Consider the following 142,421-nt stretch of genomic DNA (forward strand, 5'->3'; position numbering starts at 1 on the left):
ACTCCCTCTCAAAAGGTTCTTTGATTACAAAATCGGACAAAGACCTGATTCAAGAAATGAATCAATGAATTGCTCGTTACTTTTGATCTATGATTGAGGGCTAATAAAGGCCAATATTTTCTTCGCTCAACTACTTCAAATAAATAGAAATGGTTGTAAATTATTTAAAATTTTGTCTGAAAAATTTCCTTTGTTATTGATACTTGGAAATCAGTTACGTACTTGCTGCAAGAGGATGAATATGTTAGAAAAATAATACAAGGGAGTTAGTACAAAGGAATTTAAGCTTATATTTCAGTTCTTGTAAATTTTAGAAGGTTAGATTCTTGTTTCATACCATAAGCTGTAAACGATGCGGTATTAAGGGGTCATTGTATATTATTTTATATTATGTAAAGATTGTTTAGTGACACCAAATCTTGACCCCAGATTTGGGATGTTACATCTATAAAGTAATTAAATGATCGATTGGAGAAAATTGAAGTAAAAGCAGAATCTAAAAGGAAAAACAATAGAAATGGGAAAGTAGGAATTAACAAACATAACAACTACACACCTGATAAATATGCACCAAGAAAAATATGTTTTAAGTGTGGTAGTGTTAATCACTTATCTATTAATTGCAAACTTGCTATGCCTACTCCTATCTCTGCACCACCTTCATTTCCCAGCATGCCTACAATTCCTATAAATGTTATGTCTACACATAATTTGAATGCACACTTTGCTAATATGCCATTTGCTCAAAATCCTTACTATGCTGAATTTAGTATGCCACAAATGCCATTTAACATGCCATACTGGAATAACATGTTTCCACAAAATATGCCTTTCCATGTTAATAAGCTTGTGCATGATAATTCTGCAATAATGAGTGGTTTTAAGGACTCTACTCAATTGACTAAGGATGAACTTCAACTGCCTAAGTCAAATAAGGACAAGCCTAAGAAACCTAAGAAAAAGGCTAACAAAACAGGACCCAAGGAAACTTGGGTACCAAAATCAACTTGATTTGATTTTATTGTGTGCAGGGAAACAGAAAGAATCTTTGGTATTTGGATAGTGGGTGCTCAAGGCACATGACTGTGAGCTATTCAAGCTTCACAGAGTTCTCTTGATATATATATATATATATATATCTCTGGTGGATACATTCAAATCCACCAGAAAGTTTTAAAGACTTGTGTTTTTATTACTTTGTGTTTTGATTCATATTTAACTTGTCATTCCGTACTTTGCAAATCAAAACACTGACATATATATTTTAAGTTAGAACATTTTACAATTCAGAAAAAGTTTCAAGAATTCCATTCAACCCCCCCCCCTTCTGTAATTCTTGTTGCATTGTTAGGGACTAACAATTGGTATCAGAGTAAGCTCTTGAAGAACAAAGAGTTTAAAGATCACAACAAACAGCAAGATGAACAAGAAGGATGTTGGAGTCAAGATTCCTTTTCTGGACAAAGATAATTACCATCACTGGAAGGTAAAGATGCATCTTCATTTACTTTCTCAAGATGAGGCCTATGTGGATTGCATAGAGAGGCCCTCATGTACCAATGAGAGTTGCAACTGGAAATGAGCCATCAGTTCCCAAACCAAGGCATGAATGGTCAGATCCTGATATTGAACAAGTCAGGAAAGAGAAGAAGGCCATGAATATTCTGTTCAATGGAGTTGATGGTGACATGTTTGATAACATCATCAATTACAAAACTGCCAAGGAAGTTTGGGATACAATTCAGATTATCTGTGATGGCACTGAACAAGTTAGAGAATACAAGATGCAGTTACTAATTCAGCAATATGAGCATTTCCACTTTGAAGAAGGTGAAACTCTCACTGATACCTTTAATAGATTTTAAAAGCTATTAAATGCTTTAAAGTTGCATGGAAGAGTCTACCAAACCAAAGATTCTAACCTCAAATTTTTGAGATCCCTACCAAAAGAATGGAAACCAATGACAGCCTCCTTGAGAAATTCACAAGAATACAAGGAGTTTACACTAGAGAGACTGTATGGAATTCTAAAGACTTATGAGGTTGAAATAGAGGAAGATGAAAGAATGGAGAAAGGAAGAAAGAAAGGAGGGTCCATTGCACTGGTTGCTGAGTTAGAAAAAGAGAAGGAGATGAAGATAGAAGTTGTTGAGTCTACTTCAAAGGTCTGTGAAAACAAGGGCAAGGGGCTGGTAGCTAGAAAATGAAGATTCTTTGAGCCAAGATGATATGGATGACATTGATGAACATCTAGCATTTCTTTCCAGAAGATTTTCCAAGCTCAAGTTCAAGAAGAACTTTGGAGCAGCTAAGCCAAATAGAAACATGGTGGATAAATCAAAATTCAAATGTTTCAAATGTGGCTTAGCAGGGCACTTTGCCAGTGAGTGTAGAAAGTCAGATTCCAGCAAGAAGAAGTTTGAGCCTGTGGATTATAAACAGAAATATTTTGAGTTGCTCAAATAAAAGGAAAGGGCTTTCATTACACAAGAAAATTATTGGGCAACAGATGGTCTGGATGAGGATGAGGATGTCAGCTATATCAATCTAGCCCTAATGGCCAAGTCTGATGAAACAGAGACAAGTTCTTCAAGTAATCAGGTAATCACCACTAACCTTGCACATTTATATAAAGTTGAGTGTAATGATGCAATAAATGACATGTCTACAGAATTATATCATTTGCGTGTTACATTTAAGTCCCTCACTAAGGAAAATGCTAAAATCAAAGAAAACAATATGTTTTTAAGTGAGAGAAATAATGTGCTAGAGTCTCAGTTTATTGAATTTGAAAAACTGAGAATTGAGTGTAAGACTGCTAAGGATGAATTAACTGAGTCCTTGAAGAAAGAAGAGATTTTGAAGAAGCAGCTTGAACAAGAACAGGAGGTGATTAAGGCATGGAAAACATCTAGAGATGTTCATGCTCAAATCACCAAAGTTCAAGGTATTGAGTCCTTTTGTGATGCAGCCTGGAAGAAGAATAAGGAGAAGCCGGAATCCAATTTGGTTGAAGGATTGCTAACAGATGTGGACTCGATGGATGATGAGAGTCATCCGTCGGATAACTAAAAGGATTATCCGTCGAGTGACATAAATCCTCATCTGTCGGCTGTGAGCAAACCTGTGAGTAAAGCCAAACTTGCCAAGTTAAATGAAAAGTATGGATTAGTTTCCAAAAATTTCATTTCAGGAGAATCTAGTCAAGTGAGGAAGGAGAAGAAAGTGAATGTTGTTCATCTATCTATCAAGCAATTGAATGACAGGCTAGAAAAGATTGAGGTTAAAATAGAGGCTAAAAGGAAAAACAATAGAAATGGTAAAGTAGGGATTAACAAACATAACAACTACACACCTTATAAGTATGCTCCAAGAAAAATATGTGTTAAGTGTGGTAGTGTAAATCATCTGTCTGTTAATTGCAAAACTGCCATGCCTACTTCTATATTTGTGCCACCTCCTTTTCCCAACATGAATGCCATGCCTTCTATGCCTATGAATGCTATGTCTACACAGAATATGAATGCACAATTTGCTAATATGCCATTTACACCTAATCCTTATTATGCTGCATTTAGTATGCCTCAAATGCCATTTAGCATGCCCTACTGGAATAACATGTTTGCTAATAGCATGCCATTTCCTGTTAATCAAAATATGCATAATAATTCTGTTCTAATGAATGGTTTCAAAGGTCCAACTCAAATGACTAAGGATGAATCTAATATCCCCAAGTCAAATGCGATCAAACCTAAGAAACAGAAGAAGAAATCTAACAAGGCAGGACCCAAGGAAACTTGGGTACCAAAATCAACTTGATTTAATTTTAAAGTGTGCAGGGAAACAGAAAGAATCTGTGGTACTTGGATAGTGGTTGTTCAAGACACATGACTGGTGATTCTACCCTGCTCACAGAGTTCAAGGAGAGAGCTGGCCCAAGTATTACTTTTGGAGATGACAACAAGGGTCATACTGCGGGATATGGCTTGATTTCAAAAGACAATGTCATCATTGAGGAGGTTGCCTTAGTGGATGGTCTCAAGCATAATTTCTTGAGTATCAGCCAGCTTTGTGATAAAGGCAATTCAGTAACCTTCAACTCAGAAGCCTGTGTTGTGACAAACAAGAGGAGCAACAAAGTGGTTCTCACTGGATTGAGAAAAGGAAATGTGTACCTAGCTGACTTCAACTCATCAAATGCAGAATATGTTACTTGTCTTCTCAGTAAAGCAAGTCAAGATGAAAGTTGGATATGGCACAAGAAGCTATCCCATCTAAACTTCAAGACCATGAATGAACTTGTAAAGAAAGAACTGGTTAGAGGCATTCCTCAAGTGGAGTTTTCTAAGGATGGACTGTGTGATGCTTGCCAAAAGGGAAAGCAAATTAAAGCATCATTCAGAAAGAAGCTTGATTCAACAATTGAAGAACCTTTGCAACTGCTACACATGGATTTGTTTGGACTAGTCAATGTGTTGTCCATCTCTAGAAAAAGATTTTGCCTAGTAATTGTAGATGATATCTCAAAGTTCTCTTGGACATATTTACTTAAGTCTTAAGATGAGGCTAGTGAAATCATCATCAATCACATAAGGCAAGTCAAAAATCATCCTGATTTCAAAGTTAGAAGAATCAGGAGTGACAATGGAACTGAGTTCAAGAATTCTGTCATGAGAGCATTTTGTGAAGAAAATGGGATTATGCATGAGTTTTCAGCAGCAAGAACTCCACAACAAAATGGAGTAGTAGAAAGAAAGAGCAGATCACTTATTGAAGCTACAAGGACAATGGTTGAAGAATCTAAGTTACCAACATATTTCCGGGCTGAAGCTGTAAATACTGCATGCTACACTCAGAATATTTCTCTAGTTAATCAAGCACAATGCATGACTCCCTACCAATTATTCAAGAACAAGAAGCCAACTCTAAATTTTCTTCATGTCTTTGGCTGCAAATGTTATATCTTGAGAAATCAAACTGATCAGAATGGGAAGTTTGATGCTAAAGCAGATGAAGGAATTTTTGTTGGATATGATGTTGGTAAAGCATACAGAGTCTTCAATCTGAGAACCAACATTGTTGTGAAATCAATACATGTTGTGTTTGATGATAAAAAGATTGAAGGACTACAAGATGGAGATTACCATGAAAGCCTCAAATTTGACAATGTGGAGATGGTTAGTGATGAAAGTGATGATGAAAGTGATCAAGAAACAATATCAAAGGATAATGCAGAAAAATCTACTACCAATGAAGCACAAAATTTAACATCTGTCGAGTTGCAAAATGCTTCATCCGTTGGGAGACAATCTGCTTTATCCGTCAGAAGACAACCAGCTTCATCCTTCGGTACTCAAAATTCACTATCCGTCGGGTCATCAAAAGAAGCTAAAAGTCAGAATAGATCACTTACAGAAAGTTCCCCTTTCTCAAATCAAAGATCCATAAACTTAGGGGGAGTTTTTAATAATCAAAACTCAATCACACATCAAGATAATAATGAGACCTCTTCATCTAGAGCTAATCTACCTCAATAAAGGAAATGGACAAAGGATCACCCCTTTGAGCTCATCATTGGTGATGTATCTTGTAGAGTTCAAACAAGAAGAGTAACTCAAGAAGAATGTCTTTATAGCAGCTTCCTCTCTAAGGAAGAACCAAAGAAGATAGAAGAAGCTTTGTTGGATCCTGATTGGATTTTAGCTATGCAGGAGGAGCTAAACCAATTTGAAAGGAACAAAGTATGGAAGCTGGTGCCCAAGCCTAAAGGAAAGAATCCAATACACACCAAATGGGTATTCAGAAACAAGATGGATGAAAATGGCATAGTAGTTAGAAACAAAGCTAGATTGGTTGCTAAGGGCTATTGTCAACAAGAAGGAATAGATTTTGATGAAACCTTTGCTCCTGTTGCAAGACTTGAAGCCATCAGAATCTTCTTAGCCTATGCAGTCCATGCCAATTTCAAGGTCTATCAAATGGATGTCAAAAGTGCCTTTCTGAATGGAGATTTGGAGGAGGAAGTCTATGTCAGTCAGCCTCCTGGTTTTGAAATCCAAATTTTCCAGAATATGTCTACTGTCTTTTGAAAGCACTTTATGGACTGAAGCAAGCACCTAGAGCCTGGTATGACACTTTGTCAAAGTTTTTTTTAGAGAATCATTTCACTAGAGGTACTGTGGATAAAACTTTATTCTTTAGAAATGTTAATGGCTCTAGCATACTTGTTCAAATTTATGTAGATGACATTATTTTTGTCTCTACAGATGAGAAACTTTGCAAAAAGTTTGCCAAATTGATGCAAAGTAAGTATGAAGTGAGCATGATGGGAGAACTAACTTACTTTATTGGTTTGCAAGTAAGCTAGTTAGTGATGGAATATTCATTAGTCAAACTAAATATATTTATGATATTTTAAAGAAGTTTGATCTAATGGATTGCACATCTACAAAAACTCCCATGGCCACTGTAACTAAGCTTGAATTAAACACTATTGAAAAGTCTGTGGATATTTCAAGTTATAGAGGCATGGTTGGCTCACTTCTGTACTTAACAACTAGTAGGCCAGATATAATGTTTGCTACATGTCTTTGTGCTAGATTTCAGGCTGATCCTAGAGAATCTCACTTAGTAGCTATTAAGAGAATTTTCAGATATCTCAAGGGAACACCAAAACTTGGCATTTGGTACCCTAGAGATTCTGGTTTTGATCTAACTGGTTATTCAGATGCAGATTATGCAGGTTGCAGAATTGATAGAAAAAGTACAACAGGAACCTGTCAATTTCTAGGAAATAAGCTTGTGTCCTGGTTCAGTAAAAATCAAAATTCAGTTTCTACTTCTACAGCTGAAGCTGAATATATTGTTGCTGGCAGTTGCTGTGCACAGATTTTGTGGATGAAAAACCAATTGCTAGACTATGGTCTGCAAGTGGAAAGAAATCCTATTTTCTGTGATAACACAAGTGCAATTGCCATCACTGAAAATTCAGTACACCATTCAAGAATAAAGCACATAGACATCAAGTACCACTTCATAAGGGAACATGTAATGAATGGTACTGTGGAACTATATTTTGTTCCAAGTGAAAAGCAGCTTGCAGATATATTTACCAATCCACTGGATGAATCCACCTTTTCAAGGTTGGTAAGTGAGTTAGGTATGCTTAATTACTCTTGAATCTTTTCAGATAATTTGCATGTTGTGATGCAGCCAGAAATTTAATTAATTTTTCAGTCTTGGAAGAAATTTTGGCTAAGTCAAAATTTACATCTCGAAGGATGATCATTATCCATCGAGTCTGATCATCCGTCGGTATACTATTTGTTAATAAAAATCAATTACTTTTCTGGAATATTTTATGTATCGACAGATAACTGATTTATCCTCATCCGTCGAATTGTCTTATTCTTAGTCGTTGATTCTCTGAACATTATCCATCGAGTATACTTACAGTTTGTAAGCATAACACGGCGGATAATTGATGGAATTTTTACAGTTTATTTTTAAACGGCTATTTTGGGAAATTCTTATTGGTTACTTTATTTTACTTTGTTATTTTTGAGATAGTATAAAAGTATAATTCATTTTCATTACTTTTCTTTTATCATTCTCAAATCATCTGCTCTAACTTCTTTCTTTCTCAAAAGCACTTACTCACTCTCTCTACAAGTTTTTACTCTCTAACAATGGCACCAGTCGTCAAGATCATGTCTCAAACTGGATTTATCTATGAGAAGAACAACTTCACGGCTTTAGTGAACAAGGGGATTCAGCAGTCTGGGGACTACCACGAAATGATGGATTTTGTGAAGAACTGCAAACTCAACTATGCTATGCTGGAATCACCCACCATTTACTGTGAGGTTGTTGAAGAAATGTGGACGACTGCAACATACAACTCAACTGATAAGACTATCACTTTCACTATTAAAAGTAAGGAATTATGTGTTAATAGTGATATTGTTAAAGCATGTTTCAAAATTCCTGATAATACTGTAACTTCTCCACACACAGACACTGACATTGTTAATATGCTTAATTCCATGGGCTATGCCCTCTCTACTTCTAAATTAAGTGAAATTAGGAGGTTGGGTCTTAGGAAGGAATGGAGTTATATGTGTGATGCAGTTACTAAGATATTTTCTGGTAAAATTAGCAATTTTGATTCAGTTAATATCTCTATGCTCAACATGCTTTACATGCTAGTAACTGATAAATTTTTCAACTTCAATGATCTTGTCAAAATTGAGTTGGGGTTTAAGTTAGGGGAGCTAAATAAGAGGGGTAAAAATGTTTACTATGCTAGATTTTTAATGATGCTTGCTAACCACCTCTCTGAGGATATTGTACTTGAGAACCCAACCAACAAATTATATTATTGGGTTCAAGAAAGGAGAATCATTGCAGATTTGAACAGGGCAAACCATCACAAAGAGGTGCCACTCTTCTATTTTCCAGTTATGGAGGCACCTCAGGTAAGTGAGGTAATTTCAACTGTCTCTACTCTTCCAACCTCACAAACTTCTTTGCATTCTAGTATAGCTATGGCAACTGTGTCATTGACCCAACAGTTGCCTACCCAAGCTACCAAATCCAAAATTTCAAAAACAAAGACAAAGAAAGCCCCCTCTGGTGTCTCTCAAAAGATGCCAGTTGTAAAATCCACCAAACCTAAAGAGGGGAGTGTGAAAGTGGGTAAGAAAGGTGAGGGACAGGGTGAACATCAAAGAAATCCTAAGGATAAGGTTGGAGAGGTGAGTGTTTCCCAGCCTAGCCACACTATTGTTTCCCAATAAACTGCAGTGCTTAATAAGGATATAAGATCACTACTAGTTGCATCCTTCCAAAAGGATGTGACTATTGAACATAGCTCTCAGCCAAGAGCACAGGCTAGAAGGGTAAGGGACACAAGCTCACCCCAAACTTACACTAGAAAGAAGAAATCAAAGACCCTTGGGGATGCACAGGGTTCACACACTATGCAAACTGGTGCTAAAGACACAGTCACTGCACCTTCTTAAAGTCAGGTTGATGTGGCTCCAATAAATGTGGAGTCACAGCCAACATCTCTAATAATAAAAGCACCTCAAACACCAAATTCTCCCACACACTCTTTGGATGTTGACATGATAAACACATCACTTCCAAATTCTCTATCTTTAACTCTCTTGGACAAGCCAAAAATTCAAGCAAGTGAGCATCATCTTCTAGATGATTTGTTGGTTCACTTGTCATTTCTTTCTGCGACTGTTGAGACATCTTTGCCAAAATTTTCATCAATCTGCACAGAGTCCACAATAGTCTCCACTCCAAACTCATTTATTTCTATTCTCTCGATGAATATTGTCCATCCGTCGAGTAGTGATTGTATCCCAACGGATGTGCCTAACAGCAGCATTCGTCAGTTAGCAAAATTACTACCCCGATGGATATTCCTTATCCGTTGAGTGTCTCTGCACAACTTCAAATTTCATCAATTATTACAAGTGCAGAAGACTTAGTAGTAGTACAATCGCTCCTAGGACTGAGGGAAGGGAGTGAAATGAGTGAGAGTATTGGTTGTTCCCAAGAAAAAAGAGAGGAAAAGAGTGAACCAATGCATTTCATTTCTTCAGGACTGGCAAAAATGAGTGTGAGGGGTCCCACCTTAGACGGTGAAGGTGAGGGTGTGAGGGTGGGGAGGGTGAGACCTTGATGCAACAAAAGAGAGATCATGAGAGAAATGCAGGTACCGGAGTGATAAGGATGGAAACCATTGCAAGTGAGTCAATGAGTGTCAATGATGCAGAAAGGGAAAGGCTATTTCAGCAAGAATATCAAGCTATTATAAATTTTATTTCCCTGGATGCTGAGACATTTACTCACCCTATTACAGCTTACCAAACTCTAGCTGTACGAAATGAAGAGGCTGAAAGATTGCTGAACTTGGTGTATAATACACAATCTCTACAAAGAGTAAAGGATGCAATCACTGTTATGCCTTCCAATATTGGCAGTTATTTTGAACTGGATGAAATTTCTTTTGGGGATGCTGGTGGGGATGATGAGGAAGATAGCATGAGCATAGGGGGAGATGCAGATGTTCCTGCCCGGATGCTAACAAAAGAATGCTCCTACTCACATCTCCAATCAACAATATTCAAGCTAATTCATGACACCCAAGCAGCCATTCAGGCATCTTCAAATGCCAGCACAAAGAAGCTACTCACAGCACATCTTGAAGCACTCCAGCTGCATACAATTAAAGCCCTCCAACACAGTCAGAGTGTGGATGCAATCAAGCAAGAAATTTCTGAAGTAAAGCAGGATGTCATAGAAAGGTTGGATGCTAGACTTCCTGCAACCACCATGACTGAAATTGTTCAAAAGTTAAGGAAGGAGGCTGATCTCAATAGGAAAGTTGAGGCCATGGACTCAAGAATATCTGATGTAGAGAAGTCAATGGCCAAGATACTTAACAATCAAGAAACTCAGACTGCACTACTCCAACAGTTGGTGGCTGCTCAACTCCCTCCCACACAACTTGATGATAACAAAAAGGGGGAGAAAGGCTCAAGTGAGGGGGAGAAACAGCTTAATATTCAAGTTAGCAAAATAATTGTGCTTACAATTGCTTTCACCAAGCCACCAACTAAAGACAGTATTGATCTGATTAATGAAGCAGCAGCCACATTGAGAGCTGCTGAAAAGAAGCATTTAAGTCCAATCAACTGGGAGAAGATTGATGAGGATATACAAAAAAGGTTTAGTTTAACAAAGAAGCCAGAAAAATCAGCCATTCATCACTCTCAAGTCAGGCAAATCTTTGTGAATGATATGAGCATGAATAATCTCGAAAGAGGACAGTCATCCTGCATCAAACCTCCAAAGGCTGAGCTAATCTTGAAGCCAAAGATGAACTATCCTAAACCTTCTCTAAAGAACCCTTTGGATTTAGTGTATGAGACACCAAAGCCTGATGAAAAGAAACTGCTGTCAAGATCTATTGCATTCTACAAGGATCCAACTAATTCAGCATTGAAAAGAAGAATTGCCAAGGTTTTTCAGGAATGGTAAGGAAATTTGTGTGGTGGCTGGACACCCTCAATTTGCTAAGCAAAAAGAGAAGAAAAGGCAAGATTGAAGCAAGAAAAGAAGTAAGCTACTCTAGATGCTAAAAAGGTTAAACAAAAGAAGGAGCAAGCTGCTATCTAGGCCAAGCTGCAAGCTGTGAAACCTACACAACAAATTCCTGAACAATCATTTGAAACCACTGAATCTAGGAACTGAAAATGCAAGAAGAATCACAGCAGAGAAAAAGTTTTAGATACAAACTTCATGCAAAGAGAAAAGTGGACTTTGATAAAAAGGAATTGGAAGATCAGTTTTCCAAAAGGTCTACATCTGCAACAACTCAAACATTCATGCCCTCTGTGGCACATGGAGAATTCAAGATAGATCCATCCAAGAATTTTTATGGTGAACCTATCATTCCAAAGGATGAGCCAATGAACTGGGATAGTCTACCAATACCTGAACTCAATCTACCTCACTTCATGAAGCCAAAGAAGACAAAGACCATAGCAGTCAAGAAAGTGAAGCCCTCAACTCTCAGATCCAAGTCTCTAACCAAAGCTCAAACTAAAGTCAATAAGGGAGACATTATGTACATCTGTGACATCAAAGTATTCTCAGATTTAAACCTCTATCTAGATGAACTGGAAGAAGTTAGATGGATTGATGCTTACAGGAATCTACCTGAAAGGTTAGTATTCAAGTACAAGGGAGGAAAAGAGATACAATGGCCACTTCACAGGATCCTTCAAGAAAGCCAATCTGTGCTGATAACGGTTTATTCATCATTTAAGAAGAACTTTGGATTCAATGTGACAGCTAGAAGACTGGTTCTAAAGAAGATTGAAGAACTGAGGAGTATTAGAGCCAAAGATGCACTCCCAAATACTCTAACTATTCCTTACACTGGAAGTAGAGTGCATCTAAGGCCCTACTGGCTGATGGAATTCATAGATGATAAGGGAGTTAGAAGATTCTTCAGATTAGACGACCAGTTGAGCATCTCTAGCAATGAGACTCTTTTGGAAATGTAAGGAATGTTAAATCTCTCAGAATCTGATGAACTGGAATTCCAGAGACAACTCCAAAATCAGATAGAAGAAAACAACAAGAAGCTTGGAAAGAGATCCAGATCATCAAGGAAATAGATCAATCTGCTCAGGCTAGAGGAGCACCTTGAAAATGACTGTGAGCAAATCTTTGTACATTTTGTTATTTGCAGCACTTTACAGTTTTATCTACTTTCATTTAAATTTGTATTCTTAGAGTATTTTGTTATCATCAAGTTTCTCTTAATTTATGGCTACAATTCTAGTAGACATAAATTGGGGGAGATTGTTGGAAATATGTTGTGAACTTGATAATTTCATTCACAAAACACCTTAGTAGATTTAACTTAGCGTATTATGTAGCACTCGACGGATAATCAAATATAGTCCCGACGGATGACTCAATAAAGTCCCGACGGATGATGATTTGACATCCATCGAGTGAGTATCTTATGTAACAATAAGTCATGTAGCACATTTCTGCAAACACCTTTGTATAGACTTTGTAGTAGCATATAAGTCATGTTGACTTTAATTAGATATGCAGAATAGGTTGATTAATTGTACATAGATGATGTCTTGTAATTCTGCATAAATGAAATGAAGTCAAGTGCCAAATAGCTACCCGACGGATGATCAACAAAGCTACCCGACGGATGATCAACAAGGCAACCCGACGGATGATCATGTACCCGATGGATGATCATGTACCCGACGGATGATCAATTCAAACATCTGTTGATAGTGACAACACAGTCACATGCGTCGAGTATATGCAAAAGGAATGTGGAAGCTTGTTCAACTGGGTTTTTAAGAACAAAGAAGCATTGCCATTTCCATGCTATTATGAAGATATTCAAAGATGCTGGAATAGAGTAGTGAAGCAGCATAATATTAGACTTGATAGGTTTTATTTTATTATCTTGTCTTATTACTGTGTAATCTTGGTGATATATAAACCAAGAGTAGCAAATAGAATAACAATAAGACTAAGCAAGTATTTTCTCAGAGAAAGAATTGTAAGCTGAATCCTTTAGCATTTCTCTGTAAGTTTAGTTCTTATTTGTAAGCAACTGTGAGCTATTCAAACTTCACAGAGTTCTCTTGATATATATATATATATATATATGGTGGATACATTCAAATCCACCAGAAAGTTTCAAAGACTTGTGTTTTTATTACTTTGTGTTTTGATTCATATTTAACTTGTCATTCCGCACTTTGCAAATCAAAACACTGACATATTTATTTTAAGTTAGAACATTTTACAATTCAGAAAAAGTTTCAAGAATTTCATTCAACCCCCCCTCCCCCTTCTGTAATTCTTGTTGCATTGTTAGGGACTAACAATGGATCTATAAACAAGTATAAAGCAAGACTTGTCATTTTGGGCTGTCATAAAAAATCTGGTGTTGATTACTTCGAGACTTTTGCCCCAGTGGCTAAACTTACTACTGTTCATACTGTACTTGTTGTAGCTTCTGTCCAGAACTGGGACACCCATCAAATGGATGTGTCTAATGCTTTTCTTCATAGCACTTTATCTGAAACAGTGTTCATGGAATTTCCCAAAGGTTATGTTCGTATTGGAAGCAGAATAATGGCGAACATGGAGTTGTCAGTGGTGAAATCCAATCTTGTTTGTCATTTGAAGAAATCATTATACGGTCTTCGTCAAGCTCCACGTTTGTGGTTCGATAAACTATACATGACTGTGTTGAACATGGGGTACAAGCAGTCCAAGACCGATTATAGCTTGTTCAGTAAGCATACATCTTCATCAATTACTCTTCTTTTGGTGTATGTTGACGATCTTTTGTTGACTGGCAGTTGTATGACCTCAATTAATGTGCTCAAATCTTTTCTAGCTCATAACTTTCACATGAAAGATCTTAGAAAGCTTCGATATTTTTCGGGGTTAGAGGTTGATTACTCGAATGATGGCATATTCTTGAGTTAGAAAAAGTATACTTGTGATATTCTCAAAGAACATAAGATATTGTATGCAAGGCCCTTACAGCTTCCCCTTGACACTCATTTGAAGTTAACACCAGACTTAGGAGATCCATTGCCTAATACACTCATTTATCAGAGATTGTTAGGACAGTTACTCTATTTAACTATAACTCGGCCGAATATTTATTTTGGTGTACAGCTCTTGTCTCAATACCCAAACAAACCAACCTCGATTGTTGAGGTATCTAACTGGTTCTAACTCAAAAGGAATTCTGTTGGCATCTAATTCTGGTGCAAAATTGACTACTGCGACAACGATTGGGCATCTTGTCCAGTGTCATGTAGATCCACTACAGGTTACTGTTTTTTCTTAGAAAATTCTCCAATATCTTGGCGGTCTAAAAAGCAGTCTGTGGTTTCCAGATTCTCTGATGAGGCAGAATACAAGGCAATGACCCTTATTACATATAAAGTGACTTGAAAAATATTCTTCCAACAGTTTTGAATTATGATAATAAGGCAGCGTTGGTTATAACAGCCAATTCCGTGTTGCATGAACGCCCCAAACACGTGGAGTTTACATGATCAGATTAAAGCCATACATATTAAGATAACTTATGTGCCTTCTCAACGGCCGATATTTTCACCAAACAGTTTCCTTCCTGTCAACCTGCATACCAGTCACAAGGACAAGCTCACAGTCTCGCTTAACGACTCCTCTGTGATGTACCCAGACCATTATAATGATTATTGATTCATTCCAAACTTCTGGATACGGTTGTTAAGCTCTAATTTTCAGATCTCCTGCATTTTTCCATTTTACAAGCTTTTACCTTGCTTGTCTTCGGTAACTTTTTTATATGTGTGAGTTTAATCCGGTTAAATATCAACTAATTATTTAACCAATATAATTTTCATTAGACTCGTAAACAATCGATTATTATTCAAGCCCAAAACTGGAGCAGTAATTTTGAAACTCAGAATCGAATCCATTTCAGCAACAATCAGCCGATCAAACAAGAATTACTAAGGTGGGAATACAATTTGGTCTAGATCTATAAAACTATAATTCTCAAGATTAATCTCATCGCCTGTGGGTTTATTGCGTCACTTGAAGCATGAAGAGATGCACACAAGTGTTTGTATTAATGCTTCTTCTATATTCCACTCTTATTATTCAATCTACTCAATCAACAACAACTATGCACACCAACAATTGGGCCGTCCTTGTTTGTACCTCTCGCTTCTGGTATTCTACACTTACATATATTGTTGTTTCCCTAATTCAATTTTTACTCTATTACAATTTCTAATTTCGATCGAATATGTTTTATATCAGGTTTAATTATCGTCATATGGCAAATACCTTATCGTTATACAGGTATTGAGCCAATGTATATAGATGTTCTTTGTGTTTGTTTCCTATTTTTACTGTTATATGTGTTTATTTTCTGTTTATGTTTATTTGATTAGGACGGTGAAACGGTTAGGAATTCCTGATGAGAGGATTATACTTATGTTGGCTGATGACATGGCTTGTAATGCACGAAATAAGTACCCTGCTCAAGTCTTTAACAATGAGAATCACATGCTTAACTTGTATGGAGATAATGTTGAGGTGACAATTTTGTTTAGATTTTTCTTACTTTACGTAATGCTTTAGAGTTGAATTTCCATCCCCTTCATATATACCGATAGAACTGTATCTTGGTAGTTGTAAGAAACAACGCAAATAGCACACATTCTAATGTGAATTGTATTGAAAACTAATATTATGTAACTATTTTTTTTAAATATCGAGTGGGTAGGGAAATTAGGATATTGGAGTATATTTTTCTTTATAAAAACTTTATTGTTGGAGTCTCTATTGATCAAACTATCACTTCCTCTTCATTCTTATGATAATAAACCATGAACTATGAAGTTTTTTCTAGTCAAAGTTTTAGCTGTATCAGAGGAGGATGGTATGCTTAATGATGACCTCCGGCTCTAGCTTAATCTGGTCGAAGGCCGTGTTTATGGTGCTGACAAAATTCCTTCACCTTACCAATGAGCTTGAATTCCAACCTACTCTCGATGCTCCACTTGTTGAGTTGTAGTGATTGTCTTTTGTGGCTAATGCTTTTGTATTTTTCCTTTGAAAGCAAACCTAAATAATTATATATCTCTGGTCCATGTTACTCAAGTCTTTATTTGACCTTGAGTACCCGTGCCACACTCAACACTCTGACATGGGTACGGACACTTAAAAATTTACTTTGGGCCAATATTTATGCAGAATTGTTAAGATATTCCGAGTACCACACTTGAACACGTATCAACAGATTTCTTCCATCACGAGCCTGGGTTGACAAGGTCATTTACTTGCTACTCTAAGATATTTTGCTTCGTTGTTCAATGAAGCTGACTTCTAGATGAGAATTGAGACCTGTTGATGTTATGCTCAACTACACCATTTTACATGTATTTAGAATTGAATACACAAGTGATAGAACTTTATTGGATTCCTTTGGGGAATAGAGGCAGTAACAATATACTACTAAAATTCAACTTCTTAGGTGAAGCAAACGAAAAGGAAAAAAGAAGTATACTATGTCAACAGTTGCAGTTGACAGACAATATCTCAAGTATGGGATTACTAGGTAGGAATCTTTGATTCTTTGTTTTATGAAAAGTTTAGCTGATCAGAAGTAGTAAAAGACTCCCTTGTCCTTTTGGGTTAATCTGTTACTGTGTTAAACTGTTATTACACGGTCATATCTGTCGTATTGATATGTCTGCTTGCTTCGTGTTTCAATATGCTAGGTCGATTATCGAGGTTATGAAGTGACAACAGAAAACTTTTTCCGAGTTCTAATGGGGCGCCATGAAACTTCTGTCCCGAGGTCAAAGCGTCTCCTGAGTGATGAAGGAAGCCATATACTATTATACATGACAGGGCATGGAGGAGATGAGTTCCTTAAATTTCAGGACTCGGAGGAGCTTCAGAGTCATGATTTAGCTGATGCGGTGAAACAAATGAAAGAAAAGCGCAGGTGAGAAATTGTTATATACACACACACACGCAAGCATATAGAATGACAAATTTTATATTCAAAGTTCATCATGCATAAATGTGTGAAGCTGCATCTATATTTTACCTGTGGAATTTCATTTGCACTGTTTAATATGCTTTACTTGTGATTATTGCTTCCACCAATATTTAAACTGGCTGTTATATATTATCTATGTCTGGGTATACATCTTATATGCACATTTGATAGTGAAGTCTTGACGAGCCCTTGGTTCTATAAAAAGTGACTTATTTAATTTTTTTTGGCTAGCTGTTTAGTCTATAATTTTTTTTTTTTGCAAGTCAGATTCAAGGAGCTGCTAATTATGGTGGATACTTGCCAGGCTGCCACCCTTTTTTCACAGGTTTCTTATATACCTGCTATATACAGTGAATATGAACGAGTTTTTTTACTCAATAGTAGATGCCTAGCTTACAGCTAGAAATATAAGCGAAAACATATAAGAAAAATGTCATGAATTGCTGATGCCTAATCGCATAGTAATTGATAAAATACAAATATATCTTACTGAAACCAGAGAAGGTACTAATGAAGTAATGATGATACACTGTTGTGAGATGATGTCATGAGTGATATGTAGTGAAATTAGTTATTTCTTATTACAAATATATATATATGTATATATTTAAAACTTTTTATAACATATGCGAATATGGATACCTGAAAGACTTAGTATTTTGCTTGCAGCTTCATTCACCTGGTGTTTTGGCTATTGGAAGTAGTAAAAAAGGAGAAAACTCTTATTCTCATCACTTAGATTCTGATGTGAGTTTAATTTTTTACCACAAAAACTCTCATTTGTCAATCTTTCACTTTAACATATGAACCATCTAACCTAAAAAAATTGTGTTCATCCAGGTAGGCGTTTCCGTTGTGGATCGATTTACATATTATACCCTTGCTTTTTTTGAGAGGCTTAATATATACGACAATGCTTCATTGAACAGGTATATCAGAAGTTAACTCTATTTAGATTTAAGATGTCCTACCTGCTTTTTATTAATGTGAAAAAATATTTGATTTAGTTGCTTAATTTATTTTAGTTGCTATTGCAATATTTTTTCCCCTTTTTTCATAAATGCTGATTTATGTTGGTAGACTTGACCTGAGTCTCTTATGTTTATTTGTATTTTATGATGTGTATGTATACAATTAGGGGGATGTTTTTACTTTGGATAAATCCAAAATTAAAAAATCGATACCAACTTCTATTTTCATTTCTTGTAGACAAGCGACTTGTACTTTCTTTACTCTCCAGTCTACTCTGTTGTCTGAGTCGCATGTTGTTGACATAGATTGAACTCTTATACCTGTGATGTGCATATGTGATGCTTCTTGAATAAGTTTTCCTTACTTGAATAAAGTTAAAGTCGAAATTAGAACGAAGAGTCAAAGGCTTCTAAAATAGTTTCATCAAATAAAGACACATGGTTGAAAAAAAGGATATAGAAAAAAAATTGAATTTTTTTTTTGTTGTCATAGTATTTGACTTTTTTAATTAAAACTTTCTTATATATATTGGTGTCAAAGACATGATGGTGATCGAAATAATAAAGCAGTTTACTCTTCATCTTTTATTCAGAACTTCATTCTAGTCTGTAAGTTTGAAGCAAGGAATGTGATGTTTTGTGTGAGAATTTAACTAGTCATTCATAACATGACCATTATGATGATGCTGACTGAAATCTAAACTGTTCAAATAAGAATGATATTCCGTCGTTACTCTTTATGAATGTACAACATACTAGAATCGAGACATTTGATTGAGAGTTTATGGATAATATATAAATTTCACTTTGGGTGATCATGTACATCCTGCATACCAAGAAGTCTCAGGTGTTTAGAATTCATGATTCGAATTATTTGAGCATCATAAGCCTCTCCTCTCAACCTTGACATGTAATATACATTGAAATATCTGCAGGAGATTCAAAATCTCCTGCCAGATGGTCCCTAATGATGGGGTCTTTGCTTATTCTATTAATTTGCCATTCTATTGATGCTCTTGCTACTGTTAATTTCCTTTAACTGAATCTTAATATATATTTTTATATTTCAATCTTATGCAGTCTTTTTACTTCATATAATCCAAACTATCTGATGTCAACTGCATACTATCGCACAGATCTCTACCAAAGAAAACTGGAGGAGGTAAGAGGTTTTTGGATCTGTTTTTTTACAATTCTCTTGAGTTGTCAAGACTTCTATCTCTTTTATCAAGACATAGGTGTAACATGTCAGAAATTCTAGAAAACAAATTGGGGACCCTTGAAGGCTCATTGACCTTGTTTCTCTGAAGTCTAAGTAATACTAAGCTATCCTTTTTTTGCTGTAGTGTAGATACTCTTTAAAATTGCGATTGTCAGTTATCTTGACTTCTTGACTTCTGCTAAAGCTGTGTATCTAGAAATAAGTCTTTTCTTCTTAGGGAATTAAAAATTAGAACACATACATTTTTTCTTAGGGAAATATAACTGTGAATACGTACATATCTCTTCTATATATAATAGGAGAACAAGGGTTTAATTTCATGAGATTAAAAAGTCTCATTGAAAAGACTAAATTACCCTTGTTTTTAATATTTATATAAAAGATGTGGTATGTGGGAATCGAACTCAAGTTATTTCATTCAACTATACAACCTCTTACCACTCCACCAGATTGTCACATGTGTTGTTTATCATACACATAATATGTAAGTGTGCTAAATGAATATTTTATTTAACTTTAAAGCTACTTACTTGAATTCCGCAAAAACAAAGATAGTTAGTTGAATATTTGTACAGTTAATTTTAAAGAATTGAGTTCCAGATATAAAATCAGGCATAATACGTAAATGGATTATTATCTTATTTATTAATCATTTTTTAGTTTGAAAATATATATCATATATTTTTAACATATTTTTTATTATAAAAAGTAATTAAAATGTACATATATAATTTTAAAAAAAATATTGAAAATAGAATCGCTTATATATAAATAATCTATATTGTTATTACATATTTAGATAAGTTTGAATTATAATGAGCCAATGCATTTTAGATATTGGCCCATTGTTCAAAAAATACTCGAAATTTGACTACATGACCCGGCCGAAAAACATCGTCACATTCTACGTTTAGTAAATTTAAATTACAAGTTCGGCGAGAATATCTTACCAATAATGTGAATTTTTTTAATATCTTATGTTAATATAAATTAATGTGTTTGAGGTCTTTATAGGATCAAGTCAATTTATTATTTATATTAAAATTACTAACTTCACTGGTAACGCATTATTATTTTTGGGATTTGTCCCAATTTTAAGAATATTTGAAATTTGAAATGAGATGTCACTAGATTTGTTAAAACTACGATGATATATTAAATCGATTTATTTTTCATTTTTCACTTAAAAAAAACTAACTTTTTAAAAAGAATTCTTTTAGATCAGCATTGTTCAAGATAATATTGTACAAATATTTTGAATTATTTAAATAAAAATTATATCTATATTATATTGTAGCATTTGATTCAATGCATTTTATATTATTTAAGGAAAAAAACATATATTGTTCAATAATTTGAAGGAATTAACCAGTTAAACTGTTATTTATAAACTTTATCGAACTGAAATTTTTTAATTTTAGAAGAATAGTATAAAATGTTATCAAATTATTATATGAAGAAATATTAGTGTCATAATGAAAGAAACATAAAAACGGTTTAAATAACGACATAAATACAATTTTTCTTTCGAATTCTTGAAAAATATCACGAATATCAATAATAAGTCTTAAAAATATATAATTCATTTTATGTTACAACCATTATTGATACCCGGTTGCGTAAAAAATAGATATGGATTGTTTGTCAGTGATAATGTGAATACCATATATAAATTATAGCAATTTATTTATTACATAATTTTAATTTTTGAATAATTATAAATGCATTTTATTTAAGTAATCAATTAATGTTAATAATGATTATACATGTACATAAATCATATATTCAGCATATAAATAATTGATACCATCATAATGTACTAAGAGATGTAACATACAATAATTTACATGCTAACACACACACATATAACTTAATCTTACTTCGTTAACAATAGTGTAAATAAAAAACTAACAATTTCCCATATATACGTTGAATTTCAAAAACTAATATTTTTCATTAAAATCAACTTTAATATTAACAATAATGTAAATTTTCTGTTAAAAAAATAATAATGTAAATTTACATTATTGTATATTATGATTGCAAGTCATTCTGACTTCAGTTATGCATTTTTTATCTTTTTAAATTGAGTAAGTTAATTGTAAGTTAGTAGTGAACTCAGTAATAATATAGAGCAGTACTTATAGTTTATTTAAATAGAATTCAAGATTTTGGTCAACTCTGTATTCAACATATATGTTAATTTATAGTTTTTTATTTGTAAACATACTAACGTCATTCTACAGATTAAATTTAATCGTTTCGTTTTAAACGTACACTTACTACCCTATTTATATTCATTCATTAAATATAAAATAACGGGTTGGAAAAATATAATATAATAATAGTTGAGGGGATATTCACTCCTAGAAGTGAGGAAGCATTCGAAACTCCTAATGTTATAGAGGGGGACATGGAGTTTGTTGGAGATAAATTTTATCTCAATTTCTTCAAAATTTGACTAAAGAGCCTATTTAAAGATATTGTTGGAGTTGCTCTACAAACATTATAATTGCATGATGCATAAAAAAATTCTAGAAAATGACCCATGCCTCGCACGGGTTATTATGCTAGTAGTTAATATTAATATTCTGAAAACTAAATTTTAAATTTTAAATCTAGTTGCTGGATGTTTGGTTTTTTTCCTTGTCCCCGCATAGACCTACTGTAACAATTTAGGCAATTAGAATTAGAGTCAGGATCCCTAACCTCATTGTCCCTCATCAGGTACCTGTGACAAACTTTTTTGGTTCAGTCATGGAAACCATTCACACTGATTCAGCTTACAGTGTCTTTCCGATCAAAGACTCCAGAGCGAATGATATCAGAATCTTACTGGAGCAACCAGTTGATGATACAATAAAAAAATTTACTTGTTCAGATGTAACACAGAAGAGCGCTGAACCCAGTACCACCGTAAGTTCTATGTTGATGCCCTTAAAAGTCTTGTTTTGTTGTTACCTTAGGACCTAGTGTTTGTACCGCTTACCATGGTTTGCATGGATTTGTAGGTTCAGCCCGGAAAATGCCCATATACTAATGCTTGGAATGTCGTTAATGAAAAGATTGAGAACATTAAAGATGTTGAATATATAGTAAATGGTGGTTTTGCACTAATGTTATTGGTGGCCGTCATTTCCAGTTATCTATCACAGTAAAGGTAACTACTCTACTGTTTTTGTTTTTTTTTTCTCTTTACATGCGTGAGTACTTGAAATATTTTTTGACTAACTAATTTTGTGAATTCATCATATTAAATATTTACCCCATTAATTCCAATTGAAAGGAAAGTATAATCCATAAAACGGAAAATGCCCTACTGTGCATGTTATACCTCATGGTAAGATAACAAAAAAGTTCATGTAACTAGCACTTGTTACTAGCTCAATTAGTTTGGTTTACAATTTTAAAATGAGTTTATCCTGTCTAATAGGACAAAATGATCATCACTAAATGATTGGATGAATGAATGACGACATTTACATCTCGGTGTTTTAGACCAAGTTATGTAGTCTAGTTATATCTCTTTTTTTTTGCTAAATCTCATTATTTATTAATTCTTGTTTAAAACTAATACTACACACCAGTTTCTTTTTCTTTCTTTTTACATTTGCTAACTTGGTTTCCACATAACCTGCCATCGATCGTTCTATTCTTTTTCACTTGTTTTTTAGTATAATCTTTTTCTGTGTTGATCTGTTGCAGGATAAATGTATCTTCTACTATATACAAAGCCATGATGTAGACAGTTAGATCAGATATATATCTGGTAGTGTTCATGGGTGTGGCTAATACGAGACTCAATTGTCATTGTCATTGTCATTGCTTACTATCGACAATCGACATATAAAGCAGCAGTACGAGCATTGTTTAGAAAGAAATATCAATAGATTTGTTAATCATATAGCATTCCTGATGATTGGCGTTTGTTTAGATGAGAGGACAGCAATTTCCTTGTTATGCCATCAGATGGTGCAACATCTAAACTACCTTGTGGCGATAAAAAAACTACTCTGTACTTTTCAGTCTCCACCCAGGAGGTGCCATACTTAGTGTTGATGGCCTAGTGTTTTCTGTAATATCTGTTGAACCATGTCTCCAAGGCTCCAAGGCTGAGAAGTGAGAAGTTAATAATCCATTATTTATAGACTGATCCAAAACTTTTTAAATGGAACCAACTTTGGGAAATACCAGATTTAGATTTAGAATATTGACCTATTTCTGAAGGTCCTCAATTAATTTATTTAGAATTAGAACACATAAATAGACTCTTGTCAGTTAGAAATGGGTTTTTTGTTTTTTGTTAATATGTCCCACTTTAAATATCCATTTATAAATATGTCTCATTTATAATTTTATTTATAAATATATTCCATTTTCAAATTTTTTAACAATTTTATGTTAATCATGGTTAATTTTACTATTTAACATTTTTATATAACATATATAATCTTTAGTCTTAACTTCATAAATTTATATTTTTAAATATTACTACTTTTGTAAAATTATATAAATGTAGAATACTTAATTAATTAATTCAAATTATAACATATTCTTGCCATGAAACTTTTTAACATGTCTGACACTATTTGTTTTAGTTGTGTCTAACACTAAAAATCATCATCTTCACTAAAGTAAATATATAAATGTTCATTAACATGTGAAAAATACAGTCAAAACAATTAAAAAAATTCGGAAGTTTTAAAAGTTATTAACATAACTATGGAAAAAATCAACAATTCAAATGAAATAAACTAATTGAACTATCTACTTTTTGAGTTAGAGCCTATCAGGATCACCACCAAACATAGTTTTGTTATGCCCGGATTACTTACACTTGGTGCAACACCTTTTTTTTTTCTGCTGGAATATCTCATCATAAGCCTTTCTTCTATTATTTTTAGGTCTGCAGTGTTTTCTAATTAGCAAAGGTGGGACAATAATTGCTCCAGGCTATACAAACAAATATAATGACTATTAGTTATTTTAAAAAATTACTTATATGATTTAATATAACAACCCTTTAATATAAATATCTCTTCCCAATCATCAGACCATCCAAAGATACCATGACCATCCAAAGATACCATCTACGATGCATATGTTATCTTATAATTATCTACAGAATAATATCTAGCACAATACCTAAGAATACATAAAAATAAATTAATAATATTGATATGTATTAACAACTATTTTATTATTATTTATTTAATTCAACACTTAGAAATCTTCCTGGGAGATAGCTAAAATAGTTAGATAAAATAATATAAATTAATGGTTAGCTAAAATTTGACGAACCTGTAAAGTGTTGTACTCCAATAGTGTTATTAGCTATAATGATTAGCTATACTTTAAAAAAAATATTTTATTATTATTATGAAAATGAAATGGGTGATGAAATTTATATATTTGTACTTGGAGAGAGAAGGAAAGAAGAAGAGAAAGAAGGAGTGATGAGTTGGATGTGTATTATAGGATATTTATATTTCATCCATGATTCAACAAATTTGGAAGATCAAAACAGGATAGCTATAATTGTAGCTACAGGAGTTGATGGTTGGAGTGACATTTTTGCAGTGGATAGCTATATTTTCTTGCTAGGTGGACAATATAGCTAACAAGTCACGTGGGTTGAAGATGCTCTTACTTAACAAGTCATGTGGGTTGAAGATGCTCTTACTCAATCCAATTTGATCTAATCGTTGCAAAACACATATTGGATGTTGACAAGAGAAACCCCTCAACTGCTATATATGTTCTTTTTATTAAGATCAAAGCAGCTCTACTTTGTACTCCCATTTTTCCTTGAATATTATTTTTAGTAATTTCTTAGGGTTAGGAATCAAATCTCCAGAATTTCAACTTTTTCTCTTGAAAAACAACTCCATGACCAATTGACCATGCATTAATATTAATGTACAAACAGGTTTCTCCCTAGAAGTTAACATTAATATTGTTAAAGTTTTATTTCACTGAAACAAGAAAAAGAAAAGTTAATGCACATATAAATTAAAGTTATAAGTATTAGTAACTTTAGCTAAAAATATATATCAATTTGTATGGAAAAATATGTAGTAAAATTTTAAAATGACAACAATATTGTACTAAAATATGAAGTTATTTGTGAAAGAAATAAAGTATCTACTAATTTTAAACTAAATCAATATTGAACACTTAAATATGTATTGTTTTGTCGTAAAGAAAAAAATATGTACTAATTTTGAATGCTAAATCACAATTATACTAAAATATGTACTAGTTTTTACTACCAACACTTAAATACGTGCTAATTTATATGAAACAAATATGTACATATTATTTAAAAATAAAGTAGTGTTACACTAACATGTATTAATTAGTAAAAAAGAAAGAAATAGGTGCAAATTTTTAAAACAACAATATTAACACTTATATATATATAAATTTGAATGAAAAAATATGTAGTAAAATTTTAAAATTACAACAATATTATACTAAAATATGAAGTTAATTTGTCTGAAAGAAAAAAAAAAGTATCTACTAATTTTAAAACTAAATCAATATTAAACACTTAAATATGTATTGTTTTGTAGTAAAGAAAAAAAACATGTACTAATTTTGAATGTTAAATTACAATTATACTTAAATTCCGTGTTGCATGAACGCCCCAAACACGTGGAGTTTACATGATCAGATTAAAGCCATACATATTAAGATAACTTATGTGCCTTCTCAACGGCCGATATTTTCACCAAACAGTTTCCTTCCTGTCAACCTGCATACCAGTCACAAGGACAAGCTCACAGTCTCGCTTAACGACTCCTCTGTGATGTACCCAGACCATTATAATGATTATTGATTCATTCCAAACTTCTGGATACGGTTGTTAAGCTCTAATTTTCAGATCTCCTGCATTTTTCCATTTTACAAGCTTTTACCTTGCTTGTCTTCGGTAACTTTTTTATATGTGTGAGTTTAATCCGGTTAAATATCAACTAATTATTTAACCAATATAATTTTCATTAGACTCGTAAACAATCGATTATTATTCAAGCCCAAAACTGGAGCAGTAATTTTGAAACTCAGAATCGAATCCATTTCAGCAACAATCAGCCGATCAAACAAGAATTACTAAGGTGGGAATACAATTTGGTCTAGATCTATAAAACTATAATTCTCAAGATTAATCTCATCGCCTGTGGGTTTATTGCGTCACTTGAAGCATGAAGAGATGCACACAAGTGTTTGTATTAATGCTTCTTCTATATTCCACTCTTATTATTCAATCTACTCAATCAACAACAACTATGCACACCAACAATTGGGCCGTCCTTGTTTGTACCTCTCGCTTCTGGTATTCTACACTTACATATATTGTTGTTTCCCTAATTCAATTTTTACTCTATTACAATTTCTAATTTCGATCGAATATGTTTTATATCAGGTTTAATTATCGTCATATGGCAAATACCTTATCGTTATACAGGTATTGAGCCAATGTATATAGATGTTCTTTGTGTTTGTTTCCTATTTTTACTGTTATATGTGTTTATTTTCTGTTTATGTTTATTTGATTAGGACGGTGAAACGGTTAGGAATTCCTGATGAGAGGATTATACTTATGTTGGCTGATGACATGGCTTGTAATGCACGAAATAAGTACCCTGCTCAAGTCTTTAACAATGAGAATCACATGCTTAACTTGTATGGAGATAATGTTGAGGTGACAATTTTGTTTAGATTTTTCTTACTTTACGTAATGCTTTAGAGTTGAATTTCCATCCCCTTCATATATACCGATAGAACTGTATCTTGGTAGTTGTAAGAAACAACGCAAATAGCACACATTCTAATGTGAATTGTATTGAAAACTAATATTATGTAACTATTTTTTTTAAATATCGAGTGGGTAGGGAAATTAGGATATTGGAGTATATTTTTCTTTATAAAAACTTTATTGTTGGAGTCTCTATTGATCAAACTATCACTTCCTCTTCATTCTTATGATAATAAACCATGAACTATGAAGTTTTTTCTAGTCAAAGTTTTAGCTGTATCAGAGGAGGATGGTATGCTTAATGATGACCTCCGGCTCTAGCTTAATCTGGTCGAAGGCCGTGTTTATGGTGCTGACAAAATTCCTTCACCTTACCAATGAGCTTGAATTCCAACCTACTCTCGATGCTCCACTTGTTGAGTTGTAGTGATTGTCTTTTGTGGCTAATGCTTTTGTATTTTTCCTTTGAAAGCAAACCTAAATAATTATATATCTCTGGTCCATGTTACTCAAGTCTTTATTTGACCTTGAGTACCCGTGCCACACTCAACACTCTGACATGGGTACGGACACTTAAAAATTTACTTTGGGCCAATATTTATGCAGAATTGTTAAGATATTCCGAGTACCACACTTGAACACGTATCAACAGATTTCTTCCATCACGAGCCTGGGTTGACAAGGTCATTTACTTGCTACTCTAAGATATTTTGCTTCGTTGTTCAATGAAGCTGACTTCTAGATGAGAATTGAGACCTGTTGATGTTATGCTCAACTACACCATTTTACATGTATTTAGAATTGAATACACAAGTGATAGAACTTTATTGGATTCCTTTGGGGAATAGAGGCAGTAACAATATACTACTAAAATTCAACTTCTTAGGTGAAGCAAACGAAAAGGAAAAAAGAAGTATACTATGTCAACAGTTGCAGTTGACAGACAATATCTCAAGTATGGGATTACTAGGTAGGAATCTTTGATTCTTTGTTTTATGAAAAGTTTAGCTGATCAGAAGTAGTAAAAGACTCCCTTGTCCTTTTGGGTTAATCTGTTACTGTGTTAAACTGTTATTACACGGTCATATCTGTCGTATTGATATGTCTGCTTGCTTCGTGTTTCAATATGCTAGGTCGATTATCGAGGTTATGAAGTGACAACAGAAAACTTTTTTCGAGTTCTAATGGGGCGCCATGAAACTTCTGTCCCGAGGTCAAAGCGTCTCCTGAGTGATGAAGGAAGCCATATACTATTATACATGACAGGGCATGGAGGAGATGAGTTCCTTAAATTTCAGGACTCGGAGGAGCTTCAGAGTCATGATTTAGCTGATGCGGTGAAACAAATGAAAGAAAAGCGCAGGTGAGAAATTGTTATATACACACACACACGCAAGCATATAGAATGACAAATTTTATATTCAAAGTTCATCATGCATAAATGTGTGAAGCTGCATCTATATTTTACCTGTGGAATTTCATTTGCACTGTTTAATATGCTTTACTTGTGATTATTGCTTCCACCAATATTTAAACTGGCTGTTATATATTATCTATGTCTGGGTATACATCTTATATGCACATTTGATAGTGAAGTCTTGACGAGCCCTTGGTTCTATAAAAAGTGACTTATTTAATTTTTTTTGGCTAGCTGTTTAGTCTATAATTTTTTTTTTTTGCAAGTCAGATTCAAGGAGCTGCTAATTATGGTGGATACTTGCCAGGCTGCCACCCTTTTTTCACAGGTTTCTTATATACCTGCTATATACAGTGAATATGAACGAGTTTTTTTACTCAATAGTAGATGCCTAGCTTACAGCTAGAAATATAAGCGAAAACATATAAGAAAAATGTCATGAATTGCTGATGCCTAATCGCATAGTAATTGATAAAATACAAATATATCTTACTGAAACCAGAGAAGGTACTAATGAAGTAATGATGATACACTGTTGTGAGATGATGTCATGAGTGATATGTAGTGAAATTAGTTATTTCTTATTACAAATATATATATATGTATATATTTAAAACTTTTTATAACATATGCGAATATGGATACCTGAAAGACTTAGTATTTTGCTTGCAGCTTCATTCACCTGGTGTTTTGGCTATTGGAAGTAGTAAAAAAGGAGAAAACTCTTATTCTCATCACTTAGATTCTGATGTGAGTTTAATTTTTTACCACAAAAACTCTCATTTGTCAATCTTTCACTTTAACATATGAACCATCTAACCTAAAAAAATTGTGTTCATCCAGGTAGGCGTTTCCGTTGTGGATCGATTTACATATTATACCCTTGCTTTTTTTGAGAGGCTTAATATATACGACAATGCTTCATTGAACAGGTATATCAGAAGTTAACTCTATTTAGATTTAAGATGTCCTACCTGCTTTTTATTAATGTGAAAAAATATTTGATTTAGTTGCTTAATTTATTTTAGTTGCTATTGCAATATTTTTTCCCCTTTTTTCATAAATGCTGATTTATGTTGGTAGACTTGACCTGAGTCTCTTATGTTTATTTGTATTTTATGATGTGTATGTATACAATTAGGGGGATGTTTTTACTTTGGATAAATCCAAAATTAAAAAATCGATACCAACTTCTATTTTCATTTCTTGTAGACAAGCGACTTGTACTTTCTTTACTCTCCAGTCTACTCTGTTGTCTGAGTCGCATGTTGTTGACATAGATTGAACTCTTATACCTGTGATGTGCATATGTGATGCTTCTTGAATAAGTTTTCCTTACTTGAATAAAGTTAAAGTCGAAATTAGAACGAAGAGTCAAAGGCTTCTAAAATAGTTTCATCAAATAAAGACACATGGTTGAAAAAAAGGATATAGAAAAAAAATTGAATTTTTTTTTTGTTGTCATAGTATTTGACTTTTTTAATTAAAACTTTCTTATATATATTGGTGTCAAAGACATGATGGTGATCGAAATAATAAAGCAGTTTACTCTTCATCTTTTATTCAGAACTTCATTCTAGTCTGTAAGTTTGAAGCAAGGAATGTGATGTTTTGTGTGAGAATTTAACTAGTCATTCATAACATGACCATTATGATGATGCTGACTGAAATCTAAACTGTTCAAATAAGAATGATATTCCGTCGTTACTCTTTATGAATGTACAACATACTAGAATCGAGACATTTGATTGAGAGTTTATGGATAATATATAAATTTCACTTTGGGTGATCATGTACATCCTGCATACCAAGAAGTCTCAGGTGTTTAGAATTCATGATTCGAATTATTTGAGCATCATAAGCCTCTCCTCTCAACCTTGACATGTAATATACATTGAAATATCTGCAGGAGATTCAAAATCTCCTGCCAGATGATCCCTAATGATGGGGTCTTTGCTTATTCTATTAATTTGCCATTCTATTGATGCTCTTGCTACTGTTAATTTCCTTTAACTGAATCTTAATATATATTTTTATATTTCAATCTTATGCAGTCTTTTTACTTCATATAATCCAAACTATCTGATGTCAACTGCATACTATCGCACAGATCTCTACCAAAGAAAACTGGAGGAGGTAAGAGGTTTTTGGATCTGTTTTTTTACAATTCTCTTGAGTTGTCAAGACTTCTATCTCTTTTATCAAGACATAGGTGTAACATGTCAGAAATTCTAGAAAACAAATTGGGGACCCTTGAAGGCTCATTGACCTTGTTTCTCTGAAGTCTAAGTAATACTAAGCTATCCTTTTTTTGCTGTAGTGTAGATACTCTTTAAAATTGCGATTGTCAGTTATCTTGACTTCTTGACTTCTGCTAAAGCTGTGTATCTAGAAATAAGTCTTTTCTTCTTAGGGAATTAAAAATTAGAACACATACATTTTTTCTTAGGGAAATATAACTGTGAATACGTACATATCTCTTCTATATATAATAGGAGAACAAGGGTTTAATTTCATGAGATTAAAAAGTCTCATTGAAAAGACTAAATTACCCTTGTTTTTAATATTTATATAAAAGATGTGGTATGTGGGAATCGAACTCAAGTTATTTCATTCAACTATACAACCTCTTACCACTCCACCAGATTGTCACATGTGTTGTTTATCATACACATAATATGTAAGTGTGCTAAATGAATATTTTATTTAACTTTAAAGCTACTTACTTGAATTCCGCAAAAACAAAGATAGTTAGTTGAATATTTGTACAGTTAATTTTAAAGAATTGAGTTCCAGATATAAAATCAGGCATAATACGTAAATGGATTATTATCTTATTTATTAATCATTTTTTAGTTTGAAAATATATATCATATATTTTTAACATATTTTTTATTATAAAAAGTAATTAAAATGTACATATATAATTTTAAAAAAAATATTGAAAATAGAATCGCTTATATATAAATAATCTATATTGTTATTACATATTTAGATAAGTTTGAATTATAATGAGCCAATGCATTTTAGATATTGGCCCATTGTTCAAAAAATACTCGAAATTTGACTACATGACCCGGCCGAAAAACATCGTCACATTCTACGTTTAGTAAATTTAAATTACAAGTTCGGCGAGAATATCTTACCAATAATGTGAATTTTTTTAATATCTTATGTTAATATAAATTAATGTGTTTGAGGTCTTTATAGGATCAAGTCAATTTATTATTTATATTAAAATTACTAACTTCACTGGTAACGCATTATTATTTTTGGGATTTGTCCCAATTTTAAGAATATTTGAAATTTGAAATGAGATGTCACTAGATTTGTTAAAACTACGATGATATATTAAATCGATTTATTTTTCATTTTTCACTTAAAAAAAACTAACTTTTTAAAAAGAATTCTTTTAGATCAGCATTGTTCAAGATAATATTGTACAAATATTTTGAATTATTTAAATAAAAATTATATCTATATTATATTGTAGCATTTGATTCAATGCATTTTATATTATTTAAGGAAAAAAACATATATTGTTCAATAATTTGAAGGAATTAACCAGTTAAACTGTTATTTATAAACTTTATCGAACTGAAATTTTTTAATTTTAGAAGAATAGTATAAAATGTTATCAAATTATTATATGAAGAAATATTAGTGTCATAATGAAAGAAACATAAAAACGGTTTAAATAACGACATAAATACAATTTTTCTTTCGAATTCTTGAAAAATATCACGAATATCAATAATAAGTCTTAAAAATATATAATTCATTTTATGTTACAACCATTATTGATACCCGGTTGCGTAAAAAATAGATATGGATTGTTTGTCAGTGATAATGTGAATACCATATATAAATTATAGCAATTTATTTATTACATAATTTTAATTTTTGAATAATTATAAATGCATTTTATTTAAGTAATCAATTAATGTTAATAATGATTATACATGTACATAAATCATATATTCAGCATATAAATAATTGATACCATCATAATGTACTAAGAGATGTAACATACAATAATTTACATGCTAACACACACACATATAACTTAATCTTACTTCGTTAACAATAGTGTAAATAAAAAACTAACAATTTCCCATATATACGTTGAATTTCAAAAACTAATATTTTTCATTAAAATCAACTTTAATATTAACAATAATGTAAATTTTCTGTTAAAAAAATAATAATGTAAATTTACATTATTGTATATTATGATTGCAAGTCATTCTGACTTCAGTTATGCATTTTTTATCTTTTTAAATTGAGTAAGTTAATTGTAAGTTAGTAGTGAACTCAGTAATAATATAGAGCAGTACTTATAGTTTATTTAAATAGAATTCAAGATTTTGGTCAACTCTGTATTCAACATATATGTTAATTTATAGTTTTTTATTTGTAAACATACTAACGTCATTCTACAGATTAAATTTAATCGTTTCGTTTTAAACGTACACTTACTACCCTATTTATATTCATTCATTAAATATAAAATAACGGGTTGGAAAAATATAATATAATAATAGTTGAGGGGATATTCACTCCTAGAAGTGAGGAAGCATTCGAAACTCCTAATGTTATAGAGGGGGACATGGAGTTTGTTGGAGATAAATTTTATCTCAATTTCTTCAAAATTTGACTAAAGAGCCTATTTAAAGATATTGTTGGAGTTGCTCTACAAACATTATAATTGCATGATGCATAAAAAAATTCTAGAAAATGACCCATGCCTCGCACGGGTTATTATGCTAGTAGTTAATATTAATATTCTGAAAACTAAATTTTAAATTTTAAATCTAGTTGCTGGATGTTTGGTTTTTTTCCTTGTCCCCGCATAGACCTACTGTAACAATTTAGGCAATTAGAATTAGAGTCAGGATCCCTAACCTCATTGTCCCTCATCAGGTACCTGTGACAAACTTTTTTGGTTCAGTCATGGAAACCATTCACACTGATTCAGCTTACAGTGTCTTTCCGATCAAAGACTCCAGAGCGAATGATATCAGAATCTTACTGGAGCAACCAGTTGATGATACAATAAAAAAATTTACTTGTTCAGATGTAACACAGAAGAGCGCTGAACCCAGTACCACCGTAAGTTCTATGTTGATGCCCTTAAAAGTCTTGTTTTGTTGTTACCTTAGGACCTAGTGTTTGTACCGCTTACCATGGTTTGCATGGATTTGTAGGTTCAGCCCGGAAAATGCCCATATACTAATGCTTGGAATGTCGTTAATGAAAAGATTGAGAACATTAAAGATGTTGAATATATAGTAAATGGTGGTTTTGCACTAATGTTATTGGTGGCCGTCATTTCCAGTTATCTATCACAGTAAAGGTAACTACTCTACTGTTTTTGTTTTTTTTTTCTCTTTACATGCGTGAGTACTTGAAATATTTTTTGACTAACTAATTTTGTGAATTCATCATATTAAATATTTACCCCATTAATTCCAATTGAAAGGAAAGTATAATCCATAAAACGGAAAATGCCCTACTGTGCATGTTATACCTCATGGTAAGATAACAAAAAAGTTCATGTAACTAGCACTTGTTACTAGCTCAATTAGTTTGGTTTACAATTTTAAAATGAGTTTATCCTGTCTAATAGGACAAAATGATCATCACTAAATGATTGGATGAATGAATGACGACATTTACATCTCGGTGTTTTAGACCAAGTTATGTAGTCTAGTTATATCTCTTTTTTTTTGCTAAATCTCATTATTTATTAATTCTTGTTTAAAACTAATACTACACACCAGTTTCTTTTTCTTTCTTTTTACATTTGCTAACTTGGTTTCCACATAACCTGCCATCGATCGTTCTATTCTTTTTCACTTGTTTTTTAGTATAATCTTTTTCTGTGTTGATCTGTTGCAGGATAAATGTATCTTCTACTATATACAAAGCCATGATGTAGACAGTTAGATCAGATATATATCTGGTAGTGTTCATGGGTGTGGCTAATACGAGACTCAATTGTCATTGTCATTGTCATTGCTTACTATCGACAATCGACATATAAAGCAGCAGTACGAGCATTGTTTAGAAAGAAATATCAATAGATTTGTTAATCATATAGCATTCCTGATGATTGGCGTTTGTTTAGATGAGAGGACAGCAATTTCCTTGTTATGCCATCAGATGGTGCAACATCTAAACTACCTTGTGGCGATAAAAAAACTACTCTGTACTTTTCAGTCTCCACCCAGGAGGTGCCATACTTAGTGTTGATGGCCTAGTGTTTTCTGTAATATCTGTTGAACCATGTCTCCAAGGCTCCAAGGCTGAGAAGTGAGAAGTTAATAATCCATTATTTATAGACTGATCCAAAACTTTTTAAATGGAACCAACTTTGGGAAATACCAGATTTAGATTTAGAATATTGACCTATTTCTGAAGGTCCTCAATTAATTTATTTAGAATTAGAACACATAAATAGACTCTTGTCAGTTAGAAATGGGTTTTTTGTTTTTTGTTAATATGTCCCACTTTAAATATCCATTTATAAATATGTCTCATTTATAATTTTATTTATAAATATATTCCATTTTCAAATTTTTTAACAATTTTATGTTAATCATGGTTAATTTTACTATTTAACATTTTTATATAACATATATAATCTTTAGTCTTAACTTCATAAATTTATATTTTTAAATATTACTACTTTTGTAAAATTATATAAATGTAGAATACTTAATTAATTAATTCAAATTATAACATATTCTTGCCATGAAACTTTTTAACATGTCTGACACTATTTGTTTTAGTTGTGTCTAACACTAAAAATCATCATCTTCACTAAAGTAAATATATAAATGTTCATTAACATGTGAAAAATACAGTCAAAACAATTAAAAAAATTCGGAAGTTTTAAAAGTTATTAACATAACTATGGAAAAAATCAACAATTCAAATGAAATAAACTAATTGAACTATCTACTTTTTGAGTTAGAGCCTATCAGGATCACCACCAAACATAGTTTTGTTATGCCCGGATTACTTACACTTGGTGCAACACCTTTTTTTTTTCTGCTGGAATATCTCATCATAAGCCTTTCTTCTATTATTTTTAGGTCTGCAGTGTTTTCTAATTAGCAAAGGTGGGACAATAATTGCTCCAGGCTATACAAACAAATATAATGACTATTAGTTATTTTAAAAAATTACTTATATGATTTAATATAACAACCCTTTAATATAAATATCTCTTCCCAATCATCAGACCATCCAAAGATACCATGACCATCCAAAGATACCATCTACGATGCATATGTTATCTTATAATTATCTACAGAATAATATCTAGCACAATACCTAAGAATACATAAAAATAAATTAATAATATTGATATGTATTAACAACTATTTTATTATTATTTATTTAATTCAACACTTAGAAATCTTCCTGGGAGATAGCTAAAATAGTTAGATAAAATAATATAAATTAATGGTTAGCTAAAATTTGACGAACCTGTAAAGTGTTGTACTCCAATAGTGTTATTAGCTATAATGATTAGCTATACTTTAAAAAAATATTTTATTATTATTATGAAAATGAAATGGGTGATGAAATTTATATATTTGTACTTGGAGAGAGAAGGAAAGAAGAAGAGAAAGAAGGAGTGATGAGTTGGATGTGTATTATAGGATATTTATATTTCATCCATGATTCAACAAATTTGGAAGATCAAAACAGGATAGCTATAATTGTAGCTACAGGAGTTGATGGTTGGAGTGACATTTTTGCAGTGGATAGCTATATTTTCTTGCTAGGTGGACAATATAGCTAACAAGTCACGTGGGTTGAAGATGCTCTTACTTAACAAGTCATGTGGGTTGAAGATGCTCTTACTCAATCCAATTTGATCTAATCGTTGCAAAACACATATTGGATGTTGACAAGAGAAACCCCTCAACTGCTATATATGTTCTTTTTATTAAGATCAAAGCAGCTCTACTTTGTACTCCCATTTTTCCTTGAATATTATTTTTAGTAATTTCTTAGGGTTAGGAATCAAATCTCCAGAATTTCAACTTTTTCTCTTGAAAAACAACTCCATGACCAATTGACCATGCATTAATATTAATGTACAAACAGGTTTCTCCCTAGAAGTTAACATTAATATTGTTAAAGTTTTATTTCACTGAAACAAGAAAAAGAAAAGTTAATGCACATATAAATTAAAGTTATAAGTATTAGTAACTTTAGCTAAAAATATATATCAATTTGTATGGAAAAATATGTAGTAAAATTTTAAAATGACAACAATATTGTACTAAAATATGAAGTTATTTGTGAAAGAAAAAAAGTATCTACTAATTTTAAACTAAATCAATATTGAACACTTAAATATGTATTGTTTTGTCGTAAAGAAAAAAATATGTACTAATTTTGAATGCTAAATCACAATTATACTAAAATATGTACTAGTTTTTACTACCAACACTTAAATACGTGCTAATTTATATGAAACAAATATGTACATATTATTTAAAAATAAAGTAGTGTTACACTAACATGTATTAATTAGTAAAAAAGAAAGAAATAGGTGCAAATTTTTAAAACAACAATATTAACACTTATATATATATAAATTTGAATGAAAAAATATGTAGTAAAATTTTAAAATTACAACAATATTATACTAAAATATGAAGTTAATTTGTCTGAAAGAAAAAAAAAAGTATCTACTAATTTTAAAACTAAATCAATATTAAACACTTAAATATGTATTGTTTTGTAGTAAAGAAAAAAAACATGTACTAATTTTGAATGTTAAATTACAATTATACTAAAATCTGTACTAGTTTTTAAATCTAAATTAGTATCAACTTAAATACGTGTTAATTTATATGAAACAAATATGTACATATTCTTTAAAACTAAAATAGTGTTATACTACAACATGTATTAAATATGTATTTTTTGTAGTTTTAAATACAAAATATATATTATTTTAAGTACTAAGGTAATAAAGTATCTATTAATTATTAGAGCTCATAATCATCCAAACCAAATTTAGCGGTTTTACATTTTACTTAACCATTACCGTAACCATAACCGTTAGTGATATAACCAAACCACCCAAACTATAATGGTTCGTGTTGGGCGGTTTCTGTTTAAACCGTTAAGAAAAATATGTGCATATATTTATTAGGTAAAAAATTTAATAAGTTAATAAATTATCAACTAAACAAATTCATTATGTAATAATTTGGATCTTTTAACTTCAATATGTAACATTCAAGTGCACTTAACATAACATGGATTCAACTACTTATAAATATTAATAATTTATCTAATATATGTATCCTCAAAATATATAATTAAAATATTTAATAGATTCGGGTGGTTTGGATATAAAGGGCGGTATAAAAGACAAATCCAAACCAAACCGTTATTTTTCGGGTTTTGGAAAAATGAAACCATAACCGAGTCAAACCGTTACAAACCCGTAAATTTCGGTTTGGGCGGTTTGACACGGTTGGTTTGGACGGTTATGAAATTTTTTGCTCACCCCAAGTTATATGTGTAAGTTGCAATTGATTTTGGATTGGTTCTGGTAATCATCTGACATAAGTTTGATACTAGTTTGAAATTTTCATCATAACTGCCATTAATTTTCTCCAAAACATTGTTAAGGTGGTGTCACTAGCCCAGAACTCATCAGCAATCTCATTACGTTTGGGTATAATTTTGCTATGTGATTTTTTCATTTTTTAAATTAAATACTCAGCCACAAACTCATGATTTGCACTTGAATTCTTTCCATTAGGAACACAAGTATGATGTAGGTCGCATTTTCTTATACTCCAAGTTGGCTTACCAGGATCTTCCCTGCGTATACAAACCAGGGATACATGATCGGTTGTCCAAAATTTTGACATTCAGCCTTGATCCTAATATTGTCACTTTTATGAAACTTGCATATTATCCTATTTTTTTTCCAAAAGATAAATGACTTCCATTACTTCAAATCGTTCTCAAGAACATGAATAAGATCAGGGTAAGTCACACTCGGCTCCGAAGTACGTTCAGCTATAGAATAATTAGAGCTAGCTAAAGTATGAGCTAAATTATTCGCGGAACGTTTGACAAATCTAAGAATTACACCTTTGTTTGATAGCTCTCCCAAGAGGTCTTTGCACTGATTAATCAATCTCCCAAAGTAGGAAAGCAGCTGGTTCGAGCTTCTGATGGCTTGGACGACTACGAGACAATCTGTATCCACCATGACATCCACCATATTCTTAGCTTTGATCCAGCTTAACACCTCTCTAATGCCTAGCGCCTCTGCGCATTCCGGAGTAATGCGGCCTGGTTTGCACCTGGACCGAGCGAAGAGTAATTCCCCTGCATGATTTCTGGCAGCAAAAGCGATAGTATAGCAGTTCATGTCTTGAAAAACCGCAGCGTCGGTATTTACCTTAATCTTGTTTTCCATTGGAACCGTCCAGAGCTCATCACCATCATCATAGTTCAACAGACCCCATGACTTATCAAAATGTTTATCCCGAGCTTCTCTCCATTGATTAAGGACCACTTTACCTAAGACCATGACTTCATTAACTTCCATACCTTTCTACCTTTCTGCTTCCAGACTAGATCATTCCTGCATTTCCAAATAGACCAACAAAGCATAATACTGATATATTTTTGATCTACTGTCCACTCATTCCGATCATATAACAACCACTACAAAAAAGATGTTTGATACACAATATTTTATAAGATGTTTTCGAAAATCAGTCTTGTCCAAAAATTGCAAAACTACTTCAATTTTATCATAAACAACCACTACACCATATCTGGCATGTAGCAACACCAAAAAAAGTGTTAAAATGACCAAACAATGTTACCTAAAGCAAAAAAATTGGCTATTGGTTACACTTTTGGAAAATTTGTGGGTGTTGGATTTGCCCCTACTACAATAGGGATATAAGTTAACACTTTTTGAACCTGTGATAACACGGATAAAAGTGTTACAAGAGGTCACATATGATTACATTTTCAGTATATATAACAATACTTCTATTGCAACACCCTTAAAGGTCTAGTAACACTAAAAAAATATGTTACAATAAACCTTTTTGTAACACGATATTTCCTATTGTAACAGTGGATGATAAAACAATTCAATCTTCTAGTAACATCTTTATATCTTATTGTTTTATTTCTTTTTTAACATTTTCTGTTCATTGTAACACTTTTTCATGTTTTTACCAACATAAAAATATCTATTGGTTACACTTTTTAAATTCCAAATATAATTATTCAAATCTACTTGTAACATTAAAAACTTAAAATATATATATAACTTAAGAACTATTAACCAAAATTCAAATCAACAAATACAAAATTTCAACTCAACTAATAAACTGAATTCTAATTTATTTGAAAGTTACAACTGTTTGATCACAAATATTTTTAATCTTCCTATTAAATCAGGTTACCATAAACTAGTTAATACCATCAAGTTTCCAAGATTGAGCCAGAGCATGTCGCTTAAATACGGTTTACCTTAGTTCACGCGGTTTGCAGGCTATTGCGTGAGCCCGTAGGGTTTACCCCTGGGTAGCGGCTGCGGGTTACATACGAAAAAAATAATAAAATACTACGAGTATTCTCTCCTCAAAATTAACATTCAGATTCAGATTCTTCTTGGCCAACGTTCTTATCTCCTAAAGGATCAATTTCCTTTCATGTTGGACCCTGTAAACAATTGAAGAATTATTAAGAAAATGAAGTTTCTTCACTAAAGGACACCTACTCTAAAATATACAATCAGTTACATACCTTCTGATCCAAAGGTTCTCTTTTAATTTTTTGTTGGATTGATCTATGTCAAACTGCACACATAAGGACTAAAGTGAGGTATAATTAATAGTGCAACATTCCAATAATTTAGAATAATATTATTCCTGCAGATGAGTGACTAAATATATATGAAAAAAATAAATCAAACAAGTAAGGAATACAAATAATATTAGGACATCTAGAACGCTAAAAGAATTAGTTACTACTACACAATTTTGAAGCTTGTCAAGAATGAACACCAACAACTCTTGCACTTGTCCACGAATTCCATAAATAAGTACAAATAAACAGTCATGATCAAAAACCTTATTTTTAGGATTTGATAATAGATGCAAGAAGATTTATATATTCTACTTTCGTAAATAAATCAAAATTTTACAATGATATTAAGCTTACCAAGTTGTATCCAGCTTCATGCCTGATTACTTGTTTCTTGTGCTTAGATTGCAATGCCTGCCAAAGATATTATTTTCTCCATTACTTTCACTATTTTACATTTCTTGGATACAACATTTAATTGTATAAATAAAATGTTAAGCTCATATAACTGAATTAAGAAACCAATGACATGACCAACCTGCTCTTCTAGCTTCAGGCTTCTTGAATGTTCGATTATTACATTAAAAAAGAAAAGAACAAGACTACATACCAACTGAAAGATAAAATAAAAGGGTGATTTATGAGCAGAGATTTGTAAGTTTGTTACCACAACTCCCGTATAATCTTATTTTTCTCTTCCATTTTCATTGAGTGGAAGCGCATGAGAGCTCTAGAATAGTAGAGATAGAGGATAGACAGGGGAAAATAAATAAACAGCATAAGCTATAAGATAAACAACACATAGAAACATAACTAAAATATCAGTGTAATCCACTATCACATGCAACACGTCAATCATCATACAACAATCATTTATATACTTGTAGAGTTGTATGCTTATGGTGTATATATTTACATCCTTCTGCACGAAACCTAATAAAGAGACTGCGGTCTAACATAATAAATTCGACACCATTCTATTCCAAAAAATGAGTAAGATAAAAACTTGTACAAGGAGCTTACTTGTTAGACATTCTGTACCGGAGCATATCAACATGTTTACCTTTAATATCTTAGGTTGACATCTTACCGTAGCCAAAATATATTCCAAAGATGGTACTTAGTTATTGTTAAACTTCAGGCTTCTTGAATGTTCGAATATTCATTTAAAGTGAAATATAAAACTGTAAGGGAGTCTTCGCATCATGTATGTATATATTAGTCCTATAACTAAGAAAACTACACGAGGGACCAAATATAATATTAAGAGGGCTATATTGGTATTATGTGGTCTAGAAATATGTTATATATTTCATCTTGAGGACAAGACATTCTTAGAATGATAAAAATTCCTAATAGATGGGACAGAATAACAAACATCTATTTCAACTATTCCTTCTTATATTTTTTTTTGTGGATGGGAAGAATATCCGGGTAGGTGCGGCATTACAGTGTACAACGAACATAGTTTCTTTTGGAGAATATCTAAGTAGAAAGCACACTGACTACGTCATTGAAACCAACAATTGAACAAGTTACAAAGGAGGTGTTCAAATAGTGCATTAAGAAACATAAAAAAATAAATGTACAGGCAGAGTCAGGTAGCAATTACCTTTCAAAACATGAAATATAACGTTGTTTAGGTACACATAAAAGCTGCCCTTTCCGAAAAGCATACTTCCAGGTGCAACAAGGCTCTGTATAGAAGCCATGGGATCTCCGCACAACTGCTCAAACCCAATTTACACTAAAGTTAGGTCTCAAGAATCAAGTGAAAATTGGAGATAACTTGAACAGTTGATCACTCTAGATTCACACATAATTTAATCAGATTGCTTTTAGATAGCGTAGGTAGTAAGTGCTAAATTTAAAAATACAAATACAACCAAAATTTAAGTGAGACCACTTAACTTAAGAACATATATTCAGATCTCCAACATGAATTTCTCCACCGTTTTTTAAAATTTTAATGCTAAATTCATTGAGAGAGTGAATTGTTTACGGAGGTAACTAATCAAGATACCTTATAGGAAAGTTACATGCTTTGTGAAGTCTTCTTTTCCTGCCTTTATGTAAGAGATAGGTTCCTAGAATTACTGCGCCTTGTTCATCATTTTCTGGTTCAGAAAACAACTCGGGATCCACCAAATCAGCAGCAAAAAAATCATCAAAATCACTATCATTCAACAATGGCCCAATACCAACATTACTTTTTGGAATAATAGAAAAGTTCTCAGATGGCACATTGTCATTATCTATAACATTTTGCTTTGTTAAAGTAGGAACATTACCTTCAACTTCTTTCTCATTATCTTCATCATCACTTCTGTTTTTCATGCTAAAATGATAAAAAAAAAACTCATCCCACTATCCATCATCTTCACCCTCACTATACATAAGTGGTTGACTCCATGGTTGATCTTCAGGATGACAATCATTTTCTCCAAAATTCTCAAGTTTTATAATTGGTTCTTGAATCACACTGAATGCATCTTCAACATTATCAACTTTTTCAGAGACCAAATTCCAGAAATTCGGATTGAGGCCATCAACATCCATATTCACAAAATCTTGATTACTCGCAACACGGGTTTCAGACATTAGACTAGACTAGACTTTTTAACATGACTTTCAAAATCAGCACCATCTTTGAAATATTTTGCCTTAGTATGTTAGCTTTTTCAATCAAACGTGGACTTTTTCTTGGAGTGTATACTTTGGTGGATGGTTGACAAATCAACTTTTTAAGTGTTACACACCTAATTTGTGGGTTACAGATCAAGGTTGATCTTGAATCTCTATTATAATTAACAAAAGGCAGTTATATTATTAAATCAATTAGAACTGTAAAATTTTAGAAAAGATAATAACAAGTAAACAATCAAGAAATATTACCTTATAGGATTGGATGATATAATCTCTTGAATCTTCTCTTTCTCCATAATTATGAGAGAACACAAGTGATGAGAATACACTGAGAGGAGGTAGGAAGATGTGTATTATGCGGGAGTGTAGACACCTGCTAAAAGAAATAACTGGCTGGTAAATGTGGTAGTAGACACCTAACATAAAAAAATTTGGCATGTCATGTTACGTGGTTACTTAAAACTAATCTCAAGTTTATTAACTTATCTGTAAAATGTTGGGGATATTTTAGTCAATTTAAGTAAATAAATATATAAATATATAAATTAATTATATGTATACGAGTTATATAAGAGTTATAATCTAACCTTGAGACATTTTAATAATTATTAAATAAAAGAGTAAATTATAGAAGGGTGACCGCATTTTACATCGATTTTCAAAATAGTTGCCAAATTTTCAAATTTTTAAAACAATGGCCAACTTTTTGTTCGGCCTTTCGAAAAAATGGTTGTCGTCAACTCCCGTTAAGTCTTCACCGTTAAATAATATATTTAAAGCGTAAATTACAGAATTGTGGCTGTTCTTCGTACCTATTTTCAATATAGTGGTTAAATTTTATAAATTGTTAAAATCTTTTTTCACCTTTTAAAAGAATGGTTTCGTCAAATTGCTACCCGGACTCACATCTTTATCATCACAAAAAATATATGATATCTCTAAACAAATAGGTACAAACACAACTTAAATAATTATCAGCTTTCTCACTTCTTCTAATTTAATCAAGTGCTCGACTTCTATGTTTTTTCAACCTCCTCACACAAAAATATGAATAAAAAATAATTTAGCAAAAATATAGAGAAGAATATCCCTTCATTGAAAAAACTTATAACCAAAGTGATAATGATTTGTTAATCGACACCTAGTATTAGAATCAATCTAGGAAAACTCTTTAAAACTCTTCCTACAATGAAAATTTAAAAATTTCATTATTTAAAAAATTTAAAAATGTAGCCACTATATTAAAAATAAGTGTGAAGTACGACCACTAGTATACAATTTACACTTTAAATATATAGTTAACGGAGAAGACTTAACGGGAGTTGACGGCAACCATTTTTCTGAAAGGTGGAAAAAAAATTTGACCACTATTTTAAAAATCGAAAATTTGGCCACTATTTTTAAAAATCGGTGTAAAATACGGTCAATACTATGTAATTTACTCTAAATAAAAAGTGATACATCTGTAAAGTAACATACTAAAATATAATATAATTTTATAAAATTTTAATTTTTAATGGCTCATAGCACAAAATAAAAATTTATAAATTTAAATATCATTCGAACATACCTTTTAACTAAAAGAATATCTATAGGTCACATCCGATTTTTGAAATCCGATTAATCCTTATATGATTTTCTATCTAAGGGTATATTAAAATATTAATAATTATAGAATTAATGCTATATATTTGTTATTAAATAAATAATATATAATTATAATTATATTAAATAATATTTTAATATTAAAATATATGTAATTTTTACTCCGAGTAATCTCGATTTCTAATTAATCCTAAATTAGTAGTTTTAAGTAGATAGAAAATGAAATTGAAACAAATAATCTTCAGAAACCACATGCTACCTGTTCTAAACATCCCCGATTTAATCGATTAATTCGCTGCAAGGTATCCAACCGATTCGATTTTTGAAATTTGATTAATCCTTACGAATTTTTTTTTATTAAAACTAAAAATACTATATTTATTTAAATATGAATAATAATAGAAATTATGATATAATAAATATATATTTATTAATAAATAACTAATATAATCATAATAATATATTACATATAATTTAATATTATAATACATCCAATTTTAAAACGATTAATATCCGATTTTCAATTATTTCAAGATGGATAACCGGACTGATTTCCCGATTACAATTTTTACGACCCAACGCTGCGCGTAATAGCTAGCATTTGTTCAGCAATGTCTTAACTCTCACCGCACCGAACAAAGATAGGGTCCGAATTAGATGTGTCCCGCACCGCAGTGCAGCTTTGTTTGTTAAACCCCCAATTAACACTTTGAAATACTGACAGAAGGCTGCAATTACATGTCAGTTTAGCTCCTCTTGTCTTGGGCTTTCTATTTATTCAGTAATTCTTGTTTTTTAATCATCGCTAATCCGATTATTATTATTATTATTTATACCATTTTCAATTACTCACTTGCATAATTTCTTTTAAACCCCTTTTCATTTATACTATGCTTATACGAGTTTTAGAAATTTGTCATTTTTATTTTAGACGAGTTCTTGGAGTTTGAAGTATTACTTGTTTAAAAGCGTGCTTTTGTTTAATGCATTATGCACAGGGTTGTTACAGAATTGATAGTTAATAATGATCCAGCTTTTTATGATGAATGCAGTTGTATGTATGTATTGAATTGTATGCTAAAATTGATGGTACCTGAAACTCTTGCTTCTCTTCTGCATCATTGTTCCAAAGTTAAGGCACTTCGTTATGGTCTTACCCTTCACGCTGCTGCTGTTAAAACTGGAATGCTTTGTGATGTTATTATGTGTAACCATGTTCTTAACATGTATGCCAAATGTGGTAACATGAAATCAGCGTATCGTGTGTTTGGCGAGATGTCTGATAGGAATCTTGTCACTTGGGCAGCTATGATCTCTGGTTATGATCAGGCAGGGAAGCCTCTGTTGGCTGTTGAGCTTTTCTCTCAGCTTCGGTTACGACCCAATGAATATGTGTTTGCTAGTGCTATTAGTGCTTGTGCTAGCCTGTTGGCGTTGAGGACTGGTGAACAGATACATGCCCAGTCGGTGAAATATGGCTGTTCTTTGATTTCATTTGTTTCTAATTCGCTAGTTTCGATGTACATGAAATGTGGTCAATCTAGTGATGCGTTGTCTGTTTTTGCTACTACATCTGAACCAACTTTAGTCTTGTACAATGCTCTAATAAGTGGATTGATGGAAGGTCAACAAGCGGAAAAAGGGCTCGAGGCTTTCAAACTTATGTGTCGGCAAGGTTTCATCCCAGACCGTTTTTCTTATGTGGCAGTATTTGGATATTGTATTAGTGCTGAAGATTTGGTAACAGGAATGGGCTTTCATTGTCAAACAATTAAGCTCAAGCTTGACTCCTCAGCTTTTATTGGCAATGTAATGATGACTATGTATTCAACTTTTAATTTAATCGACGAAGCAGAAAAGATATTTAAAAATATTCAAGAGAAAGATGCTATTTCTTGGAATACCTTCATTACCGCGTGCTGTCACTGTGATGAACATGCAAAAGGTTTGAGTATATTCAACGAGATGTTGAATGGAGTTGATGTGAGTCCAGATGACTTCACGTATTCCAGTGCTCTGACTGCATGTGCTGGGATTGCTTCTCTTCTCCAAGGCAAGCAGGTGCATGCACATCTAATTAGAACTAGGTTGTATGAAGATATTGGAGTTGACAATGCACTTGTAAACATGTATTCTAAATGTGGCAGTATTATATATGCCTACACTGTGTTTAAACAAAAAAATTATCATAATGTTGTCTCATGGAACAGCATAATAACTGGTTTTGCAAATCATGGTCTTGGGAAGAAATCACTCGAACTTTTTGAGCAGATGATAGATGGGGGAACAAAACCCGATAGTGTCACATTCGTTGGATTTCTAACCGCATGCAATCATGCAGGACTTGTGGATGAGGGCATAGCCTGTTTTAATTCTCTCAATGAAATATATGGGATTTCTCCCAATTCTGAACATCTTTCATGCCTCATCGATTTACTAGGACGAGCGGGAAGGCTAAAAGAGGCTGAACTGTACCTTGAGAAGTATTCTCATACGTCAGATCCAGTTATTCTTGGGTGCTTGCTTTCAGCGTGTAGACTGCATGGAGATGTCGAACTTGGGAACCGTCTGGGTAAACTTTTGCTAGAAGCTCAGCCAACTACCACTTCTCCATATGTTTTATTGTCCAACTTATGTGCGTCAGATGCAATGTGGGGTAATGTTGCTGAGGTTAGGAAAATGTTGAAGGTCAGTGGACTGAAAAAGGAGCCTGGTCATAGCCTGATTGAAGTAGAAGGAATTGTGGAGAAGTTCACAGTTGGCAAATTTTCTCATTCAAGGATTTTAGAAATTGTAGATGTACTTAATTTATTGGGTCCATCTCTGGATGAGGACTGCTTTGTGTGACTGTATTAGAAATCATGGGAATTTTGTGATGTCAACTATTTGGTAGACGACCCCCATTTATTTCTAAAGCTGGTAGCTTTCTGATATGCTTTCTGCATTCCTGAAGAGGCAATGACCTGACCACAACATGTTGACATCAGTCATTCGTGAACTTAGAATTATTCTTTTAGACTGTGCTTGATGTTTGATGTATCAAATGTGCGTAATTGCTCCTTCTGTAGGTCAATTCGCTGAGGCAAGCAGACTTGACTGAGAATTTTCCAAGCCTCTATCTCATCCATGCCAACATCTACCTTTAGGATTTGAAAGACCAGAGTGCAAAGTACTGGTCTGGACAGATTATTAGGTAATCTCTTGCTCACTGAATATGCCTTTTCCAGATGTCATGTACTTTTTACTTTAATGTATTTATAAATGTGCTTCTACTACGATTTTCAGAGTTATATATTGGGGGGGGGGGATTAGGTTGAGATGGTTTAGATACATTTACATCCTCAACATGTTATTCACCAGTGTGGAATGTTGGTTTGCTACAGTGATGGGGACTAAGAAGGGTTGAGACTTTGACTGAGTTATTATTATTATATACTTAAGTTTGACTGAGTTAAGACTTTGCTGCTTCGTAATTTCTGTTCCAATTACTATTTGTAGTCTTTTAAATAAGTACCAGACCCTACTCCTGCCTAGTTACATCTCTCACTCGAAGAATATGGATTGTGTGCTTTTTTAGAGCTCTTAAATGTGAAAACCTTGCCTCCAAGAGCAGCAATGAGTACCCTTATGGATGAAATTCACCTGATCCAGCTGAAGCTTAATACAAATGACTTGTTTTTTTGCAAACTAATTTAAGTCACTATGTTATGTCTAGAAGTGAAGGCAGAAAATAATTTTTTCCCCATTAGCTATGTCGATGATTATGCACTCAGTAGGTTTTTAAGAATTTTTTTACTTTCTTTTGTTTATCTGTCCATAATGTTTTGTAAATGAAGGGAGAGCAGAGGAAGTAGGGAAGACTCAGAGGATTGATTATACCAGTTATGCATGCACTTTTGTCCAATGAAATAAGAGTAAGAACTCTCTTGTATATTTTACATGCTAAGTATGAGTATTATTAAATATTTTGGTAAGAAGATGAAACTTAGCAAGTTAATAGTCTAATAATAAGCGTTAAAAGTAATTAAATTAGTAGTTATTAGTTATGTTATTAAAGTTAATAGTCTAATTATAACAATACATAGATAATTCTGACAAAAAAATACATAGATAGATTAATAATTTCTTGTTAAAATATAACTAGCCAATAACCCGGGATTAAAATATTAAAGTAATTAAATTATTAGGTTATGTTATTCTTTCCTAGCATTTAATTATTAGTAATTAATCTTATTTAATTATTAAGTAGTTATGAGGGAATGGAACCGAAATTAGGGTGAAATCTTAAAAGTGAATTAAATAAATTAATATTATTTAATTATGTAGTTATTGGGAATCGAATCTGAGTTGGAGTGGAATCAATTATTGTTTAATAATTTAGTTATAAGGAATCAACCCAAATTGGAGGGAAATGAATTGATTTTATTATATCATGATATCAGATACTTTGGTACTACTGCATTCCACCGAAATGTGGTTTCCCTTATTAATGAAGAGTATAGATGTGTCCGAGCCTTAGACATCTAACTTAGTGTTCAATGAATATGTATTTGAGAGCACAAAATCATATTTAATCGAATAGGATGGGAATTTCACATAAATTAAATCGAGAAGAAGGCAATTTTTTTAAATACAACTCAGGCGGAATAGAGAAGTATGTGTGCATTTATTGTGAAACGCTACTTAGCCAAATATGTAGGTAACACTAGGTCAAGATGATATTTAAAGAGTAAATTATTTTTGAAAGCTAACCGAGTTTAGGCTAGTCTCTCATGGTTCAGCCAGTGCCTTGAAATGACCATGGTGGCCTATGCCCCCATATCACTGTAGGGCTATAGGTGCCTTCACTGAACGAGACATTAGATTCCGGGATACTTAAACCTAGTGACATACTGGTTTCATTAAGCCAATTCGATAATAGAGTAGTTGTTCAGGCTTTAAAATTATGTAATTTTATTAGCTTCAAATTTCGGCAGTCAGGCCTATCTTACCAAATCTTCTTGTTTCCGGGCAGAATTGTTTTCAAAATTATGTCTACTTAATTATTTTTGCTTGATGTTGCTGATATTACTATATCACCTGTAAATGGTGTCTTCTTCTAATAATTGTTTAGATATAAAAAGGTTTATAAAGTATTAGTTTGTTGTTTTTTCATTTCTCATTTAAATGTACTAATCTCTTGCCTGTAATTGCTTGAGAAAAACTTGACATGCCTTGTATATTGGCTTTACATCTTGGCGTTTGAAGTGTATCAGAAACTGTATGCATGTCCAAAATTGTGAATTAATTGAATAGAGGCCTTTCTGTCTGATGATTTCTTCTTACTTTCTGCAGTATGGTCTGAGATAAACCGTTGAAGTATTGATATAAGAGTCAATCTACATCAAAGGCAGAAGTACAATGGGTCTTAAATACTCAATTAATGGACATGTAGCTAGACAGCAGAAAAAAGTTTGCGGAAGTTCCCAACAGTGCATTCTTTTTGCCTGAAGATGCTGTCATTGAGATATCGAGTTTTGTAGAAGCAAAGTTTTTGCTGAGATGCAAATGTTTTTGCAAATGATGGTATGCTTCAGTTCAACATAACTATTTTGCAGAGATGCGCAAGAAATGCAACAGAGGTATATTTCACTATTTTTTCTCTCATAGCAGTCGTAGCCTTGAGAGATCTCAAATACCACCTGTATATCCAAGTTACTGTGATGGGGCTTTTACTTGAAGAAAACATCACTCTGTCATTATAAGCCATAATACCAATTCAACTCACTTGACAAGTGTCAAGTAATTAACCCATCTACCAAATAAAAACTTGACCTACCTATCGAAGATTTCGGACATGGGTATTTATTTACAATCGGTAGGATCATATAAGGTGGTTGCCATATACATTGATGAAAATGGATGAACGTTAATGTTGATGTTATTGATCTTCGTAATGGTCGTAATAAAGATATTTGGTGGAAAACTTTCATTATTTCAAAATTTCACTATTGCAACACACAGAAGTTGGACTATTCCCTTTCAATAGGTCAACTGATGTTGTAGTACATTTCTGTAGAATAATATTTGTTTGCATCAAGCAATGCTGAAATCATAAATCTACAAAATGAGACTTTTACAACTTGTGTTGTATCACCGGAGCTTCTTATCTGTCTGGGAGGAGGGTAACTTTGTTATGTTGAATAACAAGCCATCACTCTTCTTTGTTGTAAATGACAGAATAAGTATATGGGTGTTAAAAGCTCACAAGAAACATAAATGGTGGACTAAACTTGTGATTTCCTTGCCATATTAGAAAGTATCTAATGATGGACAAGTTTAAGGTCAAGATTTTATGTTTCGGTGGAAAGATTTTGTTGTTTACCGATGGCCGGATATGTTTCGAGTACAAGCAACTTCAATGGCTGTACTATCGAGAGTCAGGTTACCAGAGAATTTCGTTATATTCAGAAAACAACAGTTTGAGAACCAAAGAATGTAGAAAGGAAGTATACAAGACATTATTCTTCCCTGGCAGTTTTAGGTTATGTAGCATTCTTTCTAGTAGATGTACTGTTGTTTTCATTCTCTTTTCTGATAAATATTTAGTGATGTGTGCATCGATGCTTTCAAGAATTCTCAAGAATATTCTCATCCTTAAGAATTCTTGTATTTTGTGTGCAACTCTAACAGCTTGTTATTGAAAACCAAAATGGGTAGGTAATCATCTGAAAATATACATTTCTTATTGAGTATTGTTTATGATCCATAGCTTTTTCTCATTTGTCAATTAGATTACGAAGTATGCGAACATGTTAAACCCGTAACAAAAGTTCGCACTATCAACAACAAATACAAAATTTGTAATGATGACACCCATAACAGATGATAAAAAGAAGATGAATATGACCAAATATTTTGTAGTGTGAAATAACTTAATTTGTTTATAGTGGCTTCAGCAGCAGAGGAAAAACTATTCTAAAAACTACACTAATAGCATAAATAAGTATTCCTGCCCAAGATTACAAGTCTCTCTGCCCTAGTTCTCTCTTTATCTAGAGTCGACCTCCGTTTTTATGATTTTAAATCTAGGGTTTTAATCATTCTTTCTATTCTTCATTTCGTAGATCTACCATCCACTCTAGTTTAATCCTTTTCGTTCTTTCATCTTCTCTTTTAATTTACAGTTTTTCAAAAATTTAGAATAAACATCCTTTTTGGGTGGGATCTAATCCTTTTTGGGTGAGATCTTATTTGTACCTTCCCAAATCTTTTTGGGCGTGAGTATATTTTGTTTAAAGTATTTATATGTTTTGATGTTGATTTCGTTGAAAAGGATTTATGTGGTTTTTTGAGAGATTTGGATTTTTTGCATCGATACTGAGACCGTGGTGAATATCACAATAACTCAACTTTAACAACAAAATATTATTCATAGTTTGAGGGCATTTGTTCCTCCGATTTTAGTTGATGTAACTAAAAAATCTGTATATCGGGTTATATATGACATTTATCTGAAGATCAATTGTGATCCTGCTAGTTGGCGTATGCCAATTGCTTGAGGAAAGCTATTATAATCCTTTTGTTTTAGATTTTTTTATTCAATTTGTTAAGCAATCTGAAAAGACGGCTATTTATTTAGTTTTTTTATTTGTTTTCCCGTCAGGTACCGAAAATTTGTTCCCACTATATTCCGAATGCATTCTATTTTACTTGTCAAAAAAAACTACACTAATCTTTCTTTTTTAGACAACTATTTAGCCTAATTTTTAATATTTTGTTTTGGGTATATGTCCAAAATTCCTCATCTAAAAAACCTGTACGGAATTTGAACTTTTGTGCAGTTCTGATTTATTCTGGCCGTCAATATTAAACTTCTTCATTGGAGCCAAAACCCCCTATAATATAGATGCAGGAGCCCTTACACACTAAGAAAAGTTTATTTAGGTGTTTGCTGCTCCTTTCATACATTTATGTAAGACTGTGGCAATAAAATATTTATGTTAAAGTGTAAACAGTTGACACCACACAAGTTAAACATATTAATTTAAACTTGCAATCTATTCAACTTAAATGGACCTGTTATTAAAAATAAATAATAGCCCGCAGCCAGAAGCTCGGACAAAAACTACAATTACAAGATTTACAAACTTGGTGAGGAAAAACTACATGCTATATGATGATATTTGTGATTTGTCTCGAGTAAATAATACAGTAACAATTTAGGCACAGCCTCTCAGCAACGGATCAGTACTATAATAACTCAGTTTCACGAAGTTTCTTAAAACCCTCTGAAATATGTATATCAGAGGCTGATGGCATTTAATCTTTTAACTCAAACTCCTCTTGCAGGAGGCCGTCACAAGATTCCTCTTGCAGGAGCCCGCCATGAATGCCAGTCTCAAGTAAAATTTTCCCATCTTCACAAACCCCCACTCTCTCTTGACACAAAACATACCCACCAAACAATTGCCCTTCTTTCACGCTAATTCAATGCTTTGATTGTCTTGCGATGCCACTGTGCAGTTTCCCGGTCAAATCTAAGCTCCCATGTTGGCCAGTAGTGCAAATCCTGCTTTAATGTAAGTACTCGAGGCTTCCCATTCAAGTGAATTGTTTTCACACGAACGAACACTCCATGCTCTAATTCCTGTATTGGTCATTGCAATACACTGATGGCATGAGAACAGATGTAGGCTCCTAATGTGCCATTTGATTATTACATTACTTACTAATCCTTTCCTTACCGCACACCAAAGTGAATTGTAAAATGTCAATAAACCCGACTACTAAAGGTTTGACATAAATGCAAAGAACATCATGTAATTATGCAAGTATATCACAAAACATCCTACACTTATAAGTTAAGCAAATACGAATACATACATGATATTCAGATAAACAACTGTAACAAAGACTCCTAGGACAGAATTACAATGTTGACCCAACATAGTCAATCAACTTTTGGACTGTAAGCCTAAAGGTGAGGTCAAACCCATTTTCCTCTACATTTCAAGTAGACATAGTTTTATTATTCCAAACAACATTCCCCGCAGTTTGTAATCATCTTCAAACTGTAGATAATGTGGCTGCACAAACATGCATTTACTAATTATAGAGTAAATCAATCCTGTTTGGTATATCTTATAGTGAAAAAAGTTCTGACAGGGTGTTTAGTATATAATCTATAAATTGTGTTGTAAGAAAGTTCTCACTGGGTTACAGGTCACTATTAGATTACCAAAACACCCCATATTTTTTATTTGGGAGGATTGAAAAAAGTATCAAATCAACAAGTCACATGCAGCCAAGATGGATGAACTTCATTTCTATCATCTTTAAGATTTTGCCATTATCATCTTTAAGATTTCATTTTCAACATCACTTGGATGTGCATGAGGTTTTAAATAGAAACTTCTATGCATGCTATAGACTATAGATTATTACACTTGTGCAAGAAAACAAACCTTTGTTACATCAACAAAAGAATCAAGATCTGGAGTCGGTTTCCCATTGACTTCAACAATCCACTGAAGAGCAAATAAACCATATCTGTGAACAGGACTCCCATGGCACCACCTGACAAGAGCACCAAATCTTCAATATTTACGCTTGTTTGGCACAATTAATAAATGAAGATAGGTACAAACTTATAAAACTTTAATACAAAACACAAAATACAAAATTTGGTCAGGGGACAAACTGAGGAAGTGAGGATCAGCAAATCATTTTTATGATTGACCAGACAGAGGTAAGGATCAGGGATCAACATCAATAAAGACCAACTTCATTTCCTAGTTTGAAGATTTTCAGGTTAAAGACTCCGATCCACCAGATACATTGATAGACTAATTGACAGTGAGACACTTGTTCAATCATTTCTCTCTCTCTCACATGCACACAAAAGAAGAAAGCATAACAACAATTATAAACTTATCTAGCAACGCGGTTAGATCAACATTCACCAAACAACGCATTATATACACCACAACAAGGAAAAAGGGCAAGACCCGATTCATGTAGCATCCAAAAATTATGCTCTACCTAATCATCATGAAATGATTAAACTTTCTGGATTTCCATTAAATATACTAAAAACTTACCTTGTAATGTATACACCATGTCCTTCTTCGGGCAGAAATCCAAGAGCACGGACCGCAGAATGAGGCTCATGGACAATACATCCACACCAATTAATAACACGTGTCGTGCCAGTCCCATCCCTTACATCTGTTCCTACCAGAAGTTCAATCTCAGAACCCTAAATTGCCAGAATAAAAAAGTTCAAGTTGACGCGATTAGAGATGATTTCAACTTTAAAAGGTTATTTAATGTAAAAGACAGATCATAGCACAAGAAAACGTAAGGAGTGTTTAAAAATTAAATATGGTTCGGTGGTCAAGTATGAGACTCACTTGACGAAATATAGTTAACTTAAGCTTCCCATCATTGTCACCATACTGATCTAACAGGTGGCAAGCATCTTCTACGTCTCTAAAACATGTAACTGGTTCCTTATCAATCGCCAAGATCATGTCACCTTGTTCAAGTAAGTTTTCTACACTTGAACCCGCAAAACAACCTTTAACGCGCAAAACTTGACGTCTCACAGGATCCTTCTTCACAAGAGCCTAAAGAATAGACAACAACACATACTGTGAACTGAAAATTATAATTTACCATGATTTACGTGGTTGCATTAGACATCAATGCAGTGACAACTGACAGACTGACTAGTATGAAGCAACTAGCCAAGAACATTGCACACTTGGCTGTTGTAACTCAAAGCAGAAAGGGCCAAAGAGAACGCTCTGGTTTTATTAAAATAGAAATGTATAGAACCATGTTCCATGTCGAGAGATAATGAAACAAAAATGGAGGCAATTTTTTAATGGCCAGTCTTACTTGGATCCATTTGTCACTTAGTCCAAAACTCCGAGCTTTGGAGAGCAGTGTAGGATAAAGTTCAACCTCTAATATCCTAACAAGAGGCATTGGCCTTTTGATACCATTGATGAGGAGAGAAGGTCCTTTAGCACCGGATATTATTTTCTTCAGTACATTGTTAATTGTAATTATGGGAATGCCTCTGACAAATTGATGATCTTCAGACGAAGTAGAGCCATATTTTAGCTGCAAAGGAGGAAATAAGTTAATATCTTATTTCATTGACGATGCAGATCACAAGTATTAGAGATCAGTACAAACCTGAGTTGAAAAGCTTCCCCAGATAGCTTGAACCCTTCCTCGCTCATCAGTCAGTGCACCAGAAAATGTACTCCCAAAATCTGCAGCAGGGGTGATATTTAAAATTTTAATATAAACTACACTAATACATTCACTTGGCTATAACAACTTAAAATATTTTGTTTAGAAAAAAAAAATAGCCAAAAACATCTTTACCTGTATCAAGCTCAATGACTTCCATATTTGTTGATCTATAACGTGGGCAGTCAGCTGATGCAATATTTAGAGCAGCACAAGGGTTGGTGACAACAGATTTTCTAGACGTTGCATGCAAACTCCTACTTAAACCCACAAGATATACTGGATCTCCACGGCGTATTGCAGGTTCTGTCTTGGAAAAGATATGCTAAATGAAGCATCTGTCTAAAAATTGGACTATACTTTGAAAAAGATAATAGATGGAAGGAAGCGAAAAACATGGGTTTTAATGCAGTACAAGGGAAAAGATACAAAGAACAAGTATGGTTGAGACTCCTGACGGAATTATAAACACAACATACTTGCATATAAATATGCCTAAATATAAATGTAATGTCAAACCATTATCTCCTATAGGTCTATAGTGTGTTAAACCATTGCAAAAGTAGTAAAGTACAGCATTTTCTAACAGATATATAGAACTGTTTTCATCGACATTTACCAGTTCCCTTTTGGTTTTAACTACAGTTGACACTTACAGTAACAATAATATGTATGAGAAGCCTGATTACAGGAATAAGATATTTCAGTAAGCACACTGTCTAATAAAATCGAATTTTAAGAAAAGATAAAAACTTCTGTACAAAAAAAACAACCTGGCTCCGAGCACTAGGCTCTTTTGCATTTCGTCCCATTTCAATACATACATATGTCCAGATATTACTACTAAATATATCCAAGTACCGTAAGATGTGTTCGAAATTAATTTCAGCACATCATGTTCCACAAAACTACGCTACCTTACTGATGGCTGTCTGATGCATCTGACGAACAAAGAGGAGACGACATACAATAAAGAATTGAATCTGATTTTTCATGCATGAAATACATCAACCTTTATTGATTAATGGTTATTTGGCATGCTTTACATATATAAACCAGTGTTGTAAAAAGCGGGAATTGGACTTGATCAATGTCAATTGGGTAATTGGGGATTAATCGGAATGATTAATCGAGTCAGTAATCGAAACTAATTATATACTCCCTCCGTCCCTTTCAATTGTTTACATTTTTTAGAGAGTGTCCGACACGCATTTTAAGGTGCATATAAAATATAGTTCTGTAATTTTTTTTTACAATTTTATTTTTCTGAATAAAAACTAAAACATTCAATTTTTATTCAGAAAAAGAAAATTGTAAAAATAAGTTACATAACTATACTTTTTATGCACCTTAAAATGCGTGTCGGACACTTCCTTAGAAATGTAAACAATTGGAAGGGACTGAGAGAGTATATAATTTTTTTCCTATATATATAATTATTATATTGTTTTAGTTATGCATTTATAATTATCATATGTTTATACAAAAATATTTTAAATTTTTTTATGATAAATATAATATTTTTATAATATCTAACTTTTGAATCGGGATCAATTTGAGAAGAAAAACTAAAGAGTTTGTTATTTATCCGTCTAGTCTACAACAGGAATTATGTATACGAGAATAATACTTTTTTGTTTTTATTCAAAGTTCTAGCTTTTAAATTTTTAACTATATTTTACATAATTTATAATTTTTTACCAACCGGGCCGATTTTTGACCGATGAATCCAATTTTTATAAAATAACAATTTTGACCCGATTTTAGCATAATTGAATTACTTTGTCACCGTCTAGCGTTTATTCGATGATTAATCCCGACTGATCACCGACTTTTAACATTGATATAAACATGGAACAGATAAAGTGAAATTTAAAGAAATAAGAAGTTTCAAAACCTAAAGCATAATTAAATTTCTCGAATAGATGTCTAACAATCAATACAAAAGGTCCAGCATACCAGGAAGAAGTTCTGCAGCACGCACTAGAGAAGCACCAATAGTACCAAGAGCAGCAGGGTTGTATGATACAAGAGCATAATTATGGACGGGATGTAGAAATACCACCTAGCAAATTGCAAGTTGCTGAGTAAAAATATTCAAATTAAAAATTATTTACCAATAATAGCATTTAATTACCTCCCCGGTAATTTCAATTGGAAAAGCAGCAAAAGAGAGCATCACTTCAGATGCAGAGATGGCAACAGTGTTCCTGTCAACCACAACTAATCCCATTGTTTCAGAATGGTATATGATGACACCAGTCCCAAAAAAATGTTGGGAGTGAACACCATCAACCATACATGATGATGGTACATGAACCTGAAAGTTTAGACATCAGAAAGAAAAATACGAGTGGAGTGCGCAACTGGGACATATAAAAAGATCAATTTTTTATCTTCATTTTTAAGTGATAAATATAATTGATAATCTGGATTTAATGACACTGACCAAACACAAACTAAATATTAAAGCAGTTCTTGTACTGCTGGAAAGAGTTGACCCCTCATTTTTGACAGGAATCATATATAATAAGATACATGAAAAACTTTTATGTTGTAGTACATCTTTCATAAATCTGGAAATAGTAAGAGATAACATGGGCCTCATATGCTATATAATCTTCGTGAGGGATCTAAAGGGCATGAATCTATAAAATTTAAGTTGCAACGAGACTCTTTCATGCTGTAGTCAGATAATAATCATAAATCATAGTATATTATCGCAGCATATTGACATTCTTCGAATAAAATTTCCACTATACAAACAGAGATATATAACTGGCATGGTATAGATATAAGATGTCGTACAAGAATTTGATAGCAAATGAAGAGGTTACTAGAATGTGTAACTAATGACACAAGACAAGTTGAGAATATTGTTGAAAACAAGGAATTTAGAGACATATAACTCCTCGTATTTATTGAATATTCATCACTTCGCAGATCTGAAGAACATAAAATGATTACATCACCTTATATTGGATGAAAGCCCTGTATTAGATGATAAGAAACTGATCCTAATAATTAGCTAGATTACTTATAGATGACTATTACTGAATATTCTAATTCTCAGGTTGACCTAATTAGTTTATACATATATATTACATTACAGATACACTTTTATCTATATAATAAAAAAGAACAAGTTTTTAAACATTTTTCTGCTCTGCATAAACCAGGAAGAAAAAAAACAGACGCAAATTTAGAGAAAAGCTAAGCGTGACAAGATACATTGATTTGATACAGCTAAAAAAAATTGTATCGTTACAAAACAGACTTAAACAAAAGGGGCCCAGGATGTACACAAAAGGGGCCCAGGATGTCTCACACCACCCAAAACTAGCTTTCACTGTTTGAAGACCTGCCCCGCCCCTAAAATTATCTTGTCTTGTCACCTAGCAAATCTAATATTGTTTACTATCTAGCTACCTTTTTAAAACTAATAGTGAAAGTAAAGGGAAGATTCTTGATTGTACGAAGATAATAACCAACAATTTTTCCCCAAAAGAATTAAAGTTGGGTCGCCTAACATGAACCACACACATTGGTCGGTCACATTAGAATCTCATTAGCAACTAAATTTTTTACCTCTAACATGACAAGCGTAGGCTCAATCAGACGCTCAGCAACTGAAGCATTTGCAGCACCAGCTTGGACACCTTGATTACCAATCAGCAGCGCATCTTCCGAGGCAACTGGTTCCGCCAATTGCAAGTCATCATGGCCGTGTAAGGAAGAATCAGTAGTAACTATGCCATTAGAAGATCTATCTTCTTCCACACGCCGCTTTTTTGTTCCAGAATCAGATTCTTTTCGTGATTCAGCTTCAGGTCCATCGCCAACATGCTCATGATTATTTTCCATAGTCGTGTCACCATCTGTTAATTCTTGGCTTCTATCTTGTCGCATAGGTTCCGGTAAACTAGCTTTGTCAAAATCAGAAGAAACATTCTTGTTTACTAGACCACTTTTGACTTGGTTCATGACAGATGAAAGAAGAGGAGCATCAGGTGGCAAAGCAGGTTTTGCATTCCACAAACCAGAGCTGTCATCACGAGTGTACATCAGAGGAGGGGCATACCATCCGTGTCCATCCACTGTCACTAGGACCGACTACATAGAGAAATATTTTCAATTAATCATCAGAGAATTCAGAAACAATGAGAAAAAAAAAAAGATGTGTTTATAGTTTTTACACAAAAAAACTATAATAGGTGTTTTTATACAGAATAATATCATGACGACAGGATAGGAGATATAAAACACATGCACACATTACATCAGATTCTGCAAGTATATGCAATATGCATCTTATCAGCACCAAAAGAATCAATGCAGAGATCACACATTACCCAGGGGAGCATTTCTGGAGTGAGATTATGAATATTATACATATTATTTCGACCCATTTAAATGGCAATTTTATTACATTAACCTCTAACCCAAAGCATGAATGATTCTTGAAAAACTACCATATTTTATGGAATAAAACCTAAAGTAAAAACATTTCTACAACATATACGAAAAGACAGCGTTCATATGACCCATACAGACTAAATGTGAATTTATATATACCTTACTACGATGTCGATCTGTGTAACTAATGTACTCCAACGGTACTCGTGCTCTCCTGGAAAGCTTAGAAAAAACAGTGATCAGATCTTCAAGCTGCGAAATCTCTTCTCCTGCAAACTTCTTAATTATTGCATGGCGTGGAACTCCAGCTCTATTGAGCATATATCTGTGATTTGCAAGACGAACTATTATACTGCATTAATACAAACTGCAACTATTTATATCCTAGTTCTTCTAAACTCAAATTTATAAAGAACATTACGATACTTCTCTCCCTTCAAAGACTAAATTATGATTAGCAATTACAAAAATTTATGAATGCAACTCCTAAACGAAGGACCCAAAGATGCTTGGACACACAACACGTGTGTGTCAAATAGAAACAAAAGCGGAGAGGTAGCACACCAATTTAACAGGAGGAAAATCCAGTAACTGGAAGGGGTGGAGACATACCCCGGTTCAGAAACATATACAATCCCACAATTGAACCGAAAATTCCTAGCCTGTGAAAAAAGAAATCATAAAGATATAAAAATTAGACACCGCAGGTTAAAATACAGAAGTTTAAAAAAAATCTAACAATGGAAGGATACAAATTATGCTACAATGGAAGGTTGTAACGCCGATTGATTCTTTATAGGGTCAGTCGATACATGGAGAATTTTGTGAAGACTCCTATGTACTGATCATTTGTACTAGAGAAGAGAAGTAGTCAATTAAGATAATCTGATCATATACAACACCTGCTTATAGATACACTGATGAAAAAAGCTTCAAAGTTGCTGGACAATGTTAGGGAAGGGTTAAAACTGGGGAAAAAAACTTATCCCCGCAAAAAATCGGCAGAATCACAACCTAACTCTCAAGTTTATCAAATATTCATAAATTCACAAGATTCATAAATTCACAAGATTCATAATCTAATTAATGTATGATAAATAAAAAATTTCCAACTATTATCACTTCACGTATTGTAAGAACCAATACATCAACTAAAGAAAAAAATTTAGGCAGCATAGGCTTGCACATCCAAATATGCTTCAAGGTATTCCTACTTCAAATAATGTTCAAAAATGTTGTTGCAGTGTATAAACTATGAAATCCAGCAAGTACCTGGTGGTTGTGGGTTTGGGGAAGTGTTTTTCTAGTGCAAAATAATCATTTTTGGACGGAATTTTGGTGATTTGAAAATACATGGTTTTGGATGGAACAGTGGTTTAGATTTAGATGTTCAGGATGTGATGCCTATTTGATGTTGAACAAAGCAAAGATGTTAGGAATATGCTTTGATGATAACAAGATTTTAGAATATAAATTCGCGTAAGAATGTAGCTTTTACTAGTTCACATAGGAACTGACTAGATAGCATTTTTACATTTATCAATTCTTTTAATGTTGCAATCCTCTTGATAGAATATCCAATACTTTACTTTGTATTTTTTCCAAGTATTACGAAATCAAATTAGTTGATGTGGAATTCATGAATCAATGGCCATCAAACATTTCTGTTGAGTAACCGGTTGCTCTAAAACCTCAAATTACCTCAAATTGTTAAAGTAAGGCCAACTTGGATCTTCTCTTTTATTTCAACACTTCTCCCAACTTGAAAGCCCATTATGGAGTCGAAGAGTGGATCACGGGCACCTAGGCTTCTCAACGGGGCGGGGAAAATGGGGAACCCGCTCCAACCCGACCCAAATGGGGTCGCCCCGCCCCGCTTAACTGGGGAATAGCGTAGTGACGAGAATCAAAATTATACCCCGATTAGATATGGGTCGGGTCTGATATTTATATAATCCCCGCAGGAAAAACCCGCCCCGCCCCGAATAAAGTATAATATATTTTTCTATAATATAATATTATATTTTATGTCACATAGTAAAATATATTTATAATATAGAATAAATATATTTCATTTCTTTAGGTTACATATATGATATAAGAAAAATATTGCATAGTGTGTTTAAAATTATCTATCACTTATTTTAAATCTATATAATATTATAAAAATAATTTTTTTTAAAAGATAATTATTAAAGAAGGGCGATGGGGTGGGGTGGGGTGGGGTGGGGTGGGGTGGGTGGGGTCTTTCCCCATGGGGCGGGGACGGGGATTTATTATAAATACCCGCGGGGAACGAGGCGGGTATGGGGCAAAAAAATTTCATGCGGGGTGGGTATGGGAATGACGATCCCCGCCCCGAACCCACCCCATTGAGAACCCTACGGGCACCCCATCTTTGGGTCATGAATTTGTTTTCGCGCCCATAACTTGGATCTTATAATTATTATGGACATGAAGGCAAATTTATGCCCCCAAGATGGGCGCGACGGTGATCCATGGGGCGGGGACGGGGATTTATTATAAATACCCGCGGGGAACGAGGCGGGTATGGGGCAAAAAAATTTCATGCGGGGTGGGTATGGGAATGACGATCCCCGCCCCGAACCCACCCCATTGAGAACCCTACCGGCACCCCATCTTTGGGTCATGAATTTGTTTTCGCGCCCATAACTTGGATCTTATATTTTATTTCAACATTTCCCCTCGCTTGGAAGACCATTGTCGGGTTGAAAAGTGGATCACCGTCGCGCCCATCTTGAGGGCATAAATTTGCCTTCATGTCCATAATAATTATAATTATGAGAATCTCAAATTACCTCAAGTTGTTAAAGGAAGACCCAACTTGGATCTTATATTTTATTTCAACACTTCCCCTCACTTGAAAGCCATTTTGGGGTTAAAGGGTGGATAACAAATGTTTATCTTTGGGGCATAAGTTTGTCTCGTCTCCATAACTTGGATCTTAATTTTTTATTTCAACATTTCCCCTCACTTGAAAGCCCGTTTTGGGTCGAAGAGTGAATCATCGCCGCTCATCTTTGGGGCATAAATTTGCCTCCGTGTCCATAATAATTATTACCCAAGTCCTTTGCCAGCTTGAGTTCGCATACCACGTTGTTAACCACTCCCTCTAAAACTTCATAGGAAGGGCCGACTTGGACCTTATATTATATTTCAACAATTTCGAATAAAAGAAGTGTATCAATAATAATAAGGTCAACTGATATCACAACAGTCGAATTTTTTATAAACATATAAACCTAACGAAAGAAATGGGATATATGTTATATTTTAATTTTGCGTCTTCCATTTCAAGCTTGTTTCAAATATTGTGTATATATTTTAAATATTTTGTTTTGCATGAGCCTTTAAAAATAAAAAAACAACAGTAATTTTTTTTTCAAAACAAACCTGCTGATATGAGAGAGGGTGAATTACGGCACCGCTTACTTCCAAGAAGTAGTTCGGAGTTATAGAATGTAAATCTTCAACCTGAATAAAAAACAAGGCTATAGGTTAGATATGTCGAAAATAAGGTAATAGGTTACAATTGTCAAAAAATAACTCGACAAAAGGCATAAGCGAGGAAATTAAAAACAATGTAGTAGCTTATATCAAACAAATAACCAAGCAAAAACTCTATGGTAGAGAGCAATTGGAAGATAAACATGAGTACATATCAATCTGTGACTATGCACGCCGCATGCCATGTAATATCCTTCTATAAAATATTTATTAAAATTCATGTATTAGGCGTATTTAATTAAAGCATGCAAGCTAGAGATAGTTTTGAAAAAGAAACTAATTTACGGTTCGTGACCTCGTACTATGGCCTTTTATTAAATTAGAATATATTTCTTGTTGGTTGATTGATCTAATACTAGCCGGCTAACTTAAATAATTATTTATATGATAACTCATTGAAATGATGATAATTTGGAAAACAAAGGAGGCGGGCCATTCTTGCGTAGAATAGTCTTGATTGCTCTTCGATAGCATAGCTACTCGCATGCTACGTAGCTACAATTCAATATTTAGATTATCCTAATATATATTAATATTAAATAGATAGGGTAGTAAAAACTGGTTTATATAAAAGCCAATGTTGAGTTCGTGTAGAGTTGGAGCTAAAGAAGGTTAACGGGGCTAGTGGCATCAATATATGGAGACTAATTAAAGGTTATCAAGTAAAGCTCCCGAAAAAAAGAGTTCAAAATATAAATTAGTATAGCATATATATATATATATAGTTTGGATCAAGAGTAAACCACACACCTAGGAAGCACCGACACTCCAAAAAGGATGTTGTATGCGTGTCGGACACGGCCGACACGGCGACACGGCACCGACACGGCTGAGTACGTGTTCGACACGCCATGTGGCGTGTCGACAAAAAAAGGCGGTCGGCACGGGTTCGACACGCGACCGACACGAGTTCGACACGCGATCGACACGGCCCACCGACCCAGCCAATATAAAAAAGCCCAAAATCATCTTTAAAAAGTCCAAAATCAGTTTTTAAAAGCCCAAACCATCTTATATTAACCTTAATTTTATGTCTCTCTGTCATTTACAATGTTGGGCTCTGGATTGGAAACAAGAAAGAGGAGGGCTGAAGTTGGTTCTGCTTTGGAGAAAGCTTTTAATAGTGTAGCCAGAGAAAATTTGACTGTTGAAATTGCAAGAATGTTTTATTCTTCTGGACTGCCATTTCATTAAGCAAGGAATCCGTATTTGACATATATAAATCTTATATTTTTATATTTTTTTTACTTTTTTTTGCCGTGTCCCGTATCCAGGACACTTAGATAATTGACGAATCCCCGTATTCCGTGTCCTGTGTCCCGTGTCGTCGTATCACTGTCGGTGCTTCCTAGCCACACACAAGAACGGAACCGACAAACCATTATTAATCCTTGGATTAAAATTAGATTAACAGTCGAGATTCACTTCATTTTTATATGCAATACACTTGCAAGGGTAATGATGGAAATGAAAAAATAATACCACTATCTTAATTCAGTTAAATAAGGAAACTGTATTCATCATTCATTTTTAAAATCTTTACTCTTTTTGACATTTTTACGAGATGGAATGCTTAACATTACTTGATACAGATTGTAATACACTGTGTTCTGTTGCGGAACCTAGGTACTACTTAATGTTTTTAATCCTTTTAAATTTTTTTACTAAAATTTTTAATTTTTTGTTCTGCTGCAGACACTTAACCTTGGTAATACTTATGGAATACACTGCAGACCTTGGTACTACTTATGTAATACACACGTTCTGCGGAACTTGAGCAATACTTATGCAGGAAGGTACTATTTCTGTTGCAATCAATTTTTATTATTATTTTTGTATAATTAAGCATAATGGATAGGCAGTGCTTTTGTAAATTATTGTGTTCCGTGCAAGAATACTTTGTTCTGCAATAGATGAAATTTTACAAGCAAGTAACTAGTGCGTGCACATCATCTTTTAATTGTGTGAATGATTTTAATGATTATTTGTTGTGTGTGTATGTGTGCATATATATATATATGTGTGTGTGTGTGTTTATATAGAAAAACGTGTGTACATCGTGTATAGAGAGAGAAAAAGTATTTGTGAGATTTTGTATGACTATAAGTCGCGCCATTATCACGTTTATACATGATCTTTGATTGAGTACATTGAGGTTTATTACTGATTTAATTTTGTTATAATTTGTTTGATATGAATTCGTTAGTTAACATTTATAGAGCTAGATATAATAAATATTGTATATTTCATTTACGTTTTAATATATCATACCTTTATTCATTATCCTAGATAACTTTTGGTTTACTCATTAATAGGTAGAATTGTAATTTTACATAATACATTACCAAATTTTACTCTCATGACATCACATCTTAATCTTACTACATTAGATACGTGTTCCCACGCAAATTATGACATGGTTTCTCTTATTCTAAATCTGCATATTATTAGGTACAAGTAAAATCAACAACATGACCTCATTATGCAGTCTCTTACAAGTTATTCTTCCCTAACCATAACAATACATATTTATTGGAGTACAAACTTTACCAATTCTCTCTGATTTCTTTTTCATTTACCTTCTAATATCTCTTATTGAATTCATTACTATTTACAAAAAGTCTATGGGTACCAATAAAACAAATATATCATCCATTTCTTAAGTTTTGGTATGTTTATTCATCATATTTGAGTAGAGGAAACTAGTACTCTTAGTTTATCATAGCAGAATCGTTAACAATAGTTACACTATGTTATTGCAGAACAATCCAATAAGTTTACTTTGTTAACGAAGTCCTTATAATAAATTTATATTACGATATTAAAACAACTATCAGAGAACAAGAATCACACAACTTTTTTTGTGATTACTCATCGTTTTATAACAATACAAACAAGTAGAGAAATTACCGGCAAGACGACAGCCAATGATTTCCCACCTCTTTCAATCTGTAGTTCAACCTTCTGATGAACACTATCATCAAGCAAAGTCTCCATCTTCAGGAACTGGGTTATCACCTGCACCACGGTTTGAAAATTTATAAATAATACACACACTCAAGTACATCAATTAGTAGGTATGAGAGTTCCACCAAAGTCGGTATAAAAATTCGCATGAATAAGTTGTTTACAAAGGGTTTACAAGTCCCTCTCTGAAAACGGCGCCAGATGTACCGATCAACAAAATAAGCTATTATATGCACAAAATCTTAACATAGGACTAACTGGCTAATCCCTAAATCATCATAATCAAAATCAATCTCACACACGGTCACCATATACACACCAGATATATGTTCAAAACCCAACTTCACTGATGTTTCTACTATCTTTTGTTATTTAACTAGGTTTGTGTAGTTGTTACCGCTTCCTAATAGTCAAGAGATTACATCCTGAATCGAACTTCGAACCACACCACCCACTCAGCTGCTCATTGGTTTTGTTCACTCGATGACAAAGCCTTCTCATTAATAATATTATCTTATGAGCAAAACCTGGTTTTCCACATCTCAATCAGATATTCCATGCCATGCTATCAATCTTTTCTTTCGTTGTGGTAAATGTTCATGAAAAAACAACTATAGCAGATATAGATATTCTCCGACATATGTCTAATTAACTAATAAAAGTTATCATAGGCTGCACCCCTAGAAATGCTTACCTCCCCATTAATACGAATAAGAATATCACCCGGCTCCAAATGGTTATAAGCAGGACCGCCTGGTACCTGCAACACAGCTTTAGTACACATGAACAAAATCATTTACTGGAAAAGTTAAATACTGAAAATTGCAAACTCACCACAGAATCAACAACAAGCATTCCTGTTTCAATTAGTGGAGATTCACGGCGCACCAACTATGCCAAATAATACATTAAATAAGTAATATAGAATTTGAAGATAAATATTTTAATCAAGTAATATTTGAAAATAGAATTAACCTACAAAATACACAAACCAATAAGTACCTGCTCTGTCTCACTTTGGAGACCAAGCCGGCGTGTTTCATCAAATCCTTTGTGAACAAATGTCATCTACATCATGAATAACAATATCCAATTTAGACAGAGGTGAACATTATAAACAACAAAAAATGGGTAGCAGATGCCATTCAGTGCAGACTGACTTGTGCCACATCAAATCAATTAGCTTTACATCCATCATAAATTCATATTGCACGCAAGTTTATCTAGATCAAACTTACATCATAAAAGGACAAATGTGAGTGTCATAATGGCTGCAAAAAATATATCGCTGCCATAATGCAGGATTGAAAAGGCACCAGCTATGGGGATTTAGCATATGATGTGTAATTTATAATACCAAAAACAATGAACAGACTTGACATGCCAAGTTGCTTGGGGAGGATGCATTGTCATGTAAAAGTAGTTATGATTCCCACACAATTAACAGGATATAAACATGCTGACAAATCAGGGACACCTTACCATTTTAGGAAAAAAGTGCCCAAAATAAACGTTGTTTCATCATACTCGATATACCCAAACAATAATTACACTAATTAATCAGGTAACAAACATAGCTGACAAATTCTACTGGTCCCACGAATCACTAACAAATATAAAAGATCTACTATTAGAAATTAAGAATGATTACCCCATTGCCATGTATACATATAATAAATATTAAACGATGAGGGAACAGTAGCAATCAAACCGTTAAAATAATACAACTAATAAATATAACAGCCCTGAAATGTTCAAAGGAAGGCATAAATAGATAGTGTAAAAGAACAACACAGAAAGGAAACATCATTACGACATTAAAGTATATATTTAATAAATAACAGCCAAATGAAGTAGTGGGGAAGGAAGCAATATACAGTTCACAAAAATTTTCGAGAATAGGAGAGATCAATTACTTAGTGGTTCAAAAAACTTATGAATGTGATCATCACTATATGTAAGTGAATGTCATATGTATAAGAATTACAAACCTGCAATGTACCACGAGGAATTGGAACTGCCTCCCATTTATCCCTGAAAGTTTCTCTTCCATTCTGCAGGAACTTCAATGCCCTTACAACCTGCAAATAAGATTAAAAAGAGTTATAATTACTTCCATGTTTACTTAAAAAACAATACTCAAAGACATGAAGTCGAATGATTGACACATTGAAATAGAAGCTCATCAAGTCAACAGATCAAGCGCATGCCTGGTATTCAGCTGAAAAAATGCTCACACATACACTAGCTTAAAAATTAGACATGATATCAATATTCAAATATGTTGAGCCACTCAGCTGAATATATCTACACATTAAGATAGTACTTCTTTACATTGTATTGACCACTGCATTATTGGCACTGTATTTTCTGTATAAAGGACAGGAAACATGTTTCACTAGTTTATAAATGCATGCTCTCTACTAAACAATATCTAATCGCTTTAAGACATTTGTTTCTTTGTTGTATATACAAAGTACACGGCCAAAAAAATTCTCAACATACAATTTCCAATAATTAAAAAAAATATCATTATTCCAATATTAAAACTTACTCGTTGCAAAGGTAAGAAAAATGCAGAAGCACTAGATGATTTGCTTCCAGCATTTAGAGCAACTGCCCTTCCTTGCCAGTCAATTACCGGGGATCCACTAGAACCACCTTTAGTCCCAGAAGCTGCCTATAGTTGTGCAGAAAAATAATATCATAAAAAATTATAGGAAGATGGTTCATATATACATTTGGAAGCAATAGTAAAAATTTGTGGACTAAGACTACAAAAAGTCGTTCCTTTTGCCTTCAAAGTTTCATAACCTTCTCTAGCCTAATAATCAACTTGCAAAGCATTAACTTTAAGCGACTTACAAATACAAGAGATATAAAACTATGAATATGGCTAAACCACAACTTGCAGATCAATGCATAATTCATGATTTTATGACACAAATACTTATTAGCCAAGTTGCCAGTTGGTAACTTTAGTGTTTGTTAAAATTATAATTTCAATCCTTTCAATATTCTGCTGTAACAAATAAATGTGAAATTGGAAAGAAGAAATGAAACCGTGTTCTTCACTTATATCTTCTAGTATAAAAATTTTAAGGCCGGGCCTGTTTTACGAACTTTTTGCTAATCAGCATAACTCTTATAGTCCTACAGCATGATAGTCAATTGATACTGGCATCAACGAGAAGAGGAACTCTACTAAATGATACTAGTTCTTGGAATAGGAAGCACAAAATTATATGTCCAAACACACGTTCACCTTGTGTTATAATTGGACATAAAGGGCTAAAATTGTTTTAGAAACTGCTAGAGTTTAACTTTTGATGCATGTCTATGTTTTTAGCATATAGAAGTGTCAGTTTCATGGGGTGTAGATGCTTATCAAGACCATGGTATATTCATAAATTGTGTATTAGCTTCACATCCTAGCCAATTCTGATTTGCAATATCCTTGAAGAATCACTAGAACTGTAATTTTGATTGAGCTATTCAATTTCATTCAGCTTGCTTAGGAACGATTGTTTAATCTTTAAGACTTGAACAGGAAATCTGCCACCATAGTATGTTAGGCTCTCCTTGCCATATAGAACTCGAGTAAGAGCTTGTCCAACAAAGACTCGGTTGTGCATGGTATCCTTAACAGCCCTAGTTTGGGGACAACATTATCACAAGCAAAGGAATTTCCAAAATGCAGATAATCTTAGGCCTTCTCATAAGATGTCCTCTGTTCCAATGTTTAAATTAATCGTTATCCAGTCTCCACCTCTTCTCTCACTTTTTGAGTGAGGACAAGGAATCGAGAGGTCTAAGGATAGATAAAACTAGAACTTTTCAGCTATAATCAAAAGCTGGATATAGAGCCACTAGGCATAGACATAAAAATCTGATTATTATATGACACTATAAACAATAAGTCAATTCAAGCTAGATATTAACATGTAGAATGTATGCATGTATAATATATTTTTGAATGTCTTACCTGCATGTAGAATGTATTGAAATCATTGTAGCCATCCCTGCACCGCAAAGTTAACGCACATTAATACATAACTACTGGCAACAAGAAATTGCAATACAATTGCATGTTTAAAATATAACTGGTATGAATATATGCAGGTACTACAGAAGGTACAGTGGTGCAAATTATTGTTACCACAAAAGTTTCACAGAATTGATATTGTGATAGATCAGGAATGAATCATTGGTTAACTTGAAATATTCTTGTCATCTTCTCATTAAGCAGGAAAAGTAGCTGGGAGTTGTCACTTTTTTGAAAAGAATAAGATACAAGAGATGAATAGGGTGAGGTGGAGATTTTATAGAAAAAGCAACCTACTTTTTATAGTGTGGAGCGTCTCTGTCCAACCGAGCAAGCGTACCAGCCAAAATTGAGACCTGTGTATCCCACATACAGAGTAAAAACACATTAAATAACAGCCCCCAAGTTTGCAAAAAGGATAGCTGAAAATTGAAGTGGAACTGCCTATTAGTGTTAAGTGTTAACCATATAGACCTAGGTACCCTTAATAAAAGCATGGTGGTTATGGCCTCTGCCATGGGATGCCATATCCGCTATTTTTGCGCTGTGGCATTCAAAAATTATTAGGCGGCCATCCAGACACCAGTGTCATGCACTAAGGTATTTTCCATAGCCACCGGACGCCCAAGGATGTCACATGCAAAGTTGACCCAGCCAAATCCGACCCCATTGCCTAAATTCTCCCGTCTAGAGTCACTTTGAAAGTCTTAAGGTTCATCTGGGGGGTTTTGATTTGTCTAATTCACCTTTTATACCAAAAACCCGCATTGAAATAATTTCAGAGTTTTTCGGATCACCAAAAAGTACAGCGCTAGACAGATTTACCTTTAATGCAATGTTTTTCGGTGCAACAATATTTTCTTTTCCCCTAATTTATGAGTCTTAATGTTTTCATTTTATATCACATATTCTATTGCAAGTTAGTATTAAAATAATTTACATTGTAATTTATAAATTTAAAACTGATATATTACATGTAAATGCAACGGATGGCATACGCCATATTGCATATTGTTGAGAGGGTCCTCAAGCGCATGGTTCAGCATGCCGGCATGGTGTTAAAACCCTGATTGCATGTACTTTCTACACATATGACATGAAGACTGAGATTTTCAAGTGTACAGTACATAAATTTAACCCTATTTGCATGTACTTGGTCAATATCTTCTGTCATGCAAAGTTCAGTCTTTAGGTAAAAGGTTTACGTGCAAATAGGATCTTAACTGGGAAAGGTTTACACAAAGACGTCACCACTTGCGAATGAACCTTTGATAAGCCTAGACGTGAGGAAACCATTGATCCAGTTCAAACCCAAACAAACCGAAAAAAGAAGATTGGAGTTCTAGATTTATGAAAACTAAACCGTTAAAGAACTATAAACAGAACCAAAAACAGTTTGGCTAGTTCGGTTCATAATTAGTGAACCAAAAACATGTACAAATGTAACACCAAATCTAAATTACTACATTTTTATAATTTGTATATGATTTTGTTTCCATTCTAAATGCAGTACTGAGTTGGGTGCAATTAATTCTCTTTTGCAAGCTTCTGAATGTAAGAAGTAACATCCCATTATGGTCTTGCTTGGATCTGCATTTGGCATCTCAAGCAGACATGTCATAGAGTAATTACTGTTTGGTTAAAAATCCAAAACGTATTTATTTTGGTTTCGATATACACAGCCGAAAAAACTTCACTAAATGAAAAGTACGAATCACTTGCATCATACTATTTGGCAACTGTTACATGGGGATGAAAAGTTTTGGACTTGAGGGCTAATTTGAATTGACGGGAGTATATCTTTCAAGATTAGTATTTCCTCACTCTGGCAAAACGGGACATCATACAATGTTAAAACGACATACAATGTTAAAACGACTTGAAACATCATACAATGTTAAAACGACTTTTGTGGAAGAGATTCTTTCAGTGCCATACGATTTTGTCCCCTGGCCGATCTTGAATTATCTTTCGGATGTACTGATTTGATACAAGTTCAAAGGTTATCAAGACTTGATCGGGGCAGTTTCCGTAACCGGATTGCATTAAAGTGTAACATTAATATCCAAGTAATACTCCCACACCACTACACCAGGAGCATTAATTAAATAATTTGGAAACCCCGATTTGTTTTCTTGAATCAGGGTTTTGAAATTTTTGAGTTTTCTTGAAAGGAGTTGTTGTAATTTGGGTTGAAAAATGTCGACCCAGAAGAGGGTTTCGTCTGGGAAATCAATGGTGGTGAAGAGGCAATCAGAGAATGTTGGGAAGGCCTCGGGAATTGTGCCCAAGAAAAGGCCTGCTCTTGCTAATATTACTAATCAGAGAAATGGGCCTCTGGTTAATTCTACTAATTCTTCGAAATTAATGGGTTGTGTGCTGTTTTAATTTTTTTTTTTTTTGTCAGGTTTGTGGTAATTCAAATATTTAGTTTGGAGAGTGATCTCCAAGGGAAATATTGAGTTTGAGGCATCAAAAGGAGTGTAAAATGAGAAATAGAAGGGGCTTACGACAATGAACCAATGAACGAAACTTTTTACGGTAAGTCCCATGTGAAGAAGGTTATGGGCTGAGGTATTCTATCATCGTTTATCGTTGTCTCGCTCTCGCTAACTGTACTTATGTTTATGTTTATGGATCATTACTTACCTAGGACACACATATTTGTGCACACACAAAAGTCGGGGGTCTTTTGAGGAAACAGCCTCTTCATTCTTTGTAATGAGGGTAAGGCTGCGTACGATATACTCTCTCCAGACACTTCCCTAGGCAGTATTATTGGGTACGATTGATTGATTAATTGATAAAGTCTATACATAGAAAAGCTCCACTTTTACAGCTTACTGCTTAGATGTTGATTGTGTATCTATCTAAAAGAGTTCCAGTAGTACATTATAGGCGATAATTTACGACCAACCTCTTTAAAGAGGTGTACACGTGTAGTCAATCTTATTAAGTTTCTATAGTAAATTCATCTTATTAGGATATCCTGACAAATGTCTTCGTGATAGATAGAACTACAAAGTACTTAAAGGATAGGTGAGTCAACAACCACAGTATCTATTTTGTGCGTATATACCTTCTCTCCACTATCATTACCAACAACCCGAATTTCAAGTCCAACACAAGCAGCTTCTGGGGCAAGGGGAATATCTTCGTAGCTCAAAAATTGTATAGCATCAGGATCATAACGAAAGAATCCAAAATCATGAACCTATAAGTAAGGAAATAGTGTCAATGCCACCAACACAAAAAACTCCGCATTCCAGTATATTTGACAAGGCACACAAAATTACATTTTACTCGAAACACAAAAAAATACATGTATTCAGCATATACTCGTCTCATATGTAGCTTCCAATTTATTTGTAACCCTTTACTGCTTCTGTATCAAAATTTTCTAATTTCACCAAAAATCTTTTCATAAAACATTTTCAAAATCATATAGTTAATATCTCCCTAATAACTTCCCGGTAAGATCGTCCAAGATTTCAAAATTTTCTCTTAGTATTACCTTTAATATAAATAACTGGCCTAAATTTATAATCGATAACAAAAGCCTCCCACTATTTCCATGTACCTCATATTATTCTAGTTACTTTAGGAAACTATATACCATAATCTCATCAAGTATTTTCCAACAATCTTCCAAATTCTCTCCTCATCACAAACTCACAAGTCAACATCAGAGCAAAAAGGGAGGGGAAGAATTCCTTCCAATTCTTACTTTCTAATTCAGATTAAATATCAAGATAACTTAAGTCCCTGATTGATACTAGAAAATATTTGACAGCTGTAGTGTAAAATAACTCAGTAAATCAGATATCCAACTTTACAAAGTATGTTTTTCATCCAGTTGGAATAGTGAGTATACCTATATACGGTATACGAACGGAGGTATATATACTAGAATAGCTGATGACTGCAGATCTAAAGCAGGTATTAATTATTGAAAATATTTTAAATGTTGAAAACTAAAATGGTCGAAATAGGAAGATAATGTACAGAATATAACAATATTACTATAACTGTTACGGCAGAAATGTAATTTAATGTGTTCAAGAAGCAGATAGCCAATGGGTGCAAGGTGAATAAATAACGTATAAGGGTATAAGACAGTGAAACTGTGCAGCAGGTACGTATCAGGGGATAAACAATTGATGGTCATAAAGTAAGTAATCTTTAGCTATCAAGAACATAAAACAAATTATGAGATGCAACCAATTAAAAATCAAGAAGAAAAAAAGAGAGGCATATAATCATTCTATATTTACAATTCTAGTTTACAACTATGATCAAAAAAACTACTGCAAGCTGGAATGAAGAATCTAAATATTCCCCAGTTCTACAAAATCTTATGCCATCGAAAATAAGAAAAATGCAAAGAAAATGGCACCCAGTAGTCATAGTTCTACAAACAGTAAATAACTTATGGACCTTTTCATTATAATTCAAGAAATTCTATGGAATATCCTAAATGCTGCACTAGTGCAGACAAAGTGTTCACACTATTCATATATTCAATCTATGTGAGTATATTGATGCATAAAGATGCTATGTTTCCACTTTGAATCAATCAAAAGTACACATGAGCATCCTTAATTCTGGAAAGAACATAAAAAAGGAACAAACTTTTGGTGTAAAAGGATTATTCTTGATCACAGTAACTAAAAAACACACACACACAAATACATATATATAGACACAATACAAAAAGTATACTTACAGGATCCCTGTATACCGGATACACAGGAACTTCTTCTCGATTAACAAACATAGCTTCTGCCACAACAGGACCTACCAAAACACCACATATATCACATAGGGAGAGAGAGAGAGAGAGAGCGAGAGAGAGAGAGAGAGAAATTACCAGGCTTAACAACATGGCGATTAGTAAGGATAATTCCATTACGCTTATCAACAACAAAGCCAGTAGCATAACCAGCACCAGCCGGCTCCGTATCAAATGCTCGACAGGCGGTGGTACGGAGAACAACGACGGCCGGAACAACCTTACTGAGAGCTCTCCGCCAATCCTCAGGAGTGGCGTGATTCTCTGTAAAAGGAGGATCTATATCCATACAAAGCTCTTCTTTAATCATCGATTCTGTACCTGTAGTCTCCTCCGATTCCAATCGCGACGACATTTCGAGTAATTAAGCAAGTCCGGCGACGGCGAGTGTATACACACAGTTTTTGTATGTATAGAGTCGCTGTAAAACCCCCAATTGATCTCTCAACCAATAGTACAGCCAGTCCCACTTGTAATACTGACGATGCAAATACCAAATGTAAATCACACGGGTTTTATGTCACATTCCATTCACGTTTTTCAATAATTATTTAAAATATAATTTCATAATATTGTTTTAAAATTTTTTTCCTAAATAAAAGTTTTATATTTAAATTTTTATTTAAAAAAAAAATAGAAAAAATATTATGAAATTATAGCCTATGCAAATAGTCAACGTATAATATTCACCGGTACGGACGGAATATACGTTTAGAGTTTAGATTATCTGCAAATTTATTTAATTTTATGTGATATTCTATTAAAGATTTTTCTACTTAAAGGTTTTTGGTGATCGGTGATTGGTCAAGTAGAAATGGAAAGATATAAATTAAAAATGAAGATTGCTTTTAATAAAAATACTAGCTTTATATATGTGCGGGTTACCGATATTTATATTCTAATATTTTTATTAATATATATATATATATTCCTCAAATTTTATTATCTTTGTTTTTCTAATACAAAAATTTAATATTTTTTATTTTTAATAAATACATATTTTAAATAAATATTTATGTATTAAAATATGATGGTGGAAGATATGAGAATTTATTATAATTATTAATAATTTGATGGTACTATTTTAATAGTATTAATTTTGGTAAGTTAGTTATTTTGTATTTATTTATTCATTAAATTTATGTGTTAAAATTAATTTATTTTTGATATAATTATAGTACATATGTAATTTATAATTCTATATTGAGAACTAGTGGTGTAAGATATGAGAATTTATAATAATCATTAGTAAGATTATAATATTTTTATTAGAATTAATTTTTATTAATTTAATTTATCTTGTGTGAGTCATGATATCTTATGTTTTGTTAATTTCTATAATTGGTTACCGGACGTGTAAAAGAACATGTAAAATTTGTTGAATTAATAACACATTATACCTCGATAGTATTGGCTATATTGGTTAATTATATTTTAAAAATAATATGTTATTAAAATTTTATGTCGTTATAAATAAAATATATTATTTCAATATGATAATAAATGATTAAAAAAAAATTACAAATTTCTTATAGGTTTGTAGTAGTTCAACAAATATAGCCAAAATCGGGAGTTATATATAGATAAGGAGAATGTATCATTGGAGATGAATTTTTTTACATAATTTATATAATTTTTATTTATAATATATATTAATAATTTTTAGTTAAGAATTTTATATGATTGAAGATAGCTATTATTTATCTTATTATATCGTTATTTGTGCATGTCTCATGGCACAACTACTCGTCAGTCGTTACTGCACATAGTAATAAACAAATAACACTACAGGTGACTTCGAACACAACCGGACAAGCTAAAACATTTCTTTAGAAGCAGCCGGGACAAAACAGAGAGAAAAAAAAAAGAGTGCAGTGCAACTACAATTACGTTAAAGCAATGGGCCAAAAAGACTATTACGTGTACAATACTACTACACTTCCTCATCACATTGCAACATGTAACAAAGACCAACATGCTCATCTAGTCATATATGACATTGCTGTAACAAAATATTAGTCGAAAAGTTGAATATAAAATCTAGAAAATCACTGGTTTGTAGAAATGTATATTTGTCTTTATGTATATATTTTATTGTGTCAATAATATGTAATATATTCATAATAATTGATAACTCCTGGTGGCGGGCCGCTCCGTGCCTGGATCATTCGCCGCTGCGGAGGTGTAGCTATGGTAGGGTTCCTACAAAACAACACCGGAAGAGGGGTTTGGGTCCCGCGGCGCCTCCGGTGTGAGAGTAAGAACTCGCTTTTGGGGAAGATGAAGATAGATATAAATGCAAGGTGATTGTGTGTGTATATGAGTGTATGAGAGTGATTAACCCCAAAATCTCACCTTCCTCGGCTATAAGGGTAGGGTTTTGGGGTTGTTACCTTTAAATCGTAGCCATTAGTTCTGGGAGCGGAGGACACCTGGCTGGAGTGGATGTTTTACACGTGTCAGTGCGTGACTGGCTGAATAATGTTCTGAAAAAAGTAACAAATATGTTATGAGGAAAATATAATAAGATTAACAAATGTAAACAATTTATAATTTTAGATAAACAAACAACCAACTGTTAATTACTTAACTTATTTAACAAAATATTTTGACTACATATCTCCTGTAAAATAAAATACTATGCATATCATTAGTCCTACAAATACATATTTTGTCAATTTTAATAAATCTCAATAAACTAAATCTTGTAAAAATAGATTTTATTTTACAAATATTTTTACATATTAACAAACTAGCATAATATAACATGATAATATTGTGAACAACTCACACACATAACTAGTAAATAATAATTAACAAAACTAGCCAGACACTAACAATATTAAAATGTACCATATCATCCACTTAATAAAATGTAAAAAAAACCTGAGAATCATATAATTTCTTAAACCAACTTAATGACATAAAAATTAAAAACAAAAACAACAGGAACATGACTAATTAAAATACTACTAATTAACAATTAATCAATTAAATCAATTAAACATGCATTAAACAATAACCTAACACAATATATAAACACATAAACAAATAATATAATAATTTGATAAAACTTACCTGAATTTAGAGCCTGATTTAATATGTAAAAAAAATGTGTACAAATAATTATAAACCTGAAAATAAAATGATTAATATTAGTATACAATATAAATAGTAATCATCTTAAATTACATAATTAAATTTTAAATAAACCTCCTCAAGATGTACACTTCTCTGAAAGTTTTGGCCGACCTAGCTATCTTTCTCCTCCTTTTGATCTTTAATAACCCAAAAATCTATTTCTCCTTCTCTTAATCTTTAATAACCCAATATTTTAACAGTGACACTCCAGTTAGCTCTTCTCTGACCTTCTTGCACATGTAGATCCAAAGCTTCCTTTCTTATGCACCAACTTTTATATCTCACTCATAAGTTATATAATATAACTATTTTTCCATTTTGTTAGCTATCGCTCTAAGATGAGTTTTTTTTTGTGTGAAAGCACTAACAGGGTGACTCTGTTTATATAATAAGTAGCTCAATAAACTATTAACTATCACCTGGTTTGACTCATATTCAAATTTTAAACAACTAAAAGATAGCTTACAAAATTCAAATTTTTAACAGCCTATTATCTACATAAAATATTATCCATAATTTTCAATTCTAAAATCAATTAATAAATATTTACTAAGTTATTGCACCAACAATGTACCAAATAAAATATGGGGTATTATATTCTTCCCTCTTTAAAATAATTTTGTCCTCGAAATTCTCGTGAAGTACCTGATTCGAAGAGGTACGGATATCTTGCACGAACTGAATCCTCGGTTTCCCAAGTAGCTTCCCGAACATCATGATTTTTCCATAAAACTTTAACAAAAGGGATCGTGTTCTTGCACAACACTCTCTCCTCCCTCGCCAATATAGCTTCAGCTTCTTCTTCACAAGACAAATCTTCACGAAATGCATCTAAGGGATACTGAACAACATGATTAGGATGATATACATACTTCCTCATAACCGATGCATGAAACACATTGTGCACCCGTGACAATTGTGGCGGTAAAGCAACTCTATATGCCACAGCTCCAACCCTCTCAAGAATCTCAAAAGGTCCTATATACCTCGGACTTAGCTTACCCTTCTGACCAAATCGCTGAATGCCTCTCTGAGGAGATACCTTAAGGAAGACCTTGTCTCCTACTTTAAATTCATATTCTCGCCTACCCTTATCAGCATAACTCTTCTGCCTAGATCGAGCTTGTTCAAGTCTTTCTCGAGCAACTGCTACCTTATCTGTAGTGACTTGGACTAGATTGGGACCTTCTAAAAGCTTTTCTCCTACTTCATTCCAACAAATAGGTGTTCTACACTTGCGCCCATATAGTGCCTCAAAAGGAGCCATACCAATGCTGCTCTGCCAACTGTTATTATAAGCAAATTCAACCAAAGGCAAATAGTCATCCCAATTTCCATACCACTCTAATGCACATGCTCGCAACATGTCCTCCAAGGTCTGAATTGTCCTCTCTGACTGCCCATCCGACTGTGGATGAAAAGCTGTGCTATAGTTCAACTTGGTGCCCCATGCCTTTTGAAATCCTTTCCAAAATCTTGAAGTGAATCTGGGATCTCTGTCGGACACGATCGAAACTGGAATAACGTGTAGTCTAACAATCTCATTCCTGTATAATAGCGCTAAGCTCTCCAAGTTCATATTCTCACGGATTGCCAAAAAGTGAGCAGATTTAGTGAGTCTGTCTACAATCACCCATATCGCATCATGTTTCTTAAAAGTCTTAGGCAGTCCTATGACAAAATCCATGCAAATATTCTCCCACTTCCAAGTAGGTAACTCCAATGGTTGTAATAAGCCACTTGGCCTCTGGTGCTCAATCTTCACCTGTTGACAAGTCAAACACTTCGAAACAAAATCGGCAATATCTCGTTTCATGCCGCTCCACCAAAAGTGTTCCTTTAAATCTCGATACATCTTTGTCTCACCTGGATGAATAGAAAATGGTGATCCATGGGCCTCTTCCATCAATTCCTCCCTGAGTTCCTTGTTAGCAGGCACACATAGACGATTATACATCCATAGAATGCTATGATCATCAAAATGAAATCCTGGTTGCTTTTCAGGATCAATATTCTGGACAAAAGACCACAATTCTCCATCTCCATCCTGAGCTGCCTTAATCCTAGTGATAAGACTAGGCTCGACATGCAAACTTGCTACCATACCAACTGTATTCTGATGATAAAACTCCAAACCAAATTTCTCAATCTCACGTTGAAGAGGTTGTAGTTGCGTCACCAAAGCGGCCAAATTTCCAAAATCTTTCCTGCTTAAAGCATCTGCAACCTTATTAGCCTTGCCGGGATGATACTGAATGCTCACATCATAGTCTTTCAATAATTCAATCCATCGTCTTTGCCTCATATTAAGCTCCTTCTGCGTGAATATGTACTTCAAACTCTTGTGGTCAGTAAAGATCTCACACTTATCACCATACAAATAGTGTCTCCATATCTTCAATGCAAAAATGACGGCTGCAAGCTCTAAGTCATGTGTCGGATAATTCACCTCATGAGGCTTTAATTGTCTTGAAGCGTAGGCAATCACATTTCCATGTTGCATCAATACACAGCCAAGTCCCTTCTTCGAAGCATCGCTATAAATCACATAGCCTCCCAATCCTGATGGTAGTGTCAATACTGGTGATGTCACAAGTCTCTTATTCAATTCTTGAAAACTAGTCTCACACTCATCGGTCCATATGAACTTGTTGCTTTTTCGAGTCAACTGTGTCAATGGCATCGCAATTGTCGAAAAGCCTTCTACAAATCGGCGATAGTAGCCCGCGAGTCCCAAGAAACTCCTCACTTCCGTCGCAGTGCTAGGTCTTGGCCAATTGGTAATAGCCTCAACCTTGGCTGGATCCACCTTGATTCCATCTGCTGATACAATATGTCCCAAAAATGCAACTTGATCAAGCCAAAATTCACACTTCTTGTATTTTGCATACAATTTGTTATTCCGTAGTGTTTCCAACACAATTCGAAGATGTTCTTCATGTTCCTCCCTTGACTTTGAATACACCAATATATCATCAATAAACACAATCACAAACTTGTCCAGAAAATCCTTGAATACCCTGTTCATTAGGTCCATGAAAACTGCAGGTGCATTTGTCAATCCAAAAGATATAACAAGAAACTCGTAGTGTCCGTAACGAGTCCTGAATGCTGTCTTCGGAATATCACTTGCCTTCACTCTTAGTTGATGGTAACCTGACCGTAGATCAATCTTCGAAAAGTATTTTGCTCCTTGAAGCTGATCAAATAAGTCATCGATCCTCGGTAATGGATATCTATTCTTCACTGTGATTCGGTTCAACTCTCGATAATCAATACAGAGTCTCATCGAACCATCCTTCTTCTTCACAAATAGAACTGGTGATCCCCAAGGTGAAACACTGGGTCTAATAAAACCCTTATCAAGTAACTCCTCCAGCTGTTCTTTCAGCTTCTGTAGCTCTAACGGAGCCATTCTATAAGGTGCCTTAGAAATAGGTTGTGCATCTGGTAACAAATCGATAGAAAATTCCACCTCTCTTTCTGGAGGAAGACCCTCCAAATCGTCGGAAAATACATCTGAAAACTCACGAACAACAAGAACATCTTCTAAGTCTGGCTGCACTTTGGACGTGTCAATCACATGAGCCAAAAATCCTTCACATCCATGAGCAATCATCTTCTTAGCCTTGATGGCTGAAATGAATTTTCCACAACCACTAGGCTTAGAACCCTGAAACACGAACTCGGGCGAATTGGAGTCGCCAAAAATTATTTTTTTTCCTGGACAATCAATTGTAGCTTTGTGTCGCTCCATCCAATCCATCCCCAGTATGATATCAAAGTCCCTCATCTGAATAGGTAAGAGATCTACAAGTAGTTCTCTATCATCTACTCTAACTACACAATCAAGATACTGAGAATTTACAAGTATAGTTACACCCATAGGAGTGCCAACAGAAAAATCCGATATAAGTATAGTGGATGCAATGTCTAAGTGTTTAGCATAAGATGTAGAGACAAATGAATGTGTAGCTCCAGTATCAAATAAGACTATAGCATTTCCATTACCGACAGAAAGTGATCCTGAAATGGTACCTGGAGTACTTGCAGCATCTTTTGCAGTGATGGAAAACACACGACCGGAAGTCTTCTGGTTGCTTTTCTCTCCCTGATCCTTACGATCCCAAGGCTTCTTTGGTGGCATCTGACAGTCTCGAATAGTGTGACCCTTCTTTCCACAATTGAAGCATGCTCTAGTAGCCCAATAACAAGTGCTTCCTCCATGCATCTTTCCACAATGCTCACACATAGATGCTTCCTTATTTCCAGTTTGGTTGAAAGACCTCTTTTGCTCATTTCCTTGATTTCCATTCTTTTGCTGAAAATTCCGAGTATTATACCTCTGATCATTTGGTTTGAATCCACCTGAAGAACCACCATTTTTCTGAAATCCATGTCGACGCTCGGAAAAGTCATCTTCTCTTTTTCTTTTCTGATTTTGCATGTCTCGTTTCTTGAGAAAGTCAGCCTGATGAAGCTCTTGATCTCTGGAACTGTCAATCAAGGTGTCCATAGATGTATAGCGGTTAGAGATGATATGGTTGCGGATGGAATTCTTCAATGCCCACTTAAACTTCATGATTTTATCCGCTTCTGACCCAGCCACAGATCTTGCATAACCAGCTAACCTCTGAAATCTGACTTGAAAGTCTGCCACCGACTCATCATCTCTCTGAGTAATACTCTGATACTCCCTTACATATTCCTCACGTATGCTGGCTGGAAAATACCTCTGGTCAAACTGAGTTTTGAATACCTGCCAAGTAAGAGTATTTTCATAGCCAGGTGCATGCGACGCTACCACAGACTTCCACCAAGTATTAGCATCCCCCTCAAGACGATAAGTAGCAAATCGAGCCTTTTCCACCTCTGAACACTCCAAGACCCTGAAAATTTTCTCCATGTGATCTATCCAAGCTTCAGCATCAATGGGAGTCTTGGCCTCCTTAAAACAATTGGGTCTTTGCTTCATAAAACGATCAAACATAGTTTGACCATCTCTATCTTGCCCGTTAGCAGTGGGATTCTGTCCACGTTGAACTTCCCGCAACATCTCCATAAAAGTACTCATATCCATAACAATCTGTTGATTATCATTCCCCCCAGTATTTCGACTACTGCTACCTCTTGCCATCCTGCACAAAATTTTATGAGTGCACAAACACATATATCACAAAATCATATCCAAAATCTTAAATCTACCCGTATGGAGTCAACCCAAAACTCACAGGTCAAATCCTAAAGGATAGTCTACAGAAACTATAACCTAAGCTCTGATACCAACGTTGTAACACCCCACTTAAACAAGTAGATGCTACACAAGCTAAGTCTTATTTATTAATGAAAGCAAAACAAGCTAAACATAATTTATTAAACTAATAAAAGTTCAAAATCTTCAAAATAAAGTTCTCTAACAAGATCCAAAATAATATGGAATAAAACATGTCCTTGACTTTATTTTCAACTAGATAACAAGCTAAAATCTGGGCAACACTCATCATACCCCCGCTTTACCCCCGACTACCTGTGGAAAGAAATAAATACGAGTGAGCCAAATGCCCAGTACGAATATATCATTAAAAGGTAAAGCAAAAGAATATATTTGATTTTAATAATTAGCCAAGAAGATGAGTAATATGACAGTAATTATTTAGAAGCAAGGAACCAACTAATCCAAACAAAATCAAAGAAATGGCTGAGAACAAGTAAGGTGGGTACTAATAAGGGCATCTTATAAAACCTGTGCTCGCTAGTAAACACTAAGCAAAGCACAGTGCAAACAGTTCCTTCTCCGGTTATCCACAAGAAGGATAAAATGAAATGTATAAAACATTTCCCAAACAAACAAAATGATCATGATCTTAATCATGCCTCATACCCCAGCGACATGCTCGTATACTCACAACACTGATACGAGTTAGTGCCGAGAGCACCAAAGACTGCAAAAACTCCATGTGCCTCGTCTGTGATTTACCCACACAGATAAGTTTAAGAGCCCATAACAAATGGTTACAAAGTGTTTCCAATAATATTGAAAATAAAAGTTGCATGTGACAAATCAAGTATACTGATAGGCAACATAGATCAAAAGTGGTTAAGCAACAACATGGATCAAAGATGGCTGAGCAAAAATTAACAAGCGTACATATACACTTAACAAAATAAAATTTGATAAGATAAATATGATGGGACAATAAGTACAGGGGAAGAAAATATATTTTAAATGAAGAGAGAATGAAAGATACTCGTACCTGGAATGAGTCTAAATTATTAAATCACTACTTAGCTCCAAATCAACCTCCAAACCAATCTATAATATCAACACAAATATAATTTATAAACGCCAAACTCTAAAACCCACTAAAAAGTAAGCTAACAAAATTATAATATTTTATACAGCTACCACAACTAATACTGATTATCACCATCTCATGCTAGAGTAGTATAAACATATAACTAACAAATAATCTGAATAATATACAAGTGTTACAAACTAATATAGAATATATTATATAGAGAGCATTACAAGAACAAAATTACTAAGAGAATAGAGAAGATTTTCATTTCATATATCAATCACATATCTTACAATGATTTATATAGGGCTAGAGTTTGTAGGTTACAAGTAGCATGAAAAGCCAAAGGGTGTAAAATGAAAAGCCAAAGGGTGTGAGAATTAATGGGGTAAGTTGTAAGGTTAAAAGTCATTCAAATATATAACACTCCCCCTTGAATGACTCGTATAAACAACATGCCTCATTAAAACCTTACTAGGAAAAACCCTGTGGGAAAAACCCTAGTGAAGGAAAAAGAGTACATGTGTTACACGTGTAATAAAGAGTGTATTATATCTCCCCCTCATTTTAACACGACTATGAAAATCAGCATAGATCTCGAAATTTACGCATCCCAATCTTGTGTACCAGCTTCTCGAAGGAAGATGTAGGAAGTGCTTTTGTGAACAAGTCTGCTGGATTTTCACATGATCGAATCTGACAAACATCAATTTCCCCCCTTTGTTGAAGTTCATGGGTAAAGAAGAACTTTGGATTGATGTGCTTTGTCCTATCACCTTTAATGTAACCTTCTCGAGTCTGAGTTATGCATGCTTCATTATCTTCAAATAAAATAGTAGGGCTTCCTTTATTGACTAACAGACCGCATGATTCTCGAATATGATGGACCAAAGACCTTAGCCAAACACATTCTCGACTAGATTCATGTAGCGCCAATAACTCAGCATGATTCGAAGAAGTTGCTGCAAGAGTCTGCTTTGTAGACCGCCAAGATATTGCGGTATCACCATATGTGAATACATAACCTGTTTGTGATCTTCCTTTGTGTGGATCAGACCGATATCCTGCATCTACATAGCCAACTAATTCCACTTTTGAGTCTTTAGAATAAAATAAACCCATATCCATTGTTCCTCGAAGATATCTAAATATTTGTTTCACACCAGTCCAATGTCTTCGAGTTGGAGCAGAACTATGTCTTGCAAAAAGGTTGACAGAAAATGCAATATCAGGACGTGTACAATTGGCAAGATACATTAGTGCACCAATGGCACTAAGATATGGTACTTCAGGACCAAGAAGTTCTTCTCCCTTTTCTCTTGGGCGGAATGGATCCTTATTCTTTTCTAATGATCGTACAACCATGGGTGTACTCACAGGATATGCCTTATCCATAATAAACCGTTTAAGAATCTTTTCAATATACGAAGACTGGTGGACAAAGATTCCAGTAGATAAATGTTCAACTTGAAAACCAAAGCAGAGTTTTGTTTTACCCAAGTCCTTCATTTCAAACTCCTTTTTCAAATATTCAATCATCTCATTAAGTTCATCTGGGGTTCCAATGATGTTTAAATCATCAACATATACTGCAATGATAGTAAACCCCAATTTTGTCCTTTTAATAAAAACACATGGACATATTACATTATTGGTATATCCATCTTTCAAAAGATATTCACTGAGACGATTGTACCACATACGACCCGACTGTTTCAATCCGTATAATGATCTCTGTAATTTAATTGAGTAAATCTCTCGGGGTCTTGAACTATATGCTTCAGGCATTTTTAACCCATCAGGGATTTTCATGTAAATGTCACTATCGAGTGATCCATACAAGTAGGCAGTTACAACATCCATTAAATTCATTCGGAGCCCTTCTAGAATTGATAAACTTATTAAAAATCTGAATGTTGTTGCATCCATTACCGGGGAATAAGTTTCTTCGTAATCGATTCCCGGTCTTTGTGAGAAACCTTGAGCAACAAGGCGTGCCTTGTATCTCACAATTTCATTTTTCTCATTTCTTTTACGCACAAATACCCATCTATATCCGACGGGTTTTATACCTGCAGGTGTTTGGACAATAGGTCCAAAAACTTGGCGTTTTTCAAGTGATTTCAGTTCAGCTTCAATAGCTTCTTTCCATTTTGGCCAATCATTTCTTCTTTTACATTCATAGATCGATCTAGGTTCATGATCCTCGATTTCCTCAGAAATGTCAAGTGCAGCTGCATATGAAAATATATCATCCATGACAATTTCTTTTCTATTCCACCTCTTTCCTGAAATGACATAATTTATCGAGATCTCTTCATTGTCAACAATTTCAGGTGTTTGATCATCTTTGGAAGACGTTTCTTCAGTGATCATCAATTCTACGATGTCATTTGATGTTCCAGCTTTATTATCAAGTCTCCTTGTTTTTCTTGGAGTTTTATCCTTGGATCCAATAGGTCTTTCACGCTTCTGGCGTGCTTTAGACTCATTTGCTAGCATGATTTTATTATCTTCTTCAGGAAGTTTAATCTTACAAGAAACATTAACAGCTGGTATATGTGACTTTGTCACATTTTTGACATCAGTAAATGCATCAGGCAATCTATTTGCGACTTTTTGTAGGTGGATAATCTTTTGAACTTCAAGTTCACATTGATTTGTACGAGGATCATAATGAGACAGGGACACTGCATTCCACAAAATTTCTTGCTATTCTTTTTCAAATTTTGTCTTATCTCCCCCTAATGCAGGAAAAATTGTCTCATCAAATTGACAATCGGCAAATCTTGCCGTGAATAAATCACCAGTCTTGGGCTCCAAATATTTAATAATTGAGGGAGAATCAAATCCAATATATACCCCTAATCTTCTTTGGGGTCCCATTTTTGTTCGTTGGGGAGGGGATATTGGAACATAAACAGCACACCCAAAAATTTTCAAGTGAGAGATATTTGGTTCTTGACCATTTACCAGTTGCAGTGGGGAATATTTATGATAAGAAGTCGGTCTTAACCGAACTAAAGAAGCCGCATGTAATATTGCATGTCCCCAGGCAGTAGTTGATAAATTTGTTCTCATAAGTAATGGTCTCGCAATTAGTTGTAGCCTTTTAATGAAAGACTCGGCAAGACCATTTTGAGTGTGTGTGTGGGCAACAGAATGCTCCACTTCAATCCCAATAGACATACAATAATCTTTAAAAGATTGGGATGTAAATTCTCCTGCATTGTCCAATCGTATTTTCTTTATATTATAATCAGGAAATTGTGCTCGTAATCGAATTATTTGAGCAAGGAGTCGTGCAAAAGCAACATTACGAGTGGACAATAAACTAACATGTGACCATCTTGTTGATGCATCAATGAGTACCATAAAGTACTGAAATGGCCCACTAGATGGGGTAATTGGTCCACATATATCTCCTTGAATTCGCTCCAAAAATTTTGGGCATTCGATTGCAACTTTCACAAGGGATGGTTTTGTTATCAATTTTCCTTCAAAACAAGCAACACATGAAAAATCTTTGGACAATGGAACAATTTTGTTTTTGAGTGGATGTCCATTTGAATTTTCAATAATTCTTCGCATCATTGTTGAACCCGGATGGCCTAAACGATCATGCCATATAATAAAATTTGTCGGGTCAACAGATCTTGTATTAATAGTCATGTGTGACTCAACTGGATTTATGAAAGTATAATATAATCCAGAATTATATGATGGGAGTTTTTCTATCACATGTTTCCTCCCTGAGATAGTAGTCGTGATACACAAATATTCACTTTCAAGTTCATTTGTTGTCTCAATATGATAGCCATTGTGGCGTATATCTTTAAAACTCAAAAGATTTCTTTTTGATCGGGTGGAGAATAGTGCATTTTCAATCAACAAACATGTACCATTAGGTAGCACTATACTTGCTCTTCCGGAGCCTTCAATTATATTTGATGCACCCGATATTGTATTTACATTAGCTTTGGCTAATGTTAGATGCGAAAAATATTTTTGATCTTTTAAAATTGTATGTGTGGTTGCACTATCTGCCAAACAAAAAGATTCCTCATCTTTTATAGCACATGATGAGAGGTTGCTGGCCATATTTCTTCACGAAAAATAAAATAAAATTAGAAGTAGAGGTAAAACATCTCAAGTACTTCATTAAAGAAAATTACATAAGCAACTGATAAGGATGATTATCATAGTTCAAAAATTAAGTACTAACAATCCAAAATAAATAAGGAAAACGTTCAACAAGCAAGTAAGGCCTTTCTTAATTATTCTTAGGCTCATCACCACCAAATTTAGGTATATTCACATCGACATCTTCAAAGAAATCACCAACTTCCATGTGAGTAAAGGCCGAAGGATCAACTTGGCCATCACTTCCAAGATGTGCTTCAAGATGAGCAATCCCCAAAGGATCATTCTGTTCGGTGAAATTAGTTTCAACATTTTTCAAAGATGCTTGATATAGGTCAGCAAAGTGCTTGGAGGTACGACATGTACTTCTCCAATGACCTTTCATTCCACAACGGCTACAAGTACTTTCACCCTTTTTAACCATCGTACTTCCCTCGGGTTTCTCCTCATTTGTTTTCTGTTTTTGATAGTAAGGCTTCCTTTTAAAGTGGGGGCGATTTTGTTGATTTCGGCCTCGACCACGCCAAAATCCATGACCACGGGCACGCCCACGTCCACGTCCATATCCATGCCCACGTCCACGTCCAAATGATTTATTATCTCTATATTCATTATTAGTCACCGCATTCACTTCAGGGAATGGTGTTGAGCCAGTGGGACGTGCTTGATGATTTTTCAGCAAAAGTTCATTATTTTGTTCAGCAAGAAGCAACACAGAAATAAGCTCAGAATATTTCGTGAATCCACGTTCACGATATTGTTGTTGCAAGAGCATATTATTGGCATGGAAAGTGGAATATGTTTTCTCCAACATATCTTTATCGGTGATATTCTCGCCACATAATTTCAATTGAGATGTAATTTTGAACATGGCAGAGTTATACTCGCTCACACTTTTATAATCTTGCAATCGCAAGTGTAGCCAATCATAGCGAGCTTTAGGAAGTATCACCGTTTTCTGGTGATCATATCTTTCTTTGAGATCTTTCCAAAGAGTTGATGGATCTTTAATAGTCAGATATTCAGTTTTCAAGCTTTCATCAAGGTGATGGCGAAGAAATATCATGGCCTTTGCCTTGTCTTGTTCAGAGGTCTTATTTCCCTCTTTTATGGTGTCACCGAGACCCATTGCACTAAGATAGATTTCAGCATCAAGAATCCATGTCAAATAATTTTTGCCAGTGACATCAAGTGCGTTAAACTCAAGTTTCGTAAGATTCGACATTTTCACTAAAAATAAACAAAACTCGAATCAACATCAATATTTATACACATAAATATAATGCAATGCGATAATTTTTTATGACAAGATAACAAATAATTTGCGAAAGAAACAGATTATCACTTATCAAATATACTCACTTAAACAAATATAATATATTACACATAATAATGCATTTAATCAACAAGTTTAATAGAACATGATTTTAGTTAAGTCTCAGAGACTAAAATATATGCTATTCATTGATAACAACCCATCTTAGTTAACATGACAATTATTAACACGCATGCACAAGTAAAACAAATATAAATTACTGCTACATCAACTCTTAGTCACGGAAATAGATTATAAAAGCTGCAGGAGACAAGGCATAGCCTAGCTTTTAGTTTTTAACTATTCGTGCAAAGTGCAAATCTCCCTAAATTTGTACAACCAAACTGTTGGCTTTAACATGGCGTTGTAACAGATACACATGCATACATTCAGATTTTAGCATAAAAATATCAAGCCACTTAAGTAATTTGCAAGGGATAACATAAGAACTAATACAAATAATTCATGAAGCAGAAAACAAGTGAAGTGATTTTAATTTTACTTACGCAAATGTTCAACTAAGCAGGCATGAAAATCAGGTCAAGCAATTAGCATAAATGATTAGTACAGAATATTATACAGGCATCCACTTATATATTTAACCACCCGCAAAGTGTAATACGTGAACATGACAAATATGAACTAAAAGAATAGACTAGCATGTTATGGATCTAGTTTTACTAACATGCAATCATGCATGCGGTAATATATTCATTTAACAATTAAAACATGGGCATACCTTTTGTAGAGACAGGAAGTAATGATCACCCTGTTAGTACTAGTACTTGTGTTGACAAGAAACTCGTGTAAACTCGTAAACCAACTTCTCCTTCTGGTGCACCCACAGATCTTATTAGCTTTCGTGCTGATAACGTGTTACAAACTAATATAGAATATATTATATAGAGAGCATTACAAGAACAAAATTACTAAGAGAATAGAGAAGATTTTCATTTCATATATCAATCACATATCTTACAATGGTTTATATAGGGCTAGAGTTTGTAGGTTACAAGTAGCATGAAAAGCCAAAGGGTGTAAAATGAAAAGCCAAAGGGTGTAAAATGAAAAGCCAAAGGGTGTGAGAATTAATGGGGTAAGTTGTAAGGTTAAAAGTCATTCAAATATATAACAACAAGCTGGTTTACAAAATATAAAAGATATTTTATTAATTTATAAAAGTAATGTAGAAAACTTTAAATATATGACTTTATAAAAGTAGACAAACTTAAATTATACATTAAATTGTAAAAACAATTTAAGAAAATGATAAAAATAAATATAGCATGCTCTCTGTCTATCAACACATACCAACAATATTTATCAAATCCACCTCTCACACGTTAGTACTACAACAGTACTTACAAAATTTAAATTATTAATTAATAACATATTGGTAAAAAAAAGTAACAAATATGTTATGAGGAAAATATAATAAGATTAACAAATGTAAATAATTTATAATTTTAGATAAACAAACAACCAACTGTTAATTACTTAACTTATTTAACAAAATATTTTGACTACATATCTCCTGTAAAATAAAATACTATGCATATCATTAGTCCTACAAATACATATTTTGTCAATTTTAATAAATCTCAATAAACTAAATCTTGTAAAAATAGATTTTATTTTACAAATATTTTACATATTAATAAACTAGCATAATATAACATGATAATATTGTGAACAACTCACACACATAACTAGTAAATAATAATTAACAAAACTAGCCAGACACCAACAATATTAAAATGTACCATATCATCCACTTAATAAAATGTAAAAAAAACATGAGAATCATATAATTTCTTAAACCAACTTAATGACATAAAAATTAAAAACAAAAACAACAGGAACATGACTAATTAAAATACTACTAATTAAACATCTTGTAGCCAGTACAAATAACAATTAATCAATTAAATCAATTAAACATGCATTAAACAATAACCTAACACAATATATAAACACATAAACAAATAATATAATAATTTGATAAAACTTACCTGAATTTAGAGCCTGATTTAATATGTAAAAAAAATGTGTACAAATAATTATAAACCTGAAAATAAAATGATTAATATTAGTATACAATATAAATAGTAATTATCTTAAATTACATAATTAAATTTTAAATAAACCTCCTCAAGATGTACACTTCTCTGAAAGTTTTGGCCGACCTAGCTATCTTTCTCCTCCTTTTGATCTTTAATAACCCAAAAATCTATTTCTCCTTCTCTTAATCTTTAATAACCCAATATTTTAACAGTGACACTCCAGTTAGCTCTTCTCTGACCTTCTTGCACATGTAGATCCAAAGCCACCAACTCTTCTATCTCACTCATAAGTTATATAATATAACTATTTTTCCATTTTGTTAGTTATCGCTAAGATGAGTTTTTTTTTTGTGTGAAAGCACTAACAGGGTACTAACAGGGTGACTCTGTTTATATAATAAGTAGCTCAACAAACTATTAACTATCACCCGGTTTGACTCATATTCAAATTTTAAACAACTAAAAGATAGCTTACAAAATTCAAATTTTTAACAGCCTATTATTTACATAAAACATTATCCATAATTTTGAATTCTAAAATCAATTAATAAATATTTACTAAGTTATTGCACCAACAATGTACCAAATAAAATATGGGGTATTATACTGGTAGTGTGCGGGACTATTCCAGGAGCTGTGTGGAGTTAGGAGCATATGAGTAGTCTTTTCAGGAGCTGTATGGAATTTCGGGGAGTTGTATGGAGTTAGGAGCCTAGAAGTGGTCCTTCCAAAATTTGTATGGAGTTAGGAGCCTATAAGTAGTTCTTCCAAGGGTTATATAGAGTTAAAAGCCCAGGCCTAGTACTCTCAGGAGATATATATACTATCAATAATAGATTTTTTATTCATTATTCCCGTCTCGGTTTATAAAAAAATTGTAAATCTCAATACCTTTCCACGGAAGGTTGATATTATATATAGATGTAGTTGATGATAAATAACAGTATTAGCAAGTACTTAAAATGTTGGACATTATCATCTGCTTTAAACAAATCATAATAATGGAAGTCGCGCACTAGATACCCGCGAAGGCTGCTGGTAAAAATTGAACATAGGTAGCAATTTAACCGTACTCCTGTACATTTAGTGAACAGGGTCCTTTCAGTTAATTGGTCTACATATTATGGCAGCCTATTTATTCTTTTCTCGAAACACTCTCACTTAAAAGGGAATTATATTTGCATTGTTTTCTATATGTAAATGTAAACTGCATGTATATTATATAGGGGTGTTTGGTTCATGAGTCCGGTTAACGGTAATCGAAATCTCAATCTCATAGGTTAGTATTCTTTTTATTTTTTAATATATAACGTTTGACTTTTATGTACACATTTCTAAGTATTTTGACCGTATTATTAAAATAATAATTTTTAAAATTTCTTTTTGTAAATTGAAGTTTTAGTTATATATTTTTATTTAAAAAGAGAAAATTTAACAAAATATTATTTTAACTATACGGTCAAAACACTTAAAAATATGTGCAAAAAAGTCAAACGTCATATAATAAAAAATATAGGGAATATTTGGATTAATAATTTGATTATTGAAAATGGGACTTCGTTCCTATTAAATTGGTAAATCATTTTTCACTTATCCCTTGGAATAACATATCATTCCATTTTTCATTACCCCCATTCTCATATCTCTTGTTACTATTACCGTATACAATTCCAACCAGCAATCCAAACGTTCCCCTGCTCTCCGGCCAGTTTACAAACAGCCTTGTTTGACATTCTTCCAGCTACACATGACTGAATTATGCATACATATAAAATCAATTTTTGGCTACATATTTAGGAATTTCTATCATCATGTTACATTTTCACACATACCTATTTTACATGAGATTTTCAGCTGAGATTAATGTATTTTCGTGTCAGAACTCATAAGCTTTTTACTTTCAGCTATTCATAACCCTTGCAGATATCCATGCATGACATGCACTAAATTGTAAGACCTATGCATTTAATAAAGATGAAATAACAAATGTAAAATGTCTGAGACAATATTGTAGTCTCAGGGAGTTGTTCTTGGGCTTTTATTACAGGAAATCTACTCAAGTTCCTTGAAAGGGCTGATCAAATTAGTCTAGAATTTCGAAAATTCAGTTTCTTCGTCTTATTTTGTTACTTGGAGCTGGAATCAGTAGCATCTCTCTGAGAAGCAAGTATGGAATCTATGACATCTTTTACTTGTTTGAGCTCTGGAGCTTTTCCACCTTGCACTGGCCATAGTTCATCAGTTGCCAGGACCTGAAAGTACCAATACCAACATATTTTCATATTGAAAATTAAAACATTTACTAAATTGTAACTTGATGTTTTGTTTGTATGCTCAAGTACCTTCACTTGTAATTGGAGAAACTTGACATAGCTGATGGCTTTCTCTAGCATTGTAACCAGATCAACCTGCGTAGCCAAGACATAAACTGGGATTTAGTTAACAGAGTACAATTTAGATTTGAGAACAACATTAATTAATTATATTAAATACAGATCAATCAAATTTGGTTTATACCTTGGAACCATTTGGCACAAGATCTTGCAATGTCTTGAGCCGTTCACTGATTCGCTCTCTACGATTCTGCACGCAAAAAAAAAATACTATAAATTGTCTCTAAATTCAGTAAGTATATGACAATACTAGATTATGTAAATAGTTCAATGATTTAAAAGATAATTGACAATTGAAATGATTTATTCTTATATCTCTCTCTATATATACCTTGGCAGCAATACTTTGTGGATCCTTCGAACCCGATTGAGTTGTTGATGACTTTGGTTTGCCTTTCTTGGTTGCAGTGGTGCACTGCTTCTTCAAACTTTGCATGTTCTCTTCCTGCAAATTTAATATTACAGCTGCTTAATACCATATGCGTTAAAGAATCAGGCAAAATCACAAGTGATAATATGTCTAGATTGCGTGAGTATGTATGTTACCATGTGTGGACGTTTATTTAAGCATAATTCTTCTGCAGTAAGATCCTGATCAATGCCATTGGAGGGCATTGTTGGTTCAGTGTTCAACCATGCAAATGACTCATGATTTCCATAATTTAGGCTGCCTTCCATAGTGCTGGCAGCTGTTTGAATAGAGTTGATGTTCTCTAAAAGCCTGACATTGCTCATTCCCCTGACATGATCTTGGTTCAGAATTGATGAGTAGTCATCGTTTGCGAAGCTAAGAAAAGATCCATTATGACCAGCTTGCAGCAAATAATTGTCACTATCATAGCAGGGTTTGAAACTTATCACCGAATGACCTTCTTCTTGCTGATGATAATTATTCATGGCACGATGCACACCAAGTGCTCCGCTTGAAGTTGTGCTACTTGGACTAGAGAGTGAAGAAGAACGAGTAATTATACTAACATTAGTATTGCCACCACTACTCTTGTCACTGTCATTGAATTCATACATCCCCCAGGACGAAATATGTTGCTGATATTGATCAAGTTCCTTGTCATCTTGTGCATGGTCATGAGGCCTCTGGTCCTTGACAAGGGCCATTGATTGATCGCAATAATAAGTCGAGAATTGAATGAAGCAGAGATTCAGAATACTTGCTTCAAGCAATTCAAGACAAAAAAAAACAAATCAAATAATTACGTAACTAACTCTGCTCAATGCCTAGAGATGAAGATAGCAGGCGCAGTACTGTAGATAGATTGTAGCTTCAAACTAACAGATATGTAAATGTAGTCTTAGGAAGTAGTTTAGATAAAGAATTGAGTGCTGCAGATGGGGAGAGTACAAAAGCTTGAAGAAGCTAGGTAGTTAGTCCACACTAGTTGTTATGGAAACAAGAAATGTGCAGCAAAGTATAAATAGCATAAAAGAAAATATATTAAAGTTAGCTGGCAGAATTAAAATTAAGAATGGATAGATGGAATTAAAGAAGGTGGTGATTTGATAAAAGAGAATTAAACGATTCAGCAGAAGGGTCGCCGGATCTCTAGCAGTCCCCACGTTGCCTCAGATTCCCCCCCCCAAGCTTCCATGCATACAATACAAATTCTCTCTCACTCATCACTGCTCTTTCCTACCTTCCTTCCTTCTCATCTCATTGCTAATCAGCCAAATTCCATTAGCACGTGAATTAAGATTCATACCTCGTTCTAACTATACAATTTTCATTTTTTAATGCATATCTTACATTCCATGTACATGTATGTAGCTTTTCTTGACCAGGACAAGCTAGCTAGCATAGCAATTCACTTGACAATTCCAGTTGACATTCTTTTTTACCTTTACAACTATGAGCTCTTTGGGCCAGCCATTTTGCTAACTTTTTAGGCAAATATTGGTGGTGGATTCAGAAAAAGAAGTCTAAATTTTTAGTCATTGGGAACTTAATTAGCTGCGTTTATAGTATGAAGATGAGCCAACTTTAACACCTAAATTTAAAATTTTCCGAGAACAAACCTTATGTGTCACTCAACGACTCTCTCAAAACTTTAAAAAGCTAGGAAAATCTGGATCATACATCATCTACATAATGAAAATTTCGTATTTCTTTACTTGCATACTAGTGATAGTTCTGTGAAATTAACAGTTTTCAACAATGTAAGCCTGTGAAGGACATTTCAATTATTAAATTACAAAATTTTCAGAAGCCCAATGAGGATCTTTATGAGACAAGAAAATGGAGGTCAATTAATTAATTAAACAGAAAAAACAAACTGGCATTGAAAGAGGAGCAATTCCTTGTTTCAAGGAGATTATGTTCTTTCTCAATCTCCAAACCACATGAAGTAGTGTTAGTTACTTGTGATTCAGAAGGAACCCTCTTTATTTGAACAGATCATAAATCCCAGAAGCCCATGTTCATTTAAGACCCTCACTTATCTTACATTAGTTTTATGTAAATAATTCCATCAATTTGCTGTATTTAGAGTGTTGTCAACTCACTACACACTGATGAATCCACCTGTCAACCGACAAAGGGGTTAAGCTGCACTAATCTTGTTATGTGGTGTGGCTATATGTGTTTTATACAAAGTAATTAACTTGAAAATAACTAGTTACCATAATCCATCTATCTGTAACTCTGAACTGGATATGTTCGAATACTTAACTAAATTTTTATTCCATCTATTACTGCAGAGTTAGTTTCTTAATATCACTAGTACAGCCAATCATACAGAGCTTTGACTATGCTTAATCTAGCTTTTCTTACTCTGCTAGTGGCCATTAATCATATCAAAATGTCCTTGGCTAAACTTTATCTGGCATGGATAATCTAAAAGAAGTAAGATTGAAGATATACAGGGAGCAAGAAACCAAAACCCTGGGTAGGTTAAATGAAAGTATTGGATGCTAAACTACTCCCTTCTGTATAGAAAGTAACACATCAAACAAAATCAGACCCAACATCAAAGACATTTCTTAGAGTAATATCTAATAAAGATAGGAATGTAAGCTAATTTTAGCTTTTGGAAGATACTGTTGAGAATAATTCAAAATAATTCAAAATTATTTGAATTGTTTTCTTGAAATTTTGTTGATTAGTTTGTTAGGTGTTTTTCAAATAATTAGTAGAGAAGATAAGTTCTATTTTTAGGAGTTTTAGTATTTTCTAGTGTATAAAACCACACGTTGGTTATCAGGAATAAAATAGAAGTATGTATCTCATTTTATTCACTACTTCTCTATATTTTTCTCTCTTTTTTTATTAGTGTAAACACCAACAGTGGTATCAAGAGCCTTATTAATCTTAAGGGTATGTGATATAACATAGCCATGACCTCAAATCAAACACCAAATCTTTTTCCTCCATTTTTTAATGGTGAAAATTATCAAGTATGGGCTGTTAAGATGAAAACTCATTTAAAAGGTTTGGGTTTATGGACATGGGTGAAAGTGAGAGGGAGATATAATCTCTTACAGACAATCCTACTCTAAATCAAATCAAGTTTCACGAAAATGAGTCAAGTAAGGGTCCAAGAATTTTATCAATTATTCATACGGCCGTGTCATAATCGATTTTAAGAAGAATTATGGCTTGTGAAACATGAAAAGAGAGGCAACGCAAGAATAAAGAGGATGCAAGTTTTAAATCTCAAAAGGAATTTTGAGACTTTAGCCATGAAAGAAAAAGACACTATACAAGATTATTATGATAATTTGATGGGTGTTGTTAACAAAATGCGGCTGATGGGAGAAGATGTACCTGATAGCAAAATTGTAGAGAAGCTGTTTGTGAGTTTGCCTGAAAGGTTTGAGTCAAAACTTTCATATCTTGAAGCTTCAAAAGATATAAGTGAATTATCTTTATCCGAGCTAATTAATTCTCTGCAAGCTCAAGAACAAAGAAGAGCGATGAGAAACAAAGAAACTGAAAATGCGGTTGAAGGAGCTTTTTTGGCAAAAACTCAAAAGGAAAAAATAAAATTTACTCAATGTGGTCATTGTAAGAAGAATGAGCATGAAGAAAACAATTGTTGGAACAAGGAAAGACCAAAATGCTTTAAATGCAAGAGGTTTGGACATGTGCAAAAGTATTGTAAAGTCAAGACAGAAGAAAGTGCCAATAAGATACAAGTATTTGATGAAGAACTGTTTTGATATTGGAAAGAAGTGCTCCAATGTGTACGTTGGTGAGAAGTGCATCAACATGAAACTGTGGAGAGAAGGGCTCCCAAATGAAATTGTGGAGAGAAGGGCTCCTAAATAAAATTGTGGAGAGAAGTGCTTCAACAACAATGGTGATGGTGGGAAGTACAACATCATCGAATTAATTTTAGAATTTTGAATTTTGAATTATGAGGAAGTGTTGAGAATAATTCAAAATTATTTGAATTATTTTCTTGAAATTTTGTTGATTAATTTTTAGGTGTTTTTCAAATAATTAGTAGATAAGATAAATTCTATTTTTTAGGAGTTTTAGTATTCTCTAGTGTATAAAACCACACGTTGGTTATCAGGAATAAAATAGAAGTATGTATCTCATTTTATTCACTATTTCTCTATATTTTTCTCTCTTTTTTTATTAGTCTAAACACCAACAGATACATAGAGCCGTGCCGAGCTGTTTACATACTACTCACTCGGTCCCACTAAAATCTTTATATTCGGGCGATCAACAATATTTTAAACTCCGTAAAACAGGGTTCCTAAATAATTTTAAATATTTTTTTTCTTTTAAATAAAAATATAATATTTGAACTATTATATAAAAAAAATCTAAAAATAAATTATAGAAATATAATTTATAATAGTCTTAAAATGATGTCAAGTAACTCCATATTGCGTAAAAGCAAGCTACCAGACTGACCACACAGTAAATGTTAATCACTTGTACCAGCATAACGAATATCAACAACATGCAAAATTAAACTCTATCTATACTCTTTATTAATAAACGAAATCATTTATAATTTGATACTAAAAATACCGACTTCAATTCTTTATAACTTTTTTTAGTTATATTCATCCAATCGTCTTTTTAATTTATAAAATAAAATTATTTTTTAAACTATTTGTAAATTATATTAAAAATTTATTAAGTTACGTTAAATTAAGTAAAATGACTTATATTTATTTTTAACTTTAGAAAAACTACAAACTACTAACACGAATTGACTTATATTCTGGGTAAACTTTATTTATTTATAAACTTTATTAAAAATTTATTAAGTTACATCAAATTAAGTAAAATAACATATATTTACTTTTATTTTGAAAAACTACTAACTACAAAGTAAACTATTAACACAAATTGACTTCTATTCTCTGTAAACTTTATTTTCTGTAGTATTATTTTAAAAATAATTAAGTAATAGAAAATGAATTTAGTAACATTTATTAACTTATAAACTGAAAATTATTGATTTAACGACCGTATTTGTTATTGTCCATCACAACGTTTATATACTTTAAATTAAAAAACATATTTTAACAGTAACAAATTTATGACTTGTATTTAGATTATATTTAGTAATATTAAATTAAGTTTAATAACATCTATTTACTTTTAATTTATAAATTATTTTTATCGATAATTAAGTAATATTAAATAAACTATATTGAAAAAACTAATTATCAAATTATATTAATTAATATTAAATTGTGTAAAGAACAGATATTTGGTTCATAAGATAGAAATATAATTCGTTTCACAAAAATAAAACTAATATGTCAGATTTTTTTATATCAAGTAAAACAATGCAAAACTAGAATTATAGTGGAAAATTTCATAACCGATTCGATTCTTTTTAACTACATAACTATTTTTTACAAGTACCAATCTAATATTGATATTAATATATTAATTTTAATTCGTGTTTCGCACGGATTATGAATAATTCTTTACAAATATTAATTCAATATTTTTAGTCTCGGTCCCGTGTTTCGCATGAGTTATCAATTCTCTATAATAATAAGCGAAATCATGTTTAGGTCCCAAATCTTGGTACTCACTAAAAAATTATACAACTATTTTTAAAATTTTATGTAATAAAATCTCAACTGGCAAAAATTTACTTTTACTCTCTCTAAATTTTATTTTCCTTAAATTTTTATTTGTTGCTGAACATTCAAGCGTCGGTTTACTTTAAAATAATCGTATTAATAAATTAATATGTCAGATTTATATAAGTAAATAATTAGGTGCATGCATAATTAGAACTATACGGTGAAATTTTAGAGTTACACTTAACTTCGGTTTTTTTAATTATATATTTAAAAAGCATTTTATATATTATATTTAGATCTGTATTTTAAATAAATTATGAACTTCAGTTTTATACAAATAATAATATATGTAAATAATAATATGATATTATTATTTTTTTTAATTTCGGATGGGATTACCAACTTGTATAATACAATACATACAGTACAGCAGGCCGAAATAAGGGAAACACCCTGTACTCCAACAACAAGTCCAACGATGTTTTAGTTGAAATCTTAAATATAATATAAAATATTATGTTCTAGTAATTTAGAACATATTTATCTTACTTGAACTCCAATATGTCTTATTCTCATTATATATTTAATATTTTATTATTAAAAGTTTACTTTCATCATTAAAGTATAATAGTAGAAAAAGAAAGAGAGAGTGTACTATAATATATAATAAAATATGAAATAGGGCAAGGAGAGAAATAACTTAAAAATAAGGCTCAAAGAGGTTGTCCTAGTAATATAGGGCATCACTAGGACATTGTTAGATCAATTTTTTTTGTCATATGCCTTAAATTTCAATTTAGGACATCATATAAGGCATCTCTTGACTTGCTCTAATAGTCATCATGTACCCGGTTTAAGGTCTTCACATCTAATTAGCTGCTCCAAAGGTTGTCACCCGTGAGGGCGCCAATTTTGCAACGTAATAAAAAATATTACTCTTTTTGTTCAATTGGCGTTTGACTTTTTTCAGGTACTTTTAAAAGCTTTAAAAATATGGTTAGAATTAATATTTTTTAAATTTTCTTTTTCTGAACTAAAATTTATCATATATATTTTAATTTAGAAAAAAAAAGAAAAAAAATAATAATTTTAACTATACATTCAAAGCACATTGAGATGTGTGCAAAAAACCAAACACCCTATATAATGGACGAGAGGGAGTATATTTTAAATTCTCTCTTCCGTATCATTTTTAGCACCCTTCTTTCAAAAAATATTCCAACGATAGGCACCTAAAGATGTCAACTTCACTAATTCAATAAAAAAATGCATAATAGAAATATATTAGAGAAATGATATTTTATGCATAATGGGGACCACAAATGAAGTTAACATCCTACTTCATGGGATGCCAACTTTTGGCACCCCATGCCAACTCATTTGATACGCCAATGGCATCTCTCAACTCCAATAGAGTGCTACTAATGGTGTCAAGCCACGTCATGCCACATTGCGTTAACACCCCTCTTAGCACCCTATATTGGAGTTAATCTTAGTTTCTCATCTCACTCATTTACAACCTAACTTTCGGTTGAAAATGTGGGTTTCAATATTATATTGTCAAGTCATTTCAGCCGTATTTTGAGTATGTATTTGTTGTGTGCATTGTTAAATATTGAGTACAACACAGAGGGGGGTGAATGTGTTTCTTTGGATTTTTAGCCTTTTTATATTATTGGATATTAGATGAGCAAAAAAGTTTCTAATTTGTGTTTAACAGAAATAAGACAACAAGCACAATATTTCAAAACTCACTTAATTTTATTAATTAAGTTTGTCTTGCTATAAATTATGTGCTCTTAAAAATATAAGAACGCAGCTTCTTTCTTGAGAGAATTCAAGAAAATATGAATATGTTTGTTACTTCTAAACTAAAGACCAGTGCATGCTTTATACACCAGCAGCACGGGTTTACAAGACTTGCACCAAAATATACTAAACTACTTTCTAAAAAAAACATTTTTCTATTTCCATTTCTAGCGTAGCAAAACTGTGCAGAATCTTGCAGGTCTGTGACCATCCTTTGCCCAGTTAATCTTGGCCCTTAATCTTGTATTCTCCCAACTACTTTGTAGACTTTTCAATCTAGTGAATAAATCATTTGTTGACTGATAATCTTAAATCTTAAACTTGTTTGCATTATGTATTTGAGAGGCATATCGAGATCTCCAGTTTGTTCTATAGAGAAGTGACATCTCGATAAGTATAATGACTTATCGAGATCTCTGAGTTCTCTATAGGTATAATTGACTTGTTGAGGTCTCTTGATCTTTGCATGGGAAATGAATTATCGTTATGTCTGAGATCTCTACATGTAGAAATGACTTGTCGATATCTCTGAGATATCTATATACATTTTGACTTGTCGATATCTCTGAGATCTCTAATGAGAAATTGACTTGTCGATATCTCCAATCTTCACATCTTCATTTGACTTGTCGATATCTCTGAGTCATCTACATGCAGAAATGACTTGTCGATATCTCCAGTTCTCTACATCTTCATTTGACTTGTCGATATCTCTGAGACTTCTCTATAAGCCATTTTGGACTTCTCGATAAGTTATTCTGGACTTCTCAATAAGTCATTCTGAACTTCTCGATATAACTTGATCTGTGACTTGTCGATATCTTGACTTAGAATATTTTTCATAAAACAGTTTTATTCAATTCCAAGCTTCTTACACTTTTCTCTGAGGCATCATCATGACTTGATCTTCTTCCAGAGTTTATTCCTTAGCTTGAATCTGTTTACAGAAAAATACTCCATTCTAATCTTTTTAAAGACTCAAGTAATACAATATAAAGTACAAAATTATTTATCAAACAACTAAATCTCAGGGTTGTCCATGCGACTTAGCCTTGTTATAATTCAGGCATGTCTTGCATAACAATCTCCCCCAATTTGTGAGAAGATTGCTTATCATAAATTCATGCATGATAACAAGACTAACCCTAAGCTAAAAACAATTACATAAAAATTGACAAATTAACAAATACAACTTTTATATATTTGAAGATTACATAAGTTCAACAATTACATCCATCAAGTGAATTTTTCATAGCCTGGTTGTTTTTTAATGAAGTCCTTGATATTTACTAGTCCTTGAAGTTCTTCAATTATTTATGTCCCTCTTAGAACTTCTACCAGTGTGAGCCATTCATCCAATGAGTAACTATTTAGGTAACCAACTCTGAATCTTGAGAATCTGTCAATTTGTATGTTCATAAAATGTCCATCTTTTGATATTCTACTTAACCCCCTTTCCTTGAGCTCATTTGACCTTTGTTCAAACATCTTTGTCTCCTTAGTATACTTTCTATCCATTTTCTCCTATTCAACCTTCAATCTTGCATGTCTTCCATTCCTCTCCCTCAACCTTTCAGACATCACAGTCTTCCATATTCTTGTGCTTGTGTCCTTATCCTTCATCAAGATGATCACCCTCTTTAATTCTGTGGTTAAAAATGTTTCCATTACTCCCCTGCTAAGCAAAATGAAGGAGCCATCCATGTAGTAGATTCTGACTCCTGCTAAAGATACAACCCAAAATTTGACAATTTCTTCAGCTAATTCTTGAAAAAAGTCATCATCTATGATGCACATGTTTAGAGGCAGAAAGTCATTTTGATTAAAATAGTTCCAGATGACACCATCATCAACTTGAATTTTCTTAGTTTTTCTTCCAACAGACTTGAAGTGAGTTATGGTTGGAGGCTTGAATGAAGGTAGGTTTGTGATTTTTTTTTAGTGTGACATGACTTGATCTGATTTATATCTTGAGTAGGGTGTTTGCAGTTTGTTTATACAAAAATTTTGGCTTTTGAGGTAGAATTGGTTGAGATGATGTTTGTCTAGGTTTGGTGGTTTGAGTTTGTGAGATTTAGATTTGTTGGACATTTTTATTTGTACCTTCTCCTTCTCCCCTTTTCTTCCTCCTGCTATCATCTCCCTTCTTTCCATCATCCTTCTTCTTTTCATCCTTTTTCTTACTGCCAGTTGTCTTGGTAGATTGACTTAGATTTGAGTTAGAAGGTTTTTGCTCATCATTCTTCTGCTCATCATCATCCAAGTCATCTTTGGTGTTGAATTGAGTATTTGGCAACATGGTTTCAGCATTCTGCAAGAATCTTCCCAATATCCTGATCACTTTCTCATCTTCATCTGTCCTCTTCTTATTTGTCTTTAGGTCAGTTTCCAATGTCATGATTAGTCTTAGATTATCCCTAACACAGTTTTTGGGGATTGTGAAGTATTTGTTTTTTTTGGTTTTGGACAGATGTAGGTCATCCCCTTGCTTGAATGAAGATAGGCTTCAGGAAAAACAGCTATTTGGGCCTTTTTGTAATATCCCATATTTTCAGATATTATTTTTATAATTATTTGGAATTGTTTATGTGATTTTATGTGAATTTTAGTTAATTATATGATAATTGGAATTGATGTTTGGTTGTTTATATGTGATATTATTTGAGTATTTGAATTTTTATATGTCCAGAATAAAATATAGATAATTGTGACGCTTTTCTGGTAATTTTTTTTATTGTTACATGATTTTATAATGATTTATAGATTTATTAATTATTTTCTAAGTATTTATAAATAAAATTATTTTATAAAGCCGGGAATCGTCCAACTTCATCCGTTTTTGCGTTTTTACAACCCGAAACTCTTCTGAAAACTCCTTCCTAACCTAATCAGGTAATTCCGGACATTTTCCGTGTTTTAACTTTTTCGATCCGGGTTACGGTTTCACCTGTGCGCGTCCCGGCGCAAAATTTTCGATACGATAATCATTTCGGTAGATCAATAAAACCCGTATTCTCGAGAGACGGGATATTTTTACATTATTTTCTCATAGGGTGTTTTATAAGAAGTTCGGTTTTGATAATTATCCAAGTCTGGTATTAAATTATATCGTTTTTATAGTTATTTAGCGGCTAAGTAATCTATTTTCGGATCATTTGGAGTTACTTAGCGGCTAAGCAACTAATTTATCGATCCAAAACGATCCAACACGATCCAATATTTCATAAATATATATAGCCCTCTTCTTATTTCATTTTATTATTTTTTTTCACAATCAATCAGTTAAAATTGATAAAATACAGAGAAATCCTAAAAATTTAATTCAAATTTTGTTTAAAAAAAATCATTTCTTATAGATTTTGAAAATCATTTAGTTAATATGATAAATCCTAAAAATTATTTTTAATCTTTTAAAAATTATATTTTGGTATTTAAAAAATCAATTAATATTATTATTAATTGATTTATTCCTAATTATTCTTATTTTATTCATAATAAATAAACCGTTCGTCCGTTTAATACGAAACGAACGCTTATAGACTTAGAAAAATATTCTGCTTTCATTAAAAATACTTTCGAGACCTAAATCCTTTTGTTTCGAAAGGTTGCTTGTTTTACAAGTCATTCTGAGTTAATTATTGATCGATAAATCATATTTTTGACCCGATTTCAGTTTTAAACGTACCAAGTCGAACCTTTTGACGAACCGAGTCATATGTGATGAATTATATGATACGTGAGTTATATGCTTATGTGCTATGCGAATTACGTATGTACGTGGGTCAAGAGTCCTGTGTTTGACTATTATAGTTATGTGTGGGCTATCGTATGGGTAGACGATAGGGTGTTGACGCGCAGTTCGTTGAGTAATTATCGTTTAGACGATTAAAGTGTATCTTTTAATTATAGATGCGAGTCTTTCAAGACGATCAGGACCATATGGTATGTATGAAGACTATAGTGGAATTTAAGGGAATATTGGGTTGCAACACTGCATGAGCAGCAGACCAAAGGATTAATAAAATAAAGGCGGTGATGTCTTAAGACCGAATGTCAGAATAGATGCGTCTTTGCGAGTGTGACTAACTGCTAAAAACCCAAAGGCAAGTATCCCTATCATCACTTATTATTCAAGTGATATTTATTTTAAATCTTCTTATGCAAGTATTGCTTTTCCTAATTTCAGTTCTGAATAGATAAATATTTAACATGTCGCTGAAATAAATGATTCCGTATTATGCAAGTACTTATCTGCTATTCTATGTTCAGAATAGTAAACTATTTTACTTATCCAACTATCGGATTTATAAATGTTTTGGATTTTGAGAAGGATGACGTTGTTTTGGTTTTCCTGCCCAAGTAAATGAGCGAATAAAGTTTATAAGGGTATCGAGTATTATGACCCCTCTCAATAAACTGTTTTAAGATTGGATGATCACAAAATTGCGTAAGAGGCCGTGGCGGCGGTCCAACGGAGATTTAGGTATAATACATGATATAATACCATTAGGCCGATATGTGCCTTGGGTGCCCCATTTGTTTAGTTGGATATGCTTCGGCATACCGGTGTTGCTCCGCGGCTGATCACCGGCGGCAACACACCGTCGTTCGAGGATTCCAATCTAAATTATTATATTGTTTTTGATAATCTTATAAGGAATGTTTTATCAACTGTTTTGGTTTTGAATAAAGGTCGAATACATTTTTGATTCGGTTGGTGATTGATGTTGATATTTAAGTTGTTGTTAAATATCAAAGGTGGTATTAATGTCGATGATTAATGCTGACTTCCATATTTTAGCGCGGGTAGGTTGTGAGCATCAAAGTTCGTATTGATATCTAATTTGATATGACATCAAAATGAATATTAATATCAAGAGTTGAGTTTTGAATGAAGTTTATGATTCAATCCATAATCATTGTTTCTTGTTATTGTTGTTTACGATATTTCTGTAAACATTGCTTTACGAGTGTTGTTCTCGTCAAGATTTAAAGTATTGCTGAAGTCTTTCGCTCAAAAATATTAAAATGGTTTTAAATACAATTCAGGAATCAATTCTGGGGTTCCTCAACTAAAATTTTATGATTAAGCAATTATGATTTTAAAAGTTTTGCTCTAATGCAGATGTCGGTTTTATATTAAAATGACCCTATATTCGCTATAATGATCTTGCTGAGCATTTCTTTCGCTCATACTTGTCTGTTTTCAAATTTAACCTCCAGTGAGGATTAACTTGCGCTATTTAGCTGCGTAATTCAAGAAAGCAAAGAAGAAGTTTTTGGAAGGTAGTTGGTCCAGGGTTTGCGAACTAGTGTAACTATTATAATTGTGTTATTTTAGAGTTGGGCCTAGTATACTTCATTTCGAAGTTATACTAGTGGGTTTAGTTTTGAGTTGGTATTTGTTGAAAAGAGTTTAAGAAAAGGAAAATTTATTTGTGGAATTTGGAATTCTTGTTTCCAGAACTGTAACCTTAAAAGATCTTGGATTAGTGTGGGGTCATTCATGATAAATATCATCCGCTGGCATTTATTTATTGATTCAACAGGTTAATTTGGATTGAGGTTTTATCGTGACGACCAAATCCTCTGACCCCGGATTTGGGGGCGTTACAGGTTGGTATCAGAGCTGAGGTTATAGTAAACTAGAAACGAGAGTGTGTAGGAGTGTGTATAGCTATGTGAGGACGTTTGAGCTCATATCGAGTTCCTGTGGGACTATCGGATATACTACCAACGAGTAAGTTATGATAGACGCATTCGTTCGCGATGGTTGTGTCTAGCTGGATGGAACCCCGGGAAGCTGCAAACTTCTATGGTGGAATCTTCCGAGGCTACTACGACTCGACAATAATGAAGATTATCGATATCCTTAGAACATGAAGAAGTGTCCAGAATCATATGGCGAGTCAACTGAAGAGTTCAAACAGAAGATAAGTATTAAGACTTTGGCAATACCTTCTCTTTCTATGTCTTCTTTTGACATCTTTCAAAAAGAGATATTTATTAGAGGATATATTCCCTAACACTCCTTTAATCATTTTGTGCTAGAATCTTGTTTTATGGATTTCATTTTCTCCAGAAATATCAGCCTTGAAATCTTTTCAGTTTTATTCATTTGAGTTTGAATTCCTTTCATATTATTTTACTCTAACTGAGATGAACAACCCTACCTATAGGGGACACAAGGTATACTTATCTATGTGATAGAAGGTCGATAGGACGCCATCACTTGTGTGTGTTGTGAATACATGAAGGTTAACCACCTTTAGTAGTGTCTTAATTTGGACACGCAATACCAAGTTTATTTGATCATATTAATCTCTCAGTTATTCTTTTATTTTAACAATACTTTTTCATAAATTCAGATTTTGGTCCTGTTATGATATAAAATTCTTTCCTCTTTGAAATTTCATGATTTTATTATTTCAAATATTCGAAGGTATGCCAATCAAGTTGGGCTGAGTTATTTTGGGCAAGTCAAAGGAAGGCTATGTGATGGGATTACCAATAACGACAATGGACTGCAATGTGATTAAAATATCAGTGGCGTATAACGAAGTCAGTTTGTTTCTTTATTTCTCTATATATTTATCTCTATATCTCTTTCTTTCTCTCCATCTTTATTTCTATTCTTCTTTCTCGCAATCGGTAAAAAGTGATTCTATTGAAGAATTGGTCAAAGGACGTGGATGGAACAGTGGTGTGCAGTGAAACTCCTGTAAAAGTTTTATTATACAAGAAATACAAGATTTATTTGAGATTATGGAAAATTGGGTTTATTTGGAAATGGAAAGTTGGTTAGAAGACCCTTAGTGCTTTCTTCTGTTGATTCCGAGGACGGAATCCTTATAAGGGGGTAGATTGTAATATCCCATATTTTTAGATATTATTTTTATAATTATTTGAAATTATTTCAAATAATTATTTAAAATATTTTTACGGGTTTTATCGGTGTTGCTCCGCGTCTGATCACCGGCGGCAACACACCGTCGTTCGAGGATTCCAATCTAAATTATTATATTGTTTTTGATAATCTTATAAGGAATGTTTTATCAACTATTTTGGTTTTGAATAAAAGTGGAATACAGTTTTGATTCGGTTGCTGATTGATGTTGATATTTAAGTTGTTAAATATCAAATGTAATAACTCGAATTTTTGAGACCTTGTAAAACGTTTAATGAATAGTAACCCTGACAGACGGGAAAAAAACCTTTGAGCCCACACTATGTAGTGCATGAGAAAATGAGTTTCGGAATTCATATTACGACTATACGTACCAAATGAGTGTATGTAAACGCTATTAGTTTTCGAAAAAACGAACTTTGAAAAACGACCGTATTTACGACTTATCGAGGATTACGGGAATCACAATATAATTACGAGATTAAAATCCTACGTATTTATATTCAAGTAGGATAAATAAAAATATAAGGAATAAATACGAAAGGAATTACATTGCGAACCACTTACGAGTAAGTATTACGAAGAACGTTTAAGTAACCGAGCGAACGCGTAAACGATTAAATAAACGTAACGCAATAACTAAACCATGGTAAGGAAGTAACCATGGTTACTTCATCAAATAGCGAGCTAACCATAGGATGACCAAGCTAGCTAGAAAATAGTGTGCTAAGAAGCTAACCTTGTAGTTAGCTTGTAAGCTAGCAAGCTACAAAGAAATGACCATGGATTTGGCAACAAGGAATAAACCTAGAATGCTATCCTATGAAGAATAAAATCAAGTTGCAAAGATATCAAGTCACCTTACAAGAAGCAACCTATCCAAGCATCCAAGAGAAGCAACCAAGTAGTATAAATACCCCCATCCCCATTTTTGTTCCATTCGGCAATTTGAAGAAAAAAGGGAGAATTGGAATTCAAAACTCCAAGTTCAAGCTCTTGTAAAATCGTCCAATTAATTCCCAAGCCTCCTAGCAACTAAGCTAAGGTAAGAAAATTCTTTCATCTTTTTTTATCAAGGTTTGATGGGTGGAATAAATTCAAGAAACTCACTGGTGAATAGTGTGAATAGTAACCTCTCTTTCGTTTCTTGATTTCAATGGTGGTTTTAGGTTCTAAAAATCATACCAAGCACTTCCAAGCCTCTACCACCCTCAAGAACACATCTCAAGCTTTCAATAAAGGTAAAAATATTTGGCCCAACTTTATTTAAGGTTCATTTTTAAGATCCATTTAGTATGAGGTAGTAAACCTAGCTTACTAAGTGTTATTGATGAAATCTTGATGATTAAGTTAAGTATATTTAAGGTTGGTTGTTGCTGCCTCAAGAACATGATGTTTTTGAGAGGAGTTTGTGTGTTGATGATGATATGATGATTTTTGGTGGTTGTGTTGATAGTTAGGGCGTAAACGAAACCCCGATCGTAAACGTAACTTCGTTAAAATAAACAAATCATAACTTTAAGTTTCTGCTGAGAGACCCGAAGTTGTAAACTGTAGATTCTTGAAAAATAACCTTTTTTTAGGATAGAAAATGTTATAAGGATTGTTTCGGCGCTTGAATCGCTTGATTTCGATTTACAGATCAAAAGTTATGGTCGTTTTAGTAAAAGTGATTTACGCGACAAAAACTGCTACAAATTACGAATTTTGAAAATATAAAGGATAGACTTAAAAGTATTCATAAATTATGGAATTTTTACAGAGAGTAAAATATTGAGTTTCCTAACTTTCATAAAAATTTCAAGTAAAAATAATGATTTCTCAATTTTATAAAAATATCGGAGCTGAGACCGCGCGGGTAGAAACCGCAAGAATCCTTAAGCGGAGCCGACGACGATAATGAGAATGAACCTAAGATACTTAGGAAAATGAAGTAACCATAATGTGATTATGACTTAAAAGAAATGTTAAGGGTAGTATGAGTTGAGAGGGTGCATAATAAGTAGCGCGTGAGTGCGAGTTGCCGTAAATTAGAACGGAACCTAACAAAATGAAATGTGTTTATGGTTATAGATTTCCGAGCGGAACCTAGAGTATCCTCCACCTCGAGATACCCAGGCAAGTTTACAAACCCAACTCCATTTTTACTGTGTAGTTATGAAAGGATTGTTTTACTATCATCGCATAAATACCATGTTTGCCATGATAAGTAGTTGTTGAATTTTCGCATAATATAGCGATAATATACGATAAGTATATATCGTGAAATGTTATTTCGCTTTAGGCGTGACACATTATATAAGACCGAGAATCGGTCGGGATTTAAGATAAAACCCGAGAATCATTCCGGAGATATTATAGGACGGGTATAAGTCCATAGTAGTACGTTTTAAAGGGACTCATCGTCCATTTATGAAACATTAAAACACCTCGAACTTTTATTAAAACGATTTTCCCAACGATCATATTCCCTCAACTATATTTTATTGTTCGGATAATAAATATTATTTACGTATTCCTTTATTATGGGAATAGTATACTCCAACGTTTATTTATTTCAAACCCGATTAATCATTTAGATTACTAATTATGTAGACCCAAACTGGTTGAGGAATATTATTTTAAATAAATCTTTTAGAGAGTAAACTCATTCAAGGTATGATTAATATCAATTATCATTTAATTAATTATAGACTATTATTTAATTAATTATTATTTATTAAAGGATTATTATTGATTTAAAAATCATAGATCCCGATATAAAACATACTTTCTGATTTAGAAGTATCATTCGAATAATTTCAGATCGTCGGTGAATATTATCCCGACTTATTAATATTTTGAATATAGTTTCAAGGAGAAACTTTTCCCCTTATTGATTATCTGTTGACAACGGTCAACTCACATCCTTAGTACTTCCTTCGAAACTTTCGGAAGTACATATATATATATATATACAGTAAAGTTATGCCTATCAACAACCAAAATGCTTGGAGGAACTTCGACGTGGTTCGAGTTCTCAAGACGTGATAGGATTCCCTAAAGGACAAGGGAGGGGTATAATCCAAGTACTTCGTGTATTGGATATGCTACTGGTACCATAGGAGACGGTACAATATGTACCTATGGACCTGCGAAGTGTGTGTATACCCAAAATGAGGACACATAGCCCGTATGCGGCCAGGGTGATACCCGAGAGATGACGGTTTCGTCCTTCTACTAGCAGAAAAGGTTACTATTTCCGTAGTACGACTGATCATCGTATGCGGTGGCTCCAGTGAATGTCCAAATTCTTCCAATTGGAATTGAGATGCAATATCGTAACCCAAGCCTTGGTGCTGGGATTACTATCAAGGTATTCGCAGGTTATAAAAACCCCCTTAAAGAATTTTTTTCGTAAGAAGGTGTGTAACACCAAGGAAAACTATTTTCGAATAAAACATATATATAATATATGATGATTTCATACAGTCATTTCCATATTATACATTATTATGCTGAGCATTATAGCTCACACTTGTTTTCTTAAATTGACACAACACAACAGTGAATCAAAATGCCTGCCATGAGAACCACAGCCAGGAAACGGGTAGGAAATGACCAGTTATTCCGTAGATTATTTGGTGTTGTACCTTAGGTAGTCAGAATAAGCTGGATTAGTTTTTAGTTATTTATAGTTCGGCTTATTTATAAGTATGGTTTATGTAAGATAAGAAACAAGAAACGCATATTTGGCCGGCGGACTAACCTTACCTAAAGGTCACTCCCCGGTAAGACTAATTATATTTGGGTTGTAATAAAATTACTCTAGTGATGATGGTTCGTTTCCAAGACAATAACCTGTAAGTGTGTGTGTGATAAGTGTGGGGTCGTGAAGCGTGAGTATTTACATATTGTAGTGTGAGTTGTGTGAGTTTAAATGGCGTGGCTTCCGAGACTCCTGACCCCGGGTTTTGGGGCGCCACATAAATGGTATCAGAGCCTTAGGTTATCAAATCTTAGAAATGATAGGATATAAAATACGTAGACCTAAGAATAATAAAACAATCAATTAGAGCTCAAGTCGAGTTCGTCATCGGGCTACACGGGTAGTCTTGACTGTTTTACCCTCAAGGGAATTCCAACTCTAAGTTAGTAACACCTTGCCTATTGTGTCAGGTACCAGTGGAGCTTAGGAGGGAGGTTGATCTTGTTGATGATGTCATGATTCCTGAGCGTGACCCTATTCCTGAGCCAGAGAGCCCACCCATTTATGATTCAGATGATGACCCTACTGAGGATGTCCTAGAGGAGGAGACTGAGCTTCATATCCCCGTAGCTAATGGCGTAGTATGGAGAGATGTAGAGATGTACCCACACCAGGCTATTCGCTCTCCTACACCACCCCCGGGGATCCAGAGTCCTATGTCCTATACTGATGATGATGAGGAGGAGGCGATACACGCACAGTTCCATGAGGTCCATGACATATTCTCTAGCGATCCAGATTCACCTCTACCACCATCGGCGACCATGCATGTAACCGTACACGACTGGATAGTGGGTCAGATTAACGCTGAGATCACTGCGGCATCTGCTCGCATTGCGGAGTTACGCCAGACACTGACGGCTGAGAGAGCCACCCGACTAGGATACCCAGGAGATTTCAGAGCTGCTTCCCCAGCCATAGCCCGGAGAGAGATCGATGGGATCGAGCTCCGTACCAGGGTTCAGATGAGGATAGCATCAGTGGGAGGATACATCCCGGTAGTTGATGCAGAGATGATGATTACAGGAGCGATGAGGAGGGTGCGTGACCTCACTCGCAGTGATAGTGACTGAGAGACTAGTGACTAGATGTAGACCTTGAAGAAGGCTGGGTGACTTGTCACCAATTTTGATAGGATAGCTAATAGTAGATAGCGTTCCTAGCCTTTCAGGGTACACAGCTTATGTATTTTCATTTCAGTATTCAGAACTAGTACTGATAGATTGTAATCAGGCATGTAGGAACTCGGCTAGCTGTTACATCCCCCAAGATATAAATGGGAGATCTTATTAATATATATCTAAGCAGTTATTAAGAAATGATGTCTATATTATTGCACTTTATAAAACCTGTTAGATAATAAATGACATGCTTATATATGAATAAAATAACCCAACTGTTATAATTATGTGACCAATTTTCTTTATCAGAACAATGCCACCCCGTAGAAGAGGAACCAGGGCACAGCCCGCAGAATCTGTTAACCAACAATGAAGTGACCCAGTAGTAAATGAGGAAAGTGAAGAAGACCTAGACTATAATGAATATGATGAGGAAGAATATGTAGAAGAAGAGGCTGAGGATACCCATCAGGGAGAGAACCCATGAATGAATTTATGGAACTGCTAAGAGCAAATCTGAACCAACAGCCTATTCCACCACAGCCCCATGCTGCCCAACCGACTGCAACTACTGCCTTTAGAGCCTTCACATCTCTCAAACCCCCAGAGTTTCTAGGATCTGCCGACCCCATTGAAGCACGGGCCTGGCTTAAAGAAATATAAAAATCCTTCGAGATACTAGGTGTTGAGGAACGACATAAGACCATTTTCGCTTCTTACATGCTGAAAGGAGAAGCTAACTACTGGTGGGAGTCCAAACGAAATCTAGAAACAGATGCTGTGATTCCATGGGATAGATTTACCCGACTGTTCTTAGACAAGTACTTCCCTAGGTTTATGGAAACCCAGATGGAAATTAGGTTTCTAGAGTTGAAATATGATAAGATGACTGTGGTAGAATATGAGGCCAAATTTACTGAGTTGTCTAGATTTGTGCCTGAGTTTGTGAATACCGAAGAAAAGAAAGCGCGAAGGTTTCAGCTTGGTCTGAAATAATGGATACAGAACCGAGTAGCAGTGTTAGAGCTGACAAACTATGTCGCCTTAGTACATAAAGCCTCGATTGTTGAAGCTGGCAGTGAGCAGATTGTGAAAGAAAAGGAAACTAGGAAAAGGAAGATAGGAAGTCAAGGGATAGGAACCGGGAATAGGAGCCTTCCAAGCTGGTTCGTCAGGGGAGTGGTGTCCCAACCTGCACGAGGCCCCGGATTAAGAAAGGCCCCGGGTGAGAGCGTTGGCCAAGGCGGCGGACAATCTAGGGCAATATTTCATATCCAACCACGTGCCCCAATACCAGAGTGTCAAACCTGTAAGAAGAGGCACCTTGGAGTGTGTACCCAGACAAGAGCTCCTCTGAGATGTTACCGGTGGGACCAAATCGGACACCTTGCCAACAGCTGCACCCGGTCTATTGTAACGTGTTTCCAATATGGAAATGTAGGACACATGAAGAAGGATTGCCCAATATTGAAGCCCCCAGCCTCAGGGATGAGCAAAGCTGCATCCAACCGACCCCCAGCTGCTAGGACCTTCAACATGACTGTTCAGGATGCTGTCCGAAACACTGACGTGATAGCAGGTACCCTTTTGTTAAATTCCAAACATGCAAATGTCCTATTTGATTCTAGAGCAACCAAGTCTTTTATATCCCAAGGTTTTGCTAAAAAGTTAAAATTTAATGCTATACCCTTACGTGAGGTATTACGAGTGGAAATAACAAATAGAGAAATAATCCCTGTAGATCAAGTACACCCTAAATGCAAGTTAAAATTAGAAGGGAAGATCTTCGAGGTCGACCTAATCCCATTCGCATTAGGAGAATTTGATGTAATCTTAGGAATGGATTGGTTATCCAGTAACGGAGCGCAAATAGATTGTGAATGAAAGAAAGTAAAGATAAGAGTGCAGAATGAAAAAGAAGTAGTGTTTAAAGGTCAACGACAGAACCATAAATTTCTGACCATGCTTCAGGCAAAAAGATTGTTAAGGAAAGGTAACGAGGCCTATTTGGCTTATGTGATAGATACCAAGAAGGAAGTCCCCAATATACAGGACATACCCATAGTAAATGAATTCGAGGATGTTTTTCCAGAAAACTTACCAGGATTACCACCTAACCGAGAAATAGAGTTCGCTATAGAGTTAGCACCAGGAACGGCACCAGTATCCAAGGCCCCATATAGTTAGCCCCAGTTGAGATGAAAGAACTAGCTTCTCAACTGCAAGAATTATTAGATAATGGAATGATAAGGCCCAGTGTGTTGCCATGGGGAGCGCCAGTACTGTTCGTAAAGAAAAAGGACGGCAGCATGAGATTATGTATAGACTATCGAGAGCTGAACAAGCTGACTATTAAGAATAGGTACCCTCTTCCCAGAATTGATGACCTATTCGACCAACTCAAAAGAGCTGTACATTTTTCCAAAATAGATTTAAGAACAGGATATCACCAGTTGAAAATCAAACCGGAAGATATACCGAAGACTGCTTTTCGCACTAGGTATGAACACTATGAGTTCTTAGTTATGTCGTTTGGGTTAACCAATGCACCCGCGGCCTTTATGGATTTGATGAACAGAGTGTTCAAAAAGTACCTGGATATATGTGTGATAGTTTTTATCGATGATATTCTGATCTACTCAAAGACAGAGCAAGAACACGCAGAACATTTGAGGATATTCTTATAAATCTTGAGGAATGAGAAATTGTATGCCAAGTTTTCGAAGTGCGAATTTTGGTTGAGAGAAGTTCAGTTTTTAGGATATGTGGTGAGTAGCAAAGGAGTTTTAGTTGACCCTGCCAAGATAGAGGCGGTATCCAATTGGGAAAGACCAACTACCCCAACAGAGGTTAGGAGTTTTGTGGGTTTAGCAGGATATTACCGAAGATTCGTGCAAGACTTTGCTAAGATAGCCGGTCCACTGACTAGACTTACCCGGAAGGCATAAAAGTTTGTATGGATAGAGAAATGTGAGGAGAGTTTTCAAGAACTGAAAAGGAGACTGGTGTCAACACCGGTGCTCGCTCTTCCCGATGGAAAGGGAGAGTTTGTGATATACAGCGACGCATCGCTTAAAGGATTAGGATGTGTACTAATGCAGCACGACAAAGTTATAGTGTATGCCTCTCGGCAATTGAAGGAATATGAGAGCAGATACCCTACGCATGATCTAGAATTAGCAGCCATATTATTTGCCCTAAAAATTTGGAGACACTACCTATACGGTGAGAAATGCGAGATCTACACTAACCATAAAAGCCTCAAATATATTTTTACTCAAAAGGAACTGAACATGAGACAGAGGAGATGGTTAAAGTTGATAAAAGACTACGACTGCAAAATTTTGTATCACTCGGGTAAAGCCAATGTGGTAACTGATGCCCTTAGTAGGAAGGAAAGACTCAAGATGATAATGACATCGGAGGAGTTGATTAAGGAATTTGAGAAGATGGAAATTGACGTGAGAGTGACCGGTAAGGGAACTGAAGGATTATTTGAGCTTAAGCTAGTACCAGAACTGACTGAAAAGATACGAGTATGTCAGGAAAAGAAGATGAGTGAGGAAAAAGGGACATTGACTGGTGAAGAAATGAGATGCGAGAAGGATGAAAAAGGGATCATGAGGTATGCGTCCCAGATTTGGATTCCGAATGTGCAAGAATGGAAGGATGAGCTGCTGCACGAAGGGCACAACTCTAGATATTCAATCCACCCAGGAAGTACGAAAATGTATCGTGACCTTAAGGAATATTATTGGTGGCCTAACATGAAGAGAGAAGTAGCAGAGTGGGTCAGCAAGTGCTTGACATGCCAGAGAGTGAAGGCGGAACATCAGCGACCTAGTGGACTATTACAACCCCTAGAAATTCCGGAATGGAAATGGGACCAGATAGCCATGAATTTTGTGACAGGCTTACCAAGGACAAAGACCAATCACGATGCTATATGCGTTATCATTGATAGACTGACCAAGTCCGCACACTTCCTACCAGTCAACGAAAGGTACACCGTAGACAAGTTGGTAGATATTTACTTGAAGGAAATTTTAGTGAGACATGGCGTTCATGTAGCCATAGTGTCAGATAGAGACCCGAGGTTTGATTCCCGATTTTGGAGAAGCTTTCAGGAATGTGTAGGCACCAGACTAAACATGAGTACCGCTTACCACCCCCAGACCGATGGACAAAGCGAAAGGACTATTCAGACCCTAGAAGATATGCTACGAGTGTGTGCCATTGATTTCAAAGGAAATTGGGATGGCCACTTACCCCTGATCGAATTTGCTTATAATAATAGCTATCACGCTAGCATATGAATGCCCCCGTATGAAGCTCTTTACGGGAGGAGATGTCGCTCTCCCCTGTGTTGGGAAGAAGTCGGAGAACACAAGATATTAGGACCAGAGTTAGTCCAGCAGACCAGAGAAATGGTAGGACTCATCAGGAAAAGAGTGGTAGCAGCCCAGGACAGACAAAAGAAGTACGTCGACCAGACCAGGAAGGATAGGAAATATGAAGTAGGAGATTCTGTGCTATTAAAGGTATCCCCGTGGAAAGGAGTGATGAGATTTGGAAAGAAAGGGAAGCTGAGTCCCAGATTCATAGGACCCTTTGAAATTTTGACGAGAATAGGACCTCTAGCTTACGAGCTCGCCTTGCCTCCTAATTTGCAACAAGTACACAACGTGTTCCACGTGTCCATGTTGAGAAAGCACCATGCCGATGCATGACATATAATAGAGTACGAACAGGTAGACTTACAACCAGACCTGACCTACATCGAGCAACCAGTAAGGATAATGGATCAGAAAGAACAAGTGCTGAGGAACAAAACGGTGTAGCTAGTTAGGATCTTGTGGAGAAATTAAATGTTGAGGAATCAACTTGGGAACTTGAAGACGTAATGAGGAATAGATATCCCCACTTATTTTCTAATTGATTCCGGGACGGAATCCTTGTTAGAGGGGAAGACTGTAATAACTCGAATTTTTGAGACCTTGTAAAATGTTTAATGAATAGTAACTCTGACAGACGGGAAAAAAACTTTTGAGCCCACACTATGTAGTGCATAAGAAAATGAGTTTCGAAATTGATATTATGACTATACGTACCAAATGAGTGTATGTAAACGCTATTAGTTTTCGAAGAAAACGAACTTTGAAAAACGACCGTATTTATGACTTATCGAGGATTACGGGAATCATAATATAATTACGAGATTAAAATCCTACGGATTTATATTCAAGTAGGATAAATAAAAATATAAGGAATAAATACGAAAGGAATTACATTGCGAACCACTTACGAGTAAGTATTACGGAGAACGTTTAAGTAACCGAGCGTACGCGTAAACGATTAAATAAACGTAACGCACTAACTAAAATATGGTAAGGAAGTAACCATGGTTACTTCATCAAATAGTGAGCTAACCATAGGATGACCAAGCTAGCTAGCAAATAGTGTGCTAAGAAGCTAACCTTGTAGTTAGCTTGTAAGCTAGCAAGCTACAAAGATATGTCCATGGATTTGGCAACAAGGAATAAACCTAGAATACTATCCTAGGAAGAATAAAATCAAGTTACAAAGATATCAAGTCACCTTCCAAGAAGAAACCTATCCAAGCATCCAAAAGAAGCAACCAAGTAGTATAAATACCCCCCCATCCCCATTTTTGTTCCATTCGGCAATTTGAAGAAAAAAGAAAGAATTGGAATTCAAAACTCCAAGTTCAAGCTCTTGTAAAATCACCCAATTAATTCCCAAGCCTCCTAGAAACTAAACTAAGGTAAGAAAATTCTTTCATCTCTTTTTATCAAGGTTTAATGGGTGGAATAAATTCAAGAAGCTCACTGGTGAATAGTGTGAATAGTAACCTCTCTTTGGTTTCTTGATTTTAATGGTGGTTTTAGGTTCTAAAAATCATACCAAACACTTCCAAGCCTCCACCATCCTCAAGAACACATCTCAAGATTTCAAGAAAGGTAAAAATATTTGGCCCAACTTTATTTAAGGTTCATTTTTAAATTCCATTTAGTATGAGGTAGTAAACCTAGCTTACTAAGTGTTATTGATGAAATCTTGATGATTAAGTTGAGTAGATTTAAGGTTGGTTGTTGTTGCCTCAAGAACATGATGTTCTTGAGAGGAGTTTATGTGTTGATGATGATATGATGATTTTTGGTGGTTGTGTTGATAGTTAGGGCGTAAACGAAACCCCGATCGTAAACGTAACTTCGTTAAAACCAACAAATCCTAACTTTAAGTTTCTGCAGAAAGTCCCGAAGTTTTAACTGTAGATTCTTGAAAAATAACCTTTTTAGGATAGAAAATGTTATAAGGATCATTTAGGCGCTTGAATCGCTTGATTCCGATTTACGGATCAAAAGTTATGGTCGTTTTAGTAAAAGTGATTTACGCGACAAAAACTGCTACGAATTACGAACTTTGAAAATATAAAGGATAGACTTAAATGTATTCATAAATCATGGAATTTTTACAGAGAGTAACATATTGAGTTTCCTAACTTTCATAAAAATTTCAAGTAAAAATAATAATTTCTCAATTTTATAAAAATATCGGAGCCGAGACCGCGCGGGTAGAAACCGCAAAAATCCTTAAGCGGAGCCGACAGCGATAATGAGAATGAACCCAAGATACTTAGGAAAATGAAGTAAACATAATGTGATTATGAATTAAAAGAAATGTTAAGGGTAGTATGAGTTGAGAGGGTGCATAATAAGTAGCGCGTGAGTGCGAGTTGCCGTAAATTAGAACGGAACCTAACAAAATGAAATATGTTTATGGTTATAGATTTCCGAGCGGAACCTAGAGCATCCTCCACCTCGAGATACCCATGCAAGTTTACAAACCCACCTCCATTTTTACTGTTGTGTTGTGAAAGGATTGTTTTACTATCATCGCATATATACCATATTTGCCATGATACGTAGTTGTTGAATTTTCGCATAATATAACGATGTTGTACGATAAGTATATATCGTGAAATGTTATTTCGCTTTAGGCGTGACGTATTATATAAGACCGAGAATCGGTCGGGATTTAAGATAAAACCCGGGAATCATTCCGGAGATATTATAGGACGGGTATAAGTCCATAGTAGTACGTTTTAAAGGGACTCATCGTCCATTTACAAAACATTAAAACACCTCGAACTTTTATTAAAACGATTTTCCCAACGATCATATTCCCTCAACTATATTTTATTATCCGGATAATAAATATTATATACGTATTCCTTTATTATGGGAATAGTATACTCCAACGTTTATTTATTTCAAACCCGATTAATCATTTAGATTACTAATTATGTAGACCCAAACTAGTTGAGGAATATTATTTTAAATAAATCTTTTAGAGAGTAAATTCATTCGAGGTATGATTAATATCAATTATCATTTAATTAATTATAGACTATTATTTATTTAATTATTATTTATTAAAGGATTATTATTGATTTAAAAATCATAGATCCCGACATAAAACATACTTTCTGATTTAGAAGTATCATTCGAATAATTTCAGATTGTCGGTGAATATTATCCCGACTTATTAATATTTTGAATATAGTTTCAAGGAGAAACTTTTCCCCTTATTGATTATCTGTTGACAACGGTCAACTCACATCCTTAGTACTTCCTCCGAAACTTTCAGAAGTACATATATATATATACAGTAAAGCTATGCCTATCAACAAGCAAAACGCTTGGAGGAAATTCGATGTGGTTCGAGTTCTCAAGACATGATAGGAATTCCTAAAGGACAAGGGAGGGGTAGAATCCAAGTACTTCGTGTATTGAATTCCTAAAGACATGATATGTACCTATGGACCTGCGAAGTGTGTGTTTACCCGAAATGAGGACACATAGCCCGTGTGCGGCCAGGGTGATACGCGAGGATGACGGTTTCGTCCTTCTACTAGTAGAAAAGGTTACTATTTCCGTAGTACGACTGATCATCGTATGCGGTGACTCCAGTGAATGTCCAAATTCTTCCAATTGGAATTGAGATGCAATACCGTAACCCAAGCCTAGGTGCTGGGATTACTATCAAGGTATTCGCAGGTTATAAAAACCCCCTTAAAGAATTGTTTTCGCAAGAAGGTGTGTAACACCAAGGAAAACTATTTTTGAATAAAACATATATATAATATATGATGATTTCATACAATCATTTCCATACTGTACATTATTATGCTGAGCATTATAGCCCACACTTATTTTCTTAAATTGACACAATACAACAGTGAATCAAGATGCCTTCCATGAGAACCACAGCCAGGAAATGGGTAAGAAATGGCCAGCTGTTCCGTAGATTATTTGGTGCTGTACCTCAGGTAGTCAAAATAAGCTGGATTAGTTTTCAGTTGTTTATAGTTCGGCTTATTTATAAGTATGGTTTATGTAAGATAGGAAATAAGAAACGTATATTTGGCCGGTGGACTAACTTTACCTAAAGGTCACTCCCCGGTAAGACTAATTATATTTGGGTTGTAATAAAATTACTCTAGTGATGATGTTCGTTTCCAAGACAATAACCTGTAAGTGTGTGTGTGTGATAAGTGTGGGGTCGTGAAGCATGAGTAATTACATATTGTAGTGTGAGTTATGTGAGTTTAGATGGCGTGGCTTCCGAGACTCCTGACCTAGGGTTTTGGGGTGCCACATCAAAGGTGGTATTAATGCAGATGATTGATGTTGAGTTTCATATTTTAGCGTGGGTAGGTTGTGAGCATCAAAATTCGTATTGATATCTAATTTTATATGACATCAAAATGAATATTAATATCAAGAGTTGAGTTTTGAATAAAGTTTATGATTCAATCCATAATCATTATTTCTTGTTATTGTTGTTTACGATATTTCCGTAAACATTGCTTTACGAGTGTTGTTCTCGTCAAGATTTAAAGTATTGCTGAAGCATTTCGCTCAAAAATATCAAAATGGTTTTAAATACAATTATGGAATCAATTCCGGGGTTCCTCAACTAAAATTTTATGATTCAGCAATTATGATTTTAAATGTTTTACTCTAATGCAGATGTCGGTTTTATATCAAAACGACCCTATATTTGCTATAATGATCTTGCTGAGCATTTCTTTCGCTCATACTTGTCTGTTTTCAAATTTAACCTCCAGTGAGGATTAACTTGCGCTATTTAGCTGCGTAATTCAAGGAAACAAAGAAGAAGCTTTTAGAAGGTAGTTGGTCCAGGGTTTGCGAACTAGTGTAAGTTCTTTTGTGTAAAGTTGTTTATATTATATTATATTATAATTATGTTATTTTATAGTTGGGCCTAGTATACTTCATTTCAAAGTTATACTAGTGGGTTTAGTTTTGAGTTGATATTTGTTGAAAAGAGTTTAAGGAAAAGGAAAATTTATTTGTGGAATTTGGAATTCTTGTTTCTAGAACTGTAACCTTAAAAGATCTTGGATTAGTGTGGGGTCATTTATGATAAATATCTTCCGCTGGCATTTATTTATTGATTAAACATGTTAATTTGGATTGAGGTTTTATCGTGACGACCAAATCCTCTGACCCCAGATTTGGGGACGTTACAGGTTGGTATTAGAGCTGAGGTTATAGTAAACTAGAAACGAGAGTGTGTAGGAGTGTGTATAGCTATGTGAGGACATTTGAGCTCATATCGAGTTCTTGTGGGACTATCAGATATAGTACCAACGAGTAAGTTATGATAGACGCATTCATTCGAGATGGTTGTGTCTAGCTGGATGGAACCCCGGGAAGCTGCAAACTTCTATGGTGGAATCTTCCGAGGCTACTACGACTCGACAATAATGAAGATTATCGATATCCTTAGAACATGAAGAAGTGTCTATAATCAGATGGCGAGTCAACTGAAGAGTTCAAACAGAAGATAAGTATTAAGACTTTGGCAATACCTTCTCTTTCTATGTCTTCTTTTGACATCTTTCAAAAAGAGATATCTGTTAGAGGATATATTCCCTAACACTCCTTTAATCATTTTTTGCTAGAATCTTATTTTATGAATTTCATTTTCTCCAGAAATATCAGCCTTGAAATCTTTTCAGTTTTATTCATTTGAGTTTGAATTCCTTTCATATTCTTTTACTCTACCTATAGGGGACACAAGGTATACTTGTCTGTGTGATAGAAGTTGGATGGGACGCCATTACTTGTGTGTGTTGTGAATACATTAAGGTTAACTACCTTTAGTAGTGTCTTAATTTGGACACGCAATACCAAGTTCATTTGATCATATTGATCTCTCATTTATTCTTTTATTTCAAAAATACTTTTTCATAAATTCAGATTTTGGTCCTGTTACGATATAAAAATTCTTTCCTCTTTGAAATTCCATGATTTTATTATTTCAAATATTCGAAGGTATGCCAATCAAGTTGGGCTGAGTTATTTTGGTCAAGTCAAAGGAAGGCTATGTGATGGGATTACCAATAACGACAATGGACTGCAGTGTGATTAAAATATCAGTGGCGTATAGCGAAGATAGTCTGTTTCTTTATTTCTCTCTATATTTATCTCTATATCTTTTTCTTTTTTTTTCTCTCCATCTTTCTTTCTATTCTTCTTTTTCGCAATCGGTAAAAAGTGATTCTATTAAAGAATTGGTCAAAGGATGTGGATGGAACAGTGGTGCGCCGTGAAACTCCTGTAAAAGTTTTATTATATAAGGAATACAAGATTTATTTGAGATTATGGAAAATTGAGTTTATTTGGAAATGGAAAGTTGGTTAGAAGACCCTTAGTGCTTTCTTCTGTTGATTCCGAGGACAGAATCCTTATAAGGGGGGTAGATTGTAATATCCCCTATTTTCATATATTATTTTTATAATTATTTAGAATTGTTTATGTGATTTTATGTGAACTTTAGTGAATTATATGATAATTGGAATTGATGTTTGGGTGTTTATATGTGATATTATTTGATTATTTGAATTTTTATATCCAGAATAAAATATAGATAATTGGTATATTTTTCTGGTAATTTTTTTTGATTGTTACATGAATTTATAATGATTTATAGATTTATTAATTATTTTCTTAGTATTTATAAATAAAATTATTTTATAAAGCCAGGAATCGTCCAACTTCATCCGTTTTTGCGTTTTTACAACCCAAAACTCTTCTGAAAACTCCTTCCTAACCTAATCTGATAATTCCGGACATTTTCCGTATTTTAACTTTTTCGATCCGGGTTACGGTTTGACCTGTGCGCGTCCCGGCGCAAAATTTTCGATACGATAATCATTTCGGTAGATCAATAAAACCCGTATTTTCGAGAGACGGGATATTTTTACATTATTTTCTCATAGGCTGTTTTATAAGAAGTTCAGTTTTGATAATCATCTCCCCCTTAGTCTTGGTAGCAGGTAGGAGTAGAGGACTTGTAATTTCTGTCCTAACAGCTTCAGGCAATGCGGGGAGAGGTATGTTCAAAGCACCCATAATAGCAACCAAAGAGATAAAATTTTACATTTGAAGGTGTCTGTGAGAGTCTACTAGGGTCTTTATATCCTGTTGTTGACTCTGCACCAAAGTAGTGAGAGTAGTGTGCTTGAGGAGAGAGGATCACCAAAAGTGGTTTGAATGGATTCTTTGAGTCCCTCCATCAATAGGGCCGAGGGTTCATATCTGGCTTGGTGGATTTGGTCCAACTTGACTTTTGTGTCATTGTTGTTAGTGATTTGATTTGGACAACTTCATGAAGATCCAGAAATGATTGCTTTAAGTTCTTGATATTTTGCTCTATACTGGTCACAACAAACCTGGCCTTTTGCTCAACAAATTTCTTGAATTTATTTTTGATTTCTACCTGAGTTGCCACAAGGTTATCAAGCTTATCTTTCACCAACCTCCTGATCCTGTCTTGATGACTATTCAGTGTCTGTTCCAATGTTATACCAATGAGGTGAAAAGCTTATAGTTGTGCCTTATATACTTCTGTAATAGCATCATATACTTTCTATGGACTGAGAGACTTGGCATTGCTTCCTAGGATGGTAACATATTCTTCTCTGAATCTATCCAAGACTTCATCCATTTCCAAAATGAAATCCTAAGATAGTCATACATCCACATTCACATCCTGTTCAACTTCATTAACAATCTTTTGTTGTTATTTTTCAACATCTTCTTTATAGGATAACAAGATAGTATGATAATCCTGATTGGACATGTCAGTTGTGAGTAGCTGTTGGGTAATATTTTCAAGGCCAGATAATTGGTCTACAAGAAGATCATTCATTGTGATTGGATGAGATTGAGCATTCTGCAACTATTGAGAGATGATGTGAGAAGGTTGTTGAGTAGAGTTGGATGTAGAAGGAATGTCTGTTTGTTTTGAGGTGGAGGGTTGGGAGTTGGTAGATAACCTTGTGATTGGAATTATAGTTGAACTCACAGTAGAAACTGTGGTTGTGATAGTGTGCTATTCACCAAGAGTGGGAACCTTCATTTAAATTGAAGGGGATTTGACCAGGTTACTGTCATGTACCTTGGCCTCAAACCCTTATTCTTCTTGCAAAGAACTGGCACTTGAATGTGCTATACTTGTCTCCCCAATAGTTGGATCATTGATAATTGGACTTATAGCCTCAATTGACAAAGTAATTTCATTCAGGGTTTTGAGGGGAGTTGTCCCTACATGAGGAACCTCCAATTGAATTGGAGAGGATTTAGATAGCTCCCCCTCAGGAGTACTGCCTACAAACCTTTCATTCTGTGAAGATTGATTTGAACATGAAGGTGCATTTGGTACTACCACAGAGTCTTCAATGAAAACTGATGAAAGCCTTGTATTTTTTTTGGTGTCATCAAGGTCTACCCCAGCTTGTAGTCTCTCACCAACTAAATGTGGTTCCTGGGTAGTGATCATAGTCTCTTGAACCGTGTCACTTGATTTTGACAACACTTGAGAAATGGATTCAAGTGTTTTATTATAGGTAGAAGAAATTTGAGAAATGAGATTAGTGATTTGAGAATTGAGTGTTGACAGCTCCCCCTGAATAGATGAGGGAGCTTCAATATATGTGCTCTCAATATGTGTGCCAACTAAACTTCTTCTTTCACCAACTTGAGAGTGTTCAAGTTGGGGTGCAGCTTGTTCAATAGAGACACCCATTTGAGAAGATGCCTCTAGAGTCTGTTTAAATCCATCTCTTACAACTGCATCCTTTTGGGAAGATGCGGAGGTGGCCAAATGAGTGGTCAACTCAGCTTTCTTGGTCTTCTTTGGTTTTCTGACTAGGTGAGACTCAGGTTTTGTTTGTTCCTCACCACTCTCAGTAATTATTATTAAGAGTGCATTTTTTCTCACCTCACTCTTTTGAGAGGATGAAGTGGTTGGTTTCCGAGCTTCTAATGGTAAAGAAGGAAGGGTCTCAGTTGTGGAAGGCCCATGCTGGTGTTCATGTGTTTGTACTTCCACAGGCACATAAGCCATAACTATACTAGATGTGACATTTGACCTCATATCAGGCATAGGGTAAGGGTAAGTCCTGAATCTTTCTTACATAAGTTAGTGATTATCAGACTTACATGTACGTTATTCTTTGTAATAAGTGTGATAAATAGTATTTTGGATACCTGTTTACATATGCCAATCTTTTTTCTATCAATACCATTAAGTAAATGTATATCTTGAACTTTATAATTTAAAGTAGACATTATAAACAAATGTATATCTTGAACTTTGTAATTTAAAGTAGACATTATAAACCTAGGAAATAAAATTTCCTTACCTCTTGTGGCCAAAGGCATTGTGAGCCTTGTGCTGAGTTCCTCCAGAATCAAGACCCCACATTAATGTGTCTATTGTGAGCCGTTGAGAACACCAGCTTCTGAACCACACTTAAGATGTTATCATACCATGTCTTCCTGCAGGTGAAAGATCTCACTATGGAATCAAACATGAATGACCATTCCCTCCTCAGATGCTTCTTGTTCAAGCTAGCAAGGTTGATCATTTCACCGTAATTGATGAAGTCCATGAATTCAGCTAGTTCTTATTGAGTAGGCACCTACACCATGCTATCAATAGGGATTCCCATAGCCTTGCTGACATCATCCTCATTAAATTCAACTTGTTGGCCTTGGATTGAGCAATTTGCCACCAAGGATGCTGCTTGATTCTCATGCATAACTGTCCTAACCACAGCTAAGTTCCAGAAATCATTGAGAACATCCATGTACATAATAGGATTTGCAGTAAAAGCACCTGAAAAGTATGTCTCAGATAAAAACTTGACAAAGCTCTTGAAACTGTCAGGAGCTTGGTTAGCATCTGTGAAAGCTAGGTAGATGGTTCCATCCTTAGGGATAACAACTCTAACAGTGTTTGATGCCATTTGAAGTGTATGAATGATGTCGATCTCTCCACAAAGAAAGAAAAGAAGAAGAAGAAAAGTGATAAGAGAAGAAAAGGATATTTCAAAAGAACACGATCAATCCAGAAATGTGAACTTTGAATCTCAAATTGCTTAGATCAATCCAGAAACTAAGTAATCTAACCTTCAAAACAATCCAGTAATTGAAGTTTAGAGGGAAGAAAAACTACTCATAGTTTATCTCAAAACAAAAGTTTTATATCATCCATTGTCTCCCTTAAAAGATTACATGAGAAGGGTATTTATAGGCTTAGACAATAACCCAAACCCAATAGGATTCCAAGAGAAATTCAATATCAGCTTGAATTAGCCAATATCTGAATCCTTCCAGGAAACAAATTTAAAAACCAAATCCGAATAGAAAAAGACAAAAATCAAATACAAATAGGAAAATAAAATCCTAAGTGCTTAAAACAAGAAAAACCCTTTCAAGTGAAAGGTAAAAACTTGCAAGCAAAATTTGAATTAATAATTATATAATAATCAGCTACTTGTCCAACTTCATGCATCGCTCCTTTATTCCTTGTTGTCCAAGTAAGCTGCATAACCCATGTTTGCGTCCTCTCCAATTGAACATCATCACGAGCACACATAACCAAATCCAAATTAACATATTCATTCCTTGATCCTCATCATTCTCCTCTCCTTTGAAGAAAACTCGCCCTCGAGTTCTAAAGTATTTAAGAATAAGCACACAATAAGGTGATTTCTTGTAGAACTTGAAAGCCTTAAATTTCAATTCCATCAACAATAGCTTTGGAAGTAAACTCGAAAGAATAAGATAGTTTGATGAGATAGGTGCATTCAACAAGTTCTCTACCCCCAGAAAATCATTGTGTTCCACTAGGATGATGTTGTTTTCCTTGTACACAACCTCTTTAGTTTCGAACTTCTCCTTTAGTATCTCTTCTTCTTCAACAATATCGTCACACACAAATTTAGGAGATGCATCTATCTGATTTTTTTCAACAACCAATTTTTCTCAACAAGTGACTTTCTTTCTTCATTCTTCTCCATCATAGCTTCTTTTGTAACTGGTTCATCCTTTTTATCCAAACTTGATGTAGTCGCCACATGTAACACCTGGTAATCAACAACAAGATCCGCGATATTCTCCACACTGATAAAGTCTTCTTCTTTAGTTTCTTTTGAAAGAGTAAACTCGTGAAGGGAAGACTTCAATTTCTCGTCTTGTTGAAAAGATTCAAATTCCAAAGCAAGATTGCATACATCATTAAACGAGATATATGGAATTGATTTAACCTTTCGATAAATAGGCAAATTCAATCCACGAATAAATCTTCCAATTTTAATTGTTTCTGTCTCCTCCAAGTCATAAATAAGGCGCAATCTATAAAATTCAGAAGTATACTCGGAAACACTCATAGTACCTTGAGAGAGGGATGCATCTTCATTATACATTCGAATTTATAATGCAAAGGAATATATTTTGCACGAAGTTTCTTCTTCAGAGATGTCCAAGTCATAATCTTTTCTTTTCCAGATCTAACTCTTTTTGTGTTTAGATTATCAAACCACAAGCCTGCTTTCTTTGTAAGTTTAAGCGCTGCAATCTTGAATATTCTCATCTTAGTCCAACCTGTATAAGCAGAAATCTTGTCGACTTGTGTAACCCATTCAACAAAATCATCTATGCTACCCAAACCTGTAAAATAACCAAGCTCTATACCAGGATCATAGACTTCATCACTATCTTTCACCTTAACTAAAATTTTATAAAATTCATCAAACCTCGATTCCGTTGAATTAGCAAGCTTTTGAGTACATTTATCAATCTCATCCAATTTTCCAAGTAATTTTCTGAGCAATTCATCCGTAGCCATAAGAAAAATATGATTTTTTTTGATGAATAGTACCGTGAACAGTGCCGATGAATAGTACTCGTGAACATTGCCTATGAACAGTATTCGTGAACAGTACCCCCGTGAGCAGTACTCGTGAACAGTACTCGTGAATAATATTTTTTTTTGTAACCTAGATTCCCAACAATTAAGAAATTGGAGAAAAAACCTTTGCTCTTGATACCAAATTGATGTGGATCTGTCCACAAAAAAAGAAAAGAAGAAGAAGAAAAGGGATAAGAGAAGAAAATGATATTTCAAAAGAACACGATCAATCCAGAAATGTGAACTTTGAATCTCAAATTGCTTAGATCAATCCAAAAACTAAGTAATTCGAATCTAACCTTCAAAATAATCTAGTAATTGAAGTTTAGAGGGAAGAAAAACTACTCATAGTTTATCTCAAAACAAAAGTTTTATATCATACATTATCTCCCTTAAAAGATTACATGAGAAGGGTATTTATAGGCTTAGACAATAACCCAAACCCAATAGGATTCCAAGAGAAATTCAATATCAGCTTGAATTAGCCAATATCTGAATCCTTCCAGGAAACAAATTTAAAACCAAATCTGAATAGAAAAAAAGACAAAAATCAAATACAAATAGGAAAATAAAATCCTAAGTGCTTAAAACAAGAAAAACCCTTTCAAGTGAAAGGTAAAAACTTGCAAGCAAAATTCGAATTAATAATTATATAATAATCAGCTACTTGTCCAACTTCATGCATCGCTCCTTTATTCCTTGTTGTCCAAGTAAGCTGCATAACCCATGTTTGCGTCCTCTCCAATTGAACATCACCACGAGCACACATAACCAAATCCAAATTAACATATTCATTCCTTGATCCTCATCAATGAATTTGAGTGGGTAAGAGATTTGAAAGAGAAAGAGTTCGAAATAAGAGAGAACGATTAAGATTTGCAAAATCTAGGTCACTTGAAATCTCGAAAGCGTAAAGAGGGGTTATGTTGAGATGTCTGGGTATTTTTAGAAAAAGGAAAATGACTTATCGAGAAGTAAAAATAAACGCTTGGGCTTTGATTATCGAGAAGTCGCGTGAGAGAATAGTTACATATCGATATGTCACTGTCCTGACTCTTATCGAGAACTAGATAATGACTTATCAAGATGTCAAATAAATACCAAGTTTGTCCTGAATGGACTGAATATTTCTAATTTTTATTTGAATAAATTAAAATAAAATTAGAATGATTTTATTTCAAAAGTATGTCACTAAAATAATTTATTGAATTAAATCATTCCAGTTTTAAGTCATCGAGAAGTCTAAAAATGGATACTTGTAGAGAACTCCATGAATTAACATATATCGAGATCTCTACAATTACTTATCGAGAAATCATAATGAGGCTTGTCGAGAAGTCCTTCGAGAAGTCAAGAAAATGATTTATCGAGAACTTTATCGAGAAGTCTCAGAATAACGTGTCGAGAAGTCAGTTAGACTTATCGAGAACTCAGTTCTCTATATACTTTTGTTCTTTTTAATGTTGTCTTATGTTAATTTCACATATTGAAAATGTAAATTAACAATTAGACAGTTTTTCTTAGAATTTAAAAAATTCCAAGCCGAATTTTAAATTTTGAAAAATAAATATATAGAGAATTCTGAAAAATTTATAAATCATATTTCAGCTAATTTCCAATTAAATCAAATTAATTTTAATTTATTAGAAATTAATCTGCTGCAACATATTAGCTGAATTCTTGCCTTTAGGATGAAGAATTTGACATTCCAATTTCACCAACAAGTCTGATGAAAGTTGTTTCATTCAAAGGTTTAGTGAAAATGTCAGCTAATTATTTTTCTATTGGAATAAAAATAAGCTCAATAGTACCATTTTCAACATGTTCTCTAATAAAATGGTACCTTACATTAATGTGCTTTGTTCTAGAATAATTAACTGGATTAGCAACAATAGATATAACACTAATATTGTCACACATAATTGGAATTATGTGTAACACTAGGCCATAATCCATTAGTTGATTTCTAATCCAAAGCACTTGAGCACAACAACTTCCAGCAGCTATGTATTCAGCCTCGGCTGTGGAAGTTGACATAGATTATTGTATCTTACTGTACCAGGATACAAGTCTTTCTCCAAGAAATTGACAGCTTCCACTAGTGCTCTTTCTGTCAACCATGCATCCAACAAAATCTGCATCTGTGTATCCAACAACTTCAAATCCAATTCCCTTAGGATACCACAATCCAAAGTTTGGTGTTCCCTTTAAGTATCTGAAAATTCTCTTCACAACCATCAAATGTGACTCCTTTGGATTGGCTTGAAATCTTGCCCAGAGACATGTTGCAAATATAATGTCTGGTCTACTAGCAGTCAAATACAACAAAGAACCAATCATTCCTCTATAGCCTGAAATGTCTACACTTTTTCCTTTCTTATCTTCATCCAACTTTGTAGCTGTAGACATAGGTGTTGATGCAGGTGAACAATCAACCATTCCAAATTTCTTCAATAAATCTTTAACATACTTGGTTTGGCTAATGAAGATTTTATAACTTCTTTGACTGACTTGAAGTCCAAGAAAGTAACTTAATTCTCCCATCATGCTCATTTCATATTCACTCTGCATGGGTTTTGAGAATCTTTAACATAAATTTTCATTAGTAGAACCAAAAATGATATCATCCACATAGATTTGAACTATGATCATATCACCACCATGCTGCTGAATAGAGTTTCGTCAATTGTTCCTCTAGTGAATCCATGTTTAAGTAGAAATTCTGACAATGTATCATACAAAGCTCCAGGATCTTGCTTTAATCCATAAAGAGCCTTGAGAAGTTGGTAGAAAAAATCTGGAAATTCTGGATCTTCAAAGCCAGGTGGTTGTTGCACATAAACTTCTTCTTCCAAATCACCATTTAGGAATGCACTCTTTACATCCATGTGATACACTTTAAAATTTGAGTGTGCAGCTTCAAGTCTTGCAACTGGAGAAAAAGTTTCATCATAAACAATTCCTTTTTTATGTGAGCAGCCTTTTGCAACCAACCTTGCTTTGTTTCTTGTTATAATTCCATTTTCATCCATTTTGTTCCTGTACACCCACTTTGTTCCAATTATGCTTCTGTTCTTTGGTGCAAGAACCAACTTCCAAACGTTTTTTCTTTCAAATTGATTTAGCTCTTCTTGCATAACAGATATCCACTCAGGATCAAGTAGAGCTTCCTCAGTTTTTTAGGCTCAATTTATGACATAAAGCATGCATGTAGACATTCATTAGCAGTTGCACTTCTAGTCCTCACTCCAATATTTAGATCTCCAATAATTGCTTCTCTTGTGTGACTCCTATCCCATTTTTGGTGTGAGTTTGTTGACTTGAATTTTCTGCATTTTCTTCACGACTTGCAGAACTTTTTTCTCTTCCCCCCCTGAGGTTGTGCTATCAAATTCAGATGTATGAGATGAGTTTCGATTCCCATGATTCACTTGCTCAGTTGAATCTTCATTCATTCGGTTGCCTGTGTTGATGTCAGCGTCATCTTCAGAATCATTATCAATGTTCAAATTTTCAAACCTAAGGGCTGCAGCTTCATTTTCATCAAGGCATTCCAAGCCTGGATACTTGTCATCATCAAAAGTCATATTTTTGCTTTCCATAATTTTCTTTTGTTCAAGAACATAGACTTTGTAGGCAGTTCTTACCAATGAATATCCCAGAAAAATTACTTCAAAAACTTTAGAGTCAAATTTTCCCACATATTCAGAGTTGTCTTTTAGGACATAACACTTGCTTTCAAACACATACAGATATTTCACAGTAGGCTTCCTTTTTGAAAAGATTGAGTAGGGTGATTTGCCAAGATTTTTGTTGATGAGATATCTATTTTGAGTGTAACATGTAATGTTGACAACTTCTTCCCAAAAACTTGTTGGCAAATTGGCATCTTGCAGCATTTTTCTAGTAGCCTCAACTATAGTTCTATTCTTTCTTTTAACTACCCCATTTTGCTGAGGTGTCCTTGCTGCTGAGAACTCTTGAACAATACCCTTGTATTTGCAGAATTCAGTTAAGATTGCATTTCTGAATTCTGTGTCATTATCACTTCTCAATCTTTTCACACAATTCTGATCTTCAGCCTGCTTCTCAATTTTCTTGATATGTTCAATAATGATGTGTGGAGTTTCATCCTTTGAATGCATAAACTCCACCCGTGTGTATCTTGAGTAGTCATCCACCATCACAAATGCATATTTCTTTCTTGAAATTAATAAGACATTAATTGGTCCAAACAGGTTCATGTGAATGAGTTGCAAAGGTGCACTTATAGAATTCACAGCTTTTCTTTTGTGACTAGACCTTTTTCATTTTGCCTTTTTGACATACCTCACAAACTTCATCTTGAGCAAACTTCAGATTTGGCATGTCTCTCACTAACTCCTTTTTAGCCAAGGTATTAATTGCTTTGTAATTTAGGTGAAAGAGCTTCTTGTGCCACAACTTGCTTTGCTCAATAGATTTCTTGGTGTAGAAGCAACATATTTCATCCTTATTTGCTGAGTATAAATCCGCAACAAATAAGATTTCCTTTCTTGCTCCTTTCAAAGCAACTTCACCAGTCTTTTTGCTGATAATTAAGTAGTCTCCTTTATCAAATAAAACCTTGAATCCTCTATTAGAGAATTGACTGACACTCAGGAGATTCACCTCAAGACCAGATACCAGTGCTACATCTTCAATGACAATATTTCCAGAAACTTATTTGCCATATCCCATTGTGAATCCTTTGATGTTATCTCCAAAAGTCACCAATGGGCCAACCATCTCCTCAAATTATGATAGCAGGGCTTTATCACCTGTTATATGCCTGGAGCATCCACTGTCTATGATCCATATGACTTCACCTTGCCCTGAACACAATGATTATTAAGTGTGTTTAGCTACCCAAGCAGTGTTGAGTACTTTCTTCTTGTTAACAGAATTTGCAGAAGTGGATTTGATGATTCAGATAGAACAATGTTCAATGATTGATTTGTATTTTTCTTTTTAGCTGTAGATCCAAGTTTAATTTCTTTGAGATCTAATCTCAGCTTCAGCTTATGACAACTTGTCATCACTTTCATATTGTAAGGAATGCAATCAAACTTGTCATAGAAGGAATAGGGATCTTCAGCCTTTGCTTTATTGTATTTTCATGCTCCCATTTTTGGCTCACTAACAGCCTTTTTATAAAGGTGAGTTAGATGACTTATAGAGCCAGACTTTTGACACTATTTTCTGGGAGCATTTGTAACAACTGTAAAGTTATTGCTCTTGTCTACTCCAATATTCCCATTCATGTTCTTCTTTTTCTTTCCTGCATTCTCAGTCTTGATTTCTTTTATTGGCGTCTTAGAAACTCGGTTGACCATAAGCTTCTTCTTAATTTCAACAATAGGAGTGGTTTCTTCATTGTTCTTTTGAGAATCTTCATCTGCAAGTTCTTGCTTGATGACCAACTCTTTTTTACTAAAATTGATTTCACATGCCTTGAACAAAGGTGTATCAACTTTTCTCACCATAACTGGGACATCCTGATTTTCAATTGCCTTTCCTTTGTCACCTTCATTTTTTTATTGTGTTTCAAGGCATCATAGTCCAAAACAATAGCTATGTTAGCACATGGTTTGTTTTTTTCATGATACTGTCCAACCAACTGAGATGCATTTCTAAAAGACTTTAGTTTCACCTCATTCTTCTCTAACTTTTCCCTCAACACATCTTCTATTTCATTTGAACACTTAAACTTGTTCTTCAAATATTCATTTTCTTGCTTGACAGTTTCAAGCTCAACAAGCTGCAATTCTAATTCTTACTTCTCAATCTCAAGCTTCTCATTTATCTTTGACAGTCTACTCACTTCCTTAGTAGCTGCCACCATTTTTGTTTGGATATGAAACATCTCTACACTCATCTTTTCAACAGTTTCTTTATATTGGATTGTATTTAAATCAATGGTAGTTAGAGTTGGTACCTCTGATTTTGATGAGGATGATTCTCCTTACTCAAGAGCCATAAGTGCATAATTTCCAAACTCTTCATTCTCATATTCTTCATCAGTGTCATCCCAACTCTTGCCTTCAGCTATGTAAGCCTTTCCTTGTTTCTTCAAGAGATCTTCATACTTTTCCTCCAATTCCAAATAGGTTTTATCCTTCTTCACTTTCTTTGGCTTCCTGCACTCAGTAGCAAAGTGACCCAACTCATCACAGTTGAAGCATCTTATTTTTGAACTTTCAACAAATCCAGGCTTGTAGCCACCTTTTCTAGCTGAGTTATAATGAGCTTTTGGTTTCCAATTGTTGTTATTGGAAGATTGTCCCTTGTTCTTGAAAAATCTTGGCTTTTTAACCCTTATGTTAGAAACTTTTCTAGCTAAGTAAGCCATAGATTATTCCATCTCATCTAGCTCATCAAGGGCGTACAATTCATCTTTCTCTAGCTCAAAAATAACTTGTTTATGAGGTCCTTTATTCTTTTGCTCCATAACATGAATGACTGGAGCTTGAATATCTTGTTCATCTTCACTTGTTTCACTGTCATTGACAACTAAGGCACTGAAACCATCAACCACATGTCCTTGGTTTGTCTTTAATGACTTCCTTTGCAACATTTCAAGCTCATAAGTTTTCAAGATCCCATACAACATTTCCAGTGTCATTCTGCTCAAGTCTCTTCCTTCTCTAATAGATGATATTTTATATTCAAGGTGATCAGGAAGAGCTAGCAAGAATTTTAGGCTAACCTCCGCAGCCTCATAATATTTATCATGAAGTTGCAAGTCATTTATCAATTTGTTAAACCTTTCAAAAAATTCAGTAATTCCATCTTTAGGCTTTTCCATGAAACCCTCATACTGTGGCACCGATATACTCCTTTGATTTGATCTTACTTCCTCTGTACCCTCACAAAAAATCTCAATCTTTTTCCAGCTCTGTTTGGCTGTGTCACATTTGACAATATTATTGTACATGACATTGTAAAGTGACTCTATCAGAATTAGTTGCAGGCCACTATCTAGAGAGACTTTTTCCTTTTCAGATTCAGTGTTTTTAAGGGGTCTTTAGGGGCATAATGAGCTGGGATGACCATGTCTCCATCAGTAGATTCATCAACCCTTTCCATGGGAGTTAAAGGTCCATTCTTAAAAATCTGGATATACAGTGGGTTGGCCATCCATATGAACAACATCATCTTCTTTCTCCAAAGTGTATAGTTGATTTTATCAAAGGCTGATATCTTGATACTTCTTATCTTTTGTGTACTCATACTTTATAAGATCTTCATCTGTTTACTTTCAGATTTTGCTCTAATACCACTTGTTAGATATTGAGTACAACACAGGGGGGTTAATGTGTTTCTTTGGATTTTTAGCCTTTTTAAACTGTTGGAGATTAGATTAACAAAGTAGTTTCTAATTTACAGAGATATCGTGTTTAACAGAAATAAAACAAAAAGTACAATATTTCAAAACTCACCTAATTTATTTTAATTAAGTTCCTCTTGCTACAAATTTTGTGTTCTTAAAAATATAAGAACTCGGCTTCTTCCTTGAGAGAATACAAGAAAATATGAATCTGTTTGTTACTTTTAAACTAAGGACCAATACATGCTTTATACACTAGCAGCACGGGTTTTTAAGACTTGCACTAAAATGTACTAAACTACTTTCTAAAACAACTTTTTTCTATTTCCATTTCTAGCTTAGCAAATCTGTGTAGAATCTTGCAGGTCTGTGACCATCCTTTGTCCAGTTAATCTTGGCCCTTGATCTTGTATTCTCCCAGCTACTTTGTAGACTTTTCAATCTAGTGAATAAATCTTTTTTGACTGATAATCTTGAATCTTGAACTTGTATGTATTCTGTATTTGAGAGGCATATCGAGATCTCTAGTTTTTTCTCTATAGAAGTGACATTTCGATAAGTATAATGACTTATCGAGATTTCTGAGTTCTCTATAGGTATAATTAACTTGTCGAGGTCTCTTGATCTTTGCATGGGAAATAACTTGTCGATAAGTCTTAGATCTCTACATGTAGAATTGACTTGTCGACATCTCTGAGATCCCTATATACATTTTGACTTGTTGATATCTCTGAGATCTCTAAGGAGAGATTGACTTGTCGATATCTCCAATCTTCACATCTTCATTTGACTTGTTGATATCTCTGAGTTCTCTACATGTAGTAATAACTTGTCGATATCTCCAGTTCTCTACATCTTCATTTGACTTGTCGATATCTCTGAGACTTCTCTATAAGATATGTTGGAATTCTCGATAAAGTCATTCTTCACTTCTCGATAAGTCATTCTGGAATTCTCGAATGACTTCTCTGGTGCAGAGCCAACAGGAAGATATCCAGACCTTGGTGGACTCCCACAAGCATTTACAAATGCAAAATTCTGTGGCTTTGGGAGCCATCATGGGAAAACTGTTAGGTCCAAAAGGTACATACAGAGGGGAAATGAATGCATGTTCTTCGTTTTCTTAAATTAATTACAACGGAATAGCAAGATTAAAATGAAATAAATACACAAAGAGATTCTGGATAAATACTCTTTTTATTAAAAAGGATAAATACCTGTAGGTTTGCTTACAACTCCAAATATAAATATTCGGAGCAACAAATATAAAAAGAACCAATGCAATGTTCTATCAATCTAGGGTTCTTTTTATCACTCTAAAAATCCATAGCTCCTTTACCAAATGATAATCAATATACACAAAGAGGCTACAAATAATGAGTGTTACAATATGTAAGACTTGAATGTGGTGTAAATCAAATTGGGCAGCACTTCTCTCCTTAATTTTAATAAATGAAATTAAAAAATTCTCCGAGAGTAAATTTCTGCAGAGCTTCGTTTCTTGAATGTGCTGAGAAGTTTGTACCAATCTACTGCAAATTTGATTATATAGATTGTAGATTGTGAAGGAGATAGGAAGAAGATACGTGGCAAATTCAAGTCCATATATTTGAATTTGTATATCTTGCATGACTTGTAACTTGCGACTACATCATTTTCCTTCTTACCTGCGACCGGGATATATAACTTGCGACTTATAAATTCGGTAACCTGTGACGTGATGTGTAATAGAGGAGTAGGTGTAATGCCTTCACACATTTTACAACATGCGACTTTAAAATTAGCTAAGAGGAGACTTGCCTTGTATTTGTGTTAAAGTCCCTATCCTGCGACTCTGAATTACCTAGGAGTTAATTGCCTTAATTTCTACAGCAAAAGTCACAAGTTATGACTATTAATCTGTGATCAATTGTTTGATTGCTATGTTGTGACGTGTATACCATGCAGTTGAGTTCACACAACCAATTTTGTGAGTTTATTTTCTTTCTCGAACATCACACATAGCTAAGAGAGGGATTGAAGCACGCGCGACATGAAAGATAGTGGAGGAAGATTGTGCGCCACGCGCACGCGAGGAAAGTAGCAACAAACAAAAACACTGTCCATTTCTGAATTTATGTGCTTCATTTCTTTTGTTTAAAAACTGAAATTCCTGCTTCTGTTAATTCTGCACGTGGGTCCCGCGACACCACCTTCCAATCCTTTGTATAATCATAAAACAGCTACCAATATACTTTCAATCAAATAACTTGTGTTATTTAATTTCTTTGATTAAAGAAACCAAACGTATGCTTGCATAAAATCTGGCTGACTGAAAGAATTTTGTTCAGAAACAAACAAAATACAACTTTGACTTTAAAATAAATAAATAAATAAAATTTGATTTTATTTATTTATTTAATTAAAATTCAAACATTAATTTTATTTTTCCAAAATTAAATATTGATATTAAATTAAATAAATACATGATTTTAGTTTCATTTATTCATTTAATTGAAAGTCAATTTTTAATTTATTTATTTTAAAATCAATGATGATATAAAATTAAATAAATAAATGAATTAATTTCCATTTATTCATTTAATAAGAAATCAGTCGTTGATTAAAAATAAATCCTGTAAGTCCTCGGGTTGTACTCCTCTGTATCTTCAAGCCTTCTAATCTCCGGGTTTTCGCACTTCAAAATATTTTCAGTCTCCTCGAGTGCAAAAACCACTTAACAGTTTTCCTAAAAATAATACTCCGTTTCCTTTCACGGATCACTGATGTCTAATGCACGGGTCGGGTTCACAGAAGACTAGTTCCGCTCTCAGGCCTTTGTATTATACCCGTACAAACCATTGTTAAGTCTTCTATCAAATATAACCAACTTCACTAGGAATCCATTAGGTCTTCACAATGATTCTGATAACTGTTTCGAATGACTCCAACCTTATTCCTCCGATGCCTGAACATATTAATGAATTTCATACAGATCACTGTTGACGTCTTCTTCACTGCATCTAACAAAACCTTTTATGTATATGCCCAATAAACAATCTGTACAAATTCTAGTGAAACATAGATTATTTCAAAGTCCTTGTTCTATGTTGAGTTATCCAAACCAGTATTGTTGAGTTATACGTACAACTTCAATCTTGCTCAACAATCTCCCCCTATTTGACTGTTACACCTGACAGTCAAATAATAATGGAGAAACAACAGTTTGGAGGATACCTCAACTAACCATATCCAAAAATCTTCAATCAGCTTTTAACTTTCAATCCTGGACTTGGAAATTGTGCTATCTTATATCTACCATAACTTATATACACATTCAGCTTCAGCAGATAACAAATTATTCTCTCCCTTATGTAAAGTTGCAGATAGATACGTCTTCCAAAATTGTCTTCAATAATCTTCAGATCTTCCTATAAAGCACATAGAAAATATTTTGGAATCCGGAAACAAAACTCAATCATCTCTCCCCCTAAGATGAAGAATTCCCTTCTTAGTACAATAAAGTTAGAAATCCCTCTTCTTAGTTTCAGAAAGACTATTAGTTCATAATCTCTTTATAATCTCCCCTTTAGTTGAGTAATCCTTTAAAATGTATTTATAGTAGAACCTTAGGATCAACCAACCAAGTGGAGACTATATGGTAACCATTTCCTCACAATGCAAGGGTGTAATTTTTGTTTAGTGATCTCACATTGTGTTTCACTCCACTTTACACTCAAGTGTTTGTCAATCAGTCTCACAGTGTGTCACTCACTCAAAGCTCCAAACATCCAAGTGTACCTGCAAGAAAATCCTTTTCATAGAAAAGTTGCCTTCCACCTTCAAGGATGGAAACTCTCAGTTAAGAGATTCAAAAATGTTCCTTCTTAGAGGGGAAATTATGATTCTTTTAAGTGGTAGAATTCCTGATATCCCTCAACTTCCATGAAGAAGTATACCTCATAAACTTGTCAAATAATATCAGAGTCCTTGTATACGAGTTTCAATTTTGATAAATTCTAAATCATTTCCATATTTGAATTATGGGAAGATAACCAATGATCAATGAGATGCCATTAGGGATCAAAGATTTCTTCTATAGTCTGTGAGGACTTATCAGAGTCTCCAAGATCTTAACCCAAAAGATCAGATTCCAAGATCCTTTCACAT

At 33.9% G+C, this 142,421-nt stretch overlaps 6 protein-coding genes across 11 annotated transcripts; 3 read left to right on the forward strand and 3 right to left on the reverse strand.

Moving 5' to 3' along the window:
* Positions 1 to 14,809: 14,809 nt before the first annotated feature.
* LOC141717898 (uncharacterized) lies at positions 14,810 to 23,490 on the forward strand. The gene is made up of 11 exons (XM_074520132.1): positions 14,810 to 15,309; positions 15,400 to 15,441; positions 15,534 to 15,678; positions 16,866 to 17,095; positions 17,420 to 17,477; positions 17,822 to 17,899; positions 17,993 to 18,081; positions 19,204 to 19,285; positions 22,073 to 22,261; positions 22,357 to 22,505; positions 23,051 to 23,490. Exons 1-10 carry the CDS (start codon positions 15,179 to 15,181, stop codon positions 22,501 to 22,503), a joined length of 1,191 nt encoding a protein of 396 aa, XP_074376233.1. The 5' UTR covers positions 14,810 to 15,178; the 3' UTR covers positions 22,504 to 22,505; positions 23,051 to 23,490.
* Positions 23,491 to 26,186: 2,696 nt separating this feature from the next.
* On the forward strand, positions 26,187 to 34,862 carry LOC141717899 (uncharacterized). The gene is made up of 11 exons (XM_074520134.1): positions 26,187 to 26,681; positions 26,772 to 26,813; positions 26,906 to 27,050; positions 28,238 to 28,467; positions 28,792 to 28,849; positions 29,194 to 29,271; positions 29,365 to 29,453; positions 30,576 to 30,657; positions 33,445 to 33,633; positions 33,729 to 33,877; positions 34,423 to 34,862. Exons 1-10 carry the CDS (start codon positions 26,551 to 26,553, stop codon positions 33,873 to 33,875), a joined length of 1,191 nt encoding a protein of 396 aa, XP_074376235.1. The 5' UTR covers positions 26,187 to 26,550; the 3' UTR covers positions 33,876 to 33,877; positions 34,423 to 34,862.
* Positions 34,863 to 45,188: 10,326 nt separating this feature from the next.
* Positions 45,189 to 50,779, forward strand: LOC141717900 (putative pentatricopeptide repeat-containing protein At3g47840). Of its 5 annotated transcripts, none has more exons than XM_074520136.1 (3): positions 45,189 to 47,848; positions 48,492 to 48,569; positions 49,990 to 50,779. In XM_074520136.1, exon 1 carries the CDS (start codon positions 45,646 to 45,648, stop codon positions 47,500 to 47,502), a length of 1,857 nt encoding a protein of 618 aa, XP_074376237.1. In that variant the 5' UTR covers positions 45,189 to 45,645; the 3' UTR covers positions 47,503 to 47,848; positions 48,492 to 48,569; positions 49,990 to 50,779. The 5 variants fall into 5 exon arrangements, with proteins under 5 accessions (XP_074376237.1, XP_074376238.1, XP_074376239.1 ...); XM_074520137.1 differs by lacking the exon at positions 48,492 to 48,569 and having other exon boundaries at positions 45,189 to 45,395; positions 45,708 to 47,848; XM_074520138.1 differs by lacking the exon at positions 48,492 to 48,569 and having other exon boundaries at positions 45,189 to 45,395; positions 45,788 to 47,848.
* A 1,918-nt stretch (positions 50,780 to 52,697) lies between these two features.
* Positions 52,698 to 76,130, reverse strand: LOC141717901 (protease Do-like 7). The gene is made up of 24 exons (XM_074520140.1): positions 75,729 to 76,130; positions 75,585 to 75,655; positions 73,938 to 74,072; positions 71,156 to 71,214; positions 70,799 to 70,835; positions 69,368 to 69,493; positions 68,805 to 68,894; positions 67,816 to 67,881; positions 67,648 to 67,704; positions 67,508 to 67,573; positions 66,757 to 66,864; positions 63,733 to 63,813; positions 60,931 to 60,980; positions 60,478 to 60,643; positions 59,491 to 60,015; positions 58,040 to 58,222; positions 57,862 to 57,967; positions 56,038 to 56,208; positions 55,843 to 55,922; positions 55,540 to 55,767; positions 55,050 to 55,265; positions 54,738 to 54,895; positions 54,102 to 54,213; positions 52,698 to 53,284 (listed from the first exon to the last, which is right to left on the reverse strand). The coding sequence occupies exons 1-24, from the start codon at positions 76,003 to 76,005 to the stop codon at positions 53,120 to 53,122; spliced, it is 3,333 nt and encodes a 1,110-aa protein (XP_074376241.1). The 5' UTR covers positions 76,006 to 76,130; the 3' UTR covers positions 52,698 to 53,119.
* A 13,233-nt stretch (positions 76,131 to 89,363) lies between these two features.
* LOC141718419 (uncharacterized) lies at positions 89,364 to 90,458 on the reverse strand. The gene has a single exon (XM_074520798.1). The coding sequence runs from the start codon at positions 90,456 to 90,458 to the stop codon at positions 89,364 to 89,366; it is 1,095 nt and encodes a 364-aa protein (XP_074376899.1).
* Positions 90,459 to 94,560: 4,102 nt separating this feature from the next.
* LOC141716699 (putative transcription factor bHLH086) lies at positions 94,561 to 99,181 on the reverse strand. Of its 2 annotated transcripts, XM_074518895.1 has the most exons (6): positions 98,783 to 99,181; positions 95,551 to 96,176; positions 95,336 to 95,449; positions 95,129 to 95,194; positions 94,954 to 95,019; positions 94,561 to 94,863 (listed from the first exon to the last, which is right to left on the reverse strand). In XM_074518895.1, exons 2-6 carry the CDS (start codon positions 96,118 to 96,120, stop codon positions 94,738 to 94,740), a joined length of 942 nt encoding a protein of 313 aa, XP_074374996.1. In that variant the 5' UTR covers positions 96,121 to 96,176; positions 98,783 to 99,181; the 3' UTR covers positions 94,561 to 94,737. The 2 variants fall into 2 exon arrangements, with proteins under 2 accessions (XP_074374996.1, XP_074374995.1); XM_074518894.1 differs by lacking the exon at positions 98,783 to 99,181 and having other exon boundaries at positions 95,551 to 96,583.
* Positions 99,182 to 142,421: the final 43,240 nt, after the last annotated feature.

Source organism: Apium graveolens, chromosome 4 (genome assembly GCF_009905375.1).
Source record: "Apium graveolens cultivar Ventura chromosome 4, ASM990537v1, whole genome shotgun sequence".
NCBI lineage: Eukaryota > Viridiplantae > Streptophyta > Magnoliopsida > Apiales > Apiaceae > Apium > Apium graveolens.

Bases quoted from the DNA above. Each gene is read 5' to 3' on its own strand.
- LOC141718419 (XM_074520798.1), bottom strand. From the start codon at position 90,458: ATGTCGAATCTTACGAAACTTGAGTTTAACGCACTTGATGTCACTGGC.
- LOC141716699 (XM_074518895.1), bottom strand. From the start codon at position 96,120: ATGGCCCTTGTCAAGGACCAGAGGCCTCATGACCATGCACAAGATGAC. The intron at 95,195-95,335 runs GTATATATAGAG...TTTTGCGTGCAG, and splicing joins CACAAAGTATTGCTGCCAAG to AATCGTAGAGAGCGAATCAG. The intron at 95,020-95,128 runs GTATAAACCAAA...TTGGCTACGCAG, and splicing joins TTGTGCCAAATGGTTCCAAG to GTTGATCTGGTTACAATGCT.
- LOC141717900 (XM_074520136.1), top strand. From the start codon at position 45,646: ATGCACAGGGTTGTTACAGAATTGATAGTTAATAATGATCCAGCTTTT.
- LOC141717898 (XM_074520132.1), top strand. From the start codon at position 15,179: ATGAAGAGATGCACACAAGTGTTTGTATTAATGCTTCTTCTATATTCC. The intron at 15,442-15,533 runs GTATTGAGCCAA...TTATTTGATTAG, and splicing joins AATACCTTATCGTTATACAG to GACGGTGAAACGGTTAGGAA. The intron at 22,262-22,356 runs GTAAGTTCTATG...ATGGATTTGTAG, and splicing joins GCGCTGAACCCAGTACCACC to GTTCAGCCCGGAAAATGCCC.
- LOC141717901 (XM_074520140.1), bottom strand. From the start codon at position 76,005: ATGTCGTCGCGATTGGAATCGGAGGAGACTACAGGTACAGAATCGATG. The intron at 69,494-70,798 runs GTAAGACATTCA...GCACAACTATAG, and splicing joins TCAATACATTCTACATGCAG to GCAGCTTCTGGGACTAAAGG. The intron at 60,016-60,477 runs GTATATATAAAT...TTCTCTATGTAG, and splicing joins CAGATCGACATCGTAGTAAG to TCGGTCCTAGTGACAGTGGA.
- LOC141717899 (XM_074520134.1), top strand. From the start codon at position 26,551: ATGAAGAGATGCACACAAGTGTTTGTATTAATGCTTCTTCTATATTCC. The intron at 27,051-28,237 runs GTGACAATTTTG...TCAATATGCTAG, and splicing joins TGTATGGAGATAATGTTGAG to GTCGATTATCGAGGTTATGA. The intron at 30,658-33,444 runs GTAAGAGGTTTT...GTCCCTCATCAG, and splicing joins ACCAAAGAAAACTGGAGGAG to GTACCTGTGACAAACTTTTT.